The following is a 108,742-nucleotide window of genomic DNA, read 5'->3' as shown; positions in this document are numbered from 1 at the left end:
AAAGAAAAGAAAAGAAAAGAAAAGAAAAGAAAAGAAAAGAAAAGAAAAGAAAAGAAAAGAAAAGAAAAGAAAAGAAAAGAAAAGAAAAGAAAAGAAAAGAAAAGAAAAGAAAAGAAAAGAAAAGAAAAGAAAAGAAAAGAAAAGAGAAAAAAGAAAAGAAAGGCAAATGATCTTGCTAAGAATGTAAAGGTCAAAGTATGCAGTGAGACACTGAGCCAAATTTGATTTCACTTTATGTCAGGAATAAATGCATTGTCAGTGACTCAGGGCTGGCTCCATATTCTGTGACTAATCTTAGACCACCATAAATAAGAAGCTGACAACAGCTATAAAGCTGTTTCCATTCCCATGCAGGAATCTCCAACCCCTAGTATCCAGTCATTGCAAAACAATTCATGCAAACACACAGTGGAGGGAAAGTCCTAATAATAACAACTGGTTTGTTGTAAATATGACTAAGCAACAATGCGTAAACCAGTGCCAAAACAGCAAGAAAGGGCCTGGGCAGCGTAAAGTGGCAAACCCTAGATGCATTCTAATATAAATCCTTCACTGAGAAAAACTCCCAGTGATAAGGCAGGGAAACCACATGTTGCAACGAAATACAGTTTGCATTTCCCCTCCGCATTGTACCACTCTGTCACACAGACCACGACAGACTAGCAGCCTGAATCTCAAGTCCAGGCTTAGTACCACATCCACAGCTTCTCCAGGCTTTCATAGAATTGTTAGGGTTGGAAGGGAACTCAAGGATCAGCCAGCTCCAACTCCCCTGCTGTGGGCAGGGACACCTCACACTACAGCAGGTTGCTCACAGACACATCCAGCCTGGCTGCAAAAACCTCCAGGCATGAGGCTTCCACCACCTCCCTGGGCAACCTGTGCCAGTCTCTCACCACCCTCACGGGGAATAACTTCCTCCTAACATCCGCCCTGAATCTCCCCATTTCTAGTTTTGCTCCATTCCCCCAGTCCTATCACTCCCTGACACCTGACTTGCTTTCCCATTCCATTCCAGTACTCTCTGCATTTTTTTTTTTTAACAGCAATCGATTCTCATCACTAAGTGTATTTTAAAACAGGAGAAAGAGGTTGTTACAGGGCACTCCAAAGCCCCCTTCCCCCACCTCCATCAGCATAGGTTCCAATGGGGAAAGTCAAAGGTGTGGAATCGCCTTCCTCTCGCACTGGGGGCAGGTAAAAGGCTCCGTTCTTCCTGCCAGGGTGGAGGTCCGCTCACCCGTGAGGGGAGCCCGCTGGGATTTGGAGCTGTGCTCAGCTGGGTTCTTCACACCCAGGATGCATTGGCACTGGACACATTGTCTAGCAAAGCCTTAAACACAGTGACCAGAAAGCGATCGGCATTCTCCTTTTTTCCGCTCTCATTTTGGCTCACCTTGGACTCTCTCTGCATTCGTGGTGAGATTGGAGAAACCAACACTGGGACCTGGCTTCTCCCGGGAGCTGCCTGCCCTGGGGTCCTGCTCCCTGCCTGCTGCTGGAGTGACCCTGCCTGCCGTGAGCTGCAGTTTTCCTTGCACTGCTCAGACAGCGCTGCTGCAGGAGTTTCCCCTCGTGGCAGCCGTGTCGACGGACACTTTGATTCTGGCAGGTCCCTTTTCCTTCGGATTTGTGCCACGTTATCCACAAACCGGATTATAAACCCTGCAGTTCTGGAGCCTGCCACCGAAGAGAGTCCTTGGGACCATCTCCAAGTTCCTGCTCCATGCTGGTGAGTACAACCTGGCGTTCTCAGACTGTCCCTAAGGTCCTGGCTTGCCTCTGATGTTATAAGTGGGGGGAAGCTATGTTGTGGCTTAGCCTTTTTTCATTTTCTGCATTCTCTAAATTGTACTAAAGTTGCCCATGAGCATCCTGGTAGAATTCCTGACCTGGTAGAATTCCTGACCCAATAGCGCCTGTAAAAGGACCTGTATATAATTTTGGAGTGGGGTTTTGGGGAAAATAAAGATAACTCTCTGTTTGTAATTCCCACCTCGTTAATTCAATCCCAATCAGAGCAGAGGTAGCCCTGTTTCTCATCAGCCACTGCCAGCAAGAAATTGAAACAACAGAAGAATTGAGTTGCCTGAGTTGAAGCAGCTATTTCTGGCTTGCTTGTTTGTCTTAGTTTAGCTCAGAGCAGACAGAAAATAGATTTTTACCCCTCTCAAAAGGAGTAAAATAAAAACTTTCCACCTAGATTTGGAAATTTCAGTGGATGTACTCTGTACAAATCTTTACACTGTTTACATGAATGCCAAACACCCCAATTCACACTTCAGCTTACGAGCGACTTCTTGAGCAAAAAGCCTTCCAACAAGCCCAGGCTTCAACGCCCCCCCCAGGCCTCACACCCTTCCTCTCCACCCCCCACACTAGGCTGAATGGCTCTGCTACAAAATTATCTTTGCCAAGACTGAGCCAGGCAGAAAACCTCCCCCACACTGCAAGAGATAAAGGATCTGCACTCAGAAGGGAGAGAGAGGCAGAAAAACCGCCAGAAAAAGGATGGAATGATCTCTGCACTCAGCTTATCCAGCAGATACAGGGCTGATGGGATGCAATAACAGAGATTCCAGTTTCCTGTGCCTATCCAGTCCCTTGGAGGACTGTCAGCTCTCTGGTTCTTGAAAGCATCTAGCCTTGCCCCACCACACTTGTTTCATAGCCTTGATTTGAATTAAACAAAAATCACAAACTGGAATAATCTGTTACCTTTTTCTAGCAGTGTAGTGGCATTGCAGGTCTGTTCCTCACCATCCCCAGCAGATGTTGCAGCCTTCACTCTAAACTGGTAAGTCATATTGGAGAGCAGTTTTCTGAAAGTCTGCACCGTGTCATATGGCGAAAGAGATGTAGAATTTCCTCCAACTGTTAAGGTGTAGCGAGTGATGATACCATTGGATGAAGCAGGAGGGTCCCACTGCACCAGGATTGATTGCCAGCTTGTTGCAATGCAGTGGACGTTCTGGACAGCTTCTGGGACTTAAAAGATACACAGGCACCAAAGATTAACATTTCCCCACAACGAAAATAGTAATCACAGAGCAATATTGTCAGAGAAGCACACCTGATGTGGGTAGTGAGTGTCAAGCATTCCAGTGGCAGACAAACTGGCTGAAGAAACATACCAAGAGAACAAAACCATGCCTTTGTCCTCATTGGACAGGTAATTGATGGTACTTGAAATAGTAGAGGCCATCCATCCTGTTTTCTCCTAGTCCTGTGCTCCAACTTCATTTCACAGTACCATAGTACATTAGAGATTGGAAGGGATGTCCAAAGATCATCAAGACCAACCCCCACGCCAGAGCAGGATCACCTACAGTAGTCCACACAGGAATGCACCCAGGTGGGTTTTGAATATGTCCACAGAAGGAGACTCCACAACCTCTCTGGGCAGCCTCCTCCAGGGCTCTGTGACCCTGTCTCTCCTCATGTTGAGGTGAAACCTTCTCTGTTCCAAGTCTGTACCCATTGTTCCTTGGCTTATTACTGTGCACCACCCAAAAGAGCTTGGCCCCCTCCACTTGACACCCAGACTCCAGACTAAACAGCCACAGTCTCCCAGTCTCTCTTCATAGGGGAGATGCTCAACGCCCCTAAGCATCCTCCTGGCTCTCCCTTGGACCCTCTCCAGCAGGTCTCTGCTTCTCTTGAACTGGGGAGCCCAAAACTGGACACAGGATTGCATCTGTGGTCTCAGCAGGGCAGAGCAGAGTGGGAGCAGAACCTCCCTAGCCCTTCTGGCCACACTTTTCCTGCTGCACCCCAGGATGCCATTGGCTCTCCTGGCCACAAGGGCACATTGCTGTCCCATGCAGAACTTGCTGTCCACCAGCACTCCAAGGTCTTTCTCCATGAAGCTGCTTTCCAGCAGGGCAGCCTGTAACCCATCCTGGTGCACATCTGCTACAGTTTTGCACACTTTCCCAAACTCACAGGGCTCCCAAAGTCTCTCTGTGGAATGTTGAACATCTTCTTTCACACGATACAATAATTTCACGAGTCAGAATTGGACATAATTAATTAATTAAGCCAACTATTTTGTGTAGTCCTCCCCACCTGTCAGGAAGCATACGATCCAATGGATCAGAACATTTACTTAGTGGCTAGCTTCCCTTCCTAAAATTAATTATTAAAAAGATTCCAACATTTTTGTGTGTTTAATGCAATTTCCAGTTCATTTGCCAGCCTTTTGATACTGCTAAAGGTCTCAGTTATTTTCACAGGGATCCCAATTATCACTTTGATCAGCAAAGACTGAGATCTGTCTAACTTTCCCTGCCATGCTCTGTGATGCTATTAAAAGATTTATGGTAGAATTTTCCTCCCTTTATCTGTGATGCTATTAAAAGATTTATAGTAGCCTTATAAGCCTCTTGTTTCAGATGAGGACCTTTCTAATTCTACACTTCCGACATCAAACTTCAACCTCAGCCTATCCGGTACAGCAGGAATGTGAAATGGCTTTGACACAGGCAGAGGGCAATGAGATAGTGCTGTGCTCTGATTCCTTTGGAGGAAAGAGGAAGGCTGTGGGTCACCCAGACAAGGAAAACAGACACACAACCAGAACTGCAGCTCAGAAGAGCTCACATCTAACCTGATTCCATTGTTGTGAACTGGACAGTGTTACTGAACTGGTTTCCATTCCCAAGCTTGGTAAACGCAGAGACGCTGATCAAGTAGGGGCTGAATGGTTCTAATCCAACAAGATTTGCCTCATGGTTTGAACCTGAAACGTTCTTAAGGGAGGAAAAATTTTTAGTATGCAATTAATCTGTGCAAATATTGTGAGCCTCATCTTGAACCTCCAGAAATGAAGGGAAGATTTAGAGTGATAGTCTTGCCTGTTCTACTCTGAGTAGCTTTCATTCAAAGTAGTCCCTGAGCTCAACCAGAAAGAATGCAGGGTCAAATTCTTTCTTTCTCTTCCCCTCTCCCTGATTCACTGTGGCTTGTGAGAAAGATATGCCAGAGGATGGTATCATAAATATCACTGCTGAAACAGATGAACTTCACATATGCCTTGTTAACCTACATGGAAAACTTCTGTCACCTCCACACAGCCGCATCAAGCCCCCTCTCACCTTCTACTTTGTTACTACACCTCTGCAACAGAAGAGGTCATAGAGTCATAGACTGGTTTGAGTTGGAAGAGACCTTTAAAGGTCATCTAGTCCAACCCCCCTGCAGTGAGCAGGGATATCTTCAACTTCAGATTGCTCAAAGCTCCATCCAACCTGACCTGGAATGTTTCCAGGAACTGGGGCAACTACAACATCTCTGGGCAGCTTGTGCCATGGTTTCATCACCTTCATTGTAAAAAATTTTTTCCTTGCAACTGGTCTAAATCTTCCTCTTTAAAATCAAACACCTCACCCCCCCGCCTCCTTGTTTTGTTGCAATGGGCCCTGCTATAAAGTCTGCCCCCATCTTTCTTATAGTCCTCTTTTAAGTACTGAAAATTTTCAACCAGCTCTCCTTGCAGCCTTCTCTTCTCCAGGCTGAACAACCCGAACTTTCCCAGCCCATCCTCACAGCAGAGTTGTTTCATCTCTCTGACAATTTTTATGGCCTTCTCTAGACTTGCTCCAACTGGTCCATGTCTTTCCTGTGCTGTAAGATAAAGACTATCTCCTGTCCTGGTCAGTTCTCCCCTCAGTCTGGTAGGTTTAGGCCAAATTGCTTTACAGCACCCTAGAGCTGCCTGTGTGAGAGCAGGGAGTGGCACATACACAGCAAGGTCTCCAATCTGCTTGAGAACTGAAAGTTTATAGGTCATAGCATCTCATTTCATAGAATCATACAATCAAGCAGGTTGGAAAAGACCTCAGAGATCATCAGGTCCTGTTACCAAATACCTAACACCTCCTGACAACTAAATCATGGCTCATCCAATCCCCTCTTGAACACCTCCAGGGACAGTGACTCCACCACCTCCCTGGGCAGCACATTCCAATGGCCAGTCTCTCTTTCTGGGAAGGACTTTCTCCTCATCTCCAGCCTAAACTTCCCCTGGCACAGCTTGAGGCTGTGTCCTCTTGTTCTGGTGCTGGTTGCTTGAGAGAAGAGACCAACCCCCACCTGGCTACAACCCTCCCTCAGGTAGTTGTAGACAGCAATAAGGTCTCCCCTGAGCCTCCTCTTCTCTAGGCTAAACACCCCCAGCTCCCTCAGCCTCGCCTCACAGGGCTTGTGCTTGAGACCTCTCACCATCCGTCCAGCCTGTCAAGGTCCCTCTGCAGAGCCCTCCTACCCTCTACCAGATCAACACCTGCTCCCAACTTGGTGTTGTCTGCAAATTCACTAATGGTGGACTCAATCCCCTAAAGCATGAAAAAAACAACCAACAAAAAAAGGCATTTAAAACCTGAGGCCCTGTTAATCATAAACCATACCTGGTAAAACAGTTTTTCAGTGTTGTTCTTATAAATCTTAAAATTGTATCTCACAATAACACCATTTGGCTGGGGACTTGGAGCCCATTTGAGCCACACAGAGTCTGCAGTGTAGTTGGTGACGGTCAAATTCTGAGGTGGAGCTAATGGCACTGCAAAAAGAGAAATCCCACTGAGTTCCAGATTACAAACAAGCCAGATCTGGTGGGTTGAAGTTTCCCCCAGCATTAACTTTAGCCAGGCTAACTCAAGTAGAAGCAAATGAAGCTGTATTTTACAAGCAAAAACTACACTTTGCAATGGAATGCAATGAATTTGTACAAGATATACAGGAGTTACAATATTGTAGAGGTATTTACAATTAATAAGCAGCACAAGGATCCCCCTGGCTAAAGACCAGGTGAAGCTCCTAGCCTCTCCCTCCCTGCCTCTCCCCTTATTCCCCTGTGCAAAAGGGACAAGAGAAAGGAAGAGAGAAGTTAGACTTAGCCAAGGCCAGCCAAAGCATGCAGATTATCTCTCCTGAGTGAAGTAAAACAGCCAGAGATCAGAAGAGAAGAAGAAAAGGGAAGAATTGTTATGGTACAGCTCCTCTTACCCCAGACATTTATCCAATTAATTTGTTTAGAACAATCTTTTGTTTTCTTCTTTACACTCAACAGTGATTCATTTATATTGTTGTACTTTTCTGCTCAAAATCTGTAACTAAATTTTAAAGGCATAGCCTAAACCCACCACAACATGGCATTCACCACGCAGGTGAAAGGAGGCCCATGTCAATGTGTTAGAAATATTTCCATGTTGTATCATTTTCCAGCAGCATGAGGGGGTGCAGAGAAAGGTATTGTTTCTTGCATCAACCCCCCTGACACTTCCAAAAAGCAAAGCACACATTCCAAAAGCAAAGACCACTTCTCCTTGGGAGATATTTTTGGAATCCTATGCAGAATGTGTCTTCCTCTGGCACACTGTCCTGGGAGGAAGGTAACTCCAAAAAGACTTTTACTTACAGTATTTCCTTAGAATCATAGGATAAACCAGGTTGGAAAAGACCTCAGGGATCATCAAATCCAACCTATTACCTAATACCTAACACCTCCTGACAACTAAACCATGGCACCAAGTGCCATGTCCAATCCCCTCGTGAACACCTCCAGGGATGGTGACTCCACCACCTCCCTGGACAGCACATTCCAATGGCCAATTACTCTTTCTGAGAAGAACTGAGTGCCTGGGAGAAGAGACCAACCCCCACCTGTCCACAACATCCCTTCAGGTAGTTGTAGAGAGGCATAAGGTCTCCCCTGACCCTCCTCTTCTCCAGGTTAAGCAACCCCAGATCCCTCAGCCTCTCCTCACAGGGCTGTGCTCCAGACCTCTCTCCAGCCTTGTTGCCCTTCTTCTGAAAGCTCTTCATGCTCAGACCAACTGAAAACTAATCCTTTATCTCAACTCTCTTCATGTCTATGTTTAGATCTAAGATATGTACAGTAACACAGGGCCAATATTTCAGACTTGCTTACAGTTTAATTTGCTCACCTGACTCATCTGTGTAGAACTCAAGCATGGCAGATGGACCAAGTCCTTTTATTGTTCTAGCAGCTGCATAAATGCTGTATAATGTGAATGGTAGAAGGTCTTCCAAGATGATAAAGTTATTGGTGGTAGAGAATGAATTATTCTTTTCTGGCCCAAATAAATGTAAATCATAACTCCTTATAATACCACATGGCTTAGCAGGAGGGTCCCATGAAAGCATAACTGAGGTAGTTGAGAGATTTGAAAACGTTCTGATTATAGGTGCTGATTCTGGGACTACATGAAGAAAAAAGAAAGGAAAAATGAGGATAATAGCAATTACAATGAAAAATATGGTTTAGCTATCAGTTAAAATTGTGCTCTGAGGGGAAATTTATATTTATGGTCTCAACATAGAAATGTGTACAATCATAGAATTGTCAGGGTTGGAAGGGACCTCAAGGAACATCCAGTTCCAACCCCTCTATCATGGGCAGGGACACCTCGCACTACAGCAGGTTGCTCACAGACACATCCAGCCTAGCCTGAAAAACCTCCAGGCATGAGGCTTCCACCACATCCCTGGGCAACCTGTGCCAGTGTCTCACCACCCTCATGGGGAAGAACTTCTTCCTCACATCCAATCTGAATCTACCCATTTCGAGTTTTGCTCCATTCCCCCCAGTCCTATCACTCCCTGACACTCTAAAAAGTCTCTCCCCAAAAGCAGTTGTACCAGTAGTTTTGTGTTGTTGTATAAAACATTGTTGTAAGTAATATGAGAAAAATACAATAATCTTTTCTTTTCCTTTTAGAAAGCCTTTTCCTCCCCCCACCTCCCTACCCACCCCGGCCCTGCATTTTGTTGGGAATGGATAACATTTACTCCTCTTACCATCTTCATCTGTTCTGATAAGCAGACTGAGAGCATGCTGCTCAGAAGATCCCTTTTCAGTGGCTGGTGTGATTTTCAGAATGTAATCAGTGTATTTCTCCAGCTGGTCCAAAATGATGCTTGTGGCGTAAGTAAGGAAAGACTTCACCATTTTATTGGTTCCAGGTTGCAGTAAACTTAGAGAAACATGAAAGAAGACTAAGCCATTTGGCTGGGATGGTGGAAGCCAGCTTACATTTACAGAAGATGAGGAAATGTTTTGATAGAGCAGATTTTCAACACAACCATCTGGAACTACGAGAGACAATAAGCAAAAACATAAATGCATGGATAATAGTAATGAAGCATCCGAGACAGAAATAAATCCTTGAAGCATGATTAGCCTGTAAATCTCATTTGCAATCTCTTGCATGGCTTTTGAAAATCACTTCTGTTTTACCAGGAAAAGCAAAATATTTTGAAGGCATAGAGGTTGTAATTGGTGTTTAAATTAGTCCTAATGATGGCTTCACACAATATTTTTATTGCTTATATCCAAAGAAGCAGCTTGGGAGCTGTGGTCACGAGAAAGCTGGGGAGGGACTTTTGAGGGTGTCAGGGAGTGATAGGACTGGGGGGAATGAAGCAGAACTAGAAATGGGTAGATTGAGATTGGATGTTAGGAAGAAGTTGTTCACCATGAGGGTGGTGAGAGACTGGCACAGGCTGCCCAGGGAGGTGGTAGAAGCCTCATGCCTGGAGGTTTTGAAGGCCAGGCTGGATGTGGCTGTGAGCAACCTGCTGCTGTGTGAGGTGTCCCTGCTCATGGCAGGGGGCTTGGAACTGGATGGTGCTTGAGGTCCTTTCCAACCCTTACCATTCTATGATTCCATGGACTTACTTTTACAGAGTGAAAACTCAGATGACAATGTCTTCCCTGAAAGGAAAATCACTGCAATACTGAAAACAGTGTTTGCTGGATTGTACTTTTTTTTTTAACATTGCCATCAGCAGAGTGAAAAAAGCCCCAAAAGAATATTACAAATGAAGGAGTCTTTTATCAGTGGAAGCACTGGTGTACACTAAACAATAAACAAAAGTTAGCAACTTACTATCCTGATCTGTATACACATCTATCATGTCACTGGTTTGGTTTCCATCTCCAAAGGCTGTGCTTGCAGTTAGCCACAAGGTGTAGTGGCTGTATTTTGCCAGCTCATCCAGAACTGCAGAGTGGGACATGCTGACATTGCTCTTGTTACTGTAGCTTGTGAAATTCTAAAATGGGGGAAAAAAAGAATAAAATGAAAGCACTGCCATTGAAAATGTTACCCATTCAATGGTTTTTATGTCTACTTTTCCATTTAGCCATCACTACCATCAAGGGATATGATTCATCATCTGGGGAGGAATAATGAACCGCACCAATACAGGCTGGGAGGTGATCTGCTGCAGAGCAGCCCTGTGGAGAGGGACCTGGGAGTGCTGGTGGATAAGAAGTTCTTCATGGGACAGCAATGTGCCCTGGTGGCCAAGAAGGACAATGGGGTCCTGGGGTATATTAAGAAGAGTGTGTCCAGCCGATCCAGGGAGGTTCTCCTCCCCCTCTACTCTGCCCTGCTGAGACCTCATCTTGAGTACTGTGTTCAGTTCTGGGCTGCCCAGTTCAAGAGAGACGGGGATCTGCTGGAGCAAGTCCAGTGGAGGGCTACAAGGATGATTAGGGGACTGGAACACTCCCTGGTGATGATAGGCTGAAGGACCTGGGGCTGTTTAGTCTGGAAAAGAGAAGACTTAGAGGGCATTCAATACATGCTTATAAATATCTGAGGGCTGGGTTTCAGGAGAGAGGGGACAGGCTCTGCTCACTTGGTAGGACAAGGAACAATGGATGTAAGCTGCAGCACAGGAGGTTCCAGCTCAACACGAAGAGGAACAAGAAGTTCCTCCTGTGAGAGCCACAGAGCCCTGGAACAGGCTCCCCAGAGAGGCTGTGGAGTCTCCTTCTCTGGAGACTTTCAAGGTCATTCTGGATGCATTCCTGTGTGACCTGCACTAGATTCTATGGTCCTGCTCTGGCAGTGGGGTTGGACTGGATGATCTCTAGAGGTCCTTTCCAACCCCTGACATCCTGTGATCCTGTGACCATAGTGTACAGGAGACACAAGCCTATACTTTCACTCTAATAAGTCCTGACTTTTAGTGAAGTACTCAAGTAATTTGTTGTGTGATATCTACTGTTACTCTTTGTAAGAACTACAGGTACATAATTGATTTCCTCCTGTTGTTTGGAGGTGTTGGATGCTAACCCATCTTTCTTAAAAACACATTAAATCCATAGTATTGCAATGTGGTTATCCATACTGCATCAAGAAGATAACCCCCCAAAAATCATTTGTTAATTGCTCATAGATGACTGATCACATGTCATTGCCTTGCCTATTCTAAATCACAGAATCACAGAAACATTCAGGTTGGAAAAGACCTTCAGGATCACCAAGTCCAAGCCTGCTCTACAAGGTTCAGCCCTGAAACAGCCCAAGAACCATAGTCCAAACTACCTTTAAACACATCCAGGCTTGGTGACTCCACCACCTCCCTGGGCAGCATATTCCAATCCCTGACCACTCTTGCCCTGAAAAAATGTTTCCTAATTTCCAGTCTAAACCTACTGAGTATAGAGGGAGCTGAGAGGGAGTGTGTGATTTGTATCTTGGGTCCCTTTGTCTCCAGGAGGGGACAAGGAGCTGAATCAAAGGTACAGAGGGGTCCTGTGCTGTTGTTATGCTTCATATGGCAGCAACTGGCTTGAGAAAAGCCCTGAAGAAAAGGACTGGGGGTGCTGGTGGATGAGAAGCTCAACAGGAGCCAGCAGTGAGGAGCTGCAGCCCAGAAAGCCAAGCAGACCCTGGGCTGCAGCAAGAGAAGTGTGGCCAGAAGGTCGAGGGAGGTGATTCTCCCCCTCTGCTCCACTCTGGTGAGACCCTACCTGGAGTACTGTGTCCAGTTCTGTAGCCCCTATTACAGGAAGGATCTGGAGTTGCTGGAAGGTGTCCAGAGAAAGGCCATGAGGAAGAGCAGAGGGCTAGAGCTGCTCTGCTATGGAGACAGACTGAGAGTTTGGGCTGTTCAGTCTGGAGAAGAGAAGGCTCCAAGGAGACCTTCTTGTGGCCTTCCAGGATCTGAAGGGGGCTGCAGGAAAGCTGGGGAGGGACTTTTTAGAGTGTCAGGGAGTGATAGGACTGGGGGGATGGAGCAACCCTAGAAATGGGGACATTGAGATTGGATGTTAGGAAGAAGTTGTTCCCCATGAGGGTGGTGAGAGACTGGCACAGGTTGCCCAGGGAGGTGGTGGAAGCCTCATTCCTGGAGGTTTTTAAGAGCAGGCTGGATGTGGCTGTGAGCAACCTGCTGTAGTGTGAGGTGTCCCTGGCCATAGCATGGGGGTTGGAACTGGATGATGCTTGAGGTCCCTTCCAATCCTAACAATTCTATGATTCTATGCTTCACATAACTTACTGGAAAAGGCTCGAAAGAGCTTTCCTGTATACTTGGGTAAGGTAGAGATACAGGAAAGAAAGGGTTAAATTCTGAAGTATTTAATTAAACTTTCTGCTGTTTGAGCACAGTGTAATAAAAAAAACCCAACAAACACCACCCTTCTGATCCAGAAACATCATTCTACTATCCTCTTGGCAAGAGATATTGCCATTATTAATAATTAGCCACTGAAAATATCTAATAAGATTTTTTTTTTTAAATACCTTTTCTGAGTTTTCTAGGTAAAAATGTCAGCTGCCACATCGAGTTTTGATTCTAGATTTAGTGGGAGTGTATTTATAAAATATTAGTTTAAAAAGCATCCCTTTATAGTTTAGTCAGCTGTCTGCCAGCTAAGGGCTGAGTGAGCCAATGTGAAGCCTATAACTGGCTCTTTGGCAGCTCAACTAAAGCTGTTTTAAGAGGCAATCCCCTTCCCAAGAAGAGCCCAAGGTAAGAGTAAGGGTCAGCAGGAAAATCTGTGTGGGTTCAAACTGGGAGAAGATGAAACTTGCACTAATTGTACCCTGGGGATAGAACACTATAGGAAGTTGTACAATTAACTGTGGCCACAGATGAAAGCAAACAGCTTAGGATCTTTGGCTACAGATGAAGAAATTCTTTCTTCTGTCTCTTTCTTCATCCATACATGAAAGAAGGTTTGACATAGCAAAGTATCAGATGATTAAAAGCAGCTCAGTGTAAGCAATACACACAGGCCATGAAAGTGGAGGCAGAAAGTGGCATCCTCCTCACCTCCGGAAGCATCAGAAATTTCCAGTGGCATAAAGCTGTAATTAAATGTACACAGAAAACAGAGTGCTCCTGTTTTTCACTGGTAACCTTTCTCACCTTCTCTGTTTCCTTCTTTAAGTTCATTGTATTGCACTGTTTTGGGTTGGGTTTTTTTTGAGTGTAGAGCATCATATATTTGACTCTGGCATTCAAGGGAGAGTGGTGACACAGTGAGGACACAGCAAACTCCTGGCCAAGCTGTCAGCCCCTGGCTTGGACAGCAGAACTCTGCGCTGGGTTAGGCTGGCTGGAGGGCTTAGCTCAGAGATTGATGGTGTGTGGTGGCTGGGTTAGACTGGCTGGAGGGCTGAGCTCAGAGATTGATGGTGAGTGTTGCCCCATCCAGCTGGCAGTCAGGCACTAGTGGGGTCCCCCACACATCACTGCTGGGCCCCATCCTGTTCAGTATCTTTGTTGATAATCTGGATGAAGGCATTGAGTCCATCATCAGTAAATTTGCAGGTGACACCAAGCTGGGGGCAGGTGTTGATCTGTTAAAGGGTGGCAGAGCTCTGCAGAGGGACCTCAACAGGCTGGACAGATGTGCCAGAGTCCAAGGGCATGAGATTTAACACATCTAAGTGCCAGGTTCTATACATTGGCCACAACAACCCCATGCAGTGCTACAGGCTGGGGACAAAGTGTCTGGAGAGCAGCCAGGCAGAAAGGGACTGGTTGATGGTAGGCTGAACATGAGTCAGCAGTGTGCTCAGGTGGCCAAGAAGGCCAAGGGCATCCTGGCCTGTATCAGGAACAGTGTGGCCATCAGGAGCAAGGAAGTCATTGTACCCTGTACTCAGCACTGCTTAGGCCACACTTCGAGTCCTGTGTCCAGGTCTGGGTCCCTCAGTTTAGGAAAGATGTTAAGTTGATGGAATGTGTCCAGAGAAGGGCAACAAAGCTGGGGAGGGGTTTCGAGCACAGCCCTGTGAGGGGAGGCTGAAGGAGCTGGGGTTGCTTAGCCTGAAGAGGAGGAGGCTCAGAGGAGACCTTATTGCTGTCTACAACTACCTGAAGGGTAGTTGTTGCCATGTAGGCTTTGGTCTCTTCTCCCAGGCAAGCAGCACCAGAATAAAAGGACACAGTCTCAAGCTGTACCAGGGAAGATTTAGGCTGGAGGTGAGGAAGAAGTTCTTCACAGAAAGAAAGATTGGAATGTGCTGCCCAGGGAGGTGCTGGAAGTGTTTCAGAAGAGACTGGATGAGGCACTTGATGCCAATGGTTTTGTTGATTAGGTGGTGCTGGGTGATCGGGTGGACGTGATGATCTCAAAGGTCTTTCCCAACCTGGTCTATCCTATCCTACCCTACCCTACCCTACCCTACCCTACCCTACCCTATCCTATCCTATCCTATCCTACTCAGTTCTGTTCTAATCCAAGCTGTGTAATTGGAATGCACACTGTTCCAGAACTGGTCTAAGTGAAGAGAGTTCCTTTTCTTTTTGTTTTGCTTGCATCCCTTCTATGAATTCCAAGAGCAGACAAGCTGAATTTCACTCTGAACTGTATCCAGTTGTGTTCACTCAGGCTGGCTTGAAGTACAGGGCTTGGATGATATGGGGGTCTCATGTTCAGTACCTTGAAGGGCTGGGGCTTTTTTGTTGTACTTAGCTCCTGGTTCCCTGGTCTGGCTTGGCAGATGTGGCAGTTTTAGGCTATGCCTTTAAAATTTAGCTGCAGATTTGGAGCAGAAAAGTAGAAAAATATAAATAAATCACTACTGGGTGTAAAAAGGAAAATGAAGTATTATTCTAAACAAATTCATTGGACAAAATGTGGGGGGAAAGAGAAGCTGTATGCTAACAACTCTTCTAACATTTCACTTTCATTCCCATTCCTTTTCTTTTCTCTTCTCTTCTTGGCTGTTCTGCTTCACCCAGGAGATAACAATGCTTCTGGGTGACCTTCAGATAAGACCTAACACTCCTTTCTCTCAACTCCCCTTTTCCTCTGGTATAGGGAAGGGAGGTGGCCAGAGGAGCAGCTTCCCTGGTCCTGTATATTTTGTACACATTCATTGCATCCCATTGTAGAGTGCAGTTTTTGCTTGTAAATACAGCTTTCATTTGCTTCCAACTGGGTTAGTCTGGCTGAGAATGTCGCGGGGGAAACTTCAACTCACCACAGCAGAGTAGGACAGTTGTCATCTCTACAGAAACTTCTACACTGGAGAACTTTCCCAAAGCATAAATTTATGTTTGTGCTTATCACCTTTCCCTCTTTATTGCTAACCAAAACACAGTTTAGCAAGATAAAATGAGTTGGTTCAAGTCAATGGTATCTCTTATAGAAGGAGCTCCTATGTTATGGAGACGGACTGAGAGCGTTGGAGCTCTTCAGTCTGAAGAAGAGAAGGCTCCAAGGAGACCTAATTGTGACCTTCCAGGATCGGAAGGGGGCTCCAAGAAAGCTGGGGAGGGATTTCTGAGGGTGTCAGGGAGTGATAGGACTGGGGGGAATAGAAAAAAACTAGAAATGGGTAGGTTGAGATTGGATATTAGGAAGAAGTTCTTCCCCATGAGGGTGGTGAGAGACCGGCACAGGTTGCCCAGGGAGGTGGTGGAAGCCTCATGCCTGGAGGTTGTGAAGGCCAGGCTGGATGTGGCTGTGAGCAACCTGCTGTAGTGTGAGGTGTCCCTGGGCATAGCATGGGGGTTGGAACTGGATGCTCCTTGAGGTCCCTTCCAACCCTGACAATTCTATGATTCTGTAAGACTGTAACCATCCTTCCCCCACACCAGGTAAGGCAGCTCACTTCATTCAGGGATGTGCAGAGGAAGAAAGAGAGAGCAACTGACTTCTCAGCCAGCTTCATAATGATGTAGGATTTATGGGGGGAAATACCTAATTTTCACTGGTCTAGGCACTCTGCACACTGGAGGTCTGTAACTTTGTGTGTTTTTCTTAAGGCACCCAGCTCAAACTGGGACACCTGTGCTTGTCTATGCTTTAGCCTGGAGAAGAGGAGGCTAAAGGGAGACTTTACTGCTCTCTACAACTACCTGAAGGGGGGTTGTAGCCAGGAGGGAATTGGTCTCTTCTCTCAAGCAACCAGCACCAGAACAAGAGGACACAGTCTCAAGCTGCACCAGGGGAGGTTTAGGCTGAAGGTGAGAAGGAAGTTCTTCCCAGAAAGAGAGATTGGCCATTGGAATGTGCTGCCCAGGGAGGTGGTGGAGTCCCCATCCCTGGAGGTGTTAAAAAAGCGATTAGATGTGGCCCTTGGAGCCATGGTTTAGTTGTCATGAGGTGCTGGGAGACAAGTTGGACTTGATGATCTTTGAGGTCTTTTCCAACCTTATTGATCCTATGATTCTAGGTGTATATATGTAAATATCAAATTTGCAATATGGAATATTAACAAAGCCTGTTTGCTTCAGTGCTTAATGATGTGAATGTCCAACGTGATGCACAATGCAAGACACACAATTACAGGATGTGCTTCTGTATTTCCAAGTTTAAAAACTGCCCTGTGATAAAGGAAATATGAAAAAAAACCCCACCCCACAACACTATGCTGATAACAATAAAAATCCAGGAGCAGGGAAGTCATTCTGCCCTGGTGCTCAGCACTGGTTAGGCCACACCTTGAGTCCTGTGTCCAGTTCTGGGCCCCTCAGTTTAAGAAGGACATTGAGACACTTGAAGGTGTCCAGAGAAGGGCAACAAGGCTGGGGAGAGGCCTTGAGCACAGCCCTATGAGGAGAAGCTAAGGGAGCTGGAATTGCTTAGCCTGGAGAAGAGGAGGATCAGGGGAGACCTCAATGCTGTCTACAACTACCTTAAGGAGGTTGTACCCAGGCAGAGGTTGGTCTCTTCTCCCAGGCAACCAGCACCAGAACAAGAGGACACAGTCTCAAGCTGTGCCAGGGGAAGTTTAGGCTGGAGGTGAGGAGAAAGTTCTTCGCTGAGAGAGTCGTTCGCCATTGGAATGTGCTGCCCAGGGAGGTGGTGGAGTCACCATCCCTGGAGGTGTTCAAGAGGGGATTGGATGTGGCACTTGGTGCCATGGTCTAGTAATGAGGTCTGTGGTGACAGGTTGGACTTGATGATCTTTGAGGTCTCTTCCAACCTTGGTGATACTGTGATCTTTAATGAACGACTAGACCACTTGATTGTATCCTGCAAAAGGAGACCATGAAAATAATCTTACCTGTATGAACAGTCCTGAGCTATTTTTGAAATAAACTGAGTAGTACAGAATATTTCCATTAGGCTTTTGAGGAGGAGTCCAAAATAGCCTTATTGATGTGGAAGTAAGGTTGCTGTACACAACATCTTTCGGTGGATCACTTGGTGCTGGAAAAAAAATGTTAGGTTTTAGCATACCTGACTCAAGGTGCTTTTTTTTTTCACACTTTAGTGCCCAAGAAACACCTGGTATAGAATTTACAATTTCCTAGGTGAAATTAAATGTAGAAACATAGAAACATTCAGGTTAGAAAAGACCCTCAGGATCACCAAGTCCAACCCAGAACCCTACTCTACAAGGGTCACCCCTAAACCATAGCCCCAAGCACCACATCCAAACCACCATGAAACACATCCAGGCCTGGTGACGCCACCTCATGAAACCTGCATTATTTAGGCAGTTGTCATGGGGAGTTATGACCTTCTGCAGCCAGCTTAGATCAGAGCATCTGGCCAATGTAGAACAGTTCAGAACCTCAATGGGTGGCCTAAGTCACAGCTCCTTCACACCTTTCTCATTTCAGAGCAATCATAATAGAGATGCCAAGGACTGGTTAATAGTTCACATCCTTATATAATTTCACTCAAATTTTTGCAATCATGTAGTGCCTCCTTCCCTGGAGATATACAGGATATGATCTTGTGTAACCTGCTCTAGGTGAACTTGCCTTAGCAGGAGGGTTGGGCCAGATGATCATCAGAGGTCCTATCCAACCACTACCATTCTGTGATGGCAATTCACGAGGCTTTTATATAAAGCTTCTCAGAGTATCTGTGCACTCTCTCTACCCTGAAACACCTCACTCATTTTGTACTAGCCAAGGAGATACTGTCACCTTCCTCTGAAGATAAGAAATTGTAATAGAGAAATTCTAAAGCACAAAGGACAAAGAGTTTTGGACACCATGATAGCAAATATCACAATAGCTGATTTGTCACATCACAGAATCACAGAAACGTTCAGGTTGGAAGAGAGTCTCAGGATCACCAAGTCCAACCCAGAACCCTACTCTACAAGGGTCACCCCTAAACCATAGCCCCAAGCACCACATCCAAACCACCTTTAAACACAGCCAGGCTTGGTGCCTCTACCACCTCCCTGGGCAGCACATTTCAATCCCTGACCCCTCTTGCTGGGAAAATTTTCTTCCTAGTGTCCAGTCTAATATATTTCTGACTATGGCATAAAAACTGCTTCTGGAAATGGTTAAATAAAATAGTAGATGCAAGCAATAATATTTTTAAAACTAAGTTGTCAAACAGACTTGCATTTTGTAAACAGGTCCTCTCCTCTCATAGAATTTCTCCTGTACTTACTGCTTTGGACACGATGAAAGTCTAATCTGCAGGCACAGAAACTGAATGAGTTTGGCCTCTATGCTCCATGCATAATTAATAGGAAAAGATCTGATTTGTTTCAGAAAACCTAAATTAAAAGCCTTATTCTCTCTTTGTTGATTACAAGCAGATTTTTTTTTTAATGGGCTGCCCAGGGAGGTGGTGGAGTCACTTGTTGCCATGGTTTAGTTGATTAGATGGTGTTGGGTGATAGGCTGGACTTGATAATATCAAAGGTCCTTTCCAACCTAGCTAATTCAATTCCATTCAATTCCATTCAATTCCATTCGATTCAATTAAATTCAATTCAATTAATACCCTGGGTAATCCTGCTCAGGCAGGGGAGTTGGACTGGGTGATCTCTGGAGGTCCCTTCCAACTTATACCATCCTGTAATACTGTGATAAATGTGATGCATAGTCTTAGTTAAAAATTTTCTTGTGAAATTTTCTTGTTTTACAAAATTCTGTTTGGCTGGACAGCAGCCAAACAGAAATGGACCTGGGGGTGCTGATTGACAGCTGCCTAAACATGAGTCAGCAGTGTGCTTAGGTGGCCAAGAAGGCCAATGGCATCCTGGCCTGGATCATGAATAGTGTGGCCAGCAGGAGCAGGGAAGTCATTCTGCCCCCATACTCAGCACTGGTTAGGCCACACCTTGAGTGCTGTGTCCAGTTCTGGGCCTCTCAATTTAAGAAGGACATTGAGACACTTGAACGTGTCCAGAGAAGGGCAACGAGGCTGGGGACAGGCCTTGAGCACAGCCCTGTGAGGAGAGGCTGAGGGAGCTGGGGTTGCTTAGCCTGGAGAAGAGGAGGCTCAGGGGTGACCTCATTGCCCTCTACAACTCCCTGAAGGGAGGTTGTAGCCAGGTGGGGGTTGGTCTCTTCTCCCAGGCAACCAGCACCAGAACAAGAGGACACAGTCTCAAGCTGCACCAGGAGACGTTTAGGCTGGAGGTAAGGAGAAAATTCTTCACGGAGAGAGTTGTTCGCCATTGGAATGTGCTGCCCAGGGAGGTGGTGGAGTCACCATCCCTGGAGGTGTTCAAGAGGGGATTGGATGTGGCACTTGGTGCCATGGTTTAGTTGTCATGAGGTGTAGGGTGATAGGTTGGACTTGATGGCCGTTGAGGTGTTTTCCAATCTTATTGATTCTATATGATTCTATGAATTCTATTCTGTTCTATGCTATGCTATGCTATGCTATGCTATGCCATGCTATGCTATGTTATTCAGTTCCAAACTCATGGTGGTAAATTAGACTTTTAAACTTGGACACTGTGGCCGTTTGAGGCTGTGCCTTTGAGAAAGGGACAGTGCTGGGACATTCTGGCCGAATGTTTTGGTGAAGACAATGAAAACATCGATATTCTAAACGAATTTCATTGGTAGATTGGTAGAATGCAGTTTTAAGTTTTAGCGCAGCTGCCATTTTTTCTCAGTTCGTCCCTTCCAGCTTGGCTGCTTCTGGGCTCCTAGCCAGAGCGACCTTGGAAAACAGATAAGCAACTAATCCTACTAATAGGCCTACTAGAATTTTGCTTTCTTAATAACTGCCTTTTTCTCTCTTTCTAACCCTCTTTGGGAAAAAAGGGAGGTAGGGGGAGAGAAGGGGATACGGGGGGCAACCCTCCTCTGTCTGGGGGAGGGAATTTCGTTCCTGTATTCTTGTTTTTTTTCCTTGCTGTATATTTCTGCACATATATTGTAAATATTGTATATATTGTGTATCTAACCTGGTTTTCCACATTGCTTGTAAAATATGGCATTCCTTCAACGTCTCCGGCTGAGTTAGCTGTGGGTTTTTTTTCCCTTTGTGGGGGAGAGAAAGCTAGGCCTTCTCTCTCAATCCACCACAGACACTATGATCATTTCTATGGTTGTTGCTTTTCTTTCCTCATTCTATTAAATGTGCAAGAAGGACTCTTACAGCCTTCTTCGTGTAGCCTCTCCTCATATTCTATAAAGACTGGTAGCACATGGTCCTTCACAGTAGCACAGTGATGTATGAGATTCAACATCAATTTCTTAAGAGAACTTCAGTCCAAACTTCTCTCCATCCAAGATTGTTCTCTACACAACATGCAGAAGAGTGCTGAACACTGCAAGTTATTTCATCTCTCTTTCTGTCTGCTGGCCTAGTTTTTATAAAATGCTAAAGTATTAATTGGAGTTCCTAAAAAGCCTGTCCTAAAAAGTTGCTTTAATAGCGAAGACTGGGAATGTCTATAGTCTGTAGTCAAAGACAGTCTTTTGAGGGATGGCTGGGATAGACACAAACCATAGAATCATAGAATGGTCTGGGCCAGAAGAAACCTCCAAAGCTCACCCAGTCCAATCATCCTGCAGTCAGCAGGGACATCCCCAACTAGATCAGGCTGCCCAGGGCCTCCTCCAACCTCACCTTGAAGATCTCCAGGGAAGGAGACTCAACCACCTCCCTGGGAAACCTGTGCCAATGTTCCACCACCCTCATAGGAAAGAACTTGCTCCTAACATCCAAACTAAATCTGCTCTGCTCTAGTTTGAAGCCATTGCCTCTCATCCTGTCCTTGCAGGCCTTTGCAAACAGTCTCTCTCCATCCTCTCCATTCTTCAAGTATTGGCAGGCTGCTCTTTGGTCTCCCTGGAGCCTTCTCGTCTCCAGGCTCAACACCCCCCAGCTCCCTAAGCCTGTCCTTGCAGCAGAGCTGCTCCAACACTCTCATCATTTGCATGGCCCTCCTCTGGACCCTCTCCATCAGGTCCATGTCCTTCCTGTACTGAGGGCTCCGGACCTGCACACAGCACTGACAGTGCTGACAGTGATTTTTGTTGGGAAGTCAGTTTATCAATCCAGGATGATTCTGAAGTATGTCTGCTGCTTATCCATTTTGGAACAGATTGTAGTAATATAATAGATGGGGAAACCCAGAAACAATAGTTAAGCTGAATGACTTCCAAAGCACAGAATACAGTACAATCATTTATAAAAGTCATCTCCCACATTGGAAGTATAAAATCATGAAGACAGAATAAACAAAGCAGTGTACATTTAGAGGTTTCATTTTCAAATTAAAACTATTTCAGACCTGTGAGAGAGAATCTAAAGAGTCAGAGGATGTGTCACAGCGAGATAGAGAAAAGTGCTAATAAAATATGTTATAGAAATAGACAGCATCACAGAATGTTAGGGGCTGGAAGGGACCTCAAAACTCATCCAGTCCAACCTGCTCCCTCAGGCAGGTTTATTTCAAAATGTAAAATGAAGGTATTTTAATTGTACCTGCCTTGAAGGGAGATGCAAAGTTTTGCTCAGTAAGTTAACAGACATACCTCATTATGAATCTATAGAGCCACAGGTAAGTGCGCACACAAAGGCAGGAAGAAATTCTTTCCCAAGAGGGTGTTGAGACACTGGCACAGGTTGCCCAGGGAGGTGGTGGAAGTCTCATGCCTGGAGGTTTTTCAGGCCAGGCTGGATGTGGCTGTGAGCAACGTGCTGCAGTGTGAGGTGTCCCTGCCCATGGCAGGGGAGTTGGAACTGGATGCTCCTTGAGGTCTCTTCCAACCCTGACAAATCTATGATTCCATGACAGAGACACACAGAAATAGGTAGAATGACTCTTCTTAAGTCAAATGAAGTTTCTACCTCAGTAGCTTTATTAACATAGAATCATAGAATACTTAAGGCAACTGAAATTTAAGGCTGAATGAAATTAAAGATTGGCACTGCCTATAAGCTTACCTCCCTCAGAAGTTCTGAATGTTATGGTATCACTTTTTATGTTGCCATCTCCAAATCTTGTGCTTGCTGTTAGGTAAGCACTATATTCACAGTTGTATTCCAGGTCTGTGAGCTGCAGTGAGGTTTCTGTTACATTAACACTCCTTTTGGACATTTTATTCCTAAAGAAAAAGTATTTTCTTAATTATATGCAGATACTATTCATGTATGTGTACAGAACACAGAATACAGAATTAGCCAGCTTGGAAAAGACCTTTGAGATCATCATGTCCACCCTATCACTCAACACCGTCTAATCAACTAAACCATTGGCACCAAGTGCCTCATCCAGCCTCCTCTTAAACACTTCCAGAGATGGTCAGTCCACCACCTCCCTGGGCAGCCACTGTCAACCACTACCCCCAGGTCCCTCTCTGTCTGGCTGCTCTTCAGCCACTCTGGCCCCAGCCTGTAGCACTGCATGGGGTTGTTGTGGCCAATGTGTAGAACCTGGCACTCAGATGTGTTAAATCTCATGCCCTCAGACTCTGCCCATCTGTCCAGACTGGCAAGGTCCCTCTGCAGAGCTCTCTTACCCTCCAGCAGATCAACTCCTGCCCCCAGATTGGTGTCATCTGCAAATTTACTGATGATGGACTCAATCACCTCATCCAGATTATCAATAAAGATATTGAACAGAATGGGACCCATCACTGATCCCTGGGGGACCCCACTAGTGCCTGGCTGCCAGCTGGATGTGGCACCATTCACCACCACTCCCTGGGCTCAGCCCTCCAGCCAGTTCCTAACCCAGCTCAAAGTGCTGCTGTCCAAGCCAGGGGCTGCCAGCTTGACCAGGAGTTTGCTGTGGGGGTAACATTTATCTTCTGTGTGGAAAGGCTCAGTTTTGTGCTGTTGCATCACACAGGGCTCTTGATTTTGCTTTTAAGAAACCCAGATGCAGAAATACATTTGCAAATTACACCAGCAAAGACAATGATTATATTCAAGAACAAAGAGGAGCCTGCCCATCTCATAACTGCCATCAAATGGGTAGGGTCTACCCTTGAGAAGGACACAGTAGGGCATAACTAAATTGTCTCCCTGGCCAGGAATAGCGAAATATAAAAAGATTATAGCAGGGAGCATGCCCTACAGTGACTCTGTGAAATTGGTCAGAAGGCTGAAGTTATAAATGGAATAACAGAAGATGATATGGAACAGGAATTAGGTGGTGCTGAGTTAATTCTGGTGGAATGTAGCAGGGGATCAGAATGGAACTCCAGTCAGGTCAAAACCCACCTAGAAAAGACTGTAAGATACAGCATTAATAAAATGCTGGCATTAGCATAGGTCTGAAAAGATTATCAGAAAGTAGAAGATGGTACAGAAATAGCTAACTTGTGTTTTAGAAGTCTGCTATTCCTGATTAAATTAATTCACTCTTTTATGGGGAAAAAAACACCAGCCAACCAACCAGGGAAAAAGGCTATCTAACATTTCATTGCTGCAAAGATTTCTCTATCGAGGGTGCCCCGTGTATTGAATGGAATTTCATAGAGGGATGGTAATTTGACAAGTAACCCCAAATATCTTGCTCCAGGAGGCACTGCAGAGCTCTTGGAAAACAAGAGAATGAGTTCTAAGTCTTAAAAAAAAATAATTTTAAAAAAATATAAAATGAGGGTAAGGCAGATTTAAAATTGCTAGATGGGCTGACTGTCATCATTTGATACTTGACTGAATGCCCCATAAGCAAAAAGCACCATCTGATACTCCTGAAATAGTCACATTGACAAACAATTGGAATGAGAAGATAGACCTGAATGAAAACCAAACCAAACCAAACCAAACCAAACCAAACCAAATTCATAGAACCAACCTGGTTGGGAAAGGCCTCAGAGATCATCAAGTCCAATGTAACACCTCCTGACAACTAAACCATGGCTTCAAGTGCCACATCCAAGGATTTTTTTAACACCTCCAGGTGGCTCCACCACCTCCCTGGGCAGCATGTTCCAATGGCCAATTACTCTTTCTGGAAGAACTTTCTCCTCACCTCCAGCCTAAACCTCCCCTGGCACAGCTTGAGACTGTGTCCTCTTGTTCTGATGCTGGCTGCCTGGGAGAAGAGACCAACCTCTATCTGCCTACAACCTCCTTTCAGGTAGTTGTAGAGAGCAGGAAGGTCTCCCCTGAGCCTCCTCTTCTCCAGGCTAAATTCTCCCAATCCTGTTCAGATTTTGGGTGGAATGTCTCTTGATGTGGGAAAAGCTCTTGGTAACAGAGGAAGTTAAACAACATTTACATTTCCCCTTAACTTCTGACATTTTGAGTAGTCAGTGAAGAGATACAAAACCTTGCAGCTGCAGTTCCAGACTTCTGTGCAAAGACAAGACGTCTTTTCTTGGATCCTTGCCCCAAATATTCTTAGTATGGAAAAATGTATCTGGTTATAACTTGAGTAAGAGGCAAATCCACAGCTAAGTGCTGCAAACACTTCTGCTCTGAGTAATTGCATTCTTATCCGATGTGGAAAAATTTTTCCACAATCAGGCATAGTGAGGTGAACAAAATCTTGGAGTGTTTACAGAGAAGTTGCTTTTCTGTTCCGGAACAACTGAAATTGCAACCAAACTAACAAGAAAACCCTGATCAAAGTGAGTACAGTCTTCACAGACAATGAGAAGGTGCAGAATAAGCTAAGCCAAGGAATTTTAATGAGAACAATAATATTACCTTTTTAATGAGCTCTTTCAGAAACCCAGACAAAAGAGGCTCCAAGAAATGGCATGCTTTCTCTTGACAAGCACCTATTTTCTTTCAAACCCCTACCTCAAAGTAGATCTAGGCAGCAATTATCTCCCAAAAGTTTGCTGAACAGCATAGTGCCAACAGGCAACAGCTATATACAATTCAGCAATTTCGTTAGTATGCCTTTAACACTCTAGAACTGCAAACTTGGGGAGTGTGTGTTTGTAGACTCAAAGCACACAGAAAGTTGCTTTGCTGCCTGCTAGCACACATACCCATCTCATCCCGTGACATATTCCATGAAAGATATTAACAGTGAAAGCATCACAAATACTACCCTTTGTATTCCAGGGGCTGTGAATTCTTGTTCCCAGTCCCTTAAAAAAAGTTACCAAATTCTCTGTAACTGTTGCAGTACATTTAAGGGAAGAAACACTTAGCATCTCTATTAACCTTTCTCTTTCTGCTTTATTGAGAAGCTCTGGGACTAACAATCTCCCCCAAAATATATCAAATGCCCCCCCCCCCCCCCCCAACCCAGCAACTGGCTCAGCAGTTTGCCTTCTTAAATCACACCCTGCAAGGCATTTTATGAAATCATGCAGACAATGCTTCTAGATACTTATAATTGCCCTTTACTGAGAAGCTCTGGGACTAACAATCTCCCCCAAAATATATCAAAGGCCCCTCAAAAACAGCAACTTTGTCTCAGCAGTTTGCCTTCTTAAATCTCACCCTGCAATGCATTTTATGAAATCATGCAGACAATTGTGCTAAATACTTTAAATTCCTCTCATTCCCCCATGAAAAAAACCCCAAACCCACAACCCTCCAAGGCAGGAGTCAAGTTGTAGCCCCTTTGAAGGCAACAGCAGATTTTCTCCAATGTCCTTGCCTCAAGATGACACCTAATGCCTCTCTAATTTTAGATATGGCACACTAAGGCCAGAGGAGACAGAGCAAGGAGAGAATGGAAGAGAAAAGGACAAGGCTTAGTGCAAAAATTTTCATGGTTGCTTGATTCAAATATTTAGAAAGAGGACTCGATTAGAACTTCTAAAGAAATGATTCTTATCAACTCATTTGTCATAACAACAAAAGCAGTAAGCTTTCAGGCAATAACAAGGATGAAAAGTCACATTTCTGTCCCCTCAAGCCTTTGAACACTGCCTGTGTCAAAACCATGATCTGTATTGTGAAATAACGCTTCCCTAGACAGAAGACAGACCTTAGTTTTTATTTGTATTGCCTGGTGTGGCTTAAATGCAGCAGACCATGCTAGCACAGTGTGGAATACGAGACAAAACCAAATCAAACTCTTCTGGAGAGAGGAGCTTGCTCCTGTTCAGTTTATCTCCAGTTTAACTAGAAGTTATAAAAAAAAGAAAAGATAGGAGCTGGGGCCAAACCCTACCCCAACACTCTCAATGTCTTTACAATAATAAATGTCAGCTCAGTAGTGGTGTGTTTGTCATGACTGCTGATTTGTACATCTGGTTTGTATCTCTTAAAGCTTGCATGTGCTTTTTCTTCCTGCACCTTAGTAGTGGCAGTGAAATGCTGCAGCATAAATGCAATACATTGAAAGTCATCAGGAACCTTCCTGCACCTTAGTAGTGGCAGTGAAATGCTGCAGCATAAATGCAATACATTGAAAGTCATCAGGAACCTTCCTGCACCTTAGTAGTGGCAGTAAAATGCTGCAGCATAAATGCAATACATTAAAAGTCATCAGTGACCTTAAAGCACTTTAGTAGTGGCAGTAAAATGCTGCAGCATAAATGCAATACATTAAAGGTCATCACTGACCTTCAAGCACTTTAGTAGTGGCAGTAAAATGTTGCAGCATAAATGCAATGCATTAAAAGTCATTGGGAACCTTCCTGCACCTTAGTAGTGGCAGTAAGATGCTGCAGCATAAATGCAATACATTAAAAGTCATCAGTGACCTTCATGCACTTTAGTAGTGGCAGTAAAATGCTGCAGCATAAATGCAATGCATTAAAAGTCATCGGGAACCTTCCTGCACCTTAATAGTGGCAGTAAGATGCTGCAGCATAAATGCAATACATTAAAGGTCATCAGTGACCTTCAAGCACTTTAGTAGTGGCAGTAAAATGCTGCAGCATAAATGCAATACATTAAAGGTCATCAGTGACCTTCAAGCACTTTAGTAGTGGCAGTAAAATGCTGCAGCATAAATGCAATGCATTAAAAGTCATCGGGAACCTTCCTGCACCTTAGTAGTGGCAGTAAGATGCTGCAGCATAAATGCAATACATTAAAAGTCATCAATAATGAATTATTTTCATTCCCTTGTACACAGATCTTTGAAGAAAGCTCACACTGCTAAAAAATTTCCCAGGGGGATGACAGAAACAAACAAACAAGCAAAACCAACAGCAAAACCAACCAGCCAATCAAATAAACAAACACACACCCCCACAAACCAAACCAAACAAAAATCCACAAAGCAAAGCAAAACCAAACCAAGCCAAACCAACAATACAGGGAAAAGGACAGCACAGACAGACATAAATCCCCAACAATACAGCACAGTAAACAGCAAGAAGTTAAAAAATCCTTATTAGCTATGAGTATAATGAGTACCAAATATAACTGGAGGCATAACTGATGGCACTTTCAAAGAGTATTAACAATGGTTTTACACACCTTCTCCAAAAGGAAGGAATATTTCTCTATTTTAAGCCTATTTCAAAGCTCCTTAACAATTTAGCATAGGTTTGTGACCTGCCTTACAGTAAGTTTAATCACAGAATTGTCAGGGTTGGAAGGGACCTCCAAGATCAGCCAGTTCCAACCCCTCTGCCATGGGCAGGGACACCTCACACTACAGCAGGTTGCTCACAGCCACATCCAGCCTGGCCTGAAAAACCTCCAGGCATGAGGCTTCCACCACCTCCCTGGGCAACCTGTGCCAGTCTCTCACCACCCTCATGGGGAACAACTTCTTCCTAACATCCAATCTGTCATCCTATCAGAATGTAATGGAAAAGCCACCATGCTCTAATTAAAACTGGAATCCATTTACCATAACGTAACCTTTAGCAAAAATGTTACAAATTCTTGCAAAATATTTCATACCCTTGTGTTTGGTTTTTTGTTTTCTTTTGGTCAGCTACAATATTATATCACAATTATTATTACTATTATCATCATCATCATCATCATCATCTCTCCTAAAGGCTAATATTTTCAAGTGCTGGATGAGCATTTGTCCTTCAAAAAAATAAACAGAACAGTGTAATCAACACATTGTGCAAGAAACCCCCAACATTCCTGATAGGCTACAGATTAATATTTATCTTCAGAACTACTTCCAGAAAATCTTACCAGATGTAAACTGTGTAATAGAGGATAATTCCATTTGGCTCCAGTGGGGGTTTCCATGACAACTTCACAGTGACACCCAACAACTGTTTTACGGAGAGGGACTCCGGAGGCGAGCTCGGAGCTGTAAAATGAGAGAACAGGACACAACACCATCACCTTAAACAGCTAAGATCAACGAGGTACACAGAATCTCTAAAGGGATTTTAAATTATTTGTGATGGGAAACAGGCTTTGTGCTACCCTGGTAGAGTATCCATCAAGTACTGGTTAAGGCACAGCTTCTTTTCCTTTTTCTGACAGATGATAAAAGAAGATTTTGCATGGTGGGGTTAGAACATCTGTTTCTGTGATTCAATGGAAAAAGTACTTCATGAGAAACCAGAGCAAGGGGTAGGTCACAGCGATTCACCTACTGTCCAAGTACATGGCTGTAAAATTCTTTTTCTAATAAAGAGAGAGGTATGAACACATGTAAAATACAGCCAAACAGTTCCCCTGAGGGGCAAGAGGTGCTGTAAAGAATTATACAAAGTACCAAAAGGTGGGAAAATGGATAAGCATAGCATTGAGAGATGATAAAAATGTGGGGAGTAGGCAGCAGTGAAACCTATTCACTCCATCAAAATAAGGACCACATTCATACACTTAACGTGTCACGAGGGCAAAGATAAAGCCAGGCGCTGACTGAAACCCTTAACACTTACTTCAAGATGAACTCTATGTGACACCGCATCACTACTGTGGGGGGGTTGGGGGTGGGGAAATTGTCAAGTGAATGAAAATGTTAGGCTGTGTGTGATTTCATTCTCCAGTTCACACAAATATTGCTTTGTGTGAGCATATTGCTAAAAAAGAGACCCTTTTCCTTCTTGGGGGTTCATAGATGTGGGCATCACAATGAAGTAACATTAGAATCACTTTTGCTTTCCTCAAATTAAAAGCAAAGAGCATCATGCACTAAAAATTCAGGCCATAGCTGTAGTCATGCATGAAAATTGGGAATATGAGCATAGCTATTAGTAAGTCTAGGAAACATTTGGTCTGAACCTTGGGACAGTGTGTTCCTGGGAATAAAGAACATGTGTTGCATTATAATTGTTGTTGTTTCTCAGCGGCTGCTCCTTCTCTCACTACCTCAGAAGCTGGCATAAAGGCTTCAGAACTGTACATTTCAGAACAAATAAATAAATAAACCAATCTGTTTAATGAACAAAGGTTCACTGAATTCGATGAATGTCTGTATTTACTGAGGGAAAATGGTGACAGCTGTATTTAGTGCTTTGCTTGTAGCATTATCCTCATTGGTTGTATAACAACGGAGCAGTCCTCCTGTGAATGGTCATGTCTTTTTGGCATGTCTAGCTCACCCTACAGCTCTTACTCAGGGGATTTTTTTAAAAATCATTATTTTTTTTTGCTGAAGAATAGAATCCACACTGCCACAACTAAAAATGCTTTATGCAAAACCCAGGTTTATCCAAATGAACTGTTCCCAGTGTGCTCCAGCAACATTACTCCTGAGCAAAGGTTTATTACTGACAGAGTGAATCACAGAAACATTCAGGTTGGAAGAGACCCTCAGGATCACCAAGTCCAACCCAGAACCCTACTCTACAAGGGTCACCCCTAAACCATAGCCCCAAGCACCACATCCAAACCACCTTTAAACACAGCCTGGCTTGGTGACTTCATCACCTCCCTGGGCAGCACACTCCAATCCCTGACCACTCTTGCTGGGAAAAAAAATTCTTCCGAATATCCAGTCTAAAACTACCCAGTGGCAGCTTGAGGCCATTCCCTCTTGGTCTATCACTAATTACTTGTGAGAAGAGACCAGCAGCAGCCTCTCCACAAGGTGCTTTCAGGTAGTTCTAGACAGCCATGTGATCTCTCCTCAGCCTCCTGTTTCACACTAACCATCCCCAGCTCCTTCAGTTGCTCTGCATCAGATTTATTCTCCAGGCCCTTCACAACTTCCTTGCCCTCCTCTGCCCTGGCTCCAGCACATCCACATCTCTCTTGGACAGAAAACTGGACACAACACTCAAGGTGTGGCCTCACCAGAGCTGAGTATCAGGGCAAAATGCCCTCCCTGCTCCTGCTGGACACAGCATTTCTGATCCCAGCCAGGATGCCATTGGCTTTCTTGGCCACCTGGGCACACTGCTGGCTCCTCTTCAGCTGCTTGTCCATGAGCACCCCCAGGTCCCTTTCTGCCAGCAGCTTTCCAGCCACAGTGCCCCAAGCCTGTAGCCATGCTTGAGGTTGTTGTGACCCAAGTGCAGGACCTGGCATTTGGCCTTGTTGAAGCTCATCCTATTTACATTGGACCATCACTATCTTGGAGATTTGCAGAGTGAATATAAGCTCATCAATACCTTGGAAATTTGCAAAGAACCTCCTCATCAAAAGCTGGATCTTAAGCAAGTCAGTGAAGTCAGTGCTTCCTAAGACACTTTAAGAGTCTTAATTTGGGAAAGGCTGGTGGGATGCTTGTGTCAATGACACATTAGTTTAGATTCCTTCCTAGATGCTGGAGAGGGACAGAAACAGCCTCCTCCAAAATGTGAGTCACAATACCTGCATTAAGATTCTTTGAGGCTTTCTAATGATTCTCCCTCCAGAAACTACAGAGGGGAGTGATGGTAGCTTCCCAGAACTAAACTGGACATAATACCATTCTGTGGTTCCTCTGCTGATTCGTGACTCACCAAACTAATCAGCAGGGCATGCAATGCCTGTGCTGTACTCTCAGCCTGCTGTGCAGAATACTCCCTTGATCAGTTTGGAAGTCTGCTGCTACAGATCACAGAATCACAGAATGTTAGGGGCTGGAAGGGACCTGGAAAGCTCATCCAGCCCAACCCCCCTGCCAGAGCAGGGTCACCTAGAGCAGATCACACAGGAACACATGCAGGCAGGGCATGAATATCTCCAGAGAGGGAGACTCCCCAACCCCCCTGAGCAGCCTCTTCCAGTGTTCTGTCACCCTCACAGGGAAAAAAAAAATTCCTCCTGTTTCCATGGAACTTCCTATGCCTCAGCTTCCACCATTGCCCCTTGTGCTGTCATTGGGCATCACCCAGCAGAGCCTGGCTCATGGGCTTCGAGATTTTCATAATGTTAATAATTCTTCATATGTATATATCCGTACATGCATCTCCTTAAAAGAAACCACAAATCTCCAGACAAAAGAACCAGAAATGTCCCTGGACAATTCAAACTGACTTTTGGTGGGTTTTTTTCCCCTTTCTCCAGCTCTCACAGGCAGAACTAAACACAATATTTAGCATGTGGTGTATTAGATTAGAGTAATATTAAAAAGTTAAGATTCTTCAAATTCATAGGATCATAGAAGCGTTAGGGTTGGAAGGGTCCTCAAGGATCAGCCAGTTCCAACCCCCCTGCCATGGACAGGGACACCTCACACTACAGCAGGTTGCTCACAGCCACACCCAGCCTGGCCTGAAGAACCTCCAGGGATGAGGCTTCCACCACCTCCCTGGGCAACCTGTGCCAGTCTCTCACCACCCTCATTGGGAACAAATTCTTTCTGACATCCAATATGAATCTACCCATTTCTAGTTTTTTTCCATTTCCCCCCTCCTATCACTCCCTGACACCCTCAGAAGTCCCTCCCCAGCTTTCTTGTGGCCACCTTCACGTAATGGAAGGACACAGGAAGGTCTCCTGGGAGCCTTCTCTTCTCCAGACTGAACAGCCCCAGCTCCTTCAGTCTGTCTCCATAGCAGAGCAGCTCTCTGCTCATCCTCATGGCCCTCCTCTGGACACCTTCCAGCAATTTCCTTAGATATTGGTAAGGCCAAATATTTATGCACAGTAATTGTGCCATTTCAGGTCGTGTGGATTGGTCAATGTGTTAAATATCAGATAGGCAGATAGGTAAGTATGTTTGTATGTAGATGGATGGATACAGATATCAAAACAGAGATACAATTGTAAAAAAAGAGAAAACCTTTTAAAAGCCTAAATATCTATGACAGGAAGTGTGAGATTGTTTTAAGACTACAGTTGGACAGTGACACATTGCAGCTTCTGTTCTGACTTACCATCTTCATCAGTCAGTATATGCAGAGGTGGACTACGAAGGCCCTCCCCCACTGCAGTACTGGCAGACACTTCTACAGTGTATTCTGTGTATTTCTTCAAATCTAAAGAAAGAATGATTGAACAAACCAGCAGTTTAGTGGGGCTAATGAAGTTCTTCAATGTAGTTCTGAAGGGCTGAAGTGTGCCATTGCCTAACAATGATCTGCTTCTTTAGAGCCTGAAATAAGCATTAGGAAAATATGAATTATACCCTCCATGGCCTGTTCCTCCACATTAGGCAGGACACAACAGGCTATTGTTCAGGACAGGTAGCACACAGAATACAGAATTAACCAGGCTGGAAAGGACCTTTGAGATCATCGAGTCCAACCTCTCAACCAACACCATCTATTGAACTAAACCACGGCACCAAGTGCCTCATCCAGTCTCTTTCTAAGCACCTCCAGTGGTGGTGACTCCACCACCTCCCATACAGTTTTAAAGACAAGAAGATTTGTGTCCAACCAATTAACCAATTGATCTACCTCAGTTCCTTCCCAGAACAATCTACAGTTCCCACAAGCCCCAGGTCACTGTATACTGGCCTGTAATGCATAGTGTCAGCAGAGAAGTGTTTATGGCCCTTTGCTCAGTTCTGTTAGTCCTCTGAAGATAGATTGTGTATGTCTGTATGATTCCATTGGGAATGGATGGTGGAGAAAATGATAATTCAATTTCCACAGAGGAGATGTTCCTATAGGTTATGTTTTCTGGTGCAGAATCAGGAACTGGAAGACAAAATTCAGACTCACAGAGGATTTTGGTCAATTTTGTTGATTTGTGAAGCATTCTCTTCAACTGAATCAAATAAAACACAATGGAGACATTTTTACTTTTATCTTAGTTTTTGTACAAAATCAACTTTAAAAGAGGCTGGATTGGAAGATCAAAGCCATGTGGCAGTCTATAACAACAGTGGGGTCATTTAAGACAACCCAAAAAAATCATGGAAATCATCTTAACGCGCTAGATAAAAAAAAAACCTCACACCAAGATCTGGAGCATGATGCTAAGCTTTCCTTCTGACACTCCATAACTATCACTGCAATCCTTCAAATTAGCTGTTGTTAGGAAATGGGCCATGTTCTACTGCCATAATTAACTCTTTTTATCAGCAACCTGCATTATCTTCCTTTCCCCTGGGTGAGCTATACCAACTGTATGAGTACTTGCATGGAAAACCAAAGAGAGTCTAAGACGTTGTTTGACTCCTCAAAGCCTTTCCCCCTCCTGGAAGGTTGGCTGCTGGGGCTCAGGGCCACCTCAGCAGTAACACAGCCAAGGGCTGCCTCCTCCTCGCTGGTGACACTCTCCGGGGCAATGCTGCAGTGACACCACAGCCAGGGCTGACCAGGGCTGTTCCCCAGGAGCTGCTTTCAGCTAGTGCCCTCTCACTTTTCCCTGTCTGAGCTACAGCTCCTGCTGCATCACATCGGAGGCTGTGGTTGACCATGGACCCACTGATCTGTGAGCTGTTGCCTCAGCTTCACCACATCACTACAGAGCCACTCAGTAACCACTGTGTTTCAGCTGCTTTGGTTAGTGCCACTGAACTTGCTAAATCACTTTATTGGCTATAAGCTCAGACCTGGCTCATCAACATCTGTTTGTCTGTCCCCAAACATTAAACAAGTATGCTTTTCAATATCTAAAATTGGAGTGATGGCATAGTATGTCCTGTTCAGAAAATCACAATCATACAGTGGTAACAAAGTAAAGGCATGGGCATGGCTTTCTTTTAGGATGCCCTAAATGTTCTTATAAATGTACTGACACTCTGCAATATCCAGAAAGGTCATAAATGCCATGAGAGGCAGTGAAACCAGCCATAATTCTGCCTAATTTCATGGTGGAATGGTAACAGAGAACTCCCAAGGGCTCTCCAAGCAAACCAATCTGTTAATAGGTTGTTTGACTCAAAATGCTCTGTTCTCATCTTAAGAGCTTCCCTTGGTTTTATTCTTCTTGTCTCAGAGGACATTTTTGCAGCTTCTCATCTGTGTCACAGGCAGCTGGAATTCAAATGTTGGTTCTGAGAATTAGGGGAGTTGTCACTGAGAAAGAGCTACCTGCTTTAAAATATAATTGAGGCAAAAGATGGGTGTCTAAGTTAAACGTGGCAATTAAAAATACTATGTCTAAGGACACTGTGTCAGTTGGGCAGTGCTCACATACCTATGGTATTGGACAAAAAGAAATCCTCAAAGGTAGTACAGTGTCTTGGCAAAGATACCTTGGTGCTTCTATGATGACTACTGTTTGAGTCCCCGTTCTGTAACAGTTTGACTGGTTAAGCAGGCCTAGATCACAACTACTTTACAGGGGGGGTGGAAATCAAAGTTTATTTCAGAAGCAAGGAGGAGCAGGAATTAATTGTGAATCCTTTTGTATCTTAATCAACAAGCCAGAGCATCTCCCTGCCCCTTTTGAGAGATGTCAGTATAGACATGGCCTTTCCTTACTGAGAAAAATGGGATAAACAGAGCAGGTTCAGTTCCAGGACTAGCTCCAGGGACAGATGAAAGAGGTAGTTCTCTGGGGTAGCAAACTGGTGAAGGCTCCCAAAAAAAAGATGATCATCATACCAGTACTACCTGGATGTGGCAGAGTCCTGAAGGAAATTGACCTTTACATCTGCCTCCCCAGCCACCTTTCATTCCTGAGTCTACAGATCAACCCAGGTATCTATTTCTCCATGTAACCCATAATCCTCAGTTTTCAATCCAGTACATCCACTAAACATTTAATGGCCCTCTGTCAAGGTTTTAGATTCCCTTCCTTATGTTGTCCTACCTTACAGCTACTTCTTTATTTCAAGTCTCTTCTCCTGCCTCGTTACACTCCTAATGCTCACCCTCCCCAGTCCTCACTTCTAAATTTACTTTCCTTTCTTGGAACAACTCAATCTACTCTAACCCTCTGCTATTTTGTTTGATCTGTACCTGCTCTAAAATGTTTCTAGTAAAATAAGCAACTTTGCCTGCTACAATTCATTTCTCTATGAATTCAGGGTGGGGGTGGAGGGTGGGGGTGGGGTTTAACCTTTAGGATTGAATTCTTACAACATTTCCATTCATAACTTGAATTCAAAAGCACTATTTTCCTACCCCCAAAAATGTACTATCCTGTAAGACACAAAGAATCTTCAAGGACAAAGAGTGAAATATATGAAACACCTCAAGCATAAAACTTCCCACTGTTTTCTTTTACTTCTTTACCTTCTTTACTTTTTCCTTACTTTGGCTTTGTATATAAGGGGGGAAAACAGGGCTCAACCTCACTGCTTTTCAGAGCAAACACACACTTTTAAAATTAATTCAGTTGATCTCCTGGGCATTAAAGATCAACAACAGGCAACTGACTGTGGAAAATTTACCATTTTTAAAAGCTGCTGGATACTCACCAGTCTCAAAAGTTCTCACCAGAAGTGGGAGAGATGACTGATTCCCATGGCCAAGTCTGGTGAATGCCCTTACAGAGATGTTGTAGAGGGTATATGGCTTCATTTCACTTAGGGATATGCTTGGGGATGAGGCATTTTTAATGAACAAATCATTGGAATCACTGCAGAGAACTTCATAGTGAGTTATGAGACCATTAGGTTGCTCAGGAGGTAACCATCTCAGATTAATTTCTGTTGCAGTTACATTTATCAGCTCTAAGTTTCGAGGTGGGGAGCCTGGTTCTGGAACACAGAAATAAAAGGGGGAAAAAAACACATAACAAAACAAACCAACCAACCTGAGACTTTCAATCAACTGAATATAAGACTGAGCATATAAACCTATTGGATACTAGCATTTAGATTAGCTAACTGTACCAAAAGGCTACACTCATTCTCTCATTCATTCACTCACTCACTCACTCTCCACCATTCTTAAAGCCTTACCGCTGCTGATCTCAGTTAATTTCTCTGTGTATCCTTTTCCACTCATAAACTGAGCAGGTTTTGCACACCAGACACTAACTTTTCTGGAGTGTCTTTTCTCAGCCACTTATAAATCCTCTCAAAACTGCTTTTATAAAGAAAAGAAACCTCCTCTCCCTACTTCTCTCATGCAGACTGATCCTTCAGGTCCTCTCCCTGTTTTCCTCCAATGCAAGTTCTTTATTTAGCTCTGTGCCAAGCCCTGTGAGGAGAGGCTGAGGGAGCTGGGGTTGTTTAGCCTGGAGAAGAGGAGGCTCAGAGGAGACCTCATTGCTCTCCATAACTCCCTAAAGGGAGGTTGTAGCCAGGTGGGGGTTGGTCTCTTCTCCTGGGCAACCAGCACCAGAACAAGAGGACACAGTCTCAAGCTGCACCGGGGGATGTTTAGGCTGGAGGTGAGGAGGAAGCTCTTCATAGAAAGAGTGATTAGCCATTGGAATGTGCTGCCCAGGGAGCTGGTAGAGTAACCATCATTGGAAGTGTTTAGGAATAGACTTGATGGGGTACTGACTGCCATGGTTTAGTTGATTAGATGGTGTTGGGTGATAGGCTGGACTTGATGATCTCAAAGGTCTTTTCCAACCTGGTCTGGTCTGGTCTATTCTATTCTACTCTATTCTATTCTATTGTTTTTGCTTCAAGAACCACCCATTTTATTTCATTCAGCCAACCACTGAACCAAGGAAAGGACTGCATCCACTGTAACTAAATTCCCTTTATTATTTTAGTGATGCAGTTGCTAATTGATGACCATGAAAACCCCAGCGCAAATCTCACAGGCACTGGTGGGAAGGTCATGCACAGGAGCAAACCCAGCTCTGGTACAGAGAGTTCCCTGCATCTCCTGGCAATGTATGAGTGGATGTGACTTCAGAAGAGCTAATAATGCATGGAAGTATTACAGGAGTGAGTGGGCTGCACTTAGGAATCATACCAACCCTGAATGTCAGCCTTGATTCCTCTGAAAGTTTCATCACTTCACCCCTACAATAACCTCAACACTTTCAAAAGTGTGCTAGGAAACTAGGATTACATGATTCGGCTTGTGTACAAATCCAGGTACTTCCAGACTTGTTTTGTGGCTTTTGGGTACTTTTTTTTTGTCCTACAGGTCTCCCAAACCACTTTCATTCCTGATTTCTGAGCCTTGCAAATAAAAAGTATTAACTGTAACAGATCACTGCTCCCTGGATGACAAAACTGCCCACCTGGGTATTTCTCATGAGAAGAAGCTTAATCTTCAGCCAAAATGCATTCTGCAGTTTATCTGAGGTTGTAAAATATGTAAGTGCTGCAGCTTAGTACCTTCCATCCTAACATGTTGTGTGGTGGATCTATCTTTTGGAAGTATTTCTCTTTTCAATAGGCTAACGAGATGTCATTCTTATGTCAGCCAAATTCTTCTCCTGAGGTACCTCAGGAAAACCAAGGAACAACAACAAGAAGAACACAAGAACACCAGTCTGCACTTGCAGCCCAGAAAGCAAATCACATCCTGGGCTACAGCAAGAGAAGCATAGCCAGCAGGTTGAGGCAGGTGATTCTCCACATCTGCTCCACTCTGGTGAGACCACAGCTGGAGCACTGTGTCCAGGTCTGGAGCCTCTGTTACAGGAAGGATCTGGAGGTGCTGGAAGGTGTCCAGAGAAGGGCCACGAGGATGAGCAGAGGGCTGGAGCTGCTCTGCTATGGAGACAGACTGAGAGAGTTGGGGCTGTTCAGTCTGGAGAAAAGAAGGCTCTGAGGAGACCTAATTGTGGCCTTTCAGTATCTGAAGGGGGCTAAAAGAAAGCTGGAGTCTTCCTAGAGTGTCTTTTTAGAGGGACTTTTTAGAGTGTCAGGGGTAGGACTTGGGGTAATGGAGCAAAACTAGAAGTGGGTAGATTCAGATTGGTTGTTAGGAAGAAGTTCTTCCCCATGAGGGTGGTGAGAGACTGGCACAGGTTGCCCTGGGAGGTGGTAGAAGCCTCATCCCTGGAGGTTTTGAAGGCCAGGCTGAGCAACCTGCTGTAGTGTGAGGTGTCCCCACCCATGGCAGGGGGGTGGAACTAGATGATTCTTGAGGTCCCTTCCAACCCTAACAATTCTGTGATTCTGTGATTTCTAGCATTTACCTAAAACCAGGCTGGCCAAGGTCATTGACTGATAGACAGCTAATAATTTCAACAAACACTGATTCCATTTCTACACTCTCCTCCCCTCCATAGATATGTGTCCAGTCTTCTGAAGAAGCACAAACTTCAATGCAGAAGCCAAACAATCATTGCAAGAATGTATTTACCATCTTCAGGGGTTGTCACAAAAACATCATTCTCTTCAGACAAGGCACTTTCTCCAATTATGGTAGAGGCTGCCACTCTCATCTTATAGTTTGTGTACTTTTTCAAACCTGAAGAGATTAAACACAAGAAAAACTTGACTTCTTAAATACATCTTTTTCCTCATAGCTATTTATAAAATTACAAGGATCATTACTGTCCCAAGAGGGTTTGATGCACATTTCTTACTTAGAAGACAGAATATGTATCCTACTGCTTAGCTGGGGAGACCCAAATAAGCACTCAGAGAAATTAACAGATCTTGAAATAAGTCACCAAGCTGCAGTGATAGAAACAGTTTTATTCATTTGTTCATCAAAATGGAGAATGTGCATGTGTACATCCAGAGATGAGAAGCTGGCCAGGAGCAGGCAGTGTGAGCTTGCAGCACAGAAGGCAAATCACAGCCTGGGCTGCATCCAAAGCAGCATTGCCAGCAGAGCCAGAGAGGTGATTCTGCCACTTCGCTCTGCTCTGCTGAGACATCACCTGGAGTGCTGTGTGCAGGTCTGGAGCCCTCAATATAGGAAAGGCATGGAGCTGATGGAGAGGGTCCAGAGGAGGGCCACAAGAATGATGAGGGCGTTGGAGCAGCTCTGCTGCAAGGACAGGCTGAGGGAGCTGGGGGGTGTTGAGCCTGGAGAAGAGGAGGCTTCAGGGAGACCTAATAGCAGCCTGCCAGTACCGGAAGGGGGATACAGGAGGGATGCAAAGAGACTGTTTGCAGAGTCCTGAGTCCTGCAGAGACAGGACAAGGGGCAATGGCTTCAAACTAGAGCAGAGCAGTTTTAGATTGGATGTTAGGAACAGCTTTTCTACTATGAGGGTGGTGGAAGACTGGCACAGGTTTCCCAGGGAGGTGGTTGAGGCTCCTTCCCTGGAGATCTTCAAGGTGAGGCTGGAGGAGGCCTTGGGCCGCCTGATCTAGTTGGGGATGTCCCTGCTGAGTGCGGAGAGGTCAGACTGGATGAGCTCTGGAGGTCTCTTCTGGCCCAGACCATTCTATGATTCTAACTATTTTTCTTGTATATGCATCATTCTGATTAGCATAAGTTCCTGAAGCACCATGAGGAATGCATCTTAGGCAATTACTATACAAAATTGTCACCTTGAAAGAATTATTAATATGGGACAAATACTGTCAACTCTGAAAAAAAAAAAAAGAATAGGAAGAGTTTCCCACGTGGAAAGAAGAGGCTGAGGATAAACTTCCAAGGAGAAATTCATTTTACAAGTGACTACTCAGCACATTTCACAAGTCACTGCTCATCTTACCCAGGCCTCTCTTCCTATCGCACATTCCCCAGATCCCCACCCACAGCTGACAGGACTGTTAGGAGTCTCACAGCCTTGCCTTTCCATGCAGTTGTGCTGCTTTGTGTGTGGATGTGTAGAGATGAGGGAGCTTTGGCTCACCTGCCCTGCAGAGAACTACACTGCACGAAGCTGGAGGAAATAATTTTGCAGAATATATTTGCAAGTGGTTGTTTTTTTTTTTTTCTTAATCAAACATCACTGTACCTCTCATAAGCAAGCTGTTGTTTGAAGTTGTCATCTGGAAAGTCCTTTTTGTATCCAGCTCCATTGCATAAACAGTATAATGAGTGATTCTCCCATTGGGATTTGCTGGAGGATCCCAATACAGCAAAACAGAGGAGGAACTAACATTCTTGTAAGCTATATTTTGTACTGAGCTTGGAACTTAAATGAAAACAGGGAAAAAAAATAAACAGAGCAGTAAATAAGTTATGAAAAATAATTAAAATATTCAGTGAAAAAACCATAAGTAATTTATGTTAATTTAGATAAGATCAGTGTTACAACCTTTTACCTTGCTCATGTGTCTTGACTGTTAGAATTGCTGGTTGGCCTTCTCCAACAGCAGTGAAAGCAGACACACTGATTGTGTAGTCTGTGAAAGGTGTGAGGCCAGTTATAACATAAACCAGTTCTTCAGCTAAAATATCAATTGTATGCTGATTTTCTGTGAAGAAATGGAGAGATACAGTTACTTACTCATAAGTTCCCTTCCCCTCCCCCAGCCCCTTTTGCACTCTAAACTGAGTTTGGCACTGTGACGTGCAGCTATTTTACTGCTAAAGAACACTCATGACACATAAAACAGAATAAAGAAAAGTTGACACTCTGCCATTTAATTCATTGAAGGAGAGGCTATTATAGATGTGTGCTCATAGCTACCACAGACAGGTTGGTCTTGGTGAAAGAATGAACAGGCAAGAAATAACCTTGCAAGGGTTTAGGTACTGAAAGCTAGCTCAAATAGTTGAGAGAAATCCCCTAGAAACTAAGAAAAGGAATAGTTGTATCTCACAGGATCACAGACATTAGGGGTTTGAAGGGACCTCCAGGGATCATGGAGTCCAACTTTCCCCTGCCAGAGCAGGACCACAGAATCCAGCACAGGTCACACAGGAATGCATCTGGATGGGTCTGGAAAGTCTCCAGAGAAGGAGATTCCACAGCCTCCCTGGGTAGCCTGCTCCAGTGCTCTGTGACCCTCCCAGTGAAGAAGTTCCCCCTTGTGTTGAGGTGGAACCTCCTGTGTGGTAGTTCATGTCCATTACCCCTTGTCCTGTATGGCTTAGGCACTTCAGTGACTTCAGAACCATGGCTCCTAGGTTAATAGAGCTTTCAGGGTTGGTTTATTTAGTTTAGTTTTGGCTTTTTGTGTTTTGGTTTGGTATTTTGTTTGTTTGGGTTCGGGTTTTTGTTGTTTGGGGTTTTATTTGGGGGTGGGGTGGGGTTGTGGGTTTTTTTGTTTGTTGGTTTGTTTTGGTTTGGGATTCTTTGTTTGTTTGTTTTTTCATTGAGAAAAACTGATTCACTCTCCCTTGCCCTTCTCTCAATGGTGCTGTAACAATTATGCTTGAAATATCTCCCCACATGGATCCTTTCATAACAGTGTTTTCAGTAGAAGAGTTGCAGTCAGCAGAATGAGGAAGTCACACACATCCACAAAGAGGTTTTGGAGTGTCTGCAATCAAGTTCTGTGTCACCTCAGTCTCTCTGTGCTAGTCAAAATGTTTGGTTATAAGGCAGCCATCGTGCCACTGCAACACAAAGAAGTGTGGCTGCTTCACAGAGCTGAGTAGAAGGCTCAGAGCTTGGTGAGACCAGCATTAAAGAGAAAGCATCTAAAACCCACCAGACCCTGTTGATAATTTGCCTGTCAACAGCTTCAACTACTGTAATAACAACTACAGAACAATACTCATATGCCAGACTGCAACAGATGGAGCCTTCACTTTTTCAGCAACTCAGATATCTTTTAGCAGCTCCATGCCTCAAACCAAATGAGAATGTAAAAAAGAAGATTCATGTTTAAAACATGGCCATTTAAAACACTGTTTTTTCCCCCCTGTACAACAAAGAAGATTCCCCAGAATTAAAATAACACAGAAAACATCACTGTGATATAAAGTCATGGACTAAACTCTGGGTTTAGGTCCTGGCACATATGGAGGAATTCAGTGTCTTTAATTAAGAATTAAAACAAGAGGGGAAAGAAAAAACAACACTGACTTTCTCCCCACCATTCAAAACTCAGTGTAAAAATTTAGAGTGGTATTTTAAGTCCCTGTCTGTCAAGTGAAACCTGCTTAATGGTTTGTAAATATCCATACTTGGTAAAGAAAGACTGCTCCATTGATAATGCAGAACAAGTGTACATGCTAATGACAGCACCATGGCAAGGGGTCATCTCCACCTGTTTGTCACCCATATAGCAAAGTTGTAACTTTTTGACCTATTTACCTTCCCTGACATTTGGAAACCTATTAGTCAAAAGGCTTAGAGAAATCAAGGTCTCTGAAGGGCTCGGAGATATGTTAATCCCTGACAATCACACCTGCTTTGGCAACTGTAATAACTGATTGTCTATGCAGCTTGGCTGATGGCTTTTGGGTGCCCCTTTCACTAGGAAGAAGGTCAGCTGGGTGACGAGGGGGGTAGTTCCTGCCTGTGTGGCATTCCCATTTGCTTCAGAAGGTTATTTGGTAGTGAAAAAAAAAGCAAAAAGAAAAATAAAAAATGTGACTCCAGCAAATGACCCATTCATAATCTGCTTGAGGCATGTGCTAAGGATCCTATCTAGGCCAGCGATGGGGGTCCTGCAGGACAGAAGGGGCAGGTAGGAAAAGATCCTAAAATATCTTACCCGAAGAAGAATGTGATTTTGCACCTCCGTTTACAGCAGGCAAATTATCCCCTGGTACACTTGTAAATTTCACTGGAGGAGTTGTCTGACTGCTGGGAAACATTTCAGCTGAACCTTCATACAAGTCATTGGCTGCTTCCACCGAATTCCAGGCAGGAGAAGGTTGGATGTTGTCATTTCTCGTGAATGACTCCAAAGAATCAATCAAATACTAAAGAATTAGAAGTATTGGAACAGATCACCAGACTTGGTCATCATTAAATGATTGACATTCATAGAGAATAGAGAAATAGGGTTTGCATATGTGAGCATATATACACACTATATATATATATATATATATATATATGTGTGTGTGTGTGTGTGTATTTATATATATATGTATATATATAGATGTATAAATGTATACATATATTTATATATGCATATATAAATGTATAAATGTATTTATATAAATGTGTATAAAAATATACACACACACACACATATATATGTGTATATATAAAAATGTTGGCGTGCAAACATTATCTTGCATTGCAACCACAATAAGCTTTGCAACATACAGCATTTCTCATTAAAAGCCCAGCTGCCGGTAGCCTATAACCTTCTACCCACTCTCTTTGGTTAAACAAACAACACATTCCTCTTTTCAAATGTCTCAGAATGACAGGTTGACCAGATCACTGAGAGAGAAGGAGGGGAGAAGGAGACAAACAGAAAGAAAGGGGAGAGGGGAAAGTAGAGTATGTGTGTGCAGGTAAGAGAGATGGAAGACTCTGGCAGTTTTAGGCTGATGCCTAGGAAAATTTCCCACAGATTGAAAAGTGGTAGAATGTAAATAGATTACCAGTGAATGGAAAAGTGAAAGTAATGATAAAGTCTAAATAATCCCATTGGTCTGGTAACTAACAGAATGTTAGTTATATAAACTCACTCTTTCCTCTCTTCAGCTTTTTTGCTCTAGCAGATACCAGCTGGCAGCTTTTGCTTGGCTGTTGCTGATTTTGGCTGCATTCTTGTTGTGGCTAAGTACTAACAAGCTACCATCTGCTCTTCTCTTTCTCTTTATGCCCCCCTTGTAGAGGGTGGGAAAAGGGAGCAGGGAGGGGTAAGCTGTTGGTAACCCCCTGGTTTTGTCCAGGGTGGTTCTTGTGATGTTTATAAATTGTAAATCTGTGTAAATATTGCACATTTTGCTTCATTTGCTTTCCAGATGAGCTGCTCTGGCAATTTCATATTTTTTTTTTGGGGGGTGGGTAATTTCAACCTTCAGCTTCCAAAGGATAGAAGGGGCAGATGTCAAATGTTGGAAAGAGATGGCAGTAGATACAAAGGGAGCAAGAAGTGCAAAGAGATTGGGGGGTGGGGGTAGCAGAAGACAAAAGAGAGAGAGGGTAGAGTGCAGGTACAAAATGAAGTGCAAGCACCACATCATTATGCTCCTTTGGAATCTGGCACTAAATCCAGGACTCTGGTGCTTCTAAATTTTTCTGCTGTCACCTGTGAACACTCCCCACTCATACATAGGCTCTCCAATGCCAGAAAGAGATGCTTTAAGAGTGGTGTAACCAATATGCATTAGCTCTCTCCCTATAGACTCTGTGTGGAGAGAGGGTAAAGCAGCTTCTTTACTGCTTGAACTAGGGGGAGATTAACCACAGGCAGAGGTGCAACATTGATTTCACTTAAGTATGTCCAGCAGATCAAGGGAGGTTCTCCTCCCCCTGTACACTGCCCTGCTGAGACCTCATCTAGTGTACTGAGTTCAGTTTAAGGCTCCCCTGCTGGGAGGGTCCAGCAGAGGGCTATGAGGATGCTGAAACGACTGGAGCACTGCCTGGTGAGGAAAGGCTGAGGGACCTCGGGCTGGTCAGTGTGGAGAGGTGAAGACTGAGAGGGGATTTAATAAATGTTTATAAATATCTCAGGCCTGGGGTTCAGGAGGGAGGGGACAGGCTCTGCTCACTTGCTCCCATGAGCAATGGATGTAAACTGCAGCACAGGAGGTTCCACCTCAACACAAGAGGGAACTTCTTTACTGTAAAGGTCACAGAGCCCTGGAGCAGGCTGCCCAGAGAGGTTGTGGAGTCTCCTTCTCTGGAGACATTCAAGGCCTGTCTGGGTGTATTCCTCTGTGACCTGAGCTCTGGTCCTGCTCTGGAAGGGGGCTTGGACTCAATGATATCTTTGAGTCCCTTCCAACCCTTTAACATCCTGTAAGTACCAACAGGTGGAAGCTCTATATGTCTCATCTTCCTCAGCATTTCATAGAAAAATAGTAACCCAGGTGAAAATGCTGCTTCTGAGGCTTTCCCACATATGAGGCAACATCTTTTTGCTGCTACTAGTTACTGGATACTGTCAGCATTCTGGATCTGAGTGCTCAAATCCTGTAAGCACGGGTCAATGGGGCTCTAAATAAAGTGATATTTATTATGATTCATTTAGATTTTTAATTAGAAAATTATATCTAATAAACTATAACAAAGCAGCAATGATGCTACTCTAAGAACCCAGAAATTAGGAAATCCCACAATTAAAACATGTCTGTGCAGGCAATTTTCAACATTATGTGTCTGCACAGAAAGATACAATCTTTAATTATAGAGCTGTATACTGTCATTCTCCAAGGATGCCTGCCTGCTTTAATGAGTGGATCCTTATCCTTATGTTATTCCTCATTTAACATTTGGCTCCAGGGCTCTAACTAATAGTTGCCATTCCACTTGAAAGTTAAGTCCTTCATTGCTCCCTGCATCAAAAGCCTAGATTCTGTGTCAGATTCAGAAAAAAACATCACTTTTCTAAAATAAAGGGGGAAAAAAAGGGCTTAGACTTAGTGCACCTATGTCCAAAATTCAGATCAGAAAGCACTGATTCTTGAATCACAGAATGCCAGGGGCTGAAAGAGACCTCGAAAGCTCATTCAATCCAATGCCCCAGCCAGAGCAGAACCACCCAGACCAGATCACACAGGAAAGGAACACTCCCCTAATCATCTTTGTGGCTCTGTGCTAGACTCTCTCTAGTATCCCCCTGTCCCTCTTGAACCAAGGGGCTCAGAACTGGACACAATACTCCAGATGTGGTCTCACCAGGGCAGAGTACAGGGGGAGAAGAACCTCTCTCAACTTACTCACCACAGCCCTTCTAATCCACCCCAGGATGCCATTGGCCTTCTTGGCCACCAGAGCACATTGCTGGCTCATAGTCAACCTCCCATCCACCAGGACCCCCAGGTCCTTTTCCCCTTCACTGCTCTCCAGCAGCTCAGTCCCCAACCTATACTGCCCAACAGGGTTGTTCTTTCCCAGGTGCAAGACTCTCCCTTTGCCCTTGCTGAGCTTCATTCCATTTCTCCCTGCCCAGCTCTCAGCCTGTCTCAGTCTGGCTGAATGGCAGCACAACCCTCCTGTGTCAGCCCCTCCACCCAGTTTGTGTTCCCAGCAAACTTGCTGACAGTGCTCTCTGTGCCCTCATCCAGGTCATTGATGAATATATTAAACAGAACTGGTACTGACCCCTGAGGGACTCCACTGGACAGAGGCCTCCAACTAGACTCTGTCCCATTGACCACAACTCTGACTTCCTTCCTTCTGCCAGTTCCCATCCACCTCACTACCTGATCATCCATACCACACTGCCTCAGCTTAGCTGTGAGTGATGGTGTCAACCCTTAAATAAGCCTTTGGAACCTTCTGTTGAATTTACTTTTTCATAGGAGTTTGCCTGAGTGGCCATGCATGTATATAAAACTGTATTCATGCTATTAGGTCAGGCTGTATTATAAAGAACTCAAAGGCTAGAAAGGATAACACCATGGGCGATGGCTTCCTCCCTTCAGTAGCTAAGACAGTATGGATAATTCTACCAGAACAATTTCTTGTTTCCATGTTGTAGACAGAAGGTAAGGTGAGGAAGGTGGCATTCAAAAGCGCTGATCACTCATCTGTAGTGGATAATTCTATATTCTGTACCTATTAGATAAGGCAGAGAAGATAAGAAAGCTGAATGAAAAAAAAACCCAAACAACCCAATACCTTATTTTTCCCTTGAAGAATTGTGTTTTCCAGAGTCTCCTCTGTTTGCTGCACAAGTACTTTAACCCTGTACTGGGTGATTATTCCGTTTGGTTGCTGTGGCTTTCTCCATATGATTTTTATTTGTGTGGCTTCCACTTCTGCTAGATGTAAATCTGAGACAGCACCTGGGACTGAATATTTGACAAGAAACTTGATTTAATTACAAGCCTGTGATTACTGCAAACTTTTTCAGCACTGTGTACAAAGTAAAACAGACAATCTAATCAAATGTCACATCATAGACTCATAGAATTCTTAGGGTTGAAAGGCACCTCAAGGATCAGCCAGTTCCAAACCCCACTGCAGGGACACCTCACAATAGATCAAGTTGCTCACAGCCACATCCAGCCTGGCCTTCACAACCTCCAGGCATGAGGCTTCCACCACCTCCCTGGGCAACCTGTGCCAGTCTCTCACCACCCTCATGAAGAACAACTTCTTCCTAACATCCAATCTCAATCTACCCATTTCTAGTTTTTCTCCATTCCCCCAGTCCTATCACTCCCTGACACCCTCAAAAGTCCCTCTCCAGCTTTCTTGGAGCCCCCTTTCAGATACTGGAATGCCACAATAAGGTCTCCCCAGAGCCTTCTCTTCTCCAGAGTGAACAGCCCCAACTCTCTCAGTCTGTCTCCACAGCAGAGCAGCTCCAGCCCTCTGCTCATCCTCATGGCCATTCTCGGACACCTTCCAGCACCTCCAGATCCTTCCTGGAACAGAGGCTCCAGAACTGGACACAATGCTCCAGGTGGGGTCTCAGCAGAGAGGAGCAGAGGTGGAGAGTCACCTGCCTCAACCTGCTGGCTATGCTTCTCTTGCTGTACTCTAGGCTGTGCTCAGCTCTCTGGGCTGCAAGTGCACACTGCTGGCTCCTGTTGAGCTTCTCCTCCACCAGCACCCCCAAGTCCTTTTCTTCAGGGCTGCTCTCAAGCCAGTCCCTGCCCAGCCTATATCGGTGCCTGGGATTGCCCTGACCCAGCTGCAGGACCTTGCACTTGGTTTTGTTGATACTCTGTGCAGCTGGAGAGTTACTTCAGGTGTTGAGTTTTTTATTAGCAAACAAATTACAGTTCTAAAAATATGCACACCTTTTTTTGGACATAGATGGCACATGTATGACTATGGTTAGATCCTAAGATCATGTCCATCAAGATAGCTCCACTGAAGTCAGTGCCAGCATGGCTGGCTATATCTTTGCTAGCTTCCTGGGTGGAATCTTAAGTATATTGAAAATGAAATCTTAACACTAAATACCTCAAAACCAACATATATGAAAGTGAAGAAAATGTAGTTTCAAAATCAAAAGAGAGCATGGGAGGGAGAGAGAGGCTGTCAGAATCTGTCAGGATGGGTGCAAGCAAGAAACAGCAGCCCACAGTTCTGGTGCACAGCTGAAAAGTGCACATCAAGCAGTGTTCTAGTTTGGAGTGGGACAGATTGCTCCATTGCTCCCAAAGGGGCAACAGAATAAGGCTCACACCAATGGATTGGATAGCAATGGAAAGTTTAAATGGAAAAGCAATTCATGTACTACACAAACTACAAAGCATAGTGGTGAGCACAGCAAAGCCTACAAAGCTCAAAGAAATCCCCAGTCTAAACTTAACACAAAAGTTCCTTCACACCAGGTCAAAACCCAAACACTTCCCTTCTCCCCACCTGGGATTCACCAAAGACCCCAGGGCTCTTTCTTCCCCCACTCCCCATTGCTAGGATGGTTTCAGGCTGTCCAGGCCTGACCTGTCCCCCACCTTTTTACCCTGGCATTAGGCCTAAATAGGCCAAGATTGCACAGAAAAAAAGGTTACTCAGGCCAAAGGGGTCTGGGATACTCCCCCATTGTTACCAGGTAAGAGAGGGTCTCTCTCCTATGGGATCAGAGAGGGAAGAAAGAGAGAGACAATAACTTTGCAGCCAGATTGATAAGGGTGCAGGATTTATGGGCAGAAACAGACTATTGCCTGTGTCCACCCACTGGGCTGGACACTGTGGACACTGGAGGGCTCAAATCTGTGGCTTCTTTTATGAAGGCACCCAGCTTAAATGGCCACAAAACCATAAAAGAATAAATTAAGAAGCTGAAAAAGAAAAAAAAAAAAAAAGCAATATGTCATACAACTTGCTCACTGCTCTTTTGTAACAGCTTTTGGTTCAATTTCTTCATTAACTCTTCAGTAATAAGGATACGCTATGGTAGGTTGAACTGATGGACATCCTACCAGGATGGGCCATGAGGATGATCAGAGGGCTGGAGCACCTTTCCTATGGGGACAGACTGAGAGAGCTGGAGCTGTTCAGTCTGGAGAAAAGAAGGCTCTGAGGTGACCTAATTGTGGCCTTCCAGTATCTGAAGGGGGCCTACAAGAAGGCTGGGCAGGGACTTCTCAGGATATCAGGTTGTGATAGGACTAGGGGGAATGGAATGAAGCTGAAGGTAGGGAGATTCAAGCTGGACATGAGGAAGAAGCTCTTCATTGTGAGAGCAGTGAAGCTCTGGAGTGGGTTGTCCAGGGAGGTGATTGGGGTGCTGTCCCTGGAGGTGTTTAAGCCCAGGCTGGATGAGGCTGTGGCCAGCCTGATCTAGTGTAGGGTGTCCCTGCCCATGTCAGGGGGGTTGGAACTACATGATCCTCGTGTCATCATGCCTAGTTTGAAAGAGTACACTTTGAATTTTGCTTTTAGCCTGGTATTCTTTAGGTTTTTGAGATGTTAGGAAGAGATAATGCTTCTTTATTTACCATAGCTGTACCTCACATGAGTCCCTAAGCTTTAATTTCTCAGTGGTCTTTTGATCAGCATTCTTATGTAGAAGCTGTTCTAGATGGGCAGATTGAGATTGGATGTTAGGAACAAATTCTTTCCTGTGAGGGTGGTGGAAGACTGGCACAGGTTTCCCATGGAGGTGGTTGAGGCTCCTTCCCTGCAGATCTTCAAGGTGAGGCTTGAGGAGGCCCTGGGCAGCCTGATCTAGTTGAGAATGTCCCTGCTGACTGTGGGGAGGTCAGACTGGATGAGCTTTGGAGATCCCTTCTGGCCTGGACCATTCTGTGATTCTATTTTTCTATGATTCAGTGATCCTGTGATTCTGTGATCCTGTGATTCTAAGATTCTATGTCTTGTTGTCTTTAATTTTTCTGTGTCTTTGATATTCTTCTTGAGACTAGCTGTTCACCTAGGATGTGGGCTCACAATGGAGTTATCAGAAGGTTAATTCTGGTTTCTGTTTTGCTTCCTGTACCTTTCCTAGGCAATACCATGCTGCCTAACTTTCTGGCTATTGCCAGACTTTTTTATAAGCCTCTTCTATGGACATTTCAATCTCAGACAACTCAATTTGACTCAAAACTCATATTTCATAGAATCATAGAATCAACCAGGTTGGAAAAGACCTCAGAGATCAAGTGCAACCTATTACCTAATACCTAACACCTCCTGACAACTAAACCATGTCTTCAAGTGCCACATCCAATTCTTTCTTGAACACATCCAGGGATGGTGACTCCACCACCTCCCTGGGCAGCACATTCCAATGGCCAGTCTCTCTTTCTGGGAAGAACTATCTCCTCACCTCCAGCCTAAACCTCCCCTGACACAGTGTGAGACTGTGTCCTCTTGTTCTGGTGCTGCTTGCCTGGGAGAAGAGACCAACCCCCACCTGCCTACAACCTCCTTTCAGGGAGTTGTAGAGAGCTATGGTCTCTGGTAAAGGTGGCTCCATTAGAGACTGGAGAGGTGCTTGGATTTGGTGAAAATGAGACAAACAAGAAGTTTAATAACGACGCTGGGGCTGCACCAGCCAGCCATGGGGAATCCTGCGCTCTTCTTTCTTTGCCACTTGCTGCCATCTCACGGCGAATAGAGAGGTCTGCAGCTTAATTACAGTACCCGAACACAACTACTTGCTTCCAGGCAAGAACTACAATTCTGCCACAATCTCTGGAGGCTTCTGGTAGCAAGCAAATTTAGTGATCATGGGATATACTGCACACAAATAGATTAATCAGTTGACAAAATAAATGTTACCCAATGAGCTTTTTATCCCTGTCTTGTGAAACTCTTACTACACACTTGGTTTTTGGTTTGTTGTTTTGTTTTATTTTTCATTAGCAAAGTATTTATAGAATCACAGAACCAACCAGGTTGGAAAAAATCTTGGAGATCATCAAGTCCAACCTATCACCTAATACCTAACACCTCCTGACAACTAAACCATGGCTTCAAGTGGCACATCCAAGCCTTTTTTGAACACCTCCAGGGATGGGGACTCCACCACCTCCCTGGGCAGCACATTCCAAGGGACAATTACTCTTTCTGGGAAGAACTTGCTCCTCACCTCCAGCCTAAACTTCCCCTGGCACAGCTTGAGACTGTGTCCTCTTGTTCTGGTGCTGGTTGCCTGGGAGAAGAGACCAACCCCCACCTGGCTACAACCTCCCTTCAGGGAGTTGTAGACAGCAAGAAGGTCTCCCCTGAGCCTCCTCTTCTCCAGGCTAAGCAATTCCAGCTCCCTCAGCCTCTCCTCACAGGGCTGTGCTCCAGACCTCTCCTCAGCCTCGTTGCCCTTCTCTGGACATGTTCAAGTGTCTCAATGTCCTTCTTAAACTGAAGGGCCCAGAACTGGACACAGGACTCAAGGTGTGGCCGAATCAGTGCTGAGCACAGGGGCAGAATGACTTCCCTGCTCCTGTTGGCCAAACTATTCCTGATACAGGCCAGGATGCCCTTGGCCTTCTTGGCTGCCTGGACACACTGCTGGCTCATGTTCAGCTGCTGTTGACCAGTACCCTCAGGTCCCTTTCTGCCTGGCTGCTCTCCAGCCACTCTGACCTCAGCCTGTAGTCCTGCATGGGGTTGTTGTGGGCCGTGTGTGGAACCTGGCACTTGGACTTGTTGAATGCCATCCTGTTGGACTCTCCTATCTGTCCATCCTGTCAAGGTCCCTCTGCAGAGCTCTCCTACCCTCTAACAGACCGGCTCCTGTCTCCAACTTACTGTCATCTGCAAACTTACTGATGATGGACTGAATTTAAAAGACCCTGAAGAGAGAAGTGAAAGCTATTACCATGCACAGTCCATTCACCCCATTTCTGCATGCTCACTTACCATCTGCAGGAGTGAAAACAGTAAGGTTAGTCTTTGGCCCAACTCCAGCACTTGTCTCAGCACTGACATACACATCATAGGTTGTAAAAGGCACAAGGTTACTAAATACAAACTTCTGATCTTTTGTACTGTTTTCCAGAATATGCCCTGGAATGAAAAATGAAAAGGTTCTATCTCAAAAATGAGAACAGTCTGCAGCTGCTTTCCAAGGTGGGCAACAATGAAAAGCCAAATTTATTTGTTAAAAACCCCCTAATTTGACACCAACTTCATTGGAAGTAATGCTGAATATATGGAGGAAAAAACCCATGAAAACAGGTAAGCAACTAAAAAAGCCACCTCAGGAAAGTTTGGGGTTCAAGAGGAAAGGAGATTCTTTGTTTATAAATTAATTGCAATTGCTTTTCCTATGTGGTGCAAATAGTGTACAGTTCATTAACTTCTTACTTAGCTACAGGCAGTTACATACCTCCTCTATGAGGACAGGATGAGGGAGTTAGGGTTGTTCAGCCCAGAGAAGACAAGGCTAGAGACTTTCCAGTACCTGAAGGGGACCTACAAGAAGGCTACAGAGGGACTGTTTACAAAGGCCTGCAGTGACAGGATGAGGAGCAATGGTTTGAAGTAAGAGAAGAGCAGATTTAACTTGGATGTTAAGAGGAAGTTCCTTACTGTGAGGGTAGTGGAACAATGCAACAGGTTGCCGAGGGAGGTGGTTGAGGACCCATCCTTGGAGATACTCAAGGTGAGGCTCAGCAGGGCTCTGGGCAACCTGGTCTGATGAAGGATGTCCCTGCTAACTGCAGGGAGTTTAGACTAGATGACCTGTGGAGGTCCCTTCCAACCCAAACTAGTCTATGATTCTATGTCAGAGTTAGAAAAAAAACCCAACAAAACCATCACAACAGACTCACAAAGTTGATTGCACATTATGCAGGAATGAAATATTCCACAGAAATCTTTAAGAGGAAGAAGAAGGGAGGAGAAGAAAGAAGAAGAAAGAGGAAAAAGAAGAAAAAGAAGAGGAAGAAAGAAGAAGAAGAAAGAAGTGGAAGAAGAAGAACAAGAAAGAAGAAGAAGAACAAGAAAGAAGAAGATCAAGAAAGAAGAAGAACAAGAAAGAAGAAGAAGAACAAGAAAGAGAAACAAGAAGAACAAGAAAGAGAAACAAGAAGAACGAGAAAGAGGAACAAGAAGAACAGGAAGAACAAGAAAGAGAAACAAGAAGAAGCAAAAAAAAAAAACAAGAAAGAAGAAGAAAGAAGAACCAGAAGAAGAAGAAAAGGAGTCAAGGTAAGATAAAGGATGAGTTGGATACATAAGCACTGTAATTCAGCTGCCAGCTTAGCCTGTCAGCTCTCTAAAAGAGTGAGGAAAGTTGGTTTCCTCCACTCTAATTTAAGTGAATAGAATTATGTACTCTTCCTCATGATCAACAGGCCTCCCCCCTAAAAGTAACCACAAATCTAATAAAAAGTCTGATAGTAAAAGGGATCCATAGCACAGCTTTCAAATGTTAATTCTTGTTTGGTAGGGGCACTGAGAATACAAGGGGAAGGAAATAATGACCAAAAAAATAAAGGAGGGGGGAAAAAAAGAAGAAAAGCAAACAGAAAGATCAATTCAAACCTTACCAGATGGTCCATATAGCTCAACTCTGTAGCTAAACTTTCCTGTTGCTATGGTTGGTGGGTCCCACAGCACTAAGAAAGTCTTTGCTGTAATGTTGCTCTTGGCAAAATTTTGTGGTGGACCTTCTGGAACTTGAAGAAGAAAAGAAAAGAGAAAAAAAGAAAGGAAAGAAAAAAAGAAAAGAAAATAAAGTCTTTGAACATCAAATAATTCATCCTTAGATTTCCAAGAAACAGACAATTCATTTTTAAATAGAAACATTAAATGTTCTTGAAGGGAAGATATGTTAAAAGCACATCTCATTAAAATGTCTTCTTTTAGATCTACATATATTATAATATTAATTATGTTGTTACACAATTTTGTTAATAGAATAGGACAGACTAAACCAGAGACCTTCGAGATCATCATGTCCAACCTACCATAATTTTATTATTATGATAATATTATAATGAACATTAATATATTATATGTTAAAATGGTGTTTGTATATGATTTGGTTTTTAAGGGTATCAGAGAGTCATAGAACTGTCAGGGTTGGAAGGGACCTCCAGGATCATCCAGTTCCAACCCCCCTGCCATGGCCAGGGATATCTCACACTACAGCAGGTTGCTCACAGCCACATCCAGCCTGGCCTGAAAAACCTCCAGGCATGAGGCTTCTACCATGTCCCTGGGGAGCCTGTGCCAGTCTCTCACCACCCTCATGGGGAACAACTTCTTCCTGACATCCAATCTCAATCTACCCAGTTCTAGTTTTGCTCCTTTGTCCCCAGTCCTATCACTCCCTGACACCCTCAAAAGGCCCTCTCCAGCTTTCTTGTAGTCCCTTTAGATACTGGAAGGCCACAATTAGGTCTCCTTGGAGCCTTCTCTTCTCCAGACTGAACAGCCCCAACTCTCTCAGTCTGTCTCCACAGCAGAGGAGCTCCAGCCCTCTGCTCATCCTCGTGGCCCTTGTCTGGACACCTTCCAGCACCTCCAGATCCTTCTTCTAATAAAGACTCCAGAACTGGACAGTGTACTCCAGGTGGGGTCTCAGCAGAGTGGAGCAGAGGGGGAGAATCACTTCCCTTGACCTGCTGGCTATGCTTCGCTTGCTGGAACAAAGGATGTGATTTGCTTTCTGGGCTGTAAGTGCTCACTGCTGGCTCATGTTGAGCTTCTCACCCACAAACAAAAGGTTTCAAGAGAGCTGTTAGTATGAAAACTCTGACAGTCAAAAGTGGCAGGAACTCTAACAAGTCTAGCATAGATTACATCATGATATAATTCAGATGGACAAACTAAGAGAGTTGGGGCTGTTCAGTCTGGAGAAGAGAAGGCTCCCAGGAGACCTTCTTGTGGCCTTCCAGTATCTGAAGGGGGCTACAAGAAAGCTGGGGAGGGACTTTTAGGGTGTCAGGGAGTGATAGGACTGGGGACAAAGGAGCAAAACTAGAAATGGGTAGATTCAGATTGGATGTTAGGAAGCAGTTGTTCCCCATGAGGGTGGTGAGAGACTGGCACAGGTTGCCCAGGGAGGTGGTGGAAGCCTCATCCCTGGAGGTTTTTCAGGCCAGGCTGGATGTGGCTGTGAGCAACCTGCTGTAGTGTGAGGTGTCCCTGCCCCTGGCAGGGGGGTTGGAACTGGATGATCCTTGAGGTCACTTCCAACCCTGACAATGCTGTGATTCTATGATCCTTTGAATAGTTCCACACACTTTCAGCCGACTCCATCAGGTAAAATCAAGTAATCATGCAAAAAGAAGATGATGATACGGATAAAGTTGGATTCAGTTTGAAGTATCTTACCACATAACTTCAACCTAATATCTGTGTAGTTTTCCTATAACTTTGAGGACTTAGTTTCAATTTGGGAGGAGCACATACCAGACTCTGGTGTCCGGACAATTGCACTGTCGATGTAGCCTGCTTCAGTGGTCACTGCAGAGACTTCAAAAAGGTAGGTGGTGTATGGCCTCAGGTTAGTTATGACAAAGCTAATTGGCTCATTCCATGCAGAGCTCATCTGGCTTGGCGCCTCTGGACTCAGGGTAGCTGTAACCTGTGAAGGAAGCGTGGGCTTGCCAAAAGTTGTTGAAGGAGTGGTAGTGCTCCACAAAAATGATTCACTGTTATCCTACAAAGACAGAATGCACAACATGATAGAGCTGCATTTAGAAGCTGCAGTTGTAAAGATATAGAGGTTAAAGGAAAGAAATAAATAAATTATTTTAAATTTAAATAGTAAAATGAATCCATCAAATACATTCATAGAATATATAAATAAAAGATTAAACATGAAAATAATGAAATAAAATAATAAAATAAACCCAATAAAACATTAAAATAACTTCATGAAATAATAAAACAATGTAATTAATTCATAAAATAAAATAAAATAGCAAATTAAAATAAAAGGATGGGGGAAGGGAAGGGAAGGGAAGGGAAGGGAAGGGAAGGGAAGGGAAGGGAAGGGAAGGGAAGGGAAGGGAAGGGAAGGGAAGGGAAGGGAAGGGAAGGGAAGGGAAGGGAAGGGAAGGGAAGGGAAGGGAAGGGAAGGGAAGGGAAGGGAAGGGAAGGGAAGGGAAGGGAAGGGAAGGGAAGGGAAGGGAAGGGAAGGGAAGGGAAGGGAAGGGAAGGGAAGGGAAGGGAAGGGAAGGGAAGGGAAGGGAAGGGAAGGGAAGGGAAGGGAAGGGAAGGGAAGGGAAGGGAAGGGAAGGGAAGGGAAGGGAAGGGAAGGGAAGGGAAGGGAAGGGAAGGGAAGGGAAGGGAAGGGAAGGGAAGGGAAGGGAAGGGAAGGGAAGGGAAGGGAAGGGAAGGGAAGGGAAGGGAAGGGAAGGGAAGGGAAGGGAAGGGAAGGGAAGGGAAGGGAAGGGAAGGGAAGGGAAGGGAAGGGAAGGGAAGGGAAGGGAAGGGAAGGGAAGGGAAGGGAAGGGAAGGGAAGGGAAGGGAAGGGAAGGGAAGGGAAGGGAAGGGAAGGGAAGGGAAGGGAAGGGAAGGGAAGGGAAGGGAAGGGAAGGGAAGGGAAGGGAAGGGAAGGGAAGGGAAGGGAAGGGAAGGGAAGGGAAGGGAAGGGAAGGGAAGGGAAGGGAAGGGAAGGGGAGTTAGGCAACTTGACACCAGAATAAACATGAAAAGCTAAATTGCACACCACAATAAACATTACTATATGTCTCCAGTGACCAAAACAATGCCACCAATTCTTGCTTTCTCTAATGGAATGTTGTATAGTAAAAAAGAACCAGAAATATCAAAATAAAGAAAACTGAAAGCAAAAAATATTATCTATGTTATTTTTTTTCTCTTAAAAAGATGCCAAATTTATTTTTTCTTTGCAGTTTTACTCTGATAAATCTAATCTTTGAGAGGAAAAGTATTCCATTTAAACTGATTTGAATGGAAAGCTTTTCCTTCAGCCTTTATATTCCAGTTTGGGGCCTCAGTTTGTGAAGTCTTTGGAATTGGTTTCAAACCTTCAGTGTTTTGTGTCTCAAAATTCAAATGCAAACTGTGTTCTGTGGCTTGAGCCTATGTCTAATTTTAAAGGTTTATAGCACTTACATTACATTCTGGTAACCTCCTAGACAGAAGGTCCTCTACTTTAACCAAGACGTCTTTCACTACAATTCCACTTCTTGCATGTTTCACACTAATCTTGAAACTTCTGATCTTGCCATTTGGTTGTCGAGGAAGAAACCAGATCAGATTTACAGCTGAAGAATTTAAGGCTTCAACTGTGAGATTCACTACTTTGCCTGGAGCTTGAAAACAAAACAAAACAAAAGCAGTGAGACATACTCTTCTTTTCAGCACAGGGAAAAAAAGGATCATTTAGTGTTTTTTTGGTTCTTTTCTTTTCTTTTTTTTTCTGGCAATGCTATCTCTACCTTCCAAGACCCGAGGGAAGTAAATAACAACCATTTGCAGGCACCAGTACAGGTTAGAGGCTGTCCTGCTGGAAGGCAGCTCCACAGAGCAAGACCTTGGAGTCCTAGCAAACAGCAAGTTCTGCATGGGACAGCAATGTGCCCTGGTGGCCAAGAGAGCCAATGGGATCCTGGGGTGCAGCAAGAAAAGTGTGGCCAGCAGGGCTGGGGAGGTTCTGCTCCCCCTCTGCTCTGCCCTGCTCAGACTACACCTGTGTCCAGTTCTGGGCTCCTCAGTTCAAGAGAGACAGAGACCTGCTGGAGAGAGTCCAAGGGAGAGCCACAAGGATGCTTAGGAGACTTGAGCATCTCCCCTGTGAAGAGAGACTGAGAGCCCTGGGGCTGTTTAGTCTGGAGAAGAGAAGGCTGAGAGGGGATCTGATCAATGTCTATCAATAGCTGAGGGCTGGGTGTCAAGTGGAGGGGGCCAAGGTCTTTTGGGTGGTGCACAGCAATAAGCCAAGGAACAATGGAGACAAACTTGATCAGAGAAGGTTTCAGCATTAGGAGAAACTTCTTTGCAGTGAGGGTGACAGAGCCCTGGAGCAGGCTGCCCAGAGAGGTTATGGAGTCTCCTTCTCTGAACGCATTCCAACCCCACCTGGATGCATTCCTGTGCAGACTGCCCTGGGTGATGCTGCTTTGGCAGGGGCTTGGACTAAATGGTTTCTGGAGGTCCCTTCCAACCTCTAATGTTCTGTAATTCTGTGATACAAACTCATGTAAAGTAGTTGACATGCAAGCAGCTCTTTTCTGATCTAGTTTAAGTGAGAAATATAATTATATCTGTCTCATAATAATACAGCAACTGGTTTTGTGAAGTGAAAAATATCGTCCTAGAAGCAACTCATCATAACTGTGCTGGAAGTAGCAATTGTGGCCCACTTTTGTTTAAGAGCAGATGGAGCTCTGGGTGCTCTATTTTACTTTACCTGTGTCACCGTTTCAGCTGGATATAGATTTTTGGTAGCTTTATATAGCAGCTCTATTCAATTTGAATAGACACTCTTACTGCAGAAGGTGGTGTTCTTTATAACAATGACAGCTTCTGGAGGTCTTTTGTCAGAGCATCTGTGTCAAACAGCACAAAGGCAACGGGATGCAGCATCTAAATGAGCTTGCATGTGCTAGCAAAATGCTCCTGTCAATTCCCAGAGGTCCTTCTTGAACTGAGGTGCCCAGAACTGAACCAAATATTCCAGATGTGGCCTCACTAGGACAGAGTAGAGAGGAAGCAGAACCTCTCTCAATAAGTTCTGTGCTGGGCTTCTTGGAGAAAACACCTGACTCCAGCACCAAGTAAACATGGCTTGACATAAGTAGTGAATGCCAGAGCTGATCCCACAGCAAACTGTCTCCTAGTACTGCTGCAGGATACAGCAGGTGGGTCTACTTGACAGGCAGCTCTGCATGCCTGTGACCTGGCTTTCTGGAAGCAGCCTACCTAGAAATTGACACAGGAAAACCCCAGCAGGTGCACACCCTAAATGCTGTCACAAGGCAGTAGGACCAAGTGCAACTTTTCCAGAGGGTGAGAGGAGAAAAGCAGAATTAGGATTTTGTTTTGAAATGCATCAGAAATTGTTCAAGTATCAAATGTGCCATGGACATTTTACCTGAACAAATGAGAGCAGCCTGAATTAAAATAAATGAATGAATACATAAATAAATTGGCAACTCTGTTAAAAATTACCACTTTCTGCAGTCTGAAAAAGAAAAGCATCACTGAACACTCCAACACCAGCACTGTTCTCAGCAGCAACCTACAGGGGGGGGGAGGAAAAAAAAGTGCCACATTAGAAAATCTACAGAATGGTTTCAGTGACAAGGACGCACACAGATTGACCTTCTAGCTTTTAAACTCTAAATATACAAGCAAACTTGCCTTTTATAGCTGTGGTGTTTGAATGTGAAAACAAAATGAGGTGGAAAAACTCTGAAACTCTGTAAGAAATTAAACCACATGTGGATATCCAAACTTTGAAAGTTCTGTGTCATAGAATCATAGAATGGGTTGGGTTGGAAGAGACCTCCAGAGCTCATCCAGTCCAACCTCCCTGTAGTCAGCAGGGACATCCCCAACTAGATCAGGCTGCCCAGGGCCTCCTCCAGCATCACCTTGAAGATCTCCAGGGAAGGAGCCTCAACCACCTCCCTGGGCAACCTGTGCCAGTGTTCCACCACCCTCATAGGAAAGAACTTCTTCCTAACATCCAATCTAAATCTGCTCTGCTCTAGTTTGAAGTCATTGCCCCTGGTCCTGTCCCTGCAGGACTCTGCAAACAGTCTCTCTCCATCCTTCCTGTAGTTTCCTTCAGGTACTCAAAGGCTGCTATTAGGTCTCCCTGGAGCCTCCTCTTCTCCAGGCTGAACACCCCCAGCTCCCTCACCCTGTCCTTGTGGCAGAGCTGCTCCAACGCCCTCATCATTCTCATGGTCCTCCTCTGGACCTTCTCCATCAGGTCCAAGTCCTTCCTATACTGAGGGCTCCAGACCTGCACACAGTACTCCAGGTGAGGTCTCAGCAGAGCAGAGCAAAGTGGCAGAATCACCTCTCTGGATCTGCTGGCAGTGCTGCTTGGGTGCAGCCCAGGCTGTGATTTGCCTTCTGTGCTGCACGCTCACACTGCCTGCTTGTGTCCCTCTTTTATGCTAAAACCAGCAAGAATAGTATCAGAAATAATCCTTTTCCTTACCACAATTCCCTTAATCCAGCTTCCTATGCCCATTTTACTCATAATACAATGCAAAAGAGCAAAACAGGAAAATATATTCTATCTCTTGATCTCCTGAAGAATAGCCTGAGCAGGTCAAACTCCCTGTGAACAAGAAGCCAAGGAAAGCCCCACTTTTGGCAGAAATACAACAGGTCAGGGAACTATAGATGCACTTTATGGTGGATGTACCTCAATGCTCACAATCATAGCAGATCTTTGTGCAGAAGGGCACTGCCTTGAGACTTTGGTAGAATTTATGGAGATAAGCAGTACCAATGCTATTTGCCCTGCATTCCAGGACTTACAGAATACAGTATCAACCAGGTTGGAAAAGACCTCAGAGATCATCAAGTCCAACCTATCACCCAACACTATCTAATTAACTAAACCATGGCACCAAGTGCCTCATCCATTCCCCTTTTGAACACCTCCAGGGACAGTGACTCCACCACCTCCCTGAGCAGCACATCCCAATGGCCTATTTCTCTGTCTGGGAAGAACTTCCTCCTAACATCCAGCCTAAACCTCCCCTGGTGCAGCTTGAGACTGTGTCCTCTTTTTCTGGTGCTGGTTGCCTGGGAGAAGAGACCAAACCCCTCCTGGCTACAAACTCCCTTCAGGTAGTTGTAGAGAGCGAGAAGGTCTCCCCTGAGCCTCCTCTTCTCCAGGCTAAACAACCCCAGCTGCCTCAGCCTCTCCTCACAGGGCTGTGCTCCAGCCCTCTTTCCAGCCTTGTTGCCCTTCCCTGGACAAGTTCACGTGTCTCAATGTCGTTAAAGGAGCAATAACTTTCCCCAGCTGGTCCAACCCAGCACACTGCCACAGTCCCAACTCCTACCCAGAACTTTCAGCTCTTTGGAGCATCCTGAAGTGATGCACTGAGAGCTGGCTGCCAATTAATTTTCTCTTTAGGATTCAAGGCTACCCCAGCAGAAGAGAGCATGCCTTATCAATACCTTAGCAGAAGCCTCCAGGAAACCCTTCATGCACCAAACATAAACTCTCACAATTTACAATGAATCCAAATTCAAAACACTCAAAGGTATTAGTAAAGTTTTTACCATAATTTCATAAGTTGTTCCAGGATTAAGGCTGGTAAGAAGGACTTCCAAACTGTCTGGCTTTGTTGCCACCTGTGTGTAAGCTGTTTGCATCCACGGGCAGACTTCTCTGTGTTTAACAATATAGGAGAGAATTCTCCCATTTGGATGCAGTGGTGCATTCCATGACAGCAGAATCCCAGCAGAGCCCACTCTTTCCCCTGCAAGGAACATGGGGGGCCCAGGGTCTAAAAAAAAATATATAATAAAAATAATTAAAAGGAATAGTTTCATATACAGAATAAAGAATTAACCAGGTTGGAAAAGACCTCAGAGATCATCAAGTCCAAGTTATCACCCAACACCATCTAATCAACTAAACCATGGCACCAAGTGCCACATCCAATCTCCTTTTGAACACCTCCAGGGACCGGGACTCCACCACCTCCCTGGGCAGCACATTTCAATGGCCTAACTCTCTGTGAAGAACTTTCCCTCACCTCAAGCCTAAACCCTCCCTGGCACAGCTTGAGACTGTGTCCTCTTGTTCTGGTGTTGGTTGCCTGGGAGAAGAGACCAACCCTCACCTGGCTACAACCTCCCTTCAAGTAGTTGTAGACAGCAATAAGGTCTCCCCTGAGCTTCCTCCTCTCCAGGCTAAACAACCCCAGCTCCCTCTGCCTCTCCTCACAGGGCTGTGCTCCAGACCCCTCCCCACCTTTGTTGCCCTTCTCTGGACTATTGACCTTCTTGGCCATGAGGGCACATTGCTGGCTCATGTGCAGCTTGTTGCCCACCAGCATCCCCAGATGTTTCTCTGCAGAGCTGCTTTTTGACTCCCAACCACCCAGAGACATATTGTTCCTGCTCTCTCTCTGCATATAAGTATTAATATAAACACGCCACTTATTGATTAGGTTTCCAGAGAACTGAGACACTTTGACAACTTCTACAAAAAGTTAAACTATCTGCCAGTATAAACTAGCTGCTAGTAGTTCCCTTTGTTTGTTCATTTCTTTGGGTTTTGTTTTTTCTGTAAATAAATGATTCCATGAATTTTGAAACACCAGGGACATTCCTCTATAAGAACAACTGACAATCTTCATGAACAAAACAGAGTTTAAAGCCATTTTCACATTTCAGGTATTCTAGCCTCTTTAATTTCTTCTCCTTTCCCTGAAATCACTCAGAACCAAACTGAATTCTCCTCCAAAACGTATCTGATTGGCTGCTGGCTTTTTGGAAACACCTCCAAAGTCTTCCTGTACATTGGAGTAAGGATATTCCAGGGAGGTAGTGGAGTCACCATCCCTGGAGGTGTTCAAGAGGGGATTGGACGTGGCACTTGGTGCCATGGTCTAGTCATGAGGTCTGTGGTGACAGGTTGGACTTGATGATCTTTGAGGTCTCCTCCAACCTTGGTGATTCTGTGATATGTACTACGTGACACAACAGCAAATTGGTAAAAACTTATAAAATTGTTCTCCTTGGTGCTTTTTAAACCCTTGAAAAGTTATTTCAAAAGCATACTACTTAGCACAGGGAAGAGATGAACGCAAGTGCAGCTCACATGCAAGGCTGCCGCTTAAAATTACCCGACAAACCCTCACGCTGTCATAGAACACCTCAGATTCAGTACACTCCTTTATGGTTAAGAAGATTAAAAATGCTAACAGCTGTTCATAATTGAATAACATTTTGTCAGCTATTGGTATGCATAGAATGTATACACATACACACACACACACAAAATACTCCCAGGGAAACAAAAATCAACACATTTTCATCAGTCACTATTAACTCACTTGTCACGTTTGTTGTCACTGTTCTACTTGCAGGTGAACTGTATACTGAAGAAGAAACTGCAGACACTGTAACGTTGTATGTTGTTCCAGGAACAGTATTAGAGAAATCAGCCTGAAAGAGGACATTTGGTTAAGTCTTTTACCAAGCATCATAACAACAAACAAGCAAACAATAGGAAACAGGAGAAGGGGAAAGAAGAAGGGGCAAGGGAAGGAGAAGGGGCAAGGCAAGGAGAAGGGGGAAGGGAAGGAGAAGGGGGAAGGGAAGGAGAAGGGGGAAGGGAAGGAGAAGGCAAAATAGAAAGGAGTAGGGGCAAGGAAAGGAGAAGGCAAAAGGAAAGGAGAAGGCAAAAGGAAAGGAGAAGGCAAAAGGAAAGGAGAAGGCAAAAGGAAAGGAGAAGGCAAAAGGAAAGGAGAAGGCAAAAGGAAAGGAGAAGGCAAAAGGAAAGGAGAAGGCAAAAGGAAAGGAGAAGGCAAAAGGAAAGGAGAAGGCAAAAGGAAAGGAGAAGGCAAAAGGAAAGGAGAAGGCAAAAGGAAAGGAGAAGGCAAAAGGAAAGGAGAAGGCAAAAGGAAAGGAGAAGGCAAAAGGAAAGGAGAAGGCAAAAGGAAAGGAGAAGGCAAAAGGAAAGGAGAAGGCAAAAGGAAAGGAGAAGGCAAAAGGAAAGGAGAAGGCAAAAGGAAAGGAGAAGGCAAAAGGAAAGGAGAAGGCAAAAGGAAAGGAGAAGGCAAAAGGAAAGGAGAAGGCAAAAGGAAAGGAGAAGGCAAAAGGAAAGGAGAAGGCAAAAGGAAAGGAGAAGGCAAAAGGAAAGGAGAAGGCAAAAGGAAAGGAGAAGGCAAAAGGAAAGGAGAAGGCAAAAGGAAAGGAGAAGGCAAAAGGAAAGGAGAAGGCAAAAGGAAAGGAGAAGGCAAAAGGAAAGGAGAAGGCAAAAGGAAAGGAGAAGGCAAAAGGAAAGGAGAAGGCAAGGCAAGGCAAAGCAAGACCCCCCCATGCCAAGCCCTCAAAAGTTTAAGCATTGTATTACTGAAAGTGATCTCTTAATAAGCTGTTAGAAATACAACAGCATTTGCCAAGGTAAAAATGGTAGCTTACACCTGCCAGCTGCAGGAGAGTCTTTTGACATCTTATTTCGCTACCTTACATCGGATTTTTGTGACATCCAATATTAAAGAACAACAAAACAAACTATTCATGTCATCACAGAATCACCTACCAGTGTATCCTTAGAGGTCTACCTCTATCATCCTTGTTACCAAAGTCAATATGAAGCATCATAAAATTCCTTTTCTTGCAAGCATAATCACAAAAGCAGCCAGGAAAAGTTACAAGAGCCTGAGCCTTAAGCTAGCCCAATTCTTGCAATAAACACGATTAACCACTGCCTAGAAAGCATTTATACCAAATACCTGTATCTTTGCAGCTCCAATAAAAAACAAAGGCAAAGCAAGCAGAAAAAGCATCATTTCTGTTAATATTATTCTGTTTCCCAGAGAGCAGAAGCAAAAAAAAAAGTGCTCCTCTTTCTTTTTGATGGCTTAGCAGTGAAATGTTGCCTGCATGAATGATTTAAGCGCAGCTCTTCCCGGCGAGTACACAATTAATGAGTCTGTATTACTCAATAGCTCTGCCCTTCCTTTGTTAAACTATTCATGAACCCTTGGATGCCTGGCTGCATCCTTCCAGCAAGCATTTAAAGAAGTGAATTCGCTACCTGTTGTCATGCAACAAACTCCCCCTCTGCTCTGCTCTGCTCTGCAGAGACCCCACCTGGAGTACTACATCCAGTTTTGGAGCCACTATTAAAAGAAGGATCTGGAAGTGTTGGAAGGCGTCCTGACAAGGGCCACAAGGATGAACAGAGGGCTGGAGCACCTCTCCTATGAGGACAGACTGAAGGAGTTGGGGCTGTTCAGTCTGGAGAAGAGAAGGCTCCCAGGAGACCTTCTTGTGACTTTCCAGGATCGGAAGGGGGCTCCAAGAAAGCTGGGGAGGGACTTTTGAGGGTGTCAGGGAGTGATAGGACTAGGGGGAATGGAGCAGAACTAGAAATGGGTAGATTCAGACTGCATGTTAGGAAGAAGTTGTTCCCCATGAGGGTGGTGAGAGACTGGCACAGGTTGCCCAGGGAGGTGGTGGAAGCCTCATCCCTGGAGGTTTTGAATGCGAGGCTGGATGTGGCTGTGAGCAACCTGCTGTAGTGTGAGGTGTCCCTGCCCATGGCAGGGGGGTTTGGAACTGGCTGATCCTGGAGGTCCCTTCCAACCCTAACAATTCTGATTCTATGAAGCTCTGGATGCAGCAGTTTGCTCTCACCAATTTTTCAGTAACGCTTTAACGCTCATATTTGCATCAAGTAGCTAAGGAGGCAAGCTTGAATTTCTCATCAGCACAGTGCATAAGAAAAAGCTGGTCATGCAAGTCCTGGTATAAAAGCACATACTTGATACTCCCTAACTCCAAGATCTAGGATAACAACAGAACCATGATTAGGAATAAGATCCACGTGAAATCTGTCTACATGTCCATAGGGTAGTCTCCAATACAGTGAAAAAGAATGTGATGAAACATTGAAGAATTGAAGTCCTTCTGGCTTTTCAGGTTCTGGAAGAGAATTGTGGAATAAAAGGCATTAAATGAAATAATGAAATAATCTTCTTTCCAAATACATTAGTATACTGAATATAAAAAGCATCCAAGAACAGCTTACTTGCTACATGAAGTGTAACTGCCTTAGGGTGTCAGGGAGTGATAGAACTGGGGGGAATAGAACAAAACTAGTAATAGGTAGATTGAGATTGGATGTTAGGAAGAAGTTGTTCCCCATGAGGGTGGGGAGAGACTGGCACAGGTTGCCCAGGGAGGTGGTGCAAGCCTCATCCCTGGAGGTTTTGAAGGCCAGGCTGGATGTGGCTGTGAGCAACCTGCTGTAGTGTGAGGTGTCCCTGGCCATGGAAGGGGGGTTGGAACTGGATGCTCCTTGAGGTCCCTTCCAACCCTAACCATTCTATGGTTCTATGATTCTAAGTGAGATGCACATAGCAAACTGTGCAGTTATTGACATCTACTGTTCATTCTTCTCCAGCAAGGAGAGAAAAGCCAGAAACCATACAGACCTGTAATGATTTCGATGAAACCAGAAGCTCCTCCAATATTTCCCCTTAGTCTTTGCAGTGTGAAATTATACCTGCCCCCTGCAGTCAGGTCTGTAAGAATGAAGTCAGTCAACACTCCTGGAATCTCAAAATGGTTGACAAAGGTGGTGTTGGATAAAGTTGCCTTGTAGAAAGTGAAGTTTGTGTTGGTTGGATTCCACACCAAAGTCGCAGATGAAGTATTTACCATTTTTAAGGCCAGACCACATATCCCAGCCGGTTCTACAGTAAAAATTAGTCAGAATAATAAGTAACCTGTACAATGCATAGTTCATAAAATAAAAGACAAATACTATCTATTCAAATAAAGATTTTTGTTTAACCAAAAGGAGAGATTTTATTCACAGGACAGACAATTTCAGAAAGCTCTCAGTCAGTTTGATTGGTGACACAGGATAATTGCATGTTCTCAGTGGTTTTCCCTTTCTTCTGTCTTAAAAATTCCTTTTGGTTATACTAAGATTCATAAAATCACAGTTAATTGTTCACAAATACCACCACCATTAATCTGTGCAGCACAGGTACAGTTAGAAAAGAAAAAATGCCTCCATTGCTCTCAAAAACTTTGAATCTTTTAGATTGATTGATTTACCTGGTTGGAAGCCACCTGTAAAATACTGATTAGTATAACCCCAGTAAGGGCTGGATTACAAAGCATGAGAAAGAGCAGAGAAGTTTGCTGTAAAAATGATTAACTCTCCATAATATAATCTCATAACTGGATCTATTCACAGCACTCTTGAAAAAATAGAATAGAATAGAATAGAATAGAATAGAATAGAATAGAATAGAATAGAATAGAATAGAATAGAACAGAACAGAATAGAATAGACCAGGTTGGAAGAGACCTTCGAGATCATTGTGTCCAACCTATTATCCAACACCACCTAACCAACTAAACCATGCAACCAAGCACCCTATCAAGCCTCCTCCTGAACACGTCCAATAATAATGGCTTGAGGATAAAAAGCACCTTCAAGACCACAATGGCCATGTTCCAGCACCTCCAGATCTTTCTTGTAATAGGGGCTCCACAGCTGGATGCAGTATTCCAGGTGGGGTCTCACCAGAGTGGAGCAGAGGGGGAGAGCCACCTCCCTCGCCCTGCTGGCTGTGCTTCTCTTGCTGCAGGCCGGGATACAATTGGTGGCAAGTGCTCACTGGTGGCGCACCTCTCCTATGAGGACAAACTGAGGGAGTTGGGGCTGTTCAGTCTGGAGAAGAGAAGGCTCCCAGAAGACCTAATTGTGGCCTTCCAGGATCTGAAGGGGGCTACAAGAAAGCTGCTGAGGGACTTTTGAGTGTGTCAGGGAATGATAGGACTGGGGGCAATGAAGCAAAACTATAAATGGGGAGATTGAAATTGGATGTGAGGAAGGAGTTGTTCCCCATGAGGATAGTGAGAGACTGGCACAGGTTGCCCAAGGAGATGGTGGTGGAAGCCTCACCCCTGGAGGTTTTGAAGGTCAGGCTGGATGTGGCTGTGAGCAACCTGCTGTAGTGTGAGGTGTCCTTGCCCATGGCAGGGGTTTGGAACTGGATGATCCTTGAGGTCCCTTCCAACCCTAACACTTCTATGATTCTGTGATGATTATCCTGCTGCATTTTTCATTAACAAGCATCTGCAGGACTTGATCTGGTTTGGGTTTTTTTGGCAGAGATTTACTCATCTTTGAATAACTTAGTGCATAACTTTAGTGAATAACTTTACTGCTAATTGGGTGAAGGTGTTAGGGTCTAAACAAGACACAGAAAATCCATTGTAGAAGGGAGGAGGTCTCTGATATGTATGTAGATAAATCTGGGAGTTGATTTATTCTGTGATCACAATTAGCTGCTCTTTATCTGCCTAGGCAATCCAGAATCCAAAATAAATCTATGCTTTCCAATCTCTGCCACCACAAGCTCTCCTCTTTTTATGCTCAATGACAGAAAATGTGTGCAAGATACAGGTTAATTTACTGGACCTTGTTAAGCTATTTGAAGTCCAGTTCCTCTTACTGCTCTAAGCATTCTGTTGCCTTTTAAAGGAATAGAATAGAATAGAATAGAATAGAATAGAATAGGAATAGGAATAGGAATAGGAATAGGAATAGGAATAGGAATAGGAATAGGAATAGGAATAGGAATAGGAATAGAATGCAATACAATTAACCAGGTTGGAAAAGACCTTTGAGATCATCAAGTCCAACCTATCAACCAACACCATCTAATCAGCTAAACCATAGCACCAAGTGCTTCATCCAGCCTCTTCCTAAACACCTCCAGTGATGGTGACTCCACCACCTCCCTGGGCAGCACATTCCAATGGCAAATCTCTCTTTCTGGGAAGAACTTCTTCCTAACATCCTGCCTAAGCCTCCCCTGCACAGCTTGAGACTGTGTCCTCTTGTTCTAGTGCTGGTTACCTGAGAGAAGAGACCCGCCCCCTCCTGACTGTCCCCAGTCTTTAGCACTGCATGGGGTTGTTGTGGCCAGTGTGTAGAACCTGGCACTTAGATGTGTTAAATCTCATGCCCTTGGACTCTGCCTATCTGTCCAGCCTGACAAGGTCCCTCTGCAGAGCTCTCTTACTCTCTAACAGATCAACTCCTGCCCCTGGCTTGGTGTCACCTGTAAATTTACTGGTGATGGACTCAATCCCCTCATCCATATCATCAATAAAGATATTGAATAGGATGGGGCCCATCACTGATCCCTGGGGGACACCACTAGTGACTGGCAGCCAGCTGGATGTGGCAACAATCCTTCAACCATAGGCTATGGGGCTGCAAGGATTTCAGACATGCAGACACAACTGGAAACAAGATGAATTGTAATTCTTGAAGTACAGGATGCTATTCTGGCAAGATCTTATCTTGATAGACCTAGAAAATTTTTTAGCTAATTTCTTTTTTCAAAGGGGCATCTGCTAGCATGATGACACTCCTCAACATGAATCCAGGCAGTTACACACAAGGTTCCCATTCAAGCAACTCCCACAACAGGAAGTGGAACTTGCCACTTTGAGTGATCCTCTTGAGCCACTGAGATCGAGTTAAGTGCCTCCTGACATTTGCTGTTTTCAATAAACAAACAAACAAAAACCCCAAACCAGGACAGATTATAGTGTAATTCCTTACTTGTGATGACTTTTTTCTCCACAGCCACAGAGGAATCCAAGCCTCTAACTGTCCTTAACTGAAAAAGGTATTCTGTCCCAGGGGCCAGGTCTTGCACTACAGCTCTGTTGTCGAGAACAGCTATGGTAAGCAGCTTTTCCTTATTCACCAGACAATGTGAAAGCTATGGAAGAAGAAATATTCTTTATATCAGATTATTTTACTACATAAAAGTAATGTCCAGAGATTCCTATAGAAATACTTTTAAAGACAAAAAGTAATTGAATAAACCAAGAATATAACTTAAGTTTCATATTGTGTCCCACAAGGCTCCAGTACTTCAAGAGTCCTTAATATCCCAGAAGTGAAAACGGTGGCTTTGATCTTTAAAGGAAGATGGAGGAAGCAAGGCTAAAGCATAGCTTACAGGTGACCTTTTCTTTGCTCCTGGAAGGATAATGTAGTGTACTCTGCCTGCTCAGGCACACAGCTGTGTTGATGAGCTGCATGATTAACTACAAGATAAGATAGAAGGAATGAGAACAGCCAAGGAGAAGAGCAGCAGCCTAAGAAGAAGAATCAGCGAATGAGATAAACACATTTGTACTCTAAAATGAAGATCCTTCCAAAATCTGTGTTCCCTTTCTGGCACAAAGTAAAAACCCAAAGAACAAAATCAAACCAAACTAACCCACACCTATGCAGTGCTCAGAGCTGAGATTCTGAAAAGAGTCCCAAGGAATCACTCAGCTCCGCTCTCTGGTACACCCTGAAAACTCACTTCTTTAGAGCCAGTGCAGAGAGTAATAGTGCTGGGGAGACCAAGTAATTAAAATTTGAGCACCTGACTCCTAGAGGCTCTGAGGATTCCTTCTGAACTCCCTAGACAAGTCTAAGGAAAGAAAAAAGTAATAAATTCTCTGATAGTTCTATCTTTGGGCACAGACAATAGGTACTACAGACTGCTTCATATCTGTACCGGTGAAAGGCAAGAGGCACACCATGTCTGCCTTGAAGAGGAGGGCTCTAGACAGGCATCTCCAGCACACACACACACATGGGTTTCTCAGATGTGGCAGGTCAAAAAAGGTTTGCAGCTGGTTCAAAACACGAGCAAGAGAATTTAAGCTGATGTTGAAAGTTCTAAAAATACTCAGGTCTACATTAGTGTGTCCTGTCCTGTCCTGCCACCAGTTGTTTCATCCAGCAGAAGAGGCATAGTCTACACATGGCAGTGACCTGAAAGCACTGTGGTTCAGCTGCTGTTCATTTGAGGAGAAATGAGCCATCTCTCCTCTGTATGTTTTACCAGCACAGCACCTGTTAATACATACTAAATCTTGAAGACTGTCATCACCTTATTAGAATTACAGCACTATAAAGTGGTAGGAGCAAAGCTGCAGATTAAAGGTCTACATCTAGCACGAAACATGTTAGGAAAGTGCCTTTTGTGCATTCTTTGTTCTACAAACTATAATATATTGCATAGAAAGTTGCTGAGCTGGGACAATTAATTTTAAATGATTAGTAAAAGGATCCTTTTTATGCAGGTGCACCTCACTAAGCAACCAGCCTACCGAAGCCTTTCTCATTAAAGATTTAAAGATAAGCTCATTTCTTCGGACAAAGCACTGTCTAATGTGGCCTGCTCCTTCTATGAGATGCCAAACAATAACAGTGTGCCATAAAGATCAATATTCCAGATGACAGCTACTTTCCACAGGGTGGTAAAAATAACCTGACCACGTACTAAAGTGTACTTGAACCAGTCCAAAACATGAGTGAGATCATTTGGGGTTGTTTTCAACTCTGTAAATATAATCCAGGCTATTATACTTTTTTTTTGCTGTGGTGGGTTGAAATTGCCACCACTCTCAACTAGTTTGAGAGAACCAACCCCCAAAATACAATTGCCAGACTTAGCTCAGTTTGGGATGGAAGCAAATGAAGCTCTATTTGGAACGGAACGGAACGGAACGGAACGGAACGGAATAGAATAGAATAGAATAGAATAGAATAGAATAGAATAGAATAGAATAGAATAGAATAGAATAGAATAGAATAGAATTAACCAGGTTGGAAGAGACCTTTGAGATCATCAAGTCCAACTTATCACCCAACACCATCTGATCAACTAAACCATGGCACCAAGTGCCTCATCCAGTCTCCTCCTGAACACCTCCAGTGATGTGACTCCACCACCTCTCTGGGCAGCACATTCCAATGGCAAATCTCTCTTTCTGGGAAGAATTTCTTCCTCACATTCAGCCTAAACTTCCCCTGGAGCAGCTTGAGACTGTGTCCTCTTGTTCTGGTGAGAAGAGACCAACCCCCACCTGGCTACAACCTTCTTCAGCGTCTCCTCACAGGGCTGTGCTCCAGACCCCTCCCCAGCTTTGTTGCCCTTGTCTGGGCATGTTCCAGCAACTCAACCTCTTTCCTAAACTGAGGGGCACAGAACTGGACATTCTTTGCAGCTAGGATATAGGCTAAAATTCCCCCTTCAAACTGTAAGAATGGGTTAAGTGGCTGCTCATCCACCCAGATCAATACAGCTTTGCACCAATGAAGAGAGAAGAAATTTCACAAAACTATACTAAGACTACTCAGAACTCAGAGGTTTGGATAAGGATATAATTCAAATTGTGGAGAAGGGGCAGGAAAACAACTGGATAGTGTAATATCAGTATATAAACTCTGTGAGAACATTAAAGTCAAGTCTTTTTCTCATGGGAGTGCTGCATACTACAGAACATCCCAGAGAAGCAAGTTAAGTAAGTAATCCTTACTGGTTCATATGCTATATTTAAAATACAGGTTACTGTCACAAAGTTTTATTGACCCCATGACCGTGTCCACACAGCAGCTAAAAAATGCAAAGGATAATGTGAGACAGACTGCAAAAGACAGGATACAAAAGAGAGACAGATTGAATGTCACAGTGAAACATGAGCCACACAAAAATATATTTTATATATATATACAGAATTAATCAGGTTGGAAAAGGCTTTCAAAATCAACAAGTCCAACCTCTCACCCAACGCCATCTAATCAACTAAACCATGGCACCAAGTGCCTCATCCAGGCTCTTTTTAAACACCTCCAGTTATGGTGACTCCACCACCTCCCTGGGCAGCACATTCCAATGGCCAATCTCTTTCCGGGAAGAACTTTCTCCTCACCTCCAGCCTAAACCTCCCCTGGCACAGCTTGAGACTGTGTCCTCTTGTTCTGGTGGTGGTTGCCTGGGAGAAGAAACCAACCCCCATCCAGCTACAACCTCAATTCAGGTAGTTGTAGACAGCAATAAGGTCTCCCCTGAGCCTCCTCTTCTCCAGGCTAAGCAACCCCAGCTCCCTCAGCCTCTCCTCACAGGGCTGTGCTCCAGATGTCTCCCCAGCCTCACTGCCCTTCTCTGGACACATTTAAGTGTCTCAATGTTCCAGCATCTCAACATCTTTCCTAAACTGAGGAGCCCAGAAGTGAACACAAGACTCAAGGTGTGGCCTAACCAGTGCTGAGCACAGGGCAGAATGACTTCCCTGCTCCTGCTGGCCACACTATTGCTGATGCAGGCCAGGATGCCATTGGCTTTCTTGGCCCCCTGGGCACACTGCTGGCTTATTTTCAGCTGCTGTCAAACAGTACCCCCAGGTCCCTTTCTGCCTGGCTGCTCTCCAGCCACCCTGATCCCAGCCTGCAGCACTGCATGTGGTGGTTGTGGCCAATGTGTAGAACAAGCTGAAAACTGAAAGAACAGAAATCACTCTGGATATTTTGCTTGGCTTTAGTTCAAAATACAAATGCTGAAGAGCACTTTGACCATGAATTATCTGCTGGTTTGCATGAATAAAAAGTCTAGCAGGCTGACATTAAAACAGAAAAGGAGCAATACTTTAAAATGATCAAGTGAATTAAAAGGAAGTTATAAGGAGCACCGAAAAGTGAATTAAAAGGAAGTTATATGGAACACCCAAAAGTATCATGGTATCAAAACCAATGAAATTCATCTTTCAGAGGTAATGTTTCACTAAAAAAATTTTATAGGGAATGTAGATGCAGCAACAATATTTGAAGGATATCTTTAAGAAAAGGTATCCTTTAAAAATGCAGATCATGTTAAAACAAGAAAAATAAGAACTGTAATCTTGTCTAATTAATTCATGATGACTTAGTAAGCACAGGGATGCAGGGCAGAGCAGAAACACGGGTCAGTAAGACAAAAGAGAGTGAAGAACAAACAGAAAATGGTATAATGGCCACCATCTGATCCAGCTACAAGGGCAGCACTCACTATAGACAAGTCCATATGAGAATCACAGAGAATCACAGAATCACCAAGGTTGGAAGAGACCTCAAAGATCATCAAGTCCAACCTGTCACCACCAACCTCATGACTAAACCATGGCACCAAGTGCCACATCCAATCCGCTCTTGAACACCTCCAGGGATGGTGACTCCACCACCTCCCTGGGCAGCACATTCCAATGGCGAACGACTCTCTCAGTGAAGAACTTTCTCGTCACCTCCAGCCTAAACTTCCCCTGGCACAGCTTGAGACTGTGTCCAATTGTTTCAATGGTCAGGGATGTTCCCAAACCAGAATCATTTTAAATTAAATGAATGAAAGCGGCTGTAGCCAGGTGGGGGTTGGTCTCTTCTCCCTGGCAACCAGCACCAGAACAAGAGGACACAGTCTCAAGCTGCACCAGGGGAAGTTTAGGCTGGAGGTAAGGAGGAAGTTCTTCCCAGAAAGAGAGATTGGCCATTGGAATGTGCTGCCCAGGGAAGTGGTGGAGTCCCAGTCCCTGGAGGTGTTCAAAAGGGGATTGGATGTGGCACTTGGAGCCATGGTTTAGTTGTCAGGAGGTGTCGGGTATTAGGTAATAGGTTGGGCTTGGTGATCTCTGAGGTCTTTTCCAATCTGGTTGATTTGGTGACTCCAGAAATTGGGAAGGCTAAGAAAAAAATATAAAATGACATTGCAGTTGCCTTACACTTAGCCTGGCCTGTAATCTTCTTTTATATTGAATGTTAGCTGCAAAAATAGTTCTTTGAAGCCTTGTAAAAATAGACTTTTATTATATTTTTAAAAGCAATTGTTACATAACTGAAATGTGTATTTAGCTGATCTTCTCCCCCAGGAAAATTTCCATAATTATGTGGATTATAAAGGCCAATATTTATTGTTGGGCTTTCTGTACAATATAGGATGATAATTTCATGGAGAAGTAAAAAACAAGCAAGCAAACCCCAAGAACAGAACTCAACAATCTAGAGAATTGCATTGATTTCTTCCCTTTCTTATCTGACCTGAAACATATCAAACCCTCCTCTTGGTGGTTTCCAAGAGAAATAGATTGTGTTTTCTTCTTGCCCAAACACCTGGAAATCACTTGGTGGATCCGGATCTGAGATAAAGACAGGAAGGGTTACAAAATTTAATACAAAAAATCATCTTTATTACATTGAAGGTAATTAACACTACAGAAAACACTGCTGTCATTCATTGTCATAGAATCACAGAATACGCAGGGCTGGAATGGACATCAAGGAGCATCCAGTTCCAACCCCCCTGCCATGGCCAGGGACACCTCACACTACAGCAGGTTGCTCACAGCCACATCCAGCCTGGCCTGAAAAACCTCCATGGATGAAGCTTCCACCACCTCCCTGGGCAACCTGTGCCTCTCACCACCCTCATAGGGAAGAACTTCTTCCTAACATCCAATCTCAATCTACCCATTTCTAGTTTTTCTCCATTCCCCCCAGTCCTATCACTCCCTGACACCCTCAAAATTCCCTCCCCAGCTTTCTTGGAGCCCCCTTTCAGACACTGGAAGGCCACAAGAAGGTCTCCTGGGAGCCTTCTCTTCTCCAGACTGAACAGCCCCAATTCTCTCAGTCTGTCTCCACAGCAGAGCAGCTCCAGCCCTCTGCTCATCCTCGTGGCCCAGGGAGGTGGTGGAGTCACCATCCCTGGAGGTGTTCAGAAAAGGATTGGATGTGGCACTTGGAGCCATGGTTTTGTTGCCATGAGGTGTTAGGTATTAGGTAATAGGTTGGACTTGTTGAGCTCTGAGGTGTTTTCCAACCTGGTTGATTCTATGATTCTATGATATTAAAGCTGATTTGATTTCTAGCATCATTCCATTAGCTACCTAAGAAACTTCTCTGGTTCTTAAGACCTTTTATGTACTTTCAAGGATGTTTATATTGAAAGGAAGGGCACCTATAGATTAATCCAGTCATTGTTAACATGCATTGATCTAATAAGGAATAGTTTTCTTAGACAATACACTAATTTGTACCATAGATTAAAGTGTAACAACTCTAATGATAGCAACATAAATACATACATAAAAGGTTAGTGATAAATGTGAACCTACAGGTGCTAGTCTTGAGGGCAGTGGGGCGACTCCTTTTTAATCCATTGGTTGTCACAATACTGATTAAAAAATCAGTGCCTGGCAGAAGACTCTCAAAGGTGTGAAGTCTACAAAGATTAAGAAAGGAGACTGTGGTCTTTAGGATTTTACATAGGCTTGTATCCTCATGATGTTGACTCATTAGATTAATATGGGTGTTATTTACACATTCTGTGTGCATTCATATATGTTGCATATAAATAAAAAGCCAACCTGTTTTAGTAGGATAACATTTTAACCAGGATGCATCTCACTATGGTTCTCAGCAAGTTCAAGTATAGAAAGTCTTAAAAGATTGAATATTCAGAATGAATAATAGAATCAACAAGGTTGGAAAAGACCTCGGAGATCATCAAGTCCAACCTATCTTCCAACACCGTCATGACTAACTAAACCATGGCTCCAAGTGCCATGTCCAATCCTTTTTTGAACACCTCCAGGGATGGTGACTCCACCACCTCCCTGGGCAGATAGAGTCGTAGATTCTACTGCTGCTCACTCCAGTGCAGTATTTCATTCTCTCTTCTCTGCACAAACACATCAGAATTGCTCTCTAGAACTACCTGTAGGGAGGTTGTTGCCAGGTGGGGGTTGGTCTCTTGTACTAGGCAAGCAGCACCAGAACAAGAGGACACAGTCTGAAGCTGTGCCAGGGGAAGTTTAGGCTGGAGGTGAGGAGAAAGTTCTTCCCAGAAAGAGAGATTGGCCATTGGAATGTGCTGTCCAGGGAGGTGGTGGAGTCACCACACTGGAAGTGTTTAGGAAGAGCCTGGATGAGGCACTCAGTGCCATGGCTTTTTTGATTAGATGGTGTTGGTTGATAGGTTGGACTTGATGATCTCTGAGGTCTTTTCCAACCTGGTTAATTCTGTGATTTGAGATTTGTCATTTGTGAGAAAATACAATTCCTAAAATGATCTCCTTTATTTGGTTACATGGGTGTAGTAATGCATAAGAACTACAATATCAATATTGTAGTGACACCACAGGGCACTTAATTTAACTACATATTGAAACATCTATTCATGGCAGCCATAGTTTTTCTTTACATGTAATCCTCATACCTTACACCAGAAGGTAACATTCTGTCTTCATTGAAGACCTCACTTTTTATGGCGATAACATAGCCATCAAACATATTTCGGGCTGGTGGCCAGGTAACAGTTATTGATTCAGAGTCTCTGCTGTAGTTCAGATATTTAACTGCACTTGGCACTGTAAGAGAAGTAAAAACAAAACAAAACAAACAAAACAAACCCCCCCCCCCCCCAAACTGTTAGTTTTGAAATCTATTTAAAATAGATTACTCATCAGCAGAACTCATGTTATCAGGTGTGGCGCTTCATAGCATCATAGTATCGTAGTATCAGTCAGGGTTGGAAGGGACCACAAGGATCATCTAGTTCCAACTCCCCTGCCATGGGCAGGGATACCCCACACTAGATCAGGCTGGCCAGAGCCTCATCCAGCCTGGGCTTAAACACCTCCAGGCATGGGGCTTCAACCACCTCCCTGGACAACCCATTCCAGGGCTTCACCACTCTTATGGTGAAGAACTTCCTCCTCACATCCAGCCTGAATCTCCCCACCTCCAGCTTCATTCCATTCCCCCTAGTCCTATCACTACCTGAGATCCTGAGAAGTCCCTCCCCACCCTTCCTGTAGGCCCCCTTCAGATACTGGAAGGCCGCAATAAGGTCACCTCAGAGCCTTCTCTTCTCCAGACTGAACAGCCTCAACTCCTTCAGCCTGTCCTCATAGGAGAGGTGCTCCAGCCCTCTGATCATCCTCGTGGCCCTTCTCTGGACACCTTCCAGCACCTCCAGATCTGTCTTCTAATAGGGGCTCCCAAACTGGACTCAGTACTCCAGGTGGGGTCTCACCAGAGCTGAGTGGAGGGGGAGAATCACCTCCCTTGACCTGCTGGCCACACTTGTCCTGATGCAGCCCAGGATCTGATTGGCTTTCTGGGCTGCAAGTGCAGACTGAGAGCTCATGTTGAGCTTCTTGTCCACCAGCACCCCCAAGTCTCTCTCCTCAGGGCTGCTTTCCAGCCAGTCACTGCCCAGCCTGGATTTGTGCCTGGGATTGCCTCGACCCAGATGCAGGACCCTGCACTTGCAGCCCAGAATTCAAGAAGACAGCAAGACATACAACTGGAGTACAATGAATGCTGCATTTGACAGCAGTGTGTTCTCACCTGTATCTATTTGCTTTGTCACAAGAACACTGTCTCTGAAACCTTCCTTTTCTGTTCGGACTGTAAAGCTGTACAGCTTACCAGGAGTAAGGTGGGAAAACACTGCTGACTCTTGCTTCACCTTCTGGACCTAGGAAACCAAAGACAGCTTTCACAAAACTGCTTGCAAAATTTGCCTTCCTCCACCTACTTATTTTAATGGGAGACAGTTCTCTGGCTAGTAAATAGAAGGCTTTGAAAAGTGAACTACATTGTCTATACACATGTGGTCTTTTACAAACCATACCCTGGGAGCAGCTGCACAGTTTGCACATGTGACTTCATACTGCTGAAAATCTCCTTCAGCACGGTCCCAAGCAACCTCTATTGAGGTGTCTGTAACATTGCCTTCCCACACGCTGGTTGGAGCTGCCAGACCTACAGGAGGACAGAAAACATAGCACTGAAAAATCCAAGGCTTTCTAGATCTCCTCTGGAGACAGAAAAGTGAAGACAATCAGTAAGAGCCAGACAAATCAAGGGCAAAATCTGCCCTCTTTGGCACACAAACATGCAGACACTGCAAAACAGGAAAATGGGAACTGACCAAAGAGATCACATTGCTGCTAACTGAAGGGACTGGCTTGCTGGTTTACCTTAAAATTACATAGGGCTGATCATGCATTTCTCCACCAGTAAAGAACTGCCACTCCAAGGGGACATAGTCCTCTATAATGAAGTTAATCCCTCCAAGCACATTCTTGTGGCCAAGATGGGATCCTGGGGTGCAGCAAGAAAAGTGTGGCCAGCAGGGCTAGGGAGGTTCTGCTCCCCCTCTACTCTGCCCTGCTCAGACCACAGCTGCAATCCTGTGTCCAGTTGTGGGCTCCCCAGTTCAAGAGAGACAGAGACCTGCTGGAGAGAGTCCAAGGGAGAGCCAGGAGGATGCTTAGGGGGCTTGAACATCTCCCCTGTGAAGAGAGACTGAGAGCCCTGGGGCTGTTTAGTGTGGAGAAGAGAAGGCTGAGAGGGGATCTGATCAATGCCTACCACTAGCTGAGGGCTGAGTGTCAAGTGGAGGGGGCCAAGCTCTTTTGGCTGGTGCACAGCAATATGCCAAGGAACAATGGAGACAAACTTGACCAGAGAAGGTTCCAGCTCAACATGAGGAGAAACTTCTTTGCAGTGAGGGTGAGAGAGCCCTGGAGCAGGCTGCCCAGAGAGGTTGTGGAGTCTCCTGCCCTGGAGACTTTCCAAACCCACCTGGATGCATTCCTGTGCAGACTACCCTAGGTGATGCTGCTCTGGCAGTGGATGTTGGTCTGGATGATCTCTGGAGGTCCCAGGCTCATGGTCAACCTCCCACCCACCAGGACCCCCAAGTCCTTTTCCCCTTCACTGCTCTCCAACAGTTCAGTCCCCAACCTGTACTGCTCCATGAGGTTGTTCTTTCCCAGGTGCAAGATTCTACCCTTGCCCTTCTTAAACTTCATTCCATTTCTCCCTGCCCAGGTCTCAGCCTGTCTCAGTCTGGCTGAGTGGCAGCACAACCCTCCTGTGTCAGCCACTCCACCCAGTTTGTGTTCTCAGCAAACTTGCCGCCAGTGCTCTCTGTTTCCTCATCCAGGTCATTGATGGTTCTACCGAATAGAACTGGTGCCAGCACTGCCTCCTGAGGGACGCCACTAGACAGAGGTCTTCAACTAGATTCCATCCCATTGCCCCCAACCCACCATTTGTTTAATGGTGTACCAGGAGCACTATACGTACTGATTTCAAGACACAGAAGTAAACCCATTGATACTAATGTCCTTAGCCAGAACAGCCAAAATGTGTCTTGTTTCCTACAAGCACAACAATTTAACACAGCCTAAATTTCTGTAGTACTGGCTAGACATTAAAAAAAAGAAAGATAACATACAAATTATAAGGTTTAGAAATAGCAAGAGATCATGATAAGCTTGTTTAAAAACCCAGCTATTGTTAGTAAATTACTTATGGCTGGCACAGATGCATCAAGGTGATTTTTACCCCACCTGCCCTTTCCTACTGCACTGAAAAAAGATTCAATTCAAAATGTAACCTGGTGCAGTTTCATTGGAGTAAGCTCACAATACTCACATGTTTTTACACCAGATACATGGTAAAAGGAGCTCAGCATCTTGCCACTCTTTGTGCAGACAAAAAAATCATATTCTGTCCCTGCAGTAAGGTTTCCAACTGTGATTTTCCCATCACTTTTTAAACTGAAGGTTGCATTAGGTCCTCCTTGACTTGTAACAGAGACGCCGTCGAATACTCCGACGTCCGGCATGCGAACAAATAACACCACAGCATTGCTATGAAGCTCATAAGGAACTACAATTTGAACAGGCTTGGGCTCTGAAAGAAGAAAGAAAATTTGCCAAGTGTTAGATCAGTTGAAAATAAAGTCATTGGAAACCACAAAATAAATCTGAAGCAGCTGCCCTGAGAAATACGTGTGCCCAGTGAGAAAGAATAGCAACGGAATAAATTATGTCACTGCTTGGAGGCAAGAAACAACCTGATATCCTCAGGTGCTTATTGATGGAAGCCTGAAGCACCTGACAAACATCAGCAGTAAGTTTACAGATGACACCAAGTTAGGTGTCAGTGTTGATCTGAACCTGGGTAGGGAGGATCTACAGAGGGACTTGGATAGATTGGATCCATGGCCAGCATTAACATGAGGAGCTTCAACAAGGCCAAGTGCCAGGTCCTGCACTTGGGGCACAACAACCCCAAGCAATGCTACAGGCTTGGCGCACTGTGGCTGGAAAGCTACTGGCAGAAAGGGACCTGGATAAGCAGCTGAAGAGAAGCCAGCAGCGTCCCCAGGTGGCCAAGAAAGCCAAAGGCATCCTTGCTGGGATCAGAAATGTTGTGTCCAGCAGGAGCAGGGAGGGGATTGTTCCCCGGGACTCAGCTCTGGGGAGGCCACACCTGCAGCATCGTGTCAAGTTTTGGGCACCTCAATGCAAGAGAGATGTGGAGGTGCTGGAGCCAGGGCAGGGAAGCAAGGAAGTTGTGAAAGGCCTGGAGAATAAATCTGATGGAGAGCAACTGAAGGAGCTTCAGTTAGTGCTTAGTGTGAAAAAAGAGGAGGCTGAGGGGAGAACTCATTGCTGTCTACAGCTACCTGAAAGGACCTTGTGGAGGGACTACTGCTGGTCTCTTCTAACAGGTAATTAGTGATAGACCAAGAGGGAAGGGCCTCAAACTGCCACTGGGTGGCTTTAGACTGGGCATTAGGAAACATTTTTTCAGGGCAGGAGTGGTCAGGGATCGGAATGTGCTGCCAAGGGAGGTGGTTGAGTCACCAAGCCTGGCTGTCTTTAAAGGTGGTTTGGATGTGGTGCTTGGGGCTATGGTTTAAGGATGACCCTTGTAGAGTAGGGCTCTAGATTGGACTTGGTGATGCTGAGAGTCTCTTCTAACCTGAATGTTTCTGTGATTCTGTGATTCATGAACCAAAGCAAGTTAGGTTTCCAAAGGTATCAGTGAATTACCTTTTCAGCCACAACCACATCAAGAGGGGAAGTCAAGAGAACTGATAAAAATCTAGAGGAATATTTGATGTCTTACTTAAAGTGCATTGAATGGTCTTCAGTTCACTGATATTCCTGTTATTCACACTTGCCACTCCTATTTCATAAAGCATTCCAGGAATCAGGAGGTCAACTTTAAATTCTTCTGTATTGTTTAATAAAAACTTCTTAGTTTCACCTATGTCTGCTTTAGGTTTCACTTCAATGTAGGATTCCTGACCCTCTTGTGGCAGCTTCCAGTGAAGGATGACACTTTCTTCTTGTATGTCCTCTGGTTGAATATAAACAGTGGTAGGTGGACTGACAGCTTGATCAAAGAAAAAGATGTCAGTGAAAAAAACATGGATCAAATTCACTCCCCAGTGATGCCTTTTGGGTTACTTTAAACTCCTAATTCATTTAATTTTTCCTTAAAATGGGTTTGCAGACAGCTACCTGTCACAGGCAGATCCTGCATTGTGTTACAACAAACAGGGACTTACTTTACAAGCATTTTTTGTGTTCTGCTGGATCTGTACAGAGCAGCAAAGATGACACAATCTGAGCCAGAATAACTATGATTAGAAAAATGATTCATCTGTCTTCACCTACAGAATTTGAGACAACATGGCAATGTTTCCACTCTACTAAAATTAAATGTACTAACCATAAATATTCATCAAATGGAATGTCCCTTCTTTATCATTTATTGATATGCTCTAAGTAAGTGTAGAAATAAATAGCAGGAAATCAATCTTCATTCTTTTGGAGGGTTGTGAAGGTTTGAATCAGTAGATAGAAATAGAAAATAACTCCCCTCACTTTCTCCAACTACATGACAACAAACCACAGCGTGTGCATGGCCTTAAAATTACATCTGCGCCTTCTACTTTCAATTGAAACTCTGCCTAGGGAAATGAAACCTCCAGAAAATGGATACATCACCTGTTGTGATTAACACAGGCTCCTCATGGCAGCTCAGGGTTCCCTTCTCAGCTACATTCTGTAAATATACTTGGTACTGATGGTAAGGTTTTACATTTCCTATGACTACCGAAGTCTTGCTTTTTTCAACTGGAAGCTGTTCACAAATATTTGTTTCAGCATCCAAAATATTGAGGAGGTGGTGATGCAAAGCAGCCCTGGGTGAATGTGGAGGAGGCTTCCACTTCAAGTGTATTTCTGTAGATGAAACATACGTAGCCTCCAGCTTCTGGGAGTGCAATGGTCCTGTTGAGTAAGATCAGGAATAGAAAGGGAATAATAGCTTCTAGTATCTTTAAGCAATGTCAAATGTGGTGGGTTTTTTTTCAAGTACAGCCTAAAAAAGAGTTAACAGTGCACACTTACAGAAGTGGTAAACAGTGTTAAATTAAATGAAAGAAAGCACCTTTGGCCATTTACCCAATACTGATATCCAGGGGCATATTCTCACTAACTGAGCTTTTCTGAATCACCCAGGTCTTTGTACAGAGCTCAGACTCCTCACTTAGGTCCCCTCCATTGTACTTCAGTCACATCAGAAACAAGATTAAGACAAACAGTTTAAAAATGGTCCTTGTTGTTCTGTCCTCAATTCAGGGGCCATTGGGTGAGGAATGAAGGCAGGAACCCTGTTGCCTGTAGCAATGAGATTCCAGAAATGCAGAGAGCAGAGGATCTCAGAAGTCCCCCCACAAGTCCTTTATTGCTGGGCTGTAGAATCCCCAACGTTACAGAGTCTCAGCAGAAGTCCTGGAAGCCCTTAACAGACAAAGCAGCTAACAGAAGTCCTGAGCAGATCCCTAGTGGCATCCCCGCACCCAAGCCCGAGCCAGAATTAGCTAACTGACAGCAGCAGAAGTCCCTAGAAGTGCCAACCTCCCTGAGCCATTCCTAACCCAAATCCCTAACCCAAGTGAGAAGACATTGGAATCCACTTGACAAATTGTCAAATCCTGGATTCTGAATTTAAATTCAGGTGTATTTATATCTTCAGATGAAATATCAGCAAGTTTTGCATGATACAGCAATGTGCCCTGGTGGCCAAGAGAGCCAATGGCATCCTGGGGTGCAGCCAGAAAAGTGTGGCCAGCAGGGCTAGGGAGGTTCTTCTCCACCTCTACTCTGCCCAGCTCAGACCACAGCTGCAACAGTGTGTCGAGTTCTGGGCTCCCCAGTTCAAGAGAGACAGAGACCCGCTGGACAGAGTCCAAGGGAGAGCCAGGAGGATGCTTAGGGGACTTGAGCATCTCCCCTGTGAAGAAAGACTGAGAGCCCTGGGGCTGTTTAGTGTGGAGAAGAGAAGGCTGAGAGGGGATCTGATCAATGTCTATCACTAGCTGAGGGGTGGGTGTCAAGTGGAGGGGGCCAAGCTCTTTTGGCTGGTGCACAGCAATATGCCAAGGAACAATGGAGACAAACTTGACCAGAGAAGGTTCCAGCTCATCATGAGGAGAAACTTCTTTGCAGTGAGGGTGAGAGAGCCCTGGAGCAGGCTGCCCAGAGAGGTTGTGGAGTCTCCTTCTCTGGAGACTTTCCAAACCCACCTGGATGCATTCTTGTGTGAATGACACTGCTCTGGCAGGGGGGTTGGAATTAGAGTTTCTCTGGAGGTCCCTTCCAACCTCTAACATTCTGTGATACTGTGATACTCTGATCAATATAAGGAACAGTGAAATTAAAGGGAAAAAAATTAAAACCCCATCATCTGGTTATTACTGCTATTAAGTTTTGTAACTTACTTGTTTCTACCTTCATAATTGGAGTTAAGACAGTCTGTGCCCCTTCTGGGTTTCGTGCTGCCAGTAAAACATTATAGCAAAGGCCAGGAGACAACTGCACAATGTGTGCTCGAGTGGCATTCACAGGCAAGTTCATTGTGGTTGGTTTCTGCTGATCAAAATAGTACTGCATTGTAAGTGCAAAGCCTGACTTAAGCCACTGCTCTGTATTACTCCACATAAATACTGCTTCAGTTGTCTTGACCTCATGGACACTGAAGGTGAAGCTTTCTGGGACCAGGGGTACTGAAAAAGAACATCAAAAATAAAATGATTTTTAAAATCCCACACATTGGAAAAATCATTAAAACCTTTTTCTTTTCCTTTTCCTTTTCCTTTCCCTATCCATTTCCCTTTCCCTTTAATATTTGTATTTTCAAATGTAAATGTAATCAGGGGAAGGCTTTTAAAAATAAATGCAAAAGATGGGGTGTGGTGGGTGGAAATTTCCCCCTCTATGTGAACTTTGCCAGACCAGCTCAGTATGCAAGCAAATGGAAGCTGTATTTACAGGCAGGACTACAATCTACAATGGAATGCAATGAATATGTACAAAATATCCAGGAGTTACAATATTTACAGGTATTTACAATTAATAATGAGTACAAGAACCCCCCCTTGTCAAGGACCAGGGGAAGCTACTAGCTCCTCATTTTTCTGCCACCCCACCCCACCCTGTCCAAAAGTGAGAAAAGAAAGGAACAGAGAAAGTTGCTGTTAGACTTAGCCAAAACAATGCAGCCAAGGTCAAGCAGAAGCAAATTAGTATCTCTCCAGGGCAAAGAAGAGAGAAGAAAAGAGAGAGAATTGGTTTGGTACAACCAATCTTCTGGTAGATATCTCTCTAATGGAATTGTTTAGAGTTATCTCTGCTTTCCTTTTCACACCCAAGAGTGATTTATTTCCATTTTACTACTTTTCAGCTCAACATCTGTTTAAAAATTTTAAAAGCATAGCCTAAAACTACCACATTGGGGGCGAAAAAAATGTCTAGTTACATTCATATTCACAAATATATGGTAGCTGTATGTAGCAGAAGAAGGCTGTGAAGACATAGCCTGGACCAGTGGGATCTCTCTGAAGGGCATAGCAGTCTGTCTCATTCCTTGGTACCATTGCCAACGTTGAGATATCAGCCTTGAGAAGATAAGGAGATCCATCTGTCCACGAGAGCTGACCTTCTTCCTGCATTGAAAAAAACAAACCAAACCAAACCAAACCAGAATAAAAGCTGCAGATATTTTAACATTCTTTTGATGAATCATTGAGGCTCCCCTCAGTGCAAGCATAACTCTGAAACACCCAAACTGTGCCCATAAGGAAAAGCAAATGCTACAGGGTCGAATTCTATCCCTTCTACTGCAAAAGTTTACAAGGTAGTAATATAATAACACAAGCCACAGGAGGCTACTGTGGAGTGACCACAGCAAACAAGCCTTTAAAAATCCAGTCATTAATCAAATAATTTACAAATCCATTACAAATCACATTATCAATCAAATAATCTACTAATTGATTAAATATCAGTTTATTAATCAAATAATCTACTAAGTGCTTAAACATATTATTAATCAAATTATCTACTCATTGATTAAATATCAGGTTATTAGTCAAAGAATCTGCTAATTGATTAAATATCAGTTTATTAATCAAATAATCTACTCATTGTTTAAACATATTAATCAAATTATCCACTAATTGTTTAAACATCAGATTATTAATCAAATAGCCTACTAATTGGTTAAAAATCAGGTTATTAATCAAATAATCTACTTATTGATTAAATATCAGGTTATTAGTCAAAGAATCTACTCTGTTTAAACATCAGATTATTAATCAATTAGTCTACTCACTGTTTAAAAAGCAGATCATTAATCAAATAATCTAATTGATTAAAAACCAGATGATTAATCAAATAATCTACTAACCATGGATGGATAATCCTCAAACAATGTTACTGAAGAAAAATTCAGTCAGTAAAAATATAATCAGGAATTCAGTTTGAAAGCAAAAATAGTTTAGCAGGAAAAAAATCCAGGGCTAGATTGATAATAAGATGAGGAATTGCTGCTCTTTCCCCCTTTCTGCTGTTGCTGGTTGCTCAGCAGTTAGGACACTTGCTCAAACCTGTCACCAGGTTCCTAACCTTTGAGATGCTTTCAGTTTCTCCATCGGAGCTCTGCACATACTAAACTGGGGCAGTGTGGTGGTTTGGATGGAAGATGTTTGTAGATTACATTTAGAGCTTTGCAAAGGAGACTCCTCTAGTGGGAGCCAGGTTTCAGCCTGCACTGCACTAACGTTTACTAGCATTCACAAAAGGTTGATGGAAAATCCAACACATTTATGCATGACATTGGGGCATTCTCAGCTCCAATATCATAAGTGTTTTCAGGGCTTGCAACACTGTGTTCCTACAAACTAAGTAAATGCTTTAAGTACCATGAAGGAGAAAAGCTAGGGCATGACTGTGATTTTAAGACTTCCATTGCTTTTCCATTTTAAGACACTCAAAAGCAGAGAGAAGGAGGAGAAAAGGATTTTTATACATTTCTCTGAGAAAACCCCATGAAATTATGTGTGTTTAGACAGCCTGGTTTGTTTTTCCAATTAATCTGTTGCACTGGAAAAAAAAAATACATTCAATTAATCACAGAATTGTCAGGGTTGGAAGAGACCTCAAGGACCATCTAGTTCCAAGGCCCTGCCATGGGCAGGGACACTTCCCACTGCAGCAGGTTGCTCACAGGCACATCCAGCCTGGCTGCAAAAACCTCCAGGCATGAGGCTTCCACCACCTCCCTGGGCAACCTGTGCCAGTCTCTCACCACCCTCATGGGGAACAACTTCTTCCTAACATCCAATCTCAATCTACCCATTTCTAGTTTTTAGCTCCATCCCCCCCAGTCCTATAATTCCCTGACACCCTAACAAGTCCTTCCCCAGCTTTCCTGTAGCCCTCTTCAGATACTGGAAGGCCACAACTAGGTCTCCTGGGAGCCTTCTCTTCTCTAGACTGAACAGACCCAGCTCTCTCAGTCTGTCTCTATGGGAGAGGTGCTCCACCCCTCTGCTCATCCTTGTGGGCCTTCTCTGGACACAAACACTGTGATGCCTTTCATCTTCCCAAGAGAGTGAAGATTTTCAATGGTATGAACATAACTCAATCTGACTTTCAGGGTTTCCACAAGCAACATTTCTGACCTGCCTCAAAACTGAGAAAGCCAACCCCAGCCTTTGATAGCCGCAGTGAAGCAATGGGATTTATAATCTGGGAATGCAGCACCATCTGCAGGCAAAACAGCAGCCCTGGGGAGTACTCACAACAAAAGATAACTTCAACAGGTTATGTGTAAATTATGTCTCTTTTGTCTCTCCCCTCCTTCCCCCCAGCTATGGCCTGCTGAGGATTTTCAGTATTTCTTAATAAAAAGAAATAATGAGTTGTCTTCTAACTATTAATAGCTATTAAAACCAATAAAATAACAAATTTACTCAGAAAGTATCTTATTTATTCCACAGAATCATGCTTTATGTATCATAATTCTCCTGATTCCATAGGTGTAAGAGCAAAGGAAAGAAAACAGGCTGACTTTTAGGTCATTAAGACTCATGCATAATAGGATTATTTGACTAATTACCTGGAGATATAACAAATAACAAATTTACTGTGAAAGTAATATTTCTTTTGTTCCACAGGATTAGGTTTATGTATCAACATTGTCCTGGTTCCATAGATGTAATAGCAAAGGAGATAAAACAGACTGACCTTTAGGTCATTAAGACCTGTCCATAGCAGGATTATTTGACTCATAATCTGGAGGTAAGACAAAACAAAGCCATGTTCTTCTTCACTCCCTATATCAAGAAGATGTGCCCCTCGTGAAGATCTTTCACAGATCTGCTGTGCCACCTTCCAAGGCTTGCTCTCCTTACTCAGTTGATAGCAGCTGCTTTGAAAAGCCACCCACCCTTGGGAACAGGTGCCTAGAGTGGAGGAGGACAGGATTTTAAAGACAGTCTGTACCACTCATGGCACTGCTGTAATTTAAGTTGTTTTATAATGAGACAGATTTGTTTATCAGGGTAACATTTGGTTAACTGGCAATTGCAAAGCCCCCAAACTCAGGAATTATGAATCAATACTTAAAACATCCTCAGTGTGCTAAAAAATAGGACCACTTGAATCCCAAGACTATCAACTACAACCTATTAGGGCAAAGGAAAAAAAAGGGGGGATCTATTAATTTTTATCACAGAGTCACAGAATCACCAAGGTTATAAGAGATCTCAAAGATCATCGAGTTCAATCTGTCACCACAGACCTCATGACTAAACCATGGCACCAAGTGCCACATCCAATCCCCTCTTGAACACCTCCAGGGATGGTGACTCCACCACCTCCCTGGGCAGCACATTCCAATGGCGAACGACTCTCTCAGTGAAGAACTTTCTCCTCACCTCCAGCCTAAACTTCCCCTGGCACAGCTTGAGACTGTGTCCTTGTGTTCTGGTGCTGGTTGCTTGAGAGAAGGGACCAACTCCCTCCTGACAGCAATAAGGTCTCCCCTGAGCCTCCTCTTCTCCAGGCTAAACAACCCCAGCTCCCTCAGCCTCTCCTCACAGGGCTTGTGCTACAGACCTCTCCCAAGCCTCGTTGCCCTTCTCTAGACACATTCAAGTGTCTTACTGTCCCTCTTAAACTGAGGAGCCCAGAACTGGACACAGGACTCAAGGTGTGGCTGAACCAGTTCAGAGTCCAGGGGCACAATGACTTCCCTGCTCCTGCTGGCCACACTATTCCTGATGCAGGCCAGGATGCCCTTGGCCGTCTTGGCCACCTGGGCACACTGCTGACTCATGTTTAGTTGGCTGTCAATCAGCACCCCCAGGTCCTGGAATCTTATAATTATGGAATCCTAGAATTCTGGAATCCCAGAATCCTGGAATCTGAAAATCCTAGGAGTCTAGAATCCTAGAATCATGAAATCCTGGAATCCCAGAATCATGGAATCTTAAAATCATAGAATCCTAGAATCATAGAATCTTGGAATCCCAGAATCCTGGAATCTGAAAATCCTAGGATCCTAGGATTCTGGAATACTAGAATCCTGGAATCCCAGAATCCTGGCATCTGGGCAGGGAGATGCTCACCCCATGGCATGGGCAGGGAGATTCTCACCCCATGGCATGGCTGTGAGATGCTCACCTCAAGGTGGCAGGGCACGAGGTGCTCACCTCATGGCATATGGCAGTGAAATGCTCTCCCCAAGGTGGTATGGGTGGGGAGGTGTTCACCCCATGGCATGGCAGGGAGATCCTCACCCCCACATCCTGCTGTAGGAAAAAATACATTCACAGGCTCACAGTTAGGGTTGGAAGGGACTTCCAGAGATCATCAAGTCCAGGGAGGTGGTGGAGTCACCATCATTGGAAGTGTTTTAAAAGAGCCTGGATGAGGCACTTGGTGCCATGGTTTAGTTGATTAGATGGTGTTGGGTGATAGGTTGGACTCTGTGATCTCAAAGGTCTTTTCCAACCTGGTTAATTCTGTATTCTGTAGAAATATGCAGTGCTTCCTCACATTCACTGTGACAAGAAACTCTAACAGGTACCTGTTTCAGCTGCAACATCCAGGGACTGAGACACTTTTATAAACTGAAGATGCCATTGGTCAAATACAAACTGAAATGTGTACACGGTGGCTGGTGTCAGGTTGGTCCATACAAAGAATCCCTGGGGGGGTTGTATATTCTTGGAAGTATCACTGAGTGAAACTGAAGCTGAAAATTCCTTGGTCGTTGCACTCCAGTTTAAAGACACTGTAGTAGTGGTCACAAGTGTATTGATGTCATTTCTTGAAATTGCACCTAGTAGGGCATGAAAAAACAAACAAACAAACAAACCCAGCCAAAAAACACTGACTTTACCACAGGAGAACAATTACCTTAAAGTTTTATTGCATAACATTCATTTATTCATTTTCTCTTCAGAAGCAGCAAGGGGGACACAGAGTAGAGAAAGAAAAGTAGTTGTGTCAGGTTACACCCAGCCCAAGAGAGGGAGGGCTGAAAAGAACCTAGCCCCAGGTGGACAAAGAAACCTGACCCAGGTGGGCAGAGAGACTTGGTTCCCCACTCCCAGGGGAAGGGGTTCCCAGGTTAAAGTCTGTTCCACTCTCACTTCCTGTCCACCTAAGCCTATTGAAGGGGAGCCATTTCTTGTCTTAGTTCTCTTGCTTCTGTCTTAACCCCCTTGCTCCTGGCCTGGCCTGCCTGAGATGCTGCTCCCTGCTGCTCCTGTAACCACATGGTGGTGCCTGTTCTATGCTGCATTTAAACTCCCAAGGACTGCATCTGAAGAGAATCCACATTACATCCAGAGAATCCATTGCCAGCTTGAGCCTGGGTTTGTATATATTTTCATTTACCCTTTTCCCTTACACCTTTGTAAGCTTTCTCTCACTCAAATGGCATAGGTATTTTGTTAAACTGTTCTGTTTTCACTTTCAAATAGATTAAAGACTCTTTTTTTCTGTGATTTTACCTCTCTTCTACCTAATTTGCTTTCCCCGTACTGGGAAAAATGGAGCAGAGAGGCAATCTAAATCTGTTCCATTTGGGCTTTTAGACTCTGGCAAAGCTTAAACTACAACAATAGTGTGAAAACAGAAAATGTCTTACTGAGCAATTATGAAAACTCTGCTCTGTTGTCATAGAACCATAAAATCACAGAATTGTTAGGGTTGGAAGGGACCTCAAGGATCAGACAGTTCCAACTCCCCTGCCATGGGCAGGGACACCTCACACTACAGCAGGTTGCTCACAGCCACATCCAGCCTGGCTGCAAAAACCTCCAGGCATGAGGCTTCTACCATCTCCCTGGGCAACCTGTGCCAGTCTCTCACCACCCTCGTGGGGAAAAACTTCTTCCTAACATCCAATCTGAATCTACCCATTTCTAGTTTTGCTCCATTCCCCCTCAAAAGTCCCTCCCCAGCTTTCTCATAGCCCACTTCAGATGCTGGAAGGCCACAGAAGGTCTCCTGGGAGCCTTCTCTTCTGCAGACCAAACAACCCCAATTCCCTCAGTCTGTCACAGGTGACATGCTCCAGCCCTCCAATCATGGTATGTGAACTTCTGTATGAAGCAACCAGAAATGAAAGTGCACAATTCAAGAAGTGAAAAAGCATGTTAAAAATGCATGCCTTGGAAGAATGTCAGTTAACTAATAGTTGCCAAGTGCAGTGACACATTAGCAACATAACCATGAATTACTTACTATAGCTTGCTGAATGAGACAACTAATGAGACAACTTCACATGAAAGTGCAGAGGATGCATCCACCACCCCCCCCGCCAGGATCCTGGCCAGCAGCAAGCAGTCACCTGCAAGCCTGACAGATGAGAGCTCCTACTGGGCCCCCCTCAGGTAAACAAATCCAACCTTCTCACTGAGACATAGCTGCAGATCTAAGGAAACATTCAGGCAGGTACACGAGCAAAGTTTGGTGAGACCCACAGACCAAAAATCACATGCCTTAATTTACTAGACATATGTGAAATACTTCTTTTTTTTACTTCTTTTAAGATTTTTTTTTCCTCTTTTTTTTTTTTTCTCTTTTTTCTTTTTTTTTCTTTTTCCTTTTTATTTTGTTTTTTTCTCCACAGATGCTGTACAGCAAAGGGCTTCTGCTCATGCCTCAGTTGGGAAAAAATGAAGGACCAAGGGTTTTGGCTATGTAACAGGCACCCAAATCACACTGACTACCAACAGTCTTACAACTACAACAGATTGGTGTGTTAAGGACACAATTCTACAGCTGACTGCCTGGGTGGGCAGAGCTTCACGGTCACAGACAGATCCCGTGAAGTCCACCTGGTTCTCTGCAGACACAGGGCTCATCCCATGCAGAAGTGACAGCAGAATTGAGGCCTTAAAATATTGGGCCCTCAGATAGTAATTTCCCGATGACACGGCACTCTCGGTTCACATCGGCAGGTCAAGTCCCAGTGCAACAGCACGCGTCGTTAAAGCGACAGCTCTTTTGTCATGCCTTCCTGCAGCAAGTCTCCTCCCCCTCTCTAGGTTCCTGTTTCACTTCTTGTCTGGACCGTGGAAACGAGATCGAGAAAAGGAGATTCCCTAAACCTAAACAAGTGCATATCTTCTCTATGATGCTAAACTGAGAGGATCCAAACTAGCTTCAAATTGTAAACAGTAAGGCTTCAGTTTCAGCAACACTGCTGAGGTCAGAGACTCTTGCATTGCTCTTCCTAATTCTTTACTCCCCTTGCCAAGTATCTATGTCTAGCTACATGTGCATGTCCCTCAAAGGATTCCTTGTCCCCTGGAGCTGCTGGGACCTTAAGGAATTTGCAGTCCCAAAGCAGCTCACCAGGAATAAGCACACCATCAAACAGACTACACTTTGTATGACAAATCTGCATTAATTACATCACTGTAGTTTCTCCATGAGCATTAGGTTAGCATGGCCACAAAAGTTTAGTTACTGCCTGTCCTTGCTGCCTTCCCCCCCACACACACACTCTTTGACTGTGAGTTTATCTATCTTCACCATGTCAGAGTGGCAAATACGCAGATTATCTGAACATCTAGAAAGCCACTCAGTGTCTTGTACTGCTGCAAAGTCAACACACTAAGCATTAACAAATTATTTTGCTGTTTATGGATTTAGGCTCAGGTTGCAAAAAATATCAGGTTCATGCACGCTGACAAATTTGCATGTCTTGTTGTGTGCTCAGCAGCCAAAACCACAGGGGTGAACAAAAGCCTATCTGGATCTTCAGCTCTGTCTGGAAGCCCAAGATACCTCCACCCTCACCAAAAAGGAAGGGAACTAAGGTCCTGTTACTCTGAGGAGGCTTGTAAGGCTGAAGCAGCAATATTCTCTTCTGTGCAAGTCCACTGTTCCTGCTGGCTGCATACAATTATTTCTCCACACAAGTGGTTTTATTCCAGTACTCCCAAAGCTGCTGGCCTTCCACCACAACTCCCAGCTCAAAATGAATTTGGTACAATTAGTAGCACTCCTGCAGATAACGCTGAAATTGATTTCTACAGCTAGAACACCTTGGGCTTTCAAACAGCACAGCAGGGAGATGGAGAATTGTCAGGAAAGACATAAACTGCTACTAGAACAGCAAAAAAGCCATATTTAATATGTAAAAAATAGTCATTTCTTCTCCCAAGCACAAGTTTATAGTACACTACCTATTCACCCTGTTCATGTAGGGTAAGAAAAACAAAGTAAAAGGCAGAATTCAGATAATCTGAATATCAAAACTATCACCAACTGTAAATGAACAAGTGCTAGGACCAGTTTACCAACATTATACCTGCAATCTCAGATACATCCACTCTGATCCCAGCACAAAACGCAGAGCAAAAAGCAAAACCACCCAAGACTCCACTGCTTACTAAAACTTTACAATAACCATGTGAGAGTAAAGACTTTTTCCTGTGGGAGTTAATGAGATCTTTGTTAATGGCTTGGGTGGGAGCAGATCTTGGCAACAGGTGAAAGATTAAGCTTCTAGGGAATTCTTAAACACAGCCCACCCCATTATTCTAAGGAGATATATGTAGATCAGAAGACCATGTACAAAAGCAATACTGTATTAAATGTTGCACAGCATTTATTCATAGTCTGTCCCCTATGTAAAATAAGATGACTCTCACTGCCCATCAATCTCATGAAGTTCATATAGATTCCAGGCTAGTACTGTGAAATGCCAGTTGGGTGTCAATTCACACTCTAATGAATGTACAGCTGCACCACAACCTGCTCCCTGCAGTGATCTGGAAAGGTGCACTCCCTTTATTCTCTCCCCTGGGAGATGGTCCCTTTATGGCTGGAATGGGGTACATTGGCATCAGGCACACTTACGGCCTCTACAGAGCATGTCCCAAGGCTAGAGAACTTCAGACTGAGTCAATTCAGCATCTTTTAGTATTCAAATTGAGCTAAGAGAATATTGGTCTTCTTCTGACCACTATGAGAATGTACCCAAGCTATCATTGGAGAATAAATCTTATGAAGAGTGACTGAAGGAGCTGGGGCTGCTTAGTTTGGAAAAGAGGAGGCTGAGGGAAGACCTTGTTGCTCCCTACAGCTACTTGAAAGGACATTGTAGAGAGGCTGGTGCTGGTCTCTTCTCACTGGTAATTAGTGATAGAACAAGAGGGAATGACTTAGACTGGACATTAGGAAATTTTTTTTCCACTGCAAGAGTAGTCAGGCATTGGAATGGGCTGCCCAGGGAGGTGGTTGAGTCACCAACCCTGGATGTGCTTAAAGGTCGTTTGGATGTGGTTTAGGGGCGAACTTTGTAGAGCAGGGCTATCGGACTTGGTGATCCTGAGAGTCTTTTCCAAACTGAATGTTTCTGTGACTCTATGATTTCCAGATAGGATTGTCATCCTAGTCAAAGAAACAAGATGATCTAAATGAATTGTTCTGAGAGGAGCAGAGAGGTCTGAAGCAGTAAGCTTAACTTCCTGAGTCTGCACAAACTGAGAATGGAAGTCAGCATTGCCCTTTTTTTTGTTTTGTCTGGCAATGCCTGCACTTCTGGAAATGGTCACTACCTTCTCCTCTATCTTTACAGATGTGGCTTCTTAACAACACTAAAAATGCTTCATCTACAAAAGTTAAGCATCACTCACCCTAAAGTGCAAATTGTCCAGTTTTGCAACCCGTAGACACGTGAATCGCAGAATGTGCAAATCTGCACCGTCCCTACAGGGAAGCACAAGAGTTGGCTAACAGTCTTCTCTGAAAGAAAGATCTCATGAACATTTCACTGTTCATTTCTAGTGTGTGAGGTTTTAATACCACAGGAGAAAAGAAAAAAAAGACCAAAACACACCCAAAAAAAAACCCTAATAAAATTGCACAGTTACAATACCCTGAAGCTTAGTGATTTAAATGGGAAGGGTGACTTTCAGAACCGAAGATTGGACGTGGCACTTGGAGCCATGGGTTAGTTATCAGGAGGTGTTAGGCATTAATTAGGCTGGACTTGATGATCTCTTGAGGTCTTTTCCAACCTGGTTGATTCTGTGATTCTGTATTTTCAGCAGTCAGTAGCTGCTTCAATGATTCCAGTTTACTCTATTTATTTCCTAAAGATAAGGTTTCTATTCACATCCTTAAATTTCAATTCACAGCTAAGCCATTAACACTTAAAAATCTCCCAAACTTCTGCATCAGTCTTATATTGCACAAGAATTCCATTAACCAAACAAGGTGCTGGTGGATGAGAAGCTCAACAGGAGCCAACAGTGTGCACTTGCAGCCCAGAAAGCCAAGCAGAACCTGGACTGCAGCAAGAGAAGTGTGGCCAGCAGGTCGAGGGAGGTGATTCTCCCCCTCTGCTCCACTCTGCTGAGACCACACCTGGAGCACTGTGTGCAGTTCTGGAGCCTCTATTACAAGAATGATCTGGAGGTGCTGGAAGGTGTCCAAAGAAAGGCCACAAGGATGAGCGGAGGGCTGGAGCTGCTCTACTATGGAGACAGACTGAGGGAGTATGGGCTGTTCAGTCTGGAGAAGGCAAGGCTCTCAGGAGACCCTCTTGTGGCCTTCCAGTATCTGAAGGGGGCTACAAGAAAGCTGGTGAGGGACTTTTGAGGGTGTCAGGGAGTGATAGGACTGGGGGGAATGGAACAAAACTAGGAATGGGTAGATTGAGATTGGATGTTAGGAAGGAGTTTTTCCCTATGAGGGTGGTGAGACACTGGCACAGGTTGCCCAGGGAGGCGGTGGAAGCCTTATGCCTGGAGGCTTTGAAGGCCAGGCTGGATGTGGCTGTGAGTAACCTGCTGTAGTGTGAGGTGTCCCTGCCCATGGCAGGGGGGTTGGAACTGGCTGATCCTTGAGGTCCCTTCCAACCCTGACAATTCTATGATCCTAAATAAGCACTTAAACTCAGCCTCTTAAATCCATATTCCTAAATTATCCTGAGCTGCCTGTCAGCAGAGGTTTTTCCTCAGCTACTGCTGCAAGTCTCTGCTCAGTATCTCCACAAAGCAAGTCAGACTGATTCAGGAATTTAATTTTAGGGCTCCATACTTTAAAATCTTAAACCATGATTACTAGGGAATGATCCCAATAGATGGTGACAGAAAGGCTGCAAGGAGGAAACTCAAGCAGAAGGTCAGAGTAGAACAGACATTAATTTTAGACAGACAGCTCTGTGATTCTGTATAAAATTATTCCTTCTGCTCTTCATAGTCGAAAGTGCATTGCTGCAAGGTTTCCAAATACATGAGTGAAGCTCAGCATTTCAACTCCTCCTTGTTTCATCTTCAGTATTAGACTCAACTGTAACAATACCAAACTATTTTGTGCTCCTCTACTTACGTGTCTGAAATGATCTCACACTTAAGGTTTGGCCCTTTTTCAGGGACTCTATTGTCACATTGTACTTCTCATTTTCCTCCAGCAGCATTGTGGCACTGACAGCTTTCTCTTCACCTCTGGAAACATTTCTTGCGTTCTGCAAGTTAAAACAATTTCTAGGGGCAGTGAAAGCAATAACAACACCAATTCATAAATGAGCTGTGAAGGTGTCCTGGTTTGAGACTGGACAGATCCTCTCTTATCCTTGAGAGGGGCAAAAGAATGACACTCATTGCACACATGGATTGCAGAAATGATGGAAAGTTTAAATGGAAAGCAGTAAGTGTTTTACAGAAGCTACAAAGCATAGTGGCAAAAGTATCCTAAAGCCTACAGAGTCCCCTACAGCACATCCAAAGTCCTCCTAGCACTTCCCTTCTCCCCTCCTGAGGGTATACCCAAACCCCGCAGGGCTCTTTCTTCTGCCCCCCCCAGGTCTCAGGCTGGCCAGGTCTGAGACTGCCTCTCCCTCTTCTTTCCCTGGCGTTACGCTTAGCCAGGCCTAAGAGGCCTTGAGATACTCCCCCAGTGTATCTCAAATGGGGACCATCTCCCACAGGAGCAGAGAGGGAAGAAAGAGGAAAAGAAAGACTTTGCAGATGGATTTATAGGGTGCAGGATTTATGGGTATGAAATAGGCTGCTTCCTGTGTCCACTTGCTGGGTTGGACATTTGGGACACTGGAGGTGTAGCTTATGTGGCAGTACCAGGAGGCACCCAGCCTGAGCTGCCACAGAAGATTTCTTGAGAGGCAGCATAGATTGCAGCACATCCAGCTGGAGGCTGCAGTTAAACTGCAAAATGTTCAATGCATTTTATAACAAAACCTTTCGGGAATGAAACTCTTAGCGAGCACCATCCCATTAAAATTCTCATATACTCTTTAAGTCCCAGAGCATCCTGTGCACAAAATTAAAACAACGCCTTTCCACAGAGAGCTGGGGATAATGCCTGCCTCTCCTGGAGAAGTCAGACGACTCCTTCAAATCTCTGCACCCAGGAGAACGTGCATATTCTCAGCTGAACACATGCCTGGCTGTCCTTATCCAAACAGGAGACTCAGAAGTCCCACTGGCTACAGTAGGACCCTGTAAGAGTACACTTAAATAACACAAGCTACAGAATTCAGCACATTTTGTTCTAACAGTTTTCTTTATTTGATGTTTTACTTTATTTAAAGGAAAAAAAAAAAAAAAGGAAGGAAGGAAGGATGAGGGAGAGAAGGAGGGAGGGAGGGAGGGAAGGAAGGAAAGGAAGGAGGGAAGGAAGGAGGGAAGGAAGGAGGGAAGGAAGGAGGGAAGGAAGGAGGGAAGGAAGGAGGGAAGGAAGGAGGGAAGGAAGGAGGGAAGGAAGGAGGGAAGGAAGGAGGGAAGGAAGGAGGGAAGGAAGGAGGGAAGGAAGGAGGGAAGGAAGGAGGGAAGGAAGGAGGGAAGGAAGGAGGGAAGGAAGGAGGGAAGGAAGGAGGGAAGGAAGGAGGGAAGGAAGGAGGGAAGGAAGGAGGGAAGGAAGGAGGGAAGGAAGGAGGGAAGGAAGGAGGGAAGGAAGGAGGGAAGGAAGGAGGGAAGGAAGGAGGGAAGGAAGGAGGGAAGGAAGGAGGGAAGGAAGGAGGGAAGGAAGGAGGGAAGGAAGGAGGGAAGGAAGGAGGGAAGGAAGGAGGGAAGGAAGGAGGGAAGGAAGGAGGGAAGGAAGGAGGGAAGGAAGGAGGGAAGGAAGGAGGGAAGGAAGGAGGGAAGGAAGGAGGGAAGGAAGGAGGGAAGGAAGGAGGGAAGGAAGGAGGGAAGGAAGGAGGGAAGGAAGGAGGGAAGGAAGGAGGGAAGGAAGGAGGGAAGGAAGGAGGGAAGGAAGGAGGGAAGGAAGGAGGGAAGGAAGGAGGGAAGGAAGGAGGGAAGGAAGGAGGGAAGGAAGGAGGGAAGGAAGGAGGGAAGGAAGGAAGGAAGGAAGGAAGGAAGGAAGGAAGGAAGGAAGGAAGGAAGGAAGGAAGGAAGGAAGGAAGGAAGGAAGGAAGGAAGGAAGGAAGGAAGGAAGGAAGGAAGGAAGGAAGGAAGGAAGGAAGGAAGGAAGGAAGGAAGGAAGGAAGGAAGGAAGGAAGGAAGGAAGGAAGGAAGGAAGGAAGGAAGGAAGGAAGGAAGGAAGGAAGGAAGGAAGGAAGGAAGGAAGGAAGGAAGGAAGGAAGGAAGGAAGGAAGGAAGGAAGGAAGGAAGGAAGGAAGGAAGGAAGGAAGGAAGGAAGGAAGGAAGGAAGGAAGGAAGGAAAACAACACACAATGCTCTTAACAGCTGGTACCCACAGCTTAAATCTACAAGGTACTACTTATGAATGAGATTACTGCGATTTACTTTTACACTGAAGGCATCTGCACGCTGATAGGTTACAAAGTAATGGTCTGGATCCTCTCCTCCAGGCAATTCAGTCCACTCCAGCAGAACTACTCTGGTAGACTTTTTCATTTGCTCACATTCCAGACACTTTGAACCCTGCCACAGAAACATATATGGATGTAACTTAGAATCCAGCAGAGGTCACACAGGAATGCATCCAGAAAGGGCTTCAAAGCCTCCAGAGGAGGAGACCCCATAACCTCTCTGGGCAGCCTGTTCCAGTGCTCCATGAACCTCACAGTGAAGAAGTTCCTCCTCATGTTGAGGTGGAGCCTCCTCTGCTGCAGCTAATGTCCACTGCCCCTTGTCCTATCCCAGGGTGCAAGTGAGCAGAGCCTGTGCCCTCCCTCTTGACCCCCAGCCCTCAGGTATTTATAAACATTTATTATATCCCCTCTCAGCCTCTCCTCACCAGGCAGTGCTCCAATCCCTTCATCATCTTCACAGCCCTCCCTTGGACTCTCTCCAGCAGATCCCTGTCCCTCCTGAACTGGGGAGCCCAGAACTGGATGCAATATTCCAGGTGAGGTCTCACCAGGACAGAGTAGAGGGGGAGGAGAACCTCCCTGGGTCTGCTGAACACCCTCCTCTGAATGCACCCCAGGACTCCATTGGCCTTCTTGGCCCCCAGGGCACATTGCTGTCCCATGCAGAACTTGTTGTCCACCAGCACTCCCAGGTCCTTCTCCACAGGGCTGCTCTGCAGCAGATCCCCTCCCAACCTGTCCTGCTGCAGTTTATTCTTCCTTCCCAGCTGCAGGACTCTGCACTGAGCCTTGTTGAACCTCATCAGGTTCCTCTGCCCAGCTCCCAGTCTGTCCAAGTCTCTGAGTGGCCTCACAGCCTTCAGGTGTCTCAGCCAAGCCTCCCAGTTTGGTATCATCAGCAAACTTTCTGAACAGACTCTGTCAGTCTGTCTGTCCCCTCATCAATGTCATTGATGAAGATGTTGAACAGCACTGGACCCAGCACTGATCCCAGGAGAACTCCACTACTTACAGCTCTCCAGCTGGACTTAACACCATTGACTCTTTGGACTCTTATTTTGTAAGCAGTACTTTTTTAGGCCCTTATCCAAAGACTGCAACAATTTAAGCAAATAAACAAGCAAATATGTAAATAAATTTGTCACAAAGACCAAAGCTTCAAACCTGTCTTCAGGCTGGTTACACACCCACCAGGAAACCCAAACAACAAACATTTACTGACTTCTGCTACAAAGTACTTCTCCACATAGGACTCAAGTAGCCTTCTCAGTCTGAAAAAAAGAGGCACTTGAAGGGAAATGCAGCAGGGGTCTATAATATCTTGACCAGCCAAATCAATTGAACAGAGATTGATTACTCTTTGTCTCTTCAAGAACTGTGAAGGGTGAAAGGTAGCTGGTTTGCTCCACATTCAAAACATCCAAAAAGAGGCAAAAGTTTGCAATAGTTCATCTGGCAAAGCTCAAAATGAGTATTTAAAGATCTGCTGGACTTCATAGGGGGCAAGACATGTTCACAAAAGAGAACTAGACTAAAGCTTACAAGGTGCACTGCAACTACATAATTTCAAGAAGTCCTTAAGCTTCAAGAGGCTGGAAATTAACACAAGATAGGTTAACTCTCATATTATAGAGTCATGGAAAGGTCCAGGCTAGAAGGGACCTCCAAAGCTCATCCAGTCCGACCTCTGTGCAGTCAGCAGGGACATCCCCAACTAGATCAGGCTGCCCAGGGCCTCCTCCAGCCTCACCTGGAATATCTCCAGGGAAGGAGCCTCAACCATCTCCCTGGGCAACCTTTTCCAGTGTTCCACTACCCTCACAGTGAAGAACTTGTTCCTAACATCCAATCTAAATCTGCTCTTCTCTACTGTGAAGCCACTGCCCCTGGTCTGAATAGAAGGCAGGCTGGGAATGCTCAGTAGCAATAACTGAGAGCTTCCTGTACTACTAAAACTGCACAAAAGACAATAAATCATGAAACATCAGTTCAGTCAGGAAATCTATCTACCCCCAGCAAAGAAAGGCTTTTCTTACCTTAAACAAATATTCCAGTACAAGCAGGAAGAGAATTACTTGATCCATAGAGAAAGAATGATAATAGTTTCAGTGTCTCTGACGTGTTTGGATCACAACAGCTCCAAACCAAAACTGTGCTGGGATGTCTAAGGGCCGTGAAGGGAAAACCTAGCACATGTGCTTATGCTTGGCACAGACACAGCAGCAGCCAATGGTGCACTTCAGGTTTGTGTGCACTGGCCCTCCCTCTTCCCATGCCTCCCAGAAATTTTCCCAAGGTCAGCAGAAGGCTGACTCTTTAACTTCACTGCACTGTAGATGTGTCTGTTATTCACCAGTCACTTAAAAACCTCTTAGTGGAAAGAAAAAAAAATATATCAGGGGCTTTTACATTTTACTAGTGATTGGTGGATCAAAATGTGTTGAAATCTGTCTGATCCCTTGGGTTGTATTCCACAGGATGCATTTCTAGCAAGGTTTCCCTTCCTCAGCTTTCAAAATAAGCCTTAAAACACTCTAAGCAGACCTACAGAACCCATTGGTACATGTTGCTGTTATGATTTCACAGAATGCCAGGGGCTGGAAGGGAGCTTGAAAGCTCATCCAGTCCAACCCCCCTGCCAGAGCAGGGTCACCTAGACCAGGTCACACAGGAACACATCCAGGCAGGTCTTGAATATCTCCAGAGAGGGAGACTCCACAACCCCCCTGGGCAGCCTCTTCCAGTGTTCTGTCACCCTCACAGGGAAAAAAATTCTTCCCCATGTTTCCATGGAACTTCCTATGCCTCAGCTTCCAGCCCTGCCCCTTGTGCTGGCATTGGGCATCACCCAGCAGAGCCTGGCTCCAGCCTCTGGGCACTCACCCTGCACATCTTTATCAACAGCAATAAGGTCACCACCTCCTCCTCTCCAATCTGCAGAGCCCTCAGCTCCCTCAGGCTCTCCTCATAAGGAAGATCTTCCATTGCATTCATCATCTTTGTGGTTCTGTGCTGGACTCTTTCAAGCAGTTCCCTGAGGTCCTTCCTGAAACGAGGGGCCCAGAACTGGACACAATACTCCAGATGGGGCCTCACTAGGGCAGAGTAGGGGGAGAGGATGTGTTACATTTGCTCATCATGACAGAGGTGCACAGCAGTACAGCACCATGCACTGCATGGGTAAGGCCATTGGAATGGGCTGCCCAGGGAGGTGGTGGAGTCACCATCCCTGGAGATGTTTAAGAGGGGGCTGGACATGACACTTGGTGCCATGGTTTAGTCATGGGGTCTGTGGTGACAGGTTGGACTTGATGATCTTTGAGGTCTCTTCCAACCTTGGTGATTCTGTGATTGATAATCAACTGAATATGAGCCAGCAGTGTGCCCAGGTGGAAAGCTGCAGCTTGGAGAGGGACCTGGGAGTATTGGTTGATAAGCTACTGAATATGAGCCAGCAGTGTGCCCAGGTGGCCAAGAAGGCAAATGGCATCCTGTCTTATATTAGAAGCACAGTGGCCAGCAGGAGCAGAGAGGTGACTATCCCCCTGTGCTCAGCACTGGTGAGGCCACACCTTGAGTGTTGTGTTCAGTTCTGGGCCCCTCACTACAGGGAGGACATTGAGGTGCTGGAGCATGTCCAGGGAAGTGCAACAAGGCTGAAGAAGGGCCTGGAGCACCTGGGCTTCAAGGAGGGGCTGAGGGAGCTGGGGGTGTTCAGGCTGAAGAACAGGAGGCTGAGGGAGACCTCATCACTCTCTACAACATGAAGGAAGTTTGGAGTGAGGAGGGGGCAGCCTCTTCTCTGTGACCAGAGAAAATACAGTCTGTAGTGGTGTAGAAATTTCCCACTGCAGTAACAAAAAACAAGGCTTACTCAGCTGGAAGCAAATGGAAGCTGTATTTACAAGCAATAACTACACTTTACAATGGAATGCAATGAATATGTACAAATACACAGGATTTACAATATTATGCAGGTCTTTACAATCAGAAAACAGCACAGAAAGCCCTCTGGTCAAAAATTACCAGAGAAAACTGCCCCACTCCCCCAACGATTGACATTGATCAGATCCCCTCTCAGCCTTCTCTTCTCCACACTAAACAGCCACAGGGCTCTCAGTCTCTCTTCACAAGGGAGATGCTCAAGTCCCCTAAGCATCCTCCTGGCTCTCCCTTGGACTCTCTCCAGCAGGTCTCTGTCTCCCTTGAGCTGGGGAGCCTGGAACTGGACACAGGATTGCAGCTGTGGTCTGAGCAGGGCAGAGCAGATGGGGAGCAGAAACTCCTTAGCCCTGCTGGCCACACTTTTCTTGCTGCACCCCAGGATGCCATTGGCTCTCTTGGCCACAAGGGCACACACTATATTTGTAGCATTAAAAGAAGCAATGCTTTTATTATTTAATGTGTGTTTTCTTAGGCACTCTCATCACATTGTTTCCCTCTTGAGATAGTATCTTCTTCAGCGGGCTGTGCCTCATTTTTCCCTAGAAATCAGTATCCAACTGAATCTTTAATTCTGAAATAAGGAGTGCAATTTTTACTTAAAGCCCTACTAGAACTTGTAGTAAACAAGGCAGGCTTAATCTCTCTGGAAAGATGCCTCCTTGGAGCCTTTATGTTACTCAGGCTTAAAGACAGATACAGTAAATCAAAAGCTGCTGACGTGAAACCTCTGATCTCAAAACACTAAGCCAGTCTCTCCCTGTGAAACACACACAATTGTGCGTTCCCTGAATGCTCTTTTAGCTATTGATGTCAAAAGCAAGCTGCAGCCTATTCAGCTGTTCTGCAAAGCAGATATGACCTTTTTTTTATCCCCTTCCCCCCTCCTCCCCCAGTGTATTTTGTAATCACTGAGTAAGAAGGGAGGCTTTATTGTGGGCAATTTTCAAGACAACAACAACGTTTCAAGCTCATTAAATTAGGTGTTGATGGCACATTCCACCTTAATCAAAAGAACACTCCCCAAAACAACCACTTTCCTTTCAGTGATTAAGTTTTAACTCCATTAACTACTGATTTTCTCCAGAAGGCAACATCAGCACAGAAGCAACTCCTCAGGTTCCCTCATTCTTCATACACAAACTAATTGTAAAAATAGAAACTACCTGTGTAGGATAATTTGGTCTCTAATCTCAAGCAACCAGCACCAGAACAAGAGGACACAGTCTCAAGCTGCACCAGGAGAAGTCTAGGCTGGAGGTGAGGAGCAAGTTCTTCCCAGAAAGAGAGATTGGCCATTGGAATGTACTGCCCAGGGAGGTGGTGGAGTCACCATGTCTGGAGGGGTTCAAGAGTGGATAGGATGTGGCACTTGGTGCCATGGTCTAGTCATGAGGTTGGTGGTGACAGGTTGGACTTGATGATCTTTGAGGTCTCTCCCAACCTTGATGATTCTGTGGTTCATTTTATATTTCCTCCCCAGACCATCATTGAAGTGACATTCCCTACCTTCTGAGCTCAGGGAATCTTTCACCACTCATTTCATATCACCACTTAGGTGGTCTATATGTAGAAGTGTTTTTCAAAAGAGAAAAAAAAACAAGTCAGGTGTGAAATGATCAGCATGTGGCTGCCCAGAATGAGTCAGTAAATCACATGGGGAGTTGCTGGAGTGCTTCAGTTCTAAATATGCCTCGCCTAAACTGTGATGAGTTGTCAATACTAATAGATAACTTCCCAAGTTGCTGTGTTCTGTAGGCAGCTTGCACATTCCTCACACCTGGAGTACTGCATCCAGTTCTGGAGCCCCTATTACAGGAAGGATCTGGAGGTGCTGGAAGGTGTCCATAGAAGGGCCACGAGGATGAGCAGAGGGCTGGAGCTGCTCTGCTGTGGAGACAGACTGAGGGAGTTGGGGCTGTTCAGTCTGGAGAGGAGAAGGCTCACAGGAGACCTTCTGATGGCATTCCAGGATCTGAAGGGAGCTCCAAGAAAGCTGGGGAGGGACTTTTGAGGGTGTCAGGGAGTGATAGGACTGGGGGAATGGAGCAAAACTAGAAATGGGGAGATTCAGATAGGATGATAGGAAGAAGTTCTGGCAGGGGGGTTGTACCAGATGAGCTCTGAACATCCCTTCCAACCACCTAACATTCTGTGGCTGAACTCTTCTTACATTGTAAATCACCAAGAAACACCACAACCGTGGACTGTAAGTCCCTGTAGGTCATCTCCAGCATGACAAGACAAGAGGTAGGATTTTCTCTACACAGCCTGATGCCAGCACCCGTGGATGTTATCGGAGCAGTCATCAATCATTGCCCTAACAACCGGGGGGCCACCAGGCCCCCCGGCCTTTGTTGTCACCACCACCATCACCCAGTGTGCACCAGGGGCACTCACCAAGGATGAGAGGAGGATCCTCAGCCCAGATGGGCTCAGCTTAGGGCTGCTGCCCTTCCTGGGGGGCATTAAATAGGGCAGTGGGTGGGGAGGGCCAAGTGGCCACACCTGGGGTGGGAGGAGACTCCAACAGAGCCCAGATGCTTTGGGTTTGAGGGGAAAAGGGGGGAAAATGGTGTGGCAAAGGGGCAGATATGGTGGGAAAGGAGAGGTGGTGATGAAAGAAGGGGGTTCTAAAATAATTTTATTTTCCATCAGTCTTCTATAATGCACAAGTGCAGCTCATGGTTTGCTTTGCCTCCATGCAAAAGGAACAGCCCCATCAGTGCTTCATAAAATAAAGCACAGTGGTGGCTAGTACAATGAGATCTTTCCATCAGTACCATTTTGCCTGGGGGGAAAATCTGTGCTTTGCAGATCAAGATGACAACTTTCAGCAAAACAAGAGTTCTGCAGGAGAGATTTTTTTTTTTCTCTAGATACCAGCAGACAACAGCAGGATGATTGAGGGACTGGAGGACTGCCCTATGATGCCATAATGTGGTACATTTTATATCATGTGAGTTATCCCTTGCTAGCCTTGAGATGGATAGAAGGTTTGAATGAGTCAGCAGTGTGGCAGGACTGTTCTGCTACAAACTTAAGCATAAACCTTATTATACATGTGGAAGTGGTTTGTAGCTCTCTCTTGGTTTCCTTATCTCTGCAAGGATCATCCAGTTCCAACCCCCTGCCATGGGCAGGGACACCTCACACTACAGCAGGTTGCTCAAAAGCACATCCAGCCTGGCCTTCAAAACCTCCAGGCAGGAGGCTTCCACCACCTCCCTGGGCAATCTGTGCCATTCTCTCACCACCCTCATGGGGAACAAATTCTTCCTAACATCCATTCTTAATCTTCCCATTTCTAGGTTTGCTCCATTCCCCCCAGTCTTGTGCGTACAAGACTCAAGGTCTTGTATTCTATTAATGAAAACACACAGTAATTGTCTTAAGCCCGATATTCAAATCTGTGCCTCAAATTCTGGTTGCATACTGGGGCAAGAATTGATCTTAAAAAATTACCTGCTAAGAAGGCAGTGGAATAGAATCATAGAGTCATAGAAGCATAGAATGATCTGTATTGGAAGGGATCTCCAAAGCTCATCCAGTCCAACCTCCCCACACTCAGCAGGGACATCCCCAACTAGATCAGGCTGCCCAGGGCCTCCTTCAGCCTCATCTTGAAGATCTCCAGGGAAGGAGCCTCAACCACCTCCCTAGGAAACCTGTGCAGTGTTCCAACACCCTCACAGGAAAGAACTTGTTCCTAATATCCATTCTAAATCTGCTCTGCTCTAGTTTGAAGCCATTGCCCTGGTCCTGTCCCTGCAGGCCTCTGTAACAGTCTCTCTCCTTCCTTCCTGTAGCCCCCTTCAGGTCCTGGCAGGCTGCTGTTGGGTCTCCCTGGAGCCTCCTCTTCTCCAGGCTGAGCACCCCCAGCTCCCTCAGCCTGTCCTTGTAGCAGAGCTGCTCCAACCCCCTCATCATTCCCATGGCCCTTCTCTGGACCCTGTCTATCAGCTCCATGCCCTTCCTATACTGAGGGATCCAGACCATATTCACTTACAATCCTATTCTAAGTAGAGAGAGAGCTTTGCATTAATCCCTTTTAAAAAAACAATCTGCAGAGTTTTTTTTGGAAAGTCTTTGTGCTGTGAAATTCCTTTTGCAAGCACAAGTAGGAGACCAGAGCAGTAGAAATGTAGGAGTGAAGGAGCAGCGATGAGTGGGGGAAGTGACAGGGCACAGCAGGATGTGTGCTCGGTCACGCACAGCTCCTCCCCAGTTCCTCCCCTCTTCCAGTGCCAGTGTGGGAGTCTGAGAGGCAAACATTCTCAGCCATTCTTCTGGGGGAGGAGAAATTACTTGAGTCTTACTTTCAGAGAGGGTAGAAGGGAGGGAACTCTGTGGGTTTTAAAGTTCTAGTCAATAACAAACTAATGACTTTTGGTATTTAGCTAGGTTGGGGTTGAGTTGGGTCAGCTTCCCAAAGCTGCCCACAAGCCAGGCAGGTTCACACATGGTTTGTGGCTGGGGGTTGAGGCAGGAAAGCAGAGCTGAAGAGAGATGATGAAACCAAGACAGGACTACAAACTGCTTCCACATGTATAATTAAGTATATGCTTAAGTTTGTAGCAGAACAGTCCTGCCATGCTGCTGGCTCTTCAAAGCCTTCTATCCACCTCAAGGCCTGAAAGGGATAACTCACATGATATAAAATGTAACACATCATGGCAATGTCACTTTAATGGAGGAAATGGGGGTGGCATGGCTGCCAGATAAACACAGTCACAGAATGTTAGGGGCTGGAAGGGATGTTGAAGGATCATCCAGTCCAGCTCCCTGCCAGAGCAGCATCACGTATACCAGATCACACAGGAACACATCCAGGCAGGTCATAGGATAATAGGATGTTAGGTGTTGGAAGGGACCTTCAAAGATCAGCAAGTCCAACCCCCCTGCCAGGGCAGGAGCAGAGAATCCAGCACAGGTCACACAGGAATGCATCCAGATGGGGCTTGAAAGTCACCAAAGAAGGAGACTCCACAACCTCTCTGGGCAGCCTGTTCCAATGCTCTGTGACCCTCCCAGCAAAGAAGTTCCTCCTTATGTTGAGGTGAAACCTCCTGGGCTGGGGTTTATATCCATTACCATTTGTTATGTTACAGGGTGCAAGTGAGCAGAGCCTGTCCCCTCCCTCTTGCCCACCCAGCCCTCAGATATTGATAAACATTGATTAAATCCCCTCTTAGTCTTCTCCTCTCCAGACTAAAAAGCCCCGGGGCTCTCAGCCTCTTCTCATAGGGCAGTGCTCCAGTCCCTCAGACATCCTGGTGGTGTCTGCTGGTATCTAGGGAAAAAAGTCCCTCTTGCAGAATTTTTTTTTGCTGAAAGTTGTCATTTTGATCTGCAAAGCACAGATTTCCCCCCCAATCAAAATGGTACTAATGGAAAGATCTCATTGTACTAGCCACCACTGTGCTTTATTTTATGAAACATTGATGGGGTTGTTCCTTTTGCATGGAGGCAAAGCAAACCATGAGCTGCAGTTGTGCATTATGGAAGATTGATGGAAAAAAAAAGTTACTTTAGAA

The 108,742-nt window shown here is 44.7% G+C and overlaps 1 protein-coding gene across 1 annotated transcript; it reads right to left on the bottom strand.

Moving 5' to 3' along the window:
* Positions 1-2,718: 2,718 nt before the first annotated feature.
* LOC137453294 (phosphatidylinositol phosphatase PTPRQ-like) lies at positions 2,719-101,347 on the bottom strand (the record flags this gene model as incomplete). Its single annotated transcript, XM_068162434.1, has 42 exons — positions 101,300-101,347; positions 99,235-99,372; positions 96,860-96,995; positions 90,087-90,341; positions 88,241-88,458; positions 85,470-85,656; positions 84,433-84,717; positions 82,655-82,939; positions 81,768-82,037; positions 80,283-80,543; positions 78,469-78,599; positions 78,183-78,312; positions 77,047-77,197; positions 75,944-76,050; positions 74,868-74,965; positions 69,576-69,738; positions 66,415-66,675; positions 65,742-65,902; positions 63,304-63,415; positions 61,520-61,746; positions 59,435-59,504; positions 57,377-57,576; positions 55,703-55,952; positions 53,833-53,961; positions 52,199-52,345; positions 47,054-47,226; positions 43,014-43,224; positions 40,668-40,820; positions 40,358-40,537; positions 38,800-38,907; positions 35,994-36,275; positions 33,136-33,318; positions 32,551-32,652; positions 28,481-28,601; positions 22,394-22,554; positions 17,289-17,434; positions 9,912-10,077; positions 8,821-9,114; positions 7,947-8,222; positions 6,408-6,559; positions 4,610-4,751; positions 2,719-2,988 (listed from the first exon to the last, which is right to left on the bottom strand). Coding segments are annotated over exons 1-42 (7,540 nt in total), but the record flags the coding sequence as incomplete, so codon positions are not given.
* Between the last annotated feature and the right edge of the window lie 7,395 nt (positions 101,348-108,742).

The sequence above is a fragment of the Melanerpes formicivorus genome, unplaced genomic scaffold (assembly GCF_026170545.1).
Source record: "Melanerpes formicivorus ecotype bairdi unplaced genomic scaffold, bMelFor1.0.p_v2 SCAF_64, whole genome shotgun sequence".
Taxonomy (NCBI): Eukaryota; Metazoa; Chordata; class Aves; order Piciformes; family Picidae; genus Melanerpes; species Melanerpes formicivorus.
The sequence above is the reverse complement of the archived record's forward strand: the minus strand, read 5'-3'. Positions and strand labels throughout refer to the sequence as shown.